The 138,510-nt window shown below is 54.9% G+C and overlaps 5 protein-coding genes across 6 annotated transcripts in view; 4 read left to right on the forward strand and 1 right to left on the reverse strand.

Annotated features, from left to right (window-relative positions):
* Nucleotides 1–6,276: 6,276 nt before the first annotated feature.
* Nucleotides 6,277–32,159, forward strand: PTK7 (protein tyrosine kinase 7 (inactive); the record flags this gene model as incomplete). The annotated part of the gene is made up of 18 exons (XM_081094639.1): nt 6,277–6,395; nt 6,771–6,961; nt 7,058–7,208; nt 8,396–8,544; nt 8,784–9,050; nt 12,762–12,895; nt 13,030–13,165; nt 13,310–13,429; nt 14,720–14,869; nt 14,988–15,138; nt 15,233–15,360; nt 16,929–17,132; nt 17,846–18,001; nt 18,645–18,877; nt 19,855–19,935; nt 29,608–29,759; nt 30,558–30,736; nt 31,190–32,159. 18 exons carry the CDS (start codon nt 6,277–6,279, stop codon nt 31,348–31,350), a joined length of 2,862 nt encoding a protein of 953 aa, XP_080950765.1. The 3' UTR covers nt 31,351–32,159.
* Nucleotides 32,160–39,016: 6,857 nt separating this feature from the next.
* SRF (serum response factor) lies at nt 39,017–46,638 on the forward strand (the record flags this gene model as incomplete). Of its 2 annotated transcripts, none has more annotated exons than XM_081094232.1 (7): nt 39,017–39,898; nt 41,396–41,710; nt 43,290–43,551; nt 44,092–44,211; nt 45,176–45,367; nt 45,736–45,812; nt 46,543–46,638. In XM_081094232.1, the coding sequence occupies exons 1-7, from the start codon at nt 39,341–39,343 to the stop codon at nt 46,636–46,638; spliced, it is 1,620 nt and encodes a 539-aa protein (XP_080950358.1). In that variant the 5' UTR covers nt 39,017–39,340. The 2 variants fall into 2 exon arrangements, with proteins under 2 accessions (XP_080950358.1, XP_080950359.1); XM_081094233.1 differs by having other exon boundaries at nt 39,017–39,856; nt 41,444–41,710.
* Nucleotides 46,639–49,578: 2,940 nt separating this feature from the next.
* On the forward strand, nt 49,579–87,316 carry CUL9 (cullin 9). The gene is made up of 41 exons (XM_081093927.1): nt 49,579–49,638; nt 51,316–51,919; nt 52,507–52,661; nt 52,996–53,496; nt 54,006–54,141; nt 54,290–54,483; nt 54,741–55,146; nt 56,356–56,548; nt 59,553–59,760; nt 61,785–61,981; nt 62,336–62,553; nt 63,357–63,606; nt 63,693–63,798; nt 64,492–64,719; nt 65,008–65,098; nt 65,233–65,404; nt 66,666–66,771; nt 67,025–67,120; nt 67,364–67,539; nt 67,781–67,914; nt 68,272–68,451; nt 68,618–68,727; nt 68,822–69,004; nt 69,142–69,302; nt 69,542–69,767; nt 69,849–70,038; nt 75,844–75,983; nt 76,101–76,230; nt 76,368–76,567; nt 77,003–77,253; nt 78,211–78,556; nt 82,827–82,967; nt 83,109–83,273; nt 83,497–83,660; nt 84,005–84,098; nt 84,572–84,646; nt 84,762–84,872; nt 85,022–85,139; nt 86,098–86,231; nt 86,810–86,883; nt 86,984–87,316. The coding sequence occupies exons 2-41, from the start codon at nt 51,325–51,327 to the stop codon at nt 87,174–87,176; spliced, it is 7,548 nt and encodes a 2,515-aa protein (XP_080950053.1). The 5' UTR covers nt 49,579–49,638; nt 51,316–51,324; the 3' UTR covers nt 87,177–87,316.
* A 494-nt stretch (nt 87,317–87,810) lies between these two features.
* On the reverse strand, nt 87,811–92,877 carry DNPH1 (2'-deoxynucleoside 5'-phosphate N-hydrolase 1; the record flags this gene model as incomplete). The annotated part of the gene is made up of 4 exons (XM_081094640.1): nt 87,811–87,959; nt 88,125–88,235; nt 88,348–88,416; nt 92,652–92,877. The coding sequence occupies 4 exons, from the start codon at nt 92,875–92,877 to the stop codon at nt 87,811–87,813; spliced, it is 555 nt and encodes a 184-aa protein (XP_080950766.1).
* A 12,673-nt stretch (nt 92,878–105,550) lies between these two features.
* Nucleotides 105,551–138,510, forward strand: part of TTBK1 (tau tubulin kinase 1) — a 40,856-nt gene continuing 7,896 nt past the window's right edge. Inside the window, exons 1-14 of the mRNA XM_081094291.1 lie at nt 105,551–105,705; nt 108,703–108,864; nt 113,286–113,433; nt 113,770–113,843; nt 114,204–114,344; nt 115,280–115,384; nt 115,789–115,854; nt 116,521–116,613; nt 116,697–116,822; nt 117,970–118,124; nt 119,248–119,479; nt 119,686–119,864; nt 122,210–122,753; nt 128,306–128,584. Coding sequence (XP_080950417.1) covers nt 108,757–108,864; nt 113,286–113,433; nt 113,770–113,843; nt 114,204–114,344; nt 115,280–115,384; nt 115,789–115,854; nt 116,521–116,613; nt 116,697–116,822; nt 117,970–118,124; nt 119,248–119,479; nt 119,686–119,864; nt 122,210–122,753; nt 128,306–128,584 — 2,250 coding nt within the window. The 5' untranslated portion in view covers nt 105,551–105,705; nt 108,703–108,756. The remainder of the gene's footprint in view (nt 105,706–108,702; nt 108,865–113,285; nt 113,434–113,769; nt 113,844–114,203; nt 114,345–115,279; nt 115,385–115,788; nt 115,855–116,520; nt 116,614–116,696; nt 116,823–117,969; nt 118,125–119,247; nt 119,480–119,685; nt 119,865–122,209; nt 122,754–128,305; nt 128,585–138,510) is intronic.

Genomic DNA, 138,510 nt, shown 5'->3' on the forward strand with positions numbered 1-138,510 from the left:
TGTTAGTGGTTGTGTTGAAACTGGAATCCAGATCCCCCAGCCCAGTGTTTCGTCTGCAAGATCACACAGCCTCACCCTGGCTGGGTTCTTTCTTTCTTTCTTTCTGGCTGCGTTTTTCATTCATTGCTGCTTCCTCGGAGACCTGGCAGCCATGGCAGGGTTCCTGAGGGTGAGAGGTGTGTCCCGGCATGCCCTCTCGCCCCATCGAAGACAGGCTGGCTCTGCTGGGGTCGGGTAGTGTGGCTGCTGGCTGGGGAGCATCTGAAGCCACATCTCCAGCTGCCATGTGTGTCCCTCTGGGCCCAGGTGCCATTGGACACAAGGTCACGCTCCTGTCTTAGAGGTAGGTCTCCGCCTCCAGGGCCTCCCAGGAGTGAGCAGCCCAGGCCTGAGCTGTGGTTTTCATCTAAGGTAGAGGAGCTGGCCCACTAGCTTGTTTCTGCCCTAATCCCTGGTGACTTCGTTCTGTTCCTCTAATCCGGATGTGGGAGCCTCTCCAGATATTTACAGTTACATCCCGGGACAGGAACACTCAGCTGGGCCCCTGGCTCTGCTCCCTCCTGCGTTGCTCAGAGCCAGGGCTGCACAGTGTGCGGAGGCCGCGGGGCGCCTGTCAGCAGGCCTGGGGCCTTTTGTAGACGCTGGGGAGACAGAAGGGGGACAGAGCTCGTGCTCCACTCTGGATCCCGGGGCCAGCTGGGGTTGATTCTCAGTGACCCTCTGAACCTAATGCTCTGGGCTTGTCCGTGTGTTTGCAGGTGCCTAAGCCACAGGCAGTGTATCGGTGCTGGTGGTAACGGAGGGGGACGTTCCGGGTGCCCGAACCCACCAATCCCATCCAGCATTTGTGTTTCTATCGACCTGGGTAAACGTGGGGGATGACTGGGCCTGTTGTCCATCCAGGGGACTTGTTCCTGCCGTGATTTGTTTCTCCAGAAACTTCCAAATGCCTATGGGCCACGGACCTGTGAGTGGCTCCGGAGCCCCTGAAAGTGTGCCGGTTAGACCCCTGAAGGCCACGGGTCTGTGCCACGTGCACGGGTCCCTCGGGGAGGACGAGTGGGCAGGGTACTCCTGGGGCTCTCACTCGGTGCCCCTAGAGTTTCCAGCTGGAGGGGACTTGTGAGGAGGGCTGTCCTCCTGTGGGTGGGGGTCCTGGGGGCCCCTCTCCTGACTGGCGCATTTGTGCCTCTGGTTGAGGGCAGCCTCTCCTGGCCTGTGTCCTGATGCTCCGCCCCAGACAGGGCACAGGAAGTTGGCCAGCCTCTCCCTCAGGGATCTGCGTGCCCCACCAGGAGCCACTGAGGCCGGAGCTCTCGGGGGCCAGCCAGGCGTCAGGAAGTACCTCATGGGGCCCCGGGCCCTGCAGCCAGGACGAGTCCGAGGTGTGGAGGGGTCAGCCACTTCCTCTGGCCGGCTGGCCTCGTGCGTGGGAGAGGTTACGGTCACTCACTTGATCACACAGAATCTGCAAAATGCCCCTTTCAGGGCCAACCAGGGTCATCTTGGTATCTCAGCCTGGTGGTAAGGCATCTGTTTAAAGCATGGGGTTTCTTTCCTAAGAGGGACAGAGAGAGGGTAGATAAGATCAGCTGGTCAAGGTGGCAGGACCTGGGCCTCTGCAGTGTCCTGGGGGGTTCTCCTCAGGCTCGGAGGACAGCCCGAGACTGGTCGCTGAGCGGCCCAGATGGATACTTGGACTAAAGCTAAAATTACTTCAGAGCAGAAAAACTTCCTGCTGCTCTCTGCTCTCTATAAAATCATGTTTACACATATGTGTGCGCACACACGCACACATATACACACATGGGTGGACTGGGCCTGGAGCCCAGAGAGCAGCAGCGAGGGCAGGCACCAGACCAGATGCGTGCTGGGGGCGGGAGCGGGAGTTGGGCTGCTGCCCACACAGCCCTTTCTCAGGGGGCTGGGGCCAGGGCTCCGGCAGAGTGAGTGTCTGCATATCGATGGCTGTTGGGGAGCCGAGAAAGCGGCTTGGAAAATGTCCTTATTGGGTATTTGCCGCTCCAGCCTCGTTGGGGTCAGCGCCACGTGTGGGCAGCTGGCTCTGCTGCCTGTCATTGCGGGGGCGGGGGGGTGGGGGCTGCTCGCACCCCTTCCTTCTGTGTGCTCCGCGCTGTGCTATGGGCTTTTGACTGTGTGCATCCACTTAGCCTCACCGTCTGAGTGGTAGGGCCAGGGCCCCCATTTCAATACAAGGGGAGAAGCCAGGCGAAGTTGGCATTGTGAGGGGGTGGCAGGGCTGTTGGGCAGCATCACAGCTGCTACCCTGAGCGAGGCACCTCAGGGAGCCCATCGCTGTGTGTTCTGTGAGGTCCTGTGTGTAGAAGGCGTGATTCGTGGATGGTGTGGCCGGACCAGGGAGGAGGAGGCGGCTTTGGGAAGCCCATGACTGTGTTCCACCAAAGGTCTTCCCTCGACCACAGCTCGGGGGGCATCCTCAGGCTAGAGGTAGTACCCGGACAGGAATGTGCTGGTGACTGTACCACCTTAAGGCCGGTACCACCTCATCCCCCAAAGCCTTCCTCCGCCACTGTCATTGCTGTCCTTCATTTCAGCCGAAGCTTCTGAGGAGGTCTTCACTTCCCAGCCCTGCTTTTTCGGGAGCCTGGTGTTTCTGCCCGGGTCCTTGGTCTGCCTCTTAAGTCTCCTGCCTCTGTCCCCCGACAGAACAGCTGACCTCTCCTGAAAGCCGTGTACGTGGCCAGACCAGGCACACCTCACACTGCCTTCTCAGCAAATGCGGATGCCACAGCACTGGGCCAGCTCCTGCACGCGGAGCCGCGTGGCCCAGCTGTGGGCTCAGAGCGGGCCCTGGAGCTTGGAGAAGGCCTGGTGGCTGCTCTCCCTGCCTTTTGTAACATCTAAAGTCTGCCCCAGCCAAGCGCTAACCAGGACCTGCTGTGAGCTGACGTCAGGACAGAGGGCCCCGCAGGGCCGGCTTTGATGTTTCCCAGGCCCTATCGAGGGGGCGCAGGGGGCTCTGAGTGGCAGTCTGGGAATGCAGCATCTCTCACCACAGCCACGGGGCAGCCCCAGCCCCAGGAGGGGATGCTGGAGGCCAGGCTGGGTCCCCTCTGAGTCAGGCCATTTCCTCTCCCAGCTCAGGTTTCTGTGGCCACTGGTCTGTGGTTCCTGCAGCCCATGGCCCCTTTCCCTGCATCCCACCCATCCAGCTTCTCTGCTGTGGCCGCTCCGGCCCGTCCAGGATCTGGGAGCGGTCCTGGGCCTTGGGGGGCGTGGCGGGGAGCGTTCTCATGTTCTTAAAATGCAAGACCTTGGGCAGGAAGGGTGATCGCGGTAGTAATAACGGCAGCTGCCACTTACTAAGTTGGCTCTGTCCGAGGCACTTCTGCGCCAGGAAAGACACACAAAGTGTGAGGGTCAGGCTTTGAGCTGCGCCTGTCTGATTCCAAACCTTAACTAACGCTCCTTCCTCAGCTCCCCTGTGTGGTGAGACTCCGGGCTCCCCACGGTGTCTGGAGTAGCTGAGTGTGGAAGTGGGGGTTCACTTAAGGTCATCTCTCTTTGGCCTTTGACAAGTATCCTGGAGTTCGGGGTCTGTGGTCCCAAGATTGTGGTGAGTCACGCTCGAAGAGGCCCTAGTGGGCCTTTGTGTCATGAGAGGCGGTCAGGGAGGGCTCAGGTGCCCCATGTTTGCCATCTCTTCCTTTGAGGTCACCTCAGTTCAGCCAGTAGTCAGCTGAGCGCCTTTGTGTGCCTGGCATTTGTCTGCAAGAGGTGTGTCCACCCCTCTCCCTGGCCGTGGGGAGTGAGAGGATCGTTGTGGGATCAGATACTTCCAGGGTTAGTTTTCAGTTCCTGGGCGGGGCTGGGCAAAGTGTGGGGCTCCGGTCCTGGTCCTGGCTCTGCCACAATGACCTGTTTGATCTTGGGTAAGCGCCTTCATCTCCCTTGACCTCAGTTTACCCATCTGTACTACAAAGGGGTTGTACCAAGTTGCCCAGCAGGGGGAGGGCCACACTCCCATGCAGTGTTTGGAAGTGAGTGGGGGGTATTGGGTTGTCAGGGTGCATGGGGGTGCTTAGCAGTGCCCAGGGAGCCGATTGGTTAACTTGCAAAGGGGGTGTGATAGCCCAGCATGGTGGAGATTGTCCCAGGTAGACAGCCAACATTATCCCACTGAGAAGTCATGGGGGTGCTCTGAGCCGTTTCCAGCCCCGGGCATTGTGTGGCCTGGCTCCTCTGAGAATGTTGGGGGGGAAGGAATGACCAACGCCAGGGGTAGCTGCTCATCTGGACCCAGCCCTGTGGGGTCTGAAATCAGCTTCTAGCTGTTCGGGAGGGAATGGGCAGGACCCACTAGCCTCTTTGTTCTAATTGCCCTTGTGGGGCCCAGCTTGGCCAGAGGCAGAGCCTGCTGCTTCAGGTAGCAGCCCCAGGTGGTCCACTCCCTCTTCCTGGAGGGGCAGCACGTTCCTCTCGGCTGTCACCCCCCCCCCCCCCCCCCCCCCCCGGCTGGTCTTCCCGGCCCAGCAGCTTTGGGCCTCTGCAGGGAGCGCACGTGGGCCAGGAACAAAGCCCAGTGTGTTGTTCCTGCTGCTGTAACCATGCCACCTGCCTGGCCCTGCCCTCCGCCTCGCAGACCCATCTGCTTAGCAAGGGCTCCTCACTCTTCCCTTTGTTCTCACTGGCTGTGGTTCACCTTGGTGGCAGGGCCCCCCTTCTCCGAGGGGCCCGGGGCCGGCACTGAGCTGTAGCCATGCAGGAAGGGGAATGGATTCCAGTGAAAGCCTGGACCCACTTGGCTCTGCTCTCAGCTTAGCACGGGAAATCCAGCCTTGGTCACACGTGGGTTCTTAGGGGAAGAGTGGGAGTGTGGGGGTGGCCCTGGCATGTCTTTGGGAATAGCCCGAGTTCTAGAGAGTATTGGCTTCTCCTGTGATGGGGCGGGTTCTCCCGGAGAACCCCCTGGGACACTGGGCTGCGGCGTCCTGTGGGTGAGATTCAGAGCTCCCTTCCTGACCCGTGGACCCCCAGTCATCCTTGGAAGAAGCTCTTTGGATCATGATTTAATTTAAATTTGCTCAGCATCCTGGATGCCGAAGGCAGTGAGGAGGGTTGCCTTCTAATGTCCCCTGTTTCCCAGCCCAGCATCGAGACCTCCTGTGATCTGGTCCCACAGGTCCGGGGCCCCTTCCTCTGGTGGCATCCCCACCCCACCCTTGGGCTTCCTCCCTCTCCTGTGCTCTGGAGCCCCTGACAGCCCACACCGCTCGCCCTGAATCTCGCCGTGGCCTGTGGGATTGCCCTGTGTCCCCCTTCAGACTGGCCTCCCGTGGAGCACCCAGCACAGTTTAAAAGCTCCTCATTGGACACTTGGGAATTGTGGTCTCATGAGCCTTCCCACCTGAACCCATTGGACGGACGCCGCCTGTGTACACAGCCCCCTTCCCTCCTGTGCATAAGGGGTGAGGGGTGACCCGTGTGAGGACAGTGGCTGCAGCTCCTCTTGACCCTGCCTGTCCCTTGTCCCCCTCCGCAGGCGCCCAGGCAGCCATCGTCTTCATTAAGGAGCCGACCTCCCAGGATGCCCTGCAGGGGCGCCGGGCGCTGCTCCGCTGTGAGGTCGAGGCCTCAGGCTCGGTGCACGTGTACTGGCTGCTGGACGGGGCCCCTGTCCAGGACACCGAGCGGCGTTTCGCCCAGGGCAGCAGCCTGAGCTTCGCGGCCGTGGACCGGCTGCAGGACTCGGGAGCCTTCCAGTGCGTGGCTCGGGACAAGGCCACCGGAGAGGAGGCCCGCAGTGCCAACGCCTCCTTCAACATCAAATGTGAGAGCCGGGCTGTGCCCGCCCCCCACCAGGCCCTCAACTCCTGAGCCCTGCAGGACCCTCCTTGCCTTCAGCTTCTCCCATTTCCAGCTGAATAGGGCAGGCCGATGACAGCGGTCAGCTCTTTCTGCTCCATGGATCAGAGAAGATCAAAACTCTAATTTTTCCAAGCCCCCCACCCCCCACCCCCCACCCCCACGCCCCGGAGTCTTGGACCATTGATCTGGTGGACGCTTTTGCAAATGGCAAGAGCAGTGAGGCAGGGTGGCCAAGTGTCAGGCTTGACCTGCCAGGGACTAGCAGGCGCTGGTCTCCGGTGGCCCGCCTGCAGCCCCAGCCTCAGCGTCACAGGGCTTCCCGGCACTGTCTTTTGGCTCAGAGCCTCCGGGTTCCACCGTTTTCTGCTTGTCCGCCTTCCCTCTGCCCTCCCACGCTTGCTCTGCTCTGCCCCTCACCGTGCAACCATGGCCTCTGCCGCAGGGATTGAGACTGGCCCTGTGGTCCTGAAGCACCCGGCCTTGGAAGCTGAGATCCAGCCCCAGACCCAGGTCACTCTGCGTTGTCACATTGACGGGCACCCTCGGTAAGGAGCCGACTCTGAGGATGGGGGTGGGGAGGGTTATTCCAGGCCGGGGTGTTCCCCCAAATCTCAGACTCGATTCAGATGCATTTCTCTTCATTCTGGAACAACCCCTGCCCCTACGCTGCTCCACACCAGCCCCTGGTGACCCAAAGGGCAACATTGTGTGCGGAGCGATCCTGGGTTCTGGGAGCTGAGAGATCTGGAATCTCAACATGATTCTGCCCCTCAATTGCTGTGTGCCCTTGTGCTGTGTGCCCAGGCCTGTTTCCCTCCTTGCAAATTGAGGGGTCTCGCCCTGACCCTCTGATTCTGTATCCCACCCACTGGGTCCCCAAATACCCCTGCCTCCCTGTTGCTGACCCCCTCGCCCCACAGGCCCACCTACCAGTGGTTCCGAGATGGGAGCCCCCTCTCCGAGGGTCAGAGCAACCACACGGTCAGCAGCAAGGAGCGGAACCTGAGCCTCCGGCCGGCCAGCCCTGAGCACAGTGGCGTCTACTCCTGCTGCGCCCACAATGCCTTTGGCCAGACCTGCAGCAGCCAGAACTTTACCTTGAGCATTGCTGGTGAGCCTGGGCTGGGGATGGAGAAGGTGGAGGGTCGGGATGGGAGGGGCCGACTCAACTGCCTGTTCATGTGCTGCCTGTGCCTCTCCCCCCAAGATGAGAGCTTTGCCAGGGTGGTGCTCGCGCCCCAGGACGTGGTGGTGGCGAGGAACGAGGAGGCAATGTTCCACTGTCAGTTCTCAGCCGAGCCACCCCCGAGCCTGCAGTGGGTCTTTGAGGATGACACTCCCATCACTAACCGCAGCCGGTAAGGGACCTTCCGGAACGGCGGTGCAGGTTGCGTACTGCGCAGGGCGTTCTCTAAAAGGGGATGTGGATTCCTATCGCAGACGTCATGCTTCAGTACATGTGTTACTCCAGAATTCCGGCAGGTGGCAGTACAGTGTCTTGTAGTCACTAAATGAGTCCAACAAAGGGAAGTCTCAGGGATGAGCATCTTTCTCTAGTTCCCACAAGGGCAGTGTATGAGCTGAGCTAGCAGTGGCTCTGCTTCGACCCATGTGGGTCTTCTGCCATCAGAGGTGGAGACCCAGGGATGGAGGGACACAGGATCTGGGTGATCACAGTCTGGATAGGATGGGAAAGGCACCTTTACACACTCACATACCTACAGGACACACAGGTACACACATGCATGTGTTTTGGAGGAAGCAAACACTTCTAGAAGGTGTTTTTTTGTTTTGTTTTGTTTTTTTAATATATTTTATTGATTTTCTACAGAGAGGAAGGGAGAGAGACAGAGAGTCAGAAACATCGATGGGAGAGAAACATCGATCAGCCGCCTCCTGCACATCTCCCACTGGGGATGTGCCCGCAACCCAGGCACATGCCCTTGACCGGAATTGAACCCGGGACCCCTCAGTCCGCAGGCCGACGTTCTATCCACTGAGCCAAACCGGCCTCGGCGTAGAAGGTGTTTTATAGGGGCTTGTGTCCTCACCCAGGCCCTGTGAAAACAGAAAGCACCTTTGTGGTGCCAGGTGTGGCCATGGTTCTTAGGGTGTGGCTCCCTCGGCTAGGGACTTGGATACCACCTGGCTTCAGCCGTGAGCGCATCATCAGTTCCTCTGGTGTGGCCGTGGGACTTCTGCTGCTGGACTGGGGGCCTGACTGGCAGCTTATCTTGACCCCGCAGCAAGGCGGCCCCTCTGTCCCCACAGGTGCACGCTGCCATTGCTCGCTCTCACGTAAACACTGCTGCATTGCCACTCTGAAAGCCAGGTCTCCTGTAGCTGGAGCACACGCCTGCACATGTACATGCATGGGTGCGCACATGCACGTGTACACACACACACACACACACACACACGACGTGTTGGCTTCCTTCTCTGCCCCGTTCCTGGCTGATACCTTCCTACATCTCCAGCCGTCACCTTACCCTCTAGAAGGCGGCCTGTGGGCCACTTCTCCAGTCAGCACTCTCTCCCCCCGCAGCCCCCCCCACCTCCGCAGAGCCACCGTGTTTGCCAACGGGTCCCTGCTGCTGACCCAGGTCCGGCCGCGCAATGCCGGGGTGTACCGCTGCATAGGCCAGGGCCAGAGGGGCCCTCCCGTCGTCCTGGAGGCCACACTTCACCTGGCAGGTGGGTCTCGGTCTGGGGTGCCGAGGTGGGGGCTGCCTTCAAAATGGTTGGCATGTAGAGATTTAGGTTCCCGTTTCCATTCAGAGAACAGCTCGGAGGACAGAGGGAGGACGAGCAAGCTGAAGATTATTATAGGGAGAGTTTGTGCGGGAAAGGGCCAAAGTGTGCTGTGGGAGAACACCAGGTACCCTAAGACCCACTGTAACAGGGCTGTTTCCCTCCCGTGCACATCCCTGCAGAAATTGAAGACATGCCTCCATTTGAACCCCGGGTGTTCACAGCTGGCAGCGAGGAGCGTGTGGCCTGCCTGCCCCCCCAAGGTCTGCCGGAGCCCATCATGTGGTGGGAGCACATAGGAGTCCGGCTGCCCACGCACGGCAGAGTCTACCAGAAGGGCCGCGAGCTGGTGTTTGCCAGTATCGCCGAGAGTGATGCCGGTGTCTACACCTGCCACGCAGCCAACCTGGCTGGTCAGCGGCGACAGGATGTCAACATCACCGTGGCCAGTGAGCACCCGTGCCTTGAAGGCGGATGGGAGGTGGCGGGCCCAGGGCCAAGGGGCTCTTGGACTCTGGGTGTGATGGATAGCTTTGTTGGTGCTCACCCAAGGCCCTCTCAGCTCTGGGCCCTGCGGGCTTGGAAATCACTCAGCTGCTGGGAGGTGATGTTGGAGCCAGGAATGGAGGTTGGGCTGTCACCCCAACCTCCTCACAGAAAAGGGGTCCCCTGGCTCCAGAGGAAAGAGCAATAGAATGGAGTCCTAGAGACCCAGGTCCCATTCTGTCCCTGGTGCACGGAGTAACCAGGAGTAGCGAGTCACCCGCCTTGCCAGGTCTCCGTCTCCTAATCCATAAAATGGGCTCATAACTCACCTGCCCTACAAGATGGTCGGAAAGATGAATGAAATAGATTGAAAAATAATTTCCTTTTTGGAAAGGTGATGGTGAACAAACCTATGTGATAATTATTTTATTTGTTGTTATACTTTCCAGATTTCTACAATGAAGGTACTGCTTACAAAATAAGAGTAGGGAATAGCGTTAACTCTTACACTGAACAGGCTGAAAGTGCATATGAAAAAGACTGAGATGCCTTTGCTACAGGCATAGAGATTTATTTGTTTACTTTTTCCTTTATATCATGCCTGTCCCAAACCTTTGTGATAGTATAAAGGATACACAAGACAAACTCATATGTACATACACATACACACAAGTTTGCAACCTGCTGCTTCCACTTATCTCTACATCGTTTTAAGTGAGTAAATTTCAAAAATTCAAAAAGATTTTGAGTATGGAAAGTACTTGGTTAATTTGAAGTTGTCACAACACTAATCCAGTTAAAATACTGAAACTTCAGAGTCCTGCTGTCCCGTGCTCAAGTACCTGGTTCAGGGGGAAGCCGCCGCACACAGGTAACGCATGCAGCACAGGGGGTGCTCAGGACACTCCCAGCGGCGTGCAGACACATGCGAGCAGCTGCAGCCAGCCTTTCTCCAGTCTGGGTCTGTGGGTCATGTTTTTCTTTGGGGGCACTTTTTTTTAAAAAACATTTTTATTGATTTCAGAGAGGAAGGGAGAAGGGGAGAGAGATAGAAACATCCATGATGAGAGAGAATCATTGATAGGCTGCCTCCTGCACGCTCCCTGCGGGAGATTGAGCCCACAACCCAGGCATGTGCTCTTGATCAGAACTGAACCCAGGACCCTTCAGTCCGCAGGCCGATGCTCTGTCCACTTAGCCAGACCAGTTAGGGCTGGGGCACTTTAAGAAATGCAGCCCTGGCTGGTGTGGCTCAGTTGATTGAGCAGGTCCCATGCACCAAAAGGTTGCTGGTTTGATTTCCCATCAGGGCACATGCCCAGGTGGCCAGCTTGATCCGTAGTAGGGGGCATGAAGGAGGCAGACGATAGATGTTTCTCTCTGTCTCCCTCTCCCTTTCTCTTTCAAATCAATAAAACACATTAAAAAAAAATAAAAATGCAGAATCTGGGAGCCCATCCCAGATCTCCTGACCCAGACTCTGGGGGGGTGGGCCCAGGTGGAGAGTTTAACAGGTGCTGCAGGTGCTGCGTAGCATGCGGCAGGTGGGGAGGCCGGCTTTGATCAGCCGTTCGGCAGGCACTGCCTGAGCCAGGCCTTGAGTCCTGCGCTGCACTCTGAGGAGGAGGCCTGTGCAGTGGGAAGTGTGTGACACACGCAGGGCTGGGTGAGGTGGGGAGGGTGGAGGCTAGAGTTGGGAGAAGGGAGAGAGTTCCGTGACTGCATTCCGTCAACAGATTTATTGAGTGTGTTCATCGTGCTAGGCACTGTTCCCAGTCCTGGGAATGCAGCAGTGAACAAAGCAGACACAATTCCCCCTCCTTCTGGAGCTTGTAGTCTGATAGAAGCAACAAAGCAAACAAGAAAAACAATTGAATGGACAAATATGTAATTTTAGGCGGCAATGGAGCCATGAAGAAAAATAAAATAGGGTGACAGAGAGACACGAGGGCCAGGGGGAGTTTAGGGAGAACTCCAGAGGTTGGCATTTGAGCTGATACTTAAATTAAGGAGGGAGCCACGTGGATAGGCCCTGAGACAGAAATGGGCCTGAATGTTGGCGGGACAGCAGTAGCCTGAGTGGCTGGAGTTGAATAAGTGGTGGTGAGTGTGGTTGAGGTTGGGAGGTGGAGACTAGATCCTGTGGGGCCATGCAAGAATATAGGCTTGTGCCGGCCAGTGTGGCTCAGTGGCTGAGCATTGATCCCTGCACCAGGAGGTGGCCGCTTCTACTCCGGGTCAGGCCATATGCCTGGGTTGCAGGCTTGATCCCCAGTAGGGGGCGTGCAGGGGGCAACCAATTGATGCTTCTGTCTCTCCCTCTCCCTTCCTTGCCCTCTAAAGTCAATAAAACATAAAAAAAGAATATAGGCTTGTATTCCAAGTCTATCAGTTATCTATTGCTGCCTAACAGATGACTCCATAACCAGTGGCTTGAAACAGTAGACATTGTTGCACTTAAGATTCTCTGGACAGGGTTCAACTGGGACGCTCATCAGCCCCAGTGCTGCTGGCCGGGCTCGCTGGCATTTGCAATCAGCTGATGGGTCAGCTGGCGGCTGGCTCACCTGTCTGGCAGGTGGTATTGCGCAGGGCATCTCCGTTCTCCTCCCCTCGGCTGCTCCGGCAGGCTAGCTCGGGCTCAGAAGGCGCACAGTGTCACTCCCACTGTTGGACAAGGCAGGCCACCCAGACTCCAGGAAGTAGGGGAACAGGCAGAGCGGGAAGTGGCAACATTACGGTACAAAGAGCCTGAAGGGATGGGAGGGCTGTCTACACCCATCTCTGCAAAGTCTCACACCACGTCAGGGCGGGAAGTCCTTGCAGGGTGTCGAGTTGGAGAGTGACATTTTCAAAAGGTCACGCTGGCTGTTCTGAGAAGGCTGGACTGTTAGGGACAAGAGTTAAAGCAGGGAGACCAGTTAGATGGCTGTAATTGTCTAGGGGACGGGTTAAAGGGGCTGGAACAGAGGTGGTGGAGTGAGGGCAAACTCAGCATCTCGGAGCTAAGGTAGAATGGGCTGTGTAGAATAAGTGTGAGGGGGTGGGAGTGGAGAGAAGTCAAGGCTAGGCTTTTGACTTCTGCAGTTGCTGGAGAGTGGCTATATTTACTGAGGTGGGGAAACGGGGGTGAGCAGGTTTTGGGGGAAATCGGGTGTTCTTTGCACATCTCAAGTTTGGCTTTGCAAGTCTGAAGTTCAAGGGGGGGGGGTCAGGCAGTCAGGGTACACGTGTGAGAGTCATCCGCTCATAGGGTGTTGAAGGCCGTGGACTGGATGAGATCATTCAGGGAGTGAGTATGGCTCCAACAGAACAGAGAGCTGAGGCGTTCTAGTGTCACAAAGAGCAAGGACTTTGGAGTCATACAGACAAGAATTTTCAGTCCTGTCTCTGTCGTGTTTTAGCAAATCACCATTAGTGCCCTGAACCCCTGCCTTCTTAGCTGTAAATGGGTAAAGAAATACATACCTTGGGCGTATATTGTGATTGTTAACCAGGACAATGTCCAAAAAGTGCTGGCATGTAGGCCACCGCTAAGGATTAAGTGCTACAGCTAATAGACGGGGGCACTGAACTCAGGGCCTGATGTGGTGGTAGGATTTCTTGGGGTTGGAGCCTTTGGTTTTGTGGACATGATATCATCAGCCTTCGCTGTTTCCTCCCTGTCCCTGTAGCTGTGCCCACGTGGCTGAAGAAGCCCGAGGACAGCCAGCTGGAGGAGGGCAAGCCAGGCTACTTGCATTGCCTGACGCAGGCCACACCGAAGCCCACAGTCATCTGGTACAGAAACCAGATGCTCATCTCGGAGGTGAGAGTGAGGCTGGCTCAGGGGGTGGGTGGATCCCCTCCACTGCTCCCTGGTGGTCCCCTCCACGTTGCTCTTTCCCCAGGCTCTCCTCGGGGCCGCGTTGGTGGGGGTTCAGGCCAAGACTTGTGTTGCAGGACTCTCGGTTCGAGGTCTCCAAGAACGGGACCTTGCGCATCAACAGCGTGGAGGTGTACGATGGGACCTGGTACCGCTGCGTGAGCAGCACCCCAGCTGGCAGCATTGAGGCCCAAGCCCGTGTGCAAGTACTGGGTGAGCGGGCGTGGTGGGCGGGAGAGCGCCTGGCCTGGTGGGCGGGAGAGGAAAGGGAAGGAGCCGCAGGTCTAGAACCTTCAGGCCTGTCTAGCTGCCTCAATGCCTCCTTTCCACCCACCTGCCCTCCCTCTACTGAAACAGAAAAGCTCAAGTTCACACCACCGCCCCGGCCGCAGCAGTGCATGGAGTTTGACAAGGAGGCCACGGTGCCCTGCTCAGCCACAGGCAGAGAGAAGCCCACGATCAAGTGGGTACGAGCAGGTCAGTACCGTGTGAGCCTGCGGGGTGAGCAGGCAGGACTGTCTAGTGGTCAGATGTGTTAATGTCTGAGGGCCAGCTGAGTGCCCAGCATCATGTCAGGAACGGTGGGGACAGAAAGCAATGTAGGGCAGATTGTAGTCCTGTTAGGAAGAGAAAAGCCAGACACAAAAGAGGTCAGATTATACTGTTAGCACCTGAGACGCGTCAGGACCGTGATTGATTGGGCCAGACAGCACTGTCATGCCCTTCCTTGTCCCTTTTCAAAATAGTCATCCTTTTTGACATAAAAGCAACCTGGTCTCCTTTAGAAAATATCAGGAAGAAAAAAATACACAGTCCCACCATCCATTATCTGTGGGTGTGTGCCCTTTTTCTTTTTCTATGCATATCTTTGTTTTTACAAAGCGATTTTATTCACTTATTAAACTTGTCATACTTACTGTATAAAAATAGAAGATGCAAATAACTATGCAACCTTGTATTCCTTTTTAACTAACAGTATGAAGCATCGCCCCATCGTTTCATGCATGAACATAGGCCTTGATGAGTGCGATAATATTCCAATAATTGGATTCACTATAATTTACTTAAATATTCTCTAAATGTTGGAGATTTGGGTCGCTAATCATCCTTCCTCCATCCCTCCCCCCCCTCCTCCCTCTCTGTCTTTCTCTTTCTCTTTTTATTGCTGCAATAAACATCTTTAAGCCAAAGTTTTTTCTGGATTTGGGTTTATTTCCTTTGGGAAAGATTCCCAGAAATGGAATAATTATGTATAAAAGGGTATGCACGTTTTTACAACCCTTGGTGCATGTTGCCAAATTGTTTTTTAAAGGGCTGGGCCAGTTTTCACATTCCCGTGAGCAGTGAGAGTTAGAGAGGAGGGTGTCGGCTTTGAGGAGGAAGTGGGTCTCTGTTCAGGTGGTCTGGGGGCCTTTTCTGTGGGATGTGTGGCTCGCGATGGATCTGAAGCCGGGGTGGTGGCAGAGAGCAGGAGTGGGCTCCGGGTGGGAGGAGTGGCACGCAGCGAGGTGACAACAAGGCAGACTCGATGCCCAGTCAGAAGTGTAGTTTGGCAGAAGTGGAATGTTACACAGGCAACAGACGGAGGTGAGGATGAAAAATTGAAAAAGGAATAAATGGGGGATTCTCGATGCCTGGCTCGAGTGTGGGCTTTGTCTGTAGGTACTCAGGAGTGATGACATGTTTTTGAGTAGATTCGAATGACTGAGGGCATTGCCACCATGTAACTCTGGTCAATCCCATTACCTCCCTTTGTTGCCCCCGCAGATGGGAGCAGCCTCCCAGAGTGGGTGACCGACAACGCTGGGACGCTGCACTTCTCCAGGGTGACCCGCGATGATGCCGGCAACTACACTTGTATCGCCTCCAACGGGCTGCAGGGCCAGATCCGCGCCCACGTCCAGCTTACTGTGGCAGGTGCGACGGTGGCAGGGCCTTGGGGCTGGGGCTGGCAGGCCCCGTGTGGCAGCAGCCTGCGTCCCGCCAGCCCCAGTGCTCACGGCTCCCTGCCCCTCGCGGGGCTCTTCCCATCCAGTTTTCATCACCTTCAAGGTAGAGCCGGAGCGCACAACTGTGTACCAGGGCCACACAGCTCTGCTGCGGTGCGAGGCCCAGGGGGACCCCAAGCCGCTCATCCAGTGGAAGGGCAAAGACCGCATCCTGGACCCGACCAAGCTGGGACCTCGGTAGGGCCGTCTCCCTCCCACACTCACCCCTCCTCTCCGCCCGGTCTCCCGGCAGCCGGCGAGGTGGGCAGTGCCGTGGCTTCTCTCCTGGCAGGATGCACATCTTCCAGAACGGCTCCCTGGTGATCCATGACGTGGCCCCCGAAGACTCGGGGCGCTACACCTGCATTGCGGGCAACAGCTGCAACATCAAGCACACGGAGGCCCCCCTCTTGGTCGTGGGTATGGGCTGGGGACGAGAAGCTGTGGGACCAGACGTCTTTCTCATCTTTATACGACTTTCTCATCTTTACTAATCGGACCCTTGTACACGGAAGGCACTTCAACCGCTTTTGTGATGGGGTGGAAGTCTGCTGGGCCATGTCAGAGTCTGTCCTTGCTTAGAGCTGGCTGTCCTTTTCTTAAAAGCCCACAGCTGGTGTGTGTGTGTGTGTGTGTGTGTGTGTGTGTGTGTGTGTGTGGTGGGGGTGTGCTTGTCCTGTAGAGCTTTTTCTCAGGTCTCCTGCAGTAGCCACATGTGCCCCTGGGTGGGCGGGGAGGGGATCAGGTCAGGATGCATCAAGGCAAGGTTCCTGTGTCTGTCCTGGAGGCCCAGAGAGGACGATGCGTCAGGTAAAAGGCCCTGACTAGGCGCAGGGATGTGGGGCTTGGGTCTGGCCGCTCCTGCTGCTAACCATCTGTATGCCCTTAGAGCAGCGGTTCTCAACCTGTGGGTCTCGACCCCTTTGGCGGTCGAACGACCCTTTCACAGGGGTCGCCTAAGACCATCCTGCAGATCAGATATTTACATGACGATTCATAACAGTAGCAACATGACAGTGATGAAGTAGCCACGAAAATAATGTTATGGTTGGGTCACAACATGAGGAACTGCATTTAAAGGGCCAGAAGGTTGAGAACCACTGCCTTAGAGGCAGGTGTCGTTTCCTCCACGGCTTGTTTCTGCATCTGTAGAATGAGAAGGTCTCAAACTTTTCTGGTTTAGCAGCAGAATTATTTTTCTAGACAAAGTAGGAAGTGGTGGAGCACAGCGAAGTGACAGGCCCCTTGGTTGGAGCCCATGGGTATGTGTGGGAATTGGGGGCTTCCGCATCGTGGGTCTGTCAGTTTCTCCACGAGACCCTAGGCCCGTGGTTGGCAAACTGCGGCTCGAGAGCCACACGTGGCTCTTTGGCCCTTCGAGTGTGGCTCTTCCACAAAATATCACGTGTGGGCGCGCACATACAGTGCAATTGAAACTTCGTGGCCCTTGCGCAGAAGTCGGTATTTTGTGGAAGAGCCACACTCAAGGGGCCAAAGAGCCGCATGCGGCTCGCGAGCCGTAGTTTGCCAACCACTGCCCTAGGCCATTGAAAGCCCCTAGACCAGGAGAGCCCTTCTACACGTTTCTCCAGGAACCTGGTTTGTGCTGGGCATTGCCTGGGATTCTAAACCAGAAGTTCTCAGATGCTGCTCTCCAGGGCCTGACCCAGCGTCCAGTCACTGAAGAAACGTGTTAACACACCGTGTGGGCGTGTGGTGCCCCGACAGGTGTGGTTGTCGCTCGTGCCCCTGCCTGGCCTGGTGTTCAGATGCAGTCAGCCAGGGGGTCGCTCCCTGGGCCTCGGCAGGGCCTGAAGACCGCCCTGGTTAAAGCCGGTGACGGTGGCGCCCCTCCCGGGCCTCTCTGGCTTGACCGGGCCATCGAGGGTCTGGGAGGTTGTCATATGTTGGGGCACGGAGGGGCTGGAAGAGAAGCAGGCTGGGCGTGCTTCAGCACCCTGCACAGACCTGTCTGTGTGTCTCTCCAGACAAGCCCCAGCAGGAGGAGTCCGAGGGCCCCGGCAGCCCTCCCCCCTACAAGATGATCCAGACCATTGGGCTGTCGGTGGGCGCCGCCGTGGCCTACATCATTGCCGTCCTGGGCCTCATGTTCTACTGCAAGAAGCGCTGCAAGGCCAAGCGGCTTCAGAAGCAGCCAGAGGGCGAGGAGCCAGAGATGGAGTGCCTCAATGGTGAGGGGTCCCCTGGAGGCAGGAGGCAGGAGGCAGTGCCGAGTGCAGGTGCTGAGCGCCCTCTGGTGGCCACGGGGGGCGGAGCTGCAGCATTGGAGGATGTCTGGGGCTTGCCCTATCCCTGCAGCCAGAGCAGCGCTTCCCACCCCAGCTGGAAGCCTGGAGTTGGCCCATTCCCAGGGCCTGGGCTTCTGAGGAGCCTGGCTTAAGACTTCCTCATTGGAGCCTCTGTGCCAGCTTCTTATGTTTCCTGTGGCACTAAGCCAGATATAACTACTATATGTGCTCATGTTGCTGGTCCCCATCTTGTCTGTCTCTCCTGCTCCCCCTGCCCCGTTATTAGTCTTGGAGTGCCCCAAAGGCAATCTGTTTCTCTCCTCCAACTGGGATCTCCCTAGGGGCATGTTTGCGTCTCCCCTATAAGCTGAGGTGTTCAGGCGCAGGGCCTGGGTCCCCCTTGTGATTTCCCCTTTGTGCCTGTTTTGGGCTTTGCCTATAGATGGCCCCGCGGAAGCCAAAACCCTTATGTCTGTATGGTGTGCAGGGACCAGTGATTCGGATGACACTTGCGCAGCTTGGTCCATGTCAGAGGCTGTCATCCTTGCCTCATCCCCTCTGTTCATCAGTCGAGATTGGACCCATTTGGTAGAAGTAGAGGGTTGACCTGAGTGACCAGTCTCATCTTGGCACTTCCCTCTGCTCCTCCTTCCCAGGCGGGCCCTTGCAGAACGGGCAGCCCTCAGCGGAGATCCAAGAGGAAGTGGCTTTGACCAGCTTGGGCTCTGGCCCTGCAGCCACCAACAAACGCCACAGTACGAGCGACAAGATGCACTTTCCACGGGCCAGCCTGCAGCCCATCACCACACTGGGTAGGCTGCCTTGGCCACAGCTCCCCTGCCTGGCTGCAGGTCACCGGTTCTGTCCGAGGCTAAGTCATGGCTGTGGCTCTGAAGTCTCTGACACCCAGAACCTAGAGATGGGGGAGCGGGGGGGGCCACAGGGGAGATCTCGTCCAGGGTGTTCCCATTGCTGTTCACACCCCACCTCACAACTTGTGTCATTCCTGTGTGTTACTGACTTGATGTTTTCTTTAGATTGATTCCTTAAAAAAAAAAAAAAAAAAAAAAGTAACTAAAGTTAGCTCTGTTCTAGGGAAATATGTGAGAAATTAGGGATCTGTGCCAGATAAATTTTTCTGAGTGTACATTAAACATATAACTTTTAAGACATGTTTATCATGAGCCACCTGCCATTCTCATACAAGCCACCCTTTGGAAACCCCTGAATATTAATCCCACCCCTTTATTTTTCTACCGGGGACTTGAAGCCTCTCCAGGTAGGAAGGAAAGGTTTGCTCAGGGTCACATGGCTGAACTCGGCCACTGCCCAGTGCAGGTGCGTGGGAGCAGCAGAGACTCCCCACCGCATGCCGGAGAGGCCTGGCCCCTTCCCAGGTCAGGGGCTTCCCCGCTTGGGTGCAGGCAGCTGGCGGACTCAGATCTGTCCCCACAGGGAAGAGCGAGTTTGGAGAGGTGTTCCTGGCGAAGGCACAGGGCCTGGAGGAGGGGGTGGCAGAGACCCTGGTGCTAGTGAAGAGCCTGCAGAGCCGGGACGAGCAGCAGCAGCTGGACTTCCGGAGGGAGTTTGAGATGTTTGGGAAGCTGAACCACGCCAACGTCGTGCGGCTCCTGGGGCTGTGTCGCGAGGCCGAGCCCCACTACATGGTGCTGGAGTATGTGGACCTGGTATGCTGCTGGCAGGGGACCTCGGGTCTCGGGCAGGGCCGTGCCCTCACGGGGGTTAGGGGGTGCACCATGGGAACCTCCCTTCTTGTGGTCTCAGCTGAGACCTCGGGTTTGCCTCCTGTTACACCATTGAGATGCTTGCCTCCTGCCCCTCCCCTCTGCCCCCAGCTCTGACACCTGACTTCCCCTGACCAGCACCTCCTCTGCCAGCCCTGTGTCGGGTACCAAGTTTCTTCCGGCTTCACTGCGTCCTGCATGGGTACCTTCCAGGCCTTCTTCTCTGACTCCGATTTTCTGTGGTTATTTTTCTTTTTTCCTAGGTCTTGTCACCCCTTGAGAATAAACTTAACAGAACCCGGCTTTCCCTCCTTCCCGCCATTCCCGTGTGAGGCACCAGTGTTAGCCCCGTCACCAGCCTTTTCTGTCCACCCTGGTTGCATGCCCAGATCTGCCCCTTGCTCTTCATTTGCTGACTGACCTAGACCTAACTCCTCCAGTCCTCAAAAGGCTGCTTATCAGCCCCCCTCCCCAGCACCCCCTCCCCGCCCCCAGCTCTGGAGCAGGAAGGGGAGGAGTAACCCTTTCTGCTCCCATCAGAAGTGTTTGTGTACGTTTCTGCTGCTGGGGTCACCCCCTGTTTATGTCCAAGATGATCAACCCCTAGAGGGCAGGGGTCTGTGGGGTGCAGTTTTCTTCTTGGCACCTTGAAGGCAGGGGCTTCCACACTGCCTGTCTGAGGCTCCTCTGAGGGCAGATAGGACAGTCCTCTCTTTCGGACTGATAGCTTCTGGGAGGCGCCTGCTGTGTATTCTTTCATTCCCACTGACTTCCCTCACGGGAGGGGGGTCCAGTCGGGTGGGCGTTAGGTCAGGACTGCTCGCCATCTGCCGGGCAGGCACCTGTGAGCACCTGCTTGCTTTGATGCCAGGGATATAGTGGCTGGGCTCTGACATGACAGACTTTTGCTTTTCCCTCAGGGAGACCTCAAACAGTTTCTGAGGATTTCCAAGAGCAAGGATGAAAAATTGAAGTCACAGCCCCTCAGCACTAAGCAGAAGGTGAGGACAGGGAGGGAGAAGAGAGCAGTCCCCGGGGGTGGGCCAGGAGCGAGGGCAGTCCTCACAACAGGTCTGCTAACAGTGTTCCCTGTGGGCCAGGCGCACAGGTGCATGTGTTTCTCAGTGATTACAGTCATCATCTTAATGTGTTGCCGTCCACATTTTGTGGGTGAAGAAACTGTGGTTTAAGAGGTTAAGTGACTTGTCCCAATCACATAACCTGAAAGTGGCTTTGTATTGCCCTGTTGTTTTCATATAGAAGAGTTGCTCTTTGCCTTTGCCACTGGAGCAAGACATTAGCTCCCTCAGGGGGCATTTAACTGGAGGAGCAGCTGGGAGCACTGAGCTGGAGCAGCAGGGAGCAGTGAGGTGGAAGAACAGGGAGTAGTGAGGTGGAGGAGCAGCAGGGAGCACTGAGGTGGAGGAGCAGTGGGGAGTACTGAGGTGGAGGAGCAGCGGGGAGCAGTGAGGTGGAGGAGCAGCGGGGAGCACTGAGGTGGAGGAGCAGCAGGGAGCACTGAGGTGGAGGAGCAGCGGGGAGCAGTGAGGTGGAGGAGCAGCAGGGAGCACTGAGGTGGAGGAGCAGCGGGGAGCAGTGAGGTGGAGGAGCAGCGGGGAGCAGTGAGGTGGAGGAGCAGCAGGGAGCACTGAGGTGGAGGAGCAGCGGGGAGCAGTGAGGTGGAGGAGCAGCGGGGAGCACTGAGGTGGAGGAGCAGCGGGGAGTACTGAGGTGGAGGAGCAGCGGGGAGCAGTGAGGTGGAGGAGCAGCGGGGAGCACTGAGGTGGAGGAGCAGTGGGGAGTACTGAGGTGGAGGAGCAGCGGGGAGCAGTGAGGTGGAGGAGCAGCAGGGAGCACTGAGGTGGAGGAGCAGCAGGGAGCAGTGAGGTGGAGGAGCAGCAGGGAGCACTGAGGTGGAGGAGCAGCAGGGAGCAGTGAGGTGGAGGAGCAGCGGGGAGCAGTGAGGTGGAGGAGCAGCGGGGAGCAGTGAGGTGGAGGAGCAGCAGGGAGCACTGAGGTGGAGGAGCAGCGGGGAGCAGTGAGGTGGAGGAGCAGCGGGGAGCCCTGAGGTGGAGGAGCAGCGGGGAGCACTGAGGTGGAGGAGGAGCAGGGAGCAGTGAGGTGGAGGAGCAGCAGGGAGCAGTGAGGTGGAGGAGCAGCGGGGAGCACTGAGGTGGAGGAGCAGCAGGGAGCAGTGAGGTGGAGGAGCAGCGGGGAGCAGTGAGGTGGAGGAGCAGCGGGGAGCACTGAGGTGGAGGAGCAGCGGGGAGCAGTGAGGTGGAGGAGCAGCGGGGAGCCCTGAGGTGGAGGAGCAGCGGGGAGCCCTGAGGTGGAGGAGCAGCGGGGAGCAGTGAGGTGGAGGAGCAGCGGGGAGCAGTGAGGTGGAGGAGCAGCGGGGAGCCCTGAGGTGGAGGAGCAGCGGGGAGCACTGAGGTGAGGAGCAGCGGGGAGCACTGAGGTGGAGGAGCAGCAGGGAGCAGTGAGGTGGAGGAGCAGCGGGGAGCACTGAGGTGAGGAGCAGCGGGGAGCACTGAGGTGGAGGAGCAGCAGGGAGCAGTGAGGTGAGGAGCAGCGGGGAGCACTGAGGTGGAGGAGCAGCAGGGAGCAGTGAGGTGGAGGAGCAGCGGGGAGCAGTGAGGTGGAGGAGCAGCGGGGAGCAGTGAGCTGGAGGAGCAGCGGGGAGCAGTGAGCTGGAGGAGCAGCGGGGAGCAGTGAGGTGGAGGAGCAGCAGGGAGTAGTGAGGTGGAGGAGCAGCAGGGAGCAGTGAGGTGGAGGAGCAGCGGGGAGCATTGAGGTGAGGAGCAGCAGGGAGCACTGAGGTGGAGGAGCAGCGGGGAGCAGTGAGGTGAGGAGCAGCGGGGAGCACTGAGATGGAGGAGCAGTGGGCAGCCCTGAGATGAGGCACAGTCAGCTGCCTGAGTTTTAGGGGCCTGCTGGCCTGGGTGTGTCCCTGAGTATGTTTCTTTAGGCTCCGAGTGTGGAAACTTCTGTGAGTGGGCTGCCCATGTTTCACCTACTGTGGTTTTTACACTTTAACTCTCACTTCAGCTGTAGCTGTGCAGCCTTTCCTTCCTGTCCTCCTCCTGCCTTCAGGGCAGAGGGCTGTTGTGGGCACAGAGCCCTGGCTGGAGCCCGGGGTGGAGCAGGCCTGGGCTGAAGCAGTGTAGAAGGGAAGCTCGCCTGCTCCGCTGCCCACAACAGATGATCGCTTCTGCAGCCCGGCTCTCCCTGTCCACAGCCTGCTCCCTCTCTGAGCTGACCCACCTCCCTCATGTGCCTGGCACTCTGTTTCTAAGCTGACAGCAAAGTCACCTCACAAAACGATCAAAGCTCAGGGCAGGTGGGCGGACACTGACCACCGGGCCCCTCCAGGTGACCACCCCTGCCTTGTAGGCTGACTCAGGTCGCAGAGGGGAAGGGCAGGAAGGTGTGCTGGCTGATTAGTCAGGTGCGTGGGGCCCTTGGCTGCCCCTGATCTCTCTGGGGAAGTGGTCCTGTTCCCACTTCCCCATATCACGTATGGCACCCTGGTTCCAGCTCTGGCTGGCCAGGGAGCAGCCTGCCTACCACTCCAGCTCCCCTTAAAAACATAACTCTGAGAAGCCATAGGACAGGGCACGCTGCCCCAGCTGGTGGGACATGGGGACCCCAGAGCTCACAAATGGGGACATGCATGGAGCCTGAGGGCCCTTGGGGATGGAAAACGGAAACTGCCAGGCGTCGCTGGGGCGCTGAGGATCGAGCGGGGGAGCTTCGGTAAAAGAGGATGCATGTGCCACACAGACTCCACGTGCCCCACAGAACGCAAGGGAGAGGCGTTCACTAAGAGACTCCACTGCCCTCAGGTGGACAGACGGTTGTGGCTAACAAAGAAGGCTTCCTGGTGAGAAAGCCATTTGAGTTCAGTTCTCAAGGACAGGAAGTAGTTTAATGGCGGGAAGGGGATGGATTCAGGAGTGAGGGGACTCCAGGTAGGTCTCTGCGGCTGGGACATGGGGACAGGGACACAGGCTGGCAGGACGTTGGTTACCTCTGTCACATGGCCTGAGGGACGGTATTTTACCGAAAGTCATCACCGCCTTCGCTGAAGATCTCTCCCACACTTTTTTGAAAGAGCATCTTAAATTTGATGGCGGAGCTTCAATGAGTTGGTTCCATGCTCTCTAAGGACAGTACTCAGCATCTGGTGGGGGTGGGGTTGCTTAAAAAAAAAAAGATTTCTGGTCATACCTCACTCAGACTGAGGGAATCAGAGAATCTGAGGGTAGGGTCTGAGGAACTGCAATTTTCCAGCAACCTTTTCAGCTGATTCGTAAGCCCATTGAAGTTTGAGGAGTCCTTGCCAGTGGTTTTGAGACCTATGTGGGTCTCAGTCAGTAGTTTAAAAAAATGCTGCTTTGGGGGGATTCCATAAAAATGATAATTCTTAGGAAGTATGTATTAAAACCTGTAGATACTTCCTTGTGCTAGTAATTTAGTGAGCTACTCTGTTAACTTCATATGCCTGGGAGTCCTGGGGAATGGAAGGAGAAAGAGTTAAGTGTTTTTTTAAAAATTATTTTTATTAATTTCAGAAAGGAAGGGAGAGGAATAGAGAGATAGAAACATCAACGATGAGAGAGTCATTGATCGGCTGCCTCCTGCATGCCTCCCACTTGGGATCGAGACTGCAACCGGGGCATGTGCCCTGACTGGAAATCGAACCGTGACCTGGTTCATAGGTCAACGCTCAACCACTGAGCAACACTGGCTGGGCAAGAGTTATGTTTTTAAGGGGAGCAGGAGTGGTAGGCAGGCTGCTCCCTGGCCAGCCAGAGCTGGAACCAGGGTGCCATACGTGGTATGGGTGATGTTAGTGGGGGGTCCCCAGGAGGATTTCAGGATAGCAGTGGGATAGTGATAGAAGTCAGGGAGCCTGACTGGTTTGGCTCAGTGGAAGGAGCGTCGGCCTGCGGACTGAAGGGTCCAGGGTTCGATTCCGGTCAAGGGCATGTACCTTGGTTGCGGGCACATCCCCAGTGGGGAGTGTGCAGGAGGCAGCTGATCGATGTTTCTCTCTCATTGATGTTTCTAACTCTCTATCCCTCTCCCTTCCTCTCTGTAAAAAATCAATAAAATATATATATTTTAAAAAAATAGAAGTCAGGGAGGTGGGGGCAAGCTGGAGGGGGCCAATGGGGGGGGGGGGGAAGGGGGCATATTGTTATTCAACAATAAAGATTAAAAGAAAAAAGGTCAAAGACCCTGGCCCTGGGTGGTGGCATAATTGTAGATAATGCTTGTTAAGTAGCTGATACGATGATGGGGATTTTAAAGTTGGAGAACTGTAACCTGTGGTTTCTCTATGCATCACCTTCAAGCCAATGACAGGAGGAGATGTAGGGTCGCTTAGCACCTGGTGGACAGAGCATTATGCAGCCAGATGCCAGGACCTGTGGCGGTACACAGAAAGCCTGTTGTGAGGCGAGCACAGTGGAGTCACAGTGGGTTAGCTGGGACCTGTTGAACGTTGGAAAGGAAGGGGTGGGTCTGGTCTTTATAACAGCATTTGAACATTGATCCTGTGGCCCTCTGGTGGCGGCTTGCCCAGCAGTAAGGAAACACTTCATTGGCTTGGGTCTAACAGAATTCCCTTTTGCCGTCCTCACGGAGCCAGCGTTTAAAGAAGCACTGCCTCTCTGGAAAGATAGCAAGTTAGTCGCCATGCCAAGCCCACTCTCTTGTTTCCCTTGACGAGCAGCAGGTTGAGAGCAGACTGAGGGCAAGGGCAGGTGTGATGAGGGCACATCACAAAAGCCTTTGTCTGCCCCTTACAGATAGCCAGGCAAGGCTGAGCAATGCCCTGGGGTTTTGAAGCCTGAAGTAGAGTCCGTTCACTTACGATGCCCACTTCAGTGGTCATCTGGCCCTTTTACCACCAGCGGCACTTGGGGTGTTCTGAGGATGGCAGTCTGGGGACTGTTTGGGGCGTGTGGCCTCTGCTTTTCCTTGGAGATGCAGTGCGGGCTCTGTGCCTAGGGAGAGCTCAGTGATCCCGTGGATCTCTTCTCAGCCCTCCTCACTGGCACACCCGTTTGGTTGGAAGCTACCCAGAGATTTTGTGTCATTACTTTTTTTTTTTCTTTCATCCTCACCCGAGGATATTTTTTTCATTGCTTTTCAGAGAGTGGGAGGGAGGAGGGAGAAAACATTAGCGTGAGAGAGAGAGATACATTGACTGTTGACTGGTTGCCTCCACGCATGCCCAGACTTGGGGCAGGGAGCAAACTTGTGACCCTCTGGGGCACGGGCCGGCGCTCTAACGGCTGAGAGACACCGGCAGGGCTGTGTCTTCACTTTTGATAAAGAAAATGCACCAAGAAGATGAGACTTTCCCCAGCGCTTGATGGTGCTTGTTCTGCGAGCGCCTCTGCGGATGCGGTGTCTGTCAGTATGTTGGCTTTGTCGATGGGCCTGCTTGGTGGTGGTTCGGATCGGTGCTCACAGAACTCCCTGCAGGGGTGGAAATGTCCCGTATCTGCTGCTGTGCAGTGCGGTAGTCACTCTCCCCAGGTGGCTACTGAGCACAGAGAATGTGGCTAAGGCCACAGAGAAGCGGAGTTTTTAATGTTTATTAGGTTTTAGTTAACATAGTCACATGGGGCTCGGGACGACTGTTTCGGACAGCACAGATTTAGACCATTGTTGTTGTTTTTTTATATTTCTTTATTGGTTTCAGAGAGGAAGGGAGAAGGAGAGAGAGATAGAAATATCAATGATGAGAGAAAATCATTGATCAGCTGCCTCCTGCACACTCCCACTGGGGATTGAGCCCACAACCCAGGCATGTGCCCTTGGCCGGAATCGAACCTGGGACCCTTCAGTCCGCAGGCCGACGCTCTATCCACTGAGCCAAGCTGGCTAGGGCATAGACCAGGGGTGGGCAAACTTTTTGACTCGAGGGCCACAATGGGTTCTTAAACTGGACCGGAGGGCCGGAACAAAAGCATGGATGGAGTGTTTGTGTGAACTAATATAAATTCAAAGTAAACATCATTACATAAAGGGGTACGGTCTTTTTTTTTTTTTTTTTTTTTTTTAGTTTTCTTCATTTCAAACGGGCCGGATCCGGCCTGCGGGCCATAGTTTGCCCACGGCTGGCATAGACCATTGTTTCTTACACTATATATATATTTTTTAATATATTTTATTGGTTTTTTACAGACAGGAAGGGAGAGAGATAGAGAGTTAGAAACATCGATGAGAGAGAAACATAGATCAGCTGCCTCCTGCACATCTCCTACTGGGGATATGCCCGCAACCCAGGTACATGCCCTTGACCGGAATCAAACCTGGGACCCCTCAGTCCGCAGGCCGACGCTCTATCCACTGAGCCAAACCAGTTTCGGCTCTTACACTATTTTGACTGAAACCCACAGTAGCAAAAAAAGGTACATTTTGCATTAAAACCCAACAACATTGGCATGGTTATATATTTTAAAAATGAAAAATGTTATGAATGATACCCTTACTAAGTAACGCACTCTCATATTTTCTGTTCCAATTTAAAAAAATGTTTTTATTGGTTTTTAGAGAGAGAGAGAAAGGGAGGGGAGAGAGCGAGAGAAACATTGCCTAGATGTGAGAGAGAAACATCCATTGGTTGCTTCCTCTACCCCAACGGGGACTGAACCCTCAACCTGGGAATCAAACCGGCAACCTTTTTAGTGCACGGGACGACGCTCAACCAACTGAGCCACATGGCCAGGGCGATGTTCAGTTTTTTTAATGCTGGTTAAGATGAACTAAGTTGGTTTCAGGACATACTAATAGGTTGTACCCACAGTTAGCAAACCACCATTGGAGGCAGTTGGCCCTCAGGATGTCACTGGCCAGTGCACACCGGCCGGGATTTGTCTATGGAGTGACCCCTCTGCCAGCGTCTGGCTCAGCTCCTCTGGAAGCCAGGCTGGGGAAGCTGCTGAAAGGCCAGGCTGAAGTAAGCACCCCACCTCTGGGCTCACTGCTGAGCAGATGGCCCCTACCGTGCCCCCAACACCACTGATGTGACCAGGAGAGGCAGCTGTGGTACTGAGGAGAGAGCCAGGCTTCCGTATCAGGCCGGGGGAAAGCCTCAGATGGGATCCTGGGCAGGGCTGAGGATGAGCCCCGCCTCACAGTGCAAATAAGAGGGACAGCCACCTCACTCAGGCCAGCGCACAGTAGGTACTCAATAAGTGTTCCTGTCTCCTCTCAGATTGGGTGGTCTCGCATTTGGTAAATTGGCAACAGCCCCTCTGTCACTCCCATTCATTTCATTCCTCTGAATTTCAGGAACATAGAATTACATGAACCATCATCTTTGGATAATTTATGACATACTCATTACTGGTCCACACATGGGCTACTTTTATTTAGTTAGTTATTTTTTAACGTGCATGAGCGTGTGTGTGTGTGTTTGGTAAATTTTTATTTTGATATTTCGAACTTAAAAGAATGTTAAGGCCCTCGCTGGTTTGGCTCAGTGGATAGAGCGTCTGCAGACTAAAGGGTCCCACATTTGATTCCAGTCAAGGGCACATGCCCGGGTTGGTGACTTGATCCTCAGTAGAGGGTGTGCAGGAGGCAGCCGATCAGTGATTCTCTCTCATCTAGTTCTATTTAGAATGTTCTATAAGGTATTTATCTGTACTAATAAAAGGGTAATACGTTAATTAGACCAGGAGACCTTCTGGACGTCCTTCCAGACAAAGCCATGGTGGCAGGGCTGAGGCAGAGGCAGTTAAGGGTGATCAGGCCAGAAGGGAGAGCAGTTGGGGGCAATCAGGCCGGTGGGCAGAGTGGTTAGGGGTGATTAGGCAGGCAGGCAGGTGAGCAGTTAGGAGCCAGTGGTCCCGGATTGTGAGAGGGATCCCAGATTGGAGAGGGTGCAGGCTGGGCTAAGGGACAGCCCTCCTCCCGCTCCCATGCACGAATTTCATGCACCAGGCCACTAGCATAAAAGGCTAAGTGACCATCTGACCAGCTGGTATGATGCACACTGACCACCGGGGGCAGATGCTCAACACAGGAGCTGCCGAGCTGTGGTGACTTGGCAGCAGAGGTTCTTGGGTTACGTACCAGGAACTGGAAAGGAGGGAGCTCGATTTTGGGGTGCATCACCTGAGAACCACTGTCTCGCAATCTGCGACCCCTCAGGGGATGTTGGAGAGCCAGTTTCAGCCCGATCCCCGCAGGCCAGGCCAAGGGACCCCACCTGCGGAGGGACCCTGCTCACTCTGCAGACCACCTTCGAGCTGCGGTGCCACCCCAGGTTTAGTCAGCCAGAGAGGGACCGCGGGAGGTTGGCTCCAGGGCGTGTCCAGCCCGTCTCGCCCAGTCCTGCCCCACCGGCCATCTTCTAATTAATTCCCTTTCAATGTGCATGAATCCATGCACCGGGGCACTAGTTCTATACAATACAGTCACATGGCTCAACAATTTTAAAAGGGAATTAGTGAAATATATTTTTAACTCCTACCCTTTGGAAAAGAGTTTGTTCTTATTTTGTAGAGCTACTCACAGTCCTTGACTCATACCTAGATATCTTAAAGAAATTCATGCGTGTGCGCACCCATAAGAACGGTCATAGGAGCACTGTTCTTAATTGCACAAAGCTGGGGGGAAATCCAAATATCCATTGGCATTAAAATGATTAAATATAGTATATTCAAGGATGAAAACTCAGTAAAATAGTCCCTGCATCACATCCCAAAGGATGAATCTCACAGTGCTGAGTGAACAAATCAGGCAAAAAAACGTACACACTTTGTATGCTTCCAGCCTTATCTGGTTCCAAAACGGGAAAACTGAATTATATTGCTTAGGAACGTGTGTGTAATGGTAAAACCTAAGGGCACCTTCCTCATCATGCTCTCTCCCTCCCCTCCAGAGGTAACCACTGTCCTGCCTTTATGGTCCTAGTTTCTTGACTGTTCTTTCTGGTTTTACCTTTACACACAACGTTCCTAAACAATGTGATTCAGTTTCCCCGTTTTGGAACCAGATAAGGCTGGAAGCATACAGAGTGTATATGCTCTGGGGTGCTAGCATTGTTGGTTTTGTGTTTTTGACTTAGGGATCGTTACCTGGGTCTGAGCTTTATAATTATTTGTGGAAGTGCACATATATTTGATGAGCTTTTCTAGATATAATTTACCACTTAAAAGATACAAATCAAAAAGTTTTTCTACCTTTCCTCTCTAGTCCCCAGCTCCCCTCCTTGGAGGCACATGTGTTTGGTGTATGTGTCAAAATATATATCTTTTGTTTGTTTGTTTTTTTATATACAACTAGTAGAAAATACGTAATTTTGAAGTAAAAAGGAAAAGAACCCATTAGGATGTGAGCTACGATCACTGCCGGTTATTTTTCCCACGTGGTTACTATGTGCCACTCACCTGTCCAGCACCTGCCGCGTGTCCAGGTGGTCCCAGAGCTTAATTCCATTTGGTTCTGCTCTTCCAGCAGCCCCGCGAGGCAGGCACTGTTATCCCCGGTTAACAGAGAAGGAAGCTAAGCAGTCGTGGCTTTGCCTTGGGCTTCCTGAGCCTCACACCGATGGCATGGAGACCCACCAAGCGTTGTGTGGGGGGTGGTCACTTGGATCCCCCAGACGTGGGTGCTTTGACGAGTGAGTCCCTTTCTTGCTCCAGGTGGCCCTGTGCACCCAGGTGGCCCTGGGCATGGAGCACCTGTCCAACAACCGCTTTGTGCACAAGGACCTGGCCGCTCGGAACTGCCTGGTCAGCGCCCAGAGACAGGTGAAGGTGTCGGCCCTGGGGCTCAGCAAGGACGTGTACAACAGGTAGAAGGACGTGGGTGGGTGGGGTGAGGGGTAGAGGGGAGGTGTGGGAGGTGTGGGGAAGGGCTGCTTAGTCTAAAGCGGAGAGCCCAGGAAGGGACAGAGGCTTCCAACCTCTCTCCAAGGCCGCAGCAGGCGTCCTAGCCATTGGGACACAGGTCCCTGTCACTCATAGATTTTTATCTAGTGATAAAATATTACAAACCTTTAAAAAATAACTAGTAGGTTTTATAAGTTTGTATATAACTTAACTATTTGTATGGTTCCCTCTGTACCTTCCTGAATTCACTAATTATTATTTTGAATCCTAAGACTTGAAGCTCAGCGCCAGGGCCTGAGATGCTCTGGGAGCCCATCCACACTGCAGCGTGCCTGGGGGCGCCTGGGAGCTTCCCCTCCAGTCACCCCAGCGCTCAGTCAGACATCAGTCATGCTTTAGTCATGATTTAAAGCTTTTTAAATGTTCTTTCCACTTAACATGTTCTCCTTTTTCACAATCTTAAAACGAGTGCCAAAAGTATGTATGGTTATTAGCTTTTTATTTTTATATTAAAATGTAGCAAAATTTGGTTTTAAAGGAATTTTTAACCATCAACCCCATGTGGATGCCCCCAGATTTCATTCCGTGTACCCCTGTGTTGCCAGTTTCTCTTGAGTGCCCTGAGGTAGGAAAGTTGAGTTCTAGCTCGCGTATGAGACTCAGACCTGGGATGAGGAATCTGTGGTCCCTCACCACAACCCACCCGGCCTGTGAGCCACGGAGGCCCCGCCCCCACCCCCACGTGCGGTTTTCTTCTGCAGTGAGTACTACCACTTCCGCCAGGCTTGGGTGCCTCTGCGCTGGATGCCCCCCGAGGCCGTCCTGGAGGGTGACTTCTCCACCAAGTCTGACGTCTGGGCCTTTGGTGTGCTGATGTGGGAAGTGTTCACCCATGGAGAGATGCCCCATGGTGGGCAGGCCGACGACGAGGTGCTAGCAGGTAGGCAGCTGTGTTCCCAAGGGACCATTCCACAGGTTTTTCCAGGTGGAGAGTTTGCTCAGGATCCTGGGGGCAGCTCAGCCTGCCTCCCCTCAGGGCTGGTCATAGCAGGAACACGGTTATGGCCACTCCAGGTGTTGAAATACCTTCATGTTGGTTGGTAACTGCCCTCGCCCACGGTGACCACTCCAGCCACTGACACCTGCCCCCATGCATTGGTTGCCTGCTGTGCTGTGTGGACCCTGACCCACCAGCCCGGCAGAGCTGGGGCCAGGGGAGTTACCCCTTTGGTTGCAAGATACTTCCCCTTTACTCCTTGAATCAGTGCCCACCAGCCACTGGCCAGTGGCCCCCACCCCAGGTCGCCCTCCAGTGGCTGCTTGTGGATACTGCCGGCTCCACAGAGTGTTGGACAGGAGGTTAAAAGTTTGCCTAACTCTCATTTTCCTGCAGACTTGCAGGCTGGGAAGACCAGACTCCCACAGCCTGAGGGCTGCCCTTCCAAGCTCTACCGGCTGATGCAGCGCTGCTGGGCCCTCAGCCCCAAGGACAGGCCCTCCTTCAGCGAGATTGCCAACACCCTGGGAGACAGCCCCGCAGACAGCAAGCCATGAGGAGGGAGCCCAGGCAGGCTGTGCCTCAGGCTGGCGTGGGCACGGGAGGACCCCCTGACGGGTGCCTGCAGCATGATGGGCAAGATCCCTGTCCTCCTCGGCCCTACGGGCCCTACCTGGCACCACAGGCACTGCTGAGGTTTGGGCTATTTCCTCCTCTCTCTTACCCTCAGTCCTTGGGGGGGTTGACTCGGACCCGGACTGGTGACTAGGACCTTGGGCTGGGCAGCTTTTTCTGCCACCCCTTCCCCCATCAGGGATAGCGTGGGTGCCTCAGGTAACACCAATTTCTGACCTGGGTCTCCGCCCCTTGGCCAAGTGCAGTTCTGCCACTCACCTGCTAACTTTGCCCAGGGCAGGCGAGGCTGCAGATGAGCCGGGTTGGAGGGCCGTTCCTTAATATACTCAAATTCCTGGGTACTTCGGGCCCATGGGGCCCACCTCGGGGTCTGTGCCAGAATCGCGGAGGACACAGCCAGTGCGTCCTCCCCACATGGACTTGTGCACGCCGACCCTGACCTGTGTCTCTGCCCCACCCTTCTCTCCTTTCCTCATCCTAAGTGCCTGGCAGATGAAGGAGTTTCAGGAGCTTTTGACATTATATAACCCGCCCTTTTTATATGCACCACGGGCGGCTTTTGTATGTACCGTACTCGCAGTGTAGGGTGGGTGGGCATGGGAGGGAGGGGTGCGCCTTGGAGGAGATGGGGACGGGGACCACCCCTGCCTCACACTTTTGTTGTTGTTGTGTGTTTGTTGTTGTTTTTTTACACTCACTGTTCTCAATAAAGAAGCCTTTTTTACAGCCTGTTTCTGATACTCATTCTCTGCCGTTGCCCGTGAATCGTGCCCCATCTTCCCTGGCTTATCAGAAGGGCCATGTGCCTTTATGGAGTCTAGTGAGGCTCGGACGGGAATAACTGGCAGACACTGGTCCTTCTTGCTGATCTTTGTGGAGCAGTTAAGAATGTGGGCTTAGGCCCTGACTGGTTTGGCTCAGTGGATAGAGCGTCGGCCTGTGGACTGAAGGGTCCCGGGTTCGATTCCAGTCAAGGGCATGTACCTTGGTGGCGGGCACATCCCCAGTGGGGGGTGTGCAGGAGGCAGCTGGTCAATGTTTCTCTCTCATCGATGTTTCTAACTCTCTATCCCTCTCCCTTCTTCTCTGTAAAAAATCAATAAAATATATATATTTTTAAAAAAGAATGTGGACTTAGGAGGCAAGACCACCTCTGGTCCGTGGGCTCCTCCGACTGCCAACCACTTGTTCTCTGCCGGCTGGCCTACCACTCATGCTTAGGTGCGGGGCGGGGGGGTGGGGGGGATGGTGGTAGAGTGAGGGCGGACAGTTAGAGTGGGTTTGGAGGAGGAGTTAATGACAGATTCAAGTCTCTGAATACCTTTATGACTTTAGGAGGGAGATGGAGTGGAGAGTATTGAGCAAAGGTGATGCTCGATGCCCCGAAGCTCCAGAGCCCTCAGCTGATTCGATCCTGCCTCTTCTTTACATAGACCCGTGTCATCAGTTATTTTCTTCCTTATTCCAGTGACTTCGCCTGTGCCCCACCCTAGAGAAATGTGTCCAACTCTGAAATTGCTCTAGTTCATTGTGTTCCTCACCATACTTCTCAGTAATGAGAATAACAGCTAATATTTATTGAATACTTGCTCTGTACCAGTCACTTGGCTAAGCACTTAACATGCATTATCTCCCGTAATCTCTGTGACTACTTTGTTAGCCCGATGTTACTGTCCCCATTTCACAGATTAGAAAATGCTCAGGGAGGCCAGATAGTTTCCCCAGGTCACACGGCTGGTAATTGAGCCACTTGCTTATTGATACACAGTGCGTTGCATCCCACAGATGTGTTGGAATGGGAGAAAAACCCAAGAACAGTTTCTCTAGAGCAGTGTTTTGTTTGTTTGTTTCTTTTTTTTTGGTAAAACATGAACTCTGATCCATGTTCTTTTTTAAAAAAAACACACACTATGTTTTTATTGATTTTAGAGAGAGGGAGGGAGAGGGAGATAGATAGAAACATGGATCAGCTGGCTCCTGCACACCCCCGACTGGGAATCGAGCTTGCAGACTGGAAACCAGGCATGTCTTCTGATCTGGAATCAAACCAGTGACTTTTTGGTGCCTGGGACGATGACACAACCAACTGAGCAACACGGCTGGGCTCCGGAGCAGTGTTTCTAAGCTGCGGGCTACGATTAACATTTTAAAAACACGGAACATGATAGAAACTATCTTTTACAAAATTTTGTTTGTAATATTTGATAGACGTTTGTGTATACTGGGTTATGTTATTAGTCAGCTACTGCATGGTGATCCTGCATAATAACAGCCACAACAGGTCTGAGTCACAACTACAATTTGTTTTTCTCCCTCATAGATCTGAAGGTCGGTCAGGTTCAGCTCATCTTGGTTGGGTCTAGCTAAGTTCAGCTGCACGTGGTTGTAGGCTGTAGGATGGGTTTGGGTCTAATCTGCTGGTCCTAGAGCATGCTCTCGTGTAGTAGCAGGAGCACACGAGATCAAGCCAGATCACGCAAGCACATACATGTGAAACCACAAGTCTGTTAACATGTTATTGGCCAAAGCACATCACATGTCAAAACCCAACAGCAGTAATGGGTTCTGCAAAGTCGCATGGCAAAGGTTGGGGATATCTAACTCCCACACAGGGTGTGGAAAATTGGGAGCAAGAACCTAATTCCCCGCTGATGGTGATGTGAAAATGATTTCTTAACATGGGTTGCACTCAGAAGTACTTTTTTTTTTTTCACATCTAACAAAATTAACTATAATTTTTAATATAATCTAATACCCAGTCCATATTCAGATTTCCCATTTGTCCCCATGTAGTTTTATGGTCGATTTGTTCAAACCAGGCTCTCATCAAGGACCATGCATTACATTTGGTGAATTAACTCCATTTTAATATGATGTAAGTCTTGTGTTTTCCAGGGGTCTTATGGGCCTTTGTGCTATTTATTTATGCCCCCATTATAATCCTGTCCATCCTATTTCCTACATTCCTATTGGACCTGGGGTGGGGCGGGAACCTGATGGAAGGGGGAGTGGGGGGAGGAGAGGGACATCTGTAATACTCTCAACAATACAGTTAAAAAAAAAAAAAAGAACTATAATTCCAATCCTAACAGTCTTTTTTTTAAAAAAAATTAATTTCTTGAAGTATTACAAAGAGTATTACATATGTCTCCTTTTTTCAGAAGTACTCCTGAAGGTCATCACCACTGATCCTTTCCTCCCTCCTGGTCTTTCTTGACCATTCAGCAGCGGCTAACCTTGTCGGCCACATGGCCTTTCCAATCTTCCCTCTCTGGACTGTGGTGATGGCATGCCTCGCCATCTTTTTCGGACTAGGCCTTCTCCAGCTCTGGCTGAGGCTTCCTTCTTCTGCCTGCCCGGGAGGTGACTGTTTTTCTGAATTCTGTTCCTGGCCGTCCTCTCTCTGTGTTCTCTCCTGCAGGATCTCGCATCAAGTGGCTTTCATTGGCCCTTTAGTGTGGACAGTTCTCAAAGCATGAGCTGCAACTCCAGCCTCTTCCTCAAGCTTCAGACACACCTACCCATTTCCTTTCTTTTTAACATTTAAAAAACGTATGTATTTGTATTGATTTCAGAGAGGAAGTCAATAATTCTCTCTTATTGACTGGCTGCCTCCTGCCCGCCCCCTTCTGGGGATCGAGCCCAGAACCTGGGTATGTGCCCTTGACAGGAATCAAACCCAGGACCCTCCAGTCAAACAGGCCGACATTGAGCCAAACCAGCTAGGGTTCATGCCCCGTTTCTTACAGGACATTTTCCTCTGCTTGTTTCCCTGGGCCCAAACTGAATTTCTCTCTCCCAAACCTGGTCCTCTAGCCAAGTTCTCTCTTTCCATTAATGGTACCACTGTGTGAGGATTTTAGTTACAATCTTAATCTATCATGAGTCTCCTCTCTGTGTACCCGCCCCCTCCCCATGCAGCCTGTCCCCAAGATCCACTTCTTCTACCCTTTCCCTGTTTCTATTGTCGCTTCATTTTAAAAGAAAAAAAAATTGTATAAAAGTAATACTGGTCATGGAAGAAGTCGAGCGGTGCAGACGTGTGTAAAGCAAGGGGCCCGCTCTGCTAGTCCCACTCGTCCTCTCCAGTGGTAAACATTCGTGTTTGGAGCGTGGCTTTCCAGACTTCTCCCAGGCACACTGTCCACGACCTTTTGTTTCCATTCCCTCTAATGCTGCCATTACAATTGAGACCTCTTTTCTTCTGTGTGAAGAATCCACGCGTAAAGGTTAACTCCAAATGGAAAGTTTTAGAGTGTTAGTAATTTTTTGTGTGACTAATTTTTAAAAATACTCTTTAGTTTTTTATCTGAATGATAAAAATCAGGAGCAGGAAAGAGCAGGGTGGGAATGGTGTGGTATGAGGGGATCTGGCGCCCTTCTGGGGGTACTTCAAGGTCTGGGGTGGATGTAAGCTCCCACCTTCCAGGGGACTGCTGTGATTCCGACCTTATCAGAGAAGCACCAAACTCACATTCCAGAGAGGCCAGAGGGGACTTATCTGAGCTCAGGGGGCTGTATGGAGTCTATAGTGAGCCTGAGAGCAGATGCCTCTTCCATGGCCACCATTCAACTCGGCTCTAGGCTGTAGTGCTCCTGTGGGCATGTCAGCCTGGAGTTGCTAAAAATTCCAGTCTTTGTGTGAGGTTGGATATTCAGATTTTTATATAAAATCTGATTTAAAAATATTATGTAACCCAAACAAAACACATTGATTTGGGAGGACCACTATGTAAAGTAGGTGATTGTCTAACTACTATGTTGTACACCTGAAACTAACACAAAGTAGTATTGAAAGTAAACTGTAATCTGTACTAGTATATATAAAAAGCTAATATGCAACGTGTCCCCTTGGGAGTTCGACCGGGAGATAGGGAGTTTGAGTGCACGCTATGATGTGCGCTGACCACCAGGGGGTGGCGTGGAACATGGCAGGTGATCGGCAGTGGCGGCTGCGGGCAGCAGCAGCAGCGGAGGTGTTGGGGCATTGAGGGAGCCAGGGAAGGGGGAGGTGGGGAGGTGGGGGGGGGAGGGGGGACCGTGCCGCCTGAGGGTGGCAAGGGAAGGCGGGGAACCTGATCGGCCCTGATGCCAGCCAGGCCCAGGAACCCTACCCATGCATGAACTTCATGCACCAGGCCTCTAGTTTAAAAAATAAAGTAAAATACGTCTATGAACCAGTTTGTGTGTGTGTGTGTGTGTGTGTGTGTGTGTTTAATCCTCACCCAAGGACATTTTTCCATTGATTTTTAGGGAGAGTAGAAGAGAGAGGGAAAGACAGAGAGAAACATCGATATGAGAGAAACACATAGATTGGTTGCCTCCTGCATGAGCACTGACCAGGGCCCGGGCTGAGGAGGAACCTAAAACCTGGGCATGTGCCCCTGACCAGAATTAAACCTGGGACCCTTTGGTCTGGTCCGCAGGCTGATGCTCCATCCACTGAGCCAAACCTGCTAGGGCTGAACCAGTCTTTTTACTGACTTTATCTACATCAGCAGTTTTAGCTTCTGAACCCGCAGTAAGCCAACCGAGTGTGGGTGTGGGCTACCCAGTGGAGATGGCCGGCAGCGGTTGTCTTCTGGGGTGCCACTGCCACTGCTGTCTAAACTAGGGGTCTCACACAGAACAGTCTAGAAGTCAGGCAGGAATGGACCACAGGGCTGTGACTGTAGAACCGTTGCTCACGTCACAGTCCCAAGCACCATCTGTGGCCCTGAAGCCCTCTGTAACCTATTTATCTGTTTGACCTGTTCTTCCTCTTGAACTAACACATTCCATATGTTTAACTGCCTGTTGTGTAGACTAAATGAGGAAAAGAAAAAGCGTTCTTTAAAACTGCTGGGAAAAGGGAAACAGGAGGGCTCTTAATTCCTTTAGAGGTTTGATGAACGAGTCTATGTTTTTAAAAATAGGTGTGTATGTATATGTATATACACACATAGCTCACAAAAACACTTGAACATACTTTATCTCAGTATTTCTCAGTTTTGGAACTGGGACACAGTAAGGTAAGCTGTTGACGTCATCCAGCACACGCGTGTTGAACCATATGAATGACGCTATCCCACCTTCTTGACTTATAAAAGGGAAATTTTATACGATTCAACCCCAAAATAACGGGAACAAAAGTTTCATGCAGCGATATCTTACCCTTGCTTCTCGTGATACTCATTTACTTTAAATGCTGGTTGCAGCACACTAAACTGATTTCATTCACCACCTCTTAATCTTCACAGCTTCTTAAGGTAGGAATCATCACCCTCTCCCACCCTATGGCACACAGAGGATGTTCATCTCAGGGGTGCCGTGATTGTCCCAGGTAGCTCCTATTAACTACCCCTTCCTTTGTGCTTTAGTCTTTATCTCATTTAATCTGCAGTAAGAAACTCATGGGATGGGGACCAACAATGAGGAATAGGAAGCTTGGAGAGACCAGACACTTGTTTCTGGCACACGGCTAAGAGGAGAAAGATTCCAGATTTGAAAATTTTATGTAACAGCAAAGCTGAAGCTATTTTCACGGCTTTGGAGCTAAGGCCCAGAACGAGACCCTGGACCTGGCCTTGCAGCACCCTAGTTCTAACTTTTCTTCTTCTCCTATGGGCTTTGCAGAGCAGGGCGTGTGTGTGTGTGTGTGTGTGTGTGTGTGTGTGTGTGTGTGTGTGTGTGTGGCTGTGGCTGTCTTAAACTTTTTTCTCCGCTACACTTTTTCCCAGGCCTCTGCACTGGCTGAGGGGTGGGCTTTATCCCTGGGACCACCCCCTCCCCATCCCATCCCGCAGCTGGAAGTCTTCACTGATCTCCATCTCTCCTCCCTGCCCCCATCGGGGAGGCAGACTATCTCCCCGGTCTTTTCCAGATGTACGTCTGCCAAAGACCTCCCCCAGTATAGATGATGATGAATGAGGACTGGAGAGCCGGCCTGGTGGGAAAGTGTCGTCGCCTTGAAAAGAGAAAGAGAAAGGAAGTCGGGGGGTGGTGGGGGGGGGGAGAGTTGGAACGGAGTGGCCAGGGGGCGACCAGTCCGGACACTAGGGACCCAAGCCCCCGCTACTCGGCCAGCTCCTTTGCCTCCCTGAGGAAGGCGTGGGTAAATGCTCCCTGCACCCCGGCGGAATTTGGGCTGTTATAGCCTTTACTGCGGCCCGCACAATGCACTCAGGAACTACCCCGGTGCCTGTCCCCAGCCCTTCCAGGGCCGGGCTCCAGCGTGCTCCCTCTCGGCCGCAGGACCGCGCTCCAGTCCCTGCTAGGGCTCCTCTCCGCAGGTCCCGCCCAGTCCTCCTCCCACTCTCTGTCCTGGGGGTGGAGTCGCACCGCCTCTCCCTTTCCTTTAAGAGGCGTCGGCTCCGCCCCTTTCGGAGTCGCGGTCTGACGCCCGAGGACTGCAGCGAGTTCGGGATGTTTATGCAAATAGGCGCCCCCTGTGGGCCAATGGAGAGCGGAGGTGCCGGAACGATGGACCAATGGGGCGGGGGCTTAGGGGCTCACCATATAAGGAGCGGCCTCGCCATAAAAGGAAACATTGTATCTCTTTATATGGGGGGGAAGGGTCGGGGGATCCCTCGCCGCCTGCGCGTGGTCCCGGCCCCCTCCACCCGCCGTCCCCGCGGTGGCCAGCAGCCTCTGCCCCCGGGGGGACGCTGACGGCCGCCGGGCGCGCCGCCGTAGCATACGGATAGGGGGCGCTCCGCGCGGCCTGGGGCAACCCGGGCCACAGGGGCAAGAAAGTGAGGGCCCAGGTCGGCCCGGGCGTGCAGGGGCCCCGGGTTCGCAGCGGCGGCGGCGGCGGCAGTGATAGCGGCACTAGCAACAGCGGGAGCGCCGGGTTGAGCCGGGAAGCCGATGGCGGCGGCGACGGCTCCGATTCCTCGCTGACTGCCTGTCCGTCCTCCTGCACTGAGCGCCATGTTACCGACCCAAGCTGGGGCCGCGGCGGCGCTGGGCCGGGGCTCGGCCCTGGGGGGCAGCCTGAACCGGACTCCGACGGGGCGGCCGGGCGGTGGAGGTGGCGGCGGCGGCGGCGGGACTCGCGGGGCTAACGGGGGCCGGGTCCCCGGGAACGGCGCGGGGCTCGGGCCGGGTCGCCTCGAGCGGGAGGCTGCAGCCGCCGCGACAACCACCCCGGCACCCACCGCGGGGGCCCTCTACAGCGGCAGCGAGGGCGACTCGGAGTCGGGCGAGGAGGAGGAGCTGGGCGCGGAGCGGCGCGGCCTGAAGCGGAGCCTCAGTGAGATGGAGCTCGGCATGGTGGTCGGCGGGCCCGAGGCGGCGGCGGCGGCCGCGGGGGGCTACGGGCCGGTGAGCGGGGCCAAGCCGGGCAAGAAGACGCGGGGCCGCGTGAAGATCAAGATGGAGTTCATCGACAACAAGCTGCGGCGCTACACGACCTTCAGCAAGAGGAAGACGGGCATCATGAAGAAGGTACGGGCCCGGGAGGCCGGCCGGCCGCGGGGAGCCGGGAGGGTGGGGACGCGCAGGGGGCGCCCGGGAGGAAGGCAGCGCCCGCCGCGGCGGAGGTGAGAGGCGGCGAGTCCGCGGGAGGCGTGTGGGAGGAGATGGCTCTCACCCCCGGACAGTGCAAGGGGAGGGGCCGCCGGGGAAATGTGGGGAGAGGGGAGCCGCCGCGAACGCCCGGAGCAGAGGGGAGAGGCGCCGAGGTGGGAGTGACGGGCGCGGGAGGGGAGCCGGGCCCTTGCCGAGGGAAGGGGCGAGGCGTGGGATTGGGAAACCCAGGGATCCACAGTAGGTCCGTTGCGCTGGTGTTGGGGAAGGGCTCCCCAAAATCAGGGAGCAGAGGAGCAGGTATGGAGGTGAGGAGGCTGGAAGCGGTGTCACAATGAGGGAGCAGATGTGGGAGGGAGGTGGGCACCTCCGAGGTAGGGCTAGCCGGAAGGACGGGCGAGGCTGATGACGGAATGGGCTCCGAGCTCCAGGTGAGGGAGCAGGGAGCAGGGCAGGAGGACGGATGCCGCCCGGACCCGCAGGGGCCGAGCCGGGTCCTGCCTGGCCCTGTGTCCTGAATGCCTCCCCCGGAGGCCTGCACACCCCCTGGAGACGGGCTTCAGAGTCCTCTGCCTCTCCGGCAAGTGGGATGCCCGGCCCCGGGGAGAACCTGGGCATGGAGTTTGGTGGGAAGGTGGGGAGGTTTGCAGATGCACCTAGCAAATCCTTTTCTGTCAGGTTACCCAGTGAAAAGGGGCGAGGAAAGGAGTCGTCTTGGGGTGTAGGAGATAGGGGACAGGGTGGAAGCAGCAGGACAGGGAGGGAAACAAGAAGCTAGACTTCTGGAAAAACTGGCTGGGGTTTCGGTTTGTCCCCTACAAAAGTCAGAGCTGCTGCCAAGGTGGGTCTGTGGGCCTTGTTGGCTGTGAGGAGACCATCCGTGGGACCACCCCGTTCTGGGCTCATGGCAGGGTCGTGGCTGCTGAGCTAGCCCCCACCTCCCATCAGTACGGGCACTGCTGTATGAAGACAAAGGAAGAAAATGGGTAGCGCACACAGTATTATTACAGGGCAGGAGACAAACGGCAACAGGTTAGTGCCCGTGCCGTTTCTGGGAAGGAACGTGGGGCATTTTAGAGTTTAGGTGGCTCCCAAACGCTACACATCAGCCCTGATGTCTTATGTGGGTCCGGACAGTAGTGACTTCCAGTACAGCAGCGAGGTCGTCCTTGTCCTCGTGACAGTGAGGAGGGGATGGGAGCCATCTCTCTGAGGCCGGGCACCAAGCTGTGGTGAGGGGCAGGTCCTTGGGCCCCGGTGTGTCCGCTGGGGTTATGTTCTGTCAAGAGGGGGTTGGAACTGTGTGCAGGCGGGCAGGGCTGCCCCTCAGAGAAGGGGCATTTTCCTGCTCCGGTTCCCCTTCAGACCTGCTGGTAGGACCACCTCTGGAGAGGAAGGTCATGATGGAGTGGGGCTTGATATCCCTGTCATCCGCCCTCTCTCCTGCTTCCCAGGCAGGTAGAGGGAAGTCTGCTGACCGCCCCATCTCCTCCCCGTTATCCCCAGGCCTATGAGCTGTCCACGCTGACAGGGACACAGGTGCTGTTGCTGGTGGCCAGCGAGACGGGCCATGTCTATACCTTTGCCACTCGAAAGCTGCAGCCCATGATCACCAGTGAGACCGGCAAGGCACTGATTCAGACCTGCCTCAACTCGCCGGACTCCCCGCCCCGCTCAGACCCCACCACCGACCAGAGGATGAGTGCCACGGGCTTTCAGGAGACAGACCTCACCTACCAGGTGTCTGAGTCCGACAGCAGTGGGGAGACCAAGGTGTGTTTGGGTCCCCCATCGGAGGGAAAGGAAGGGGAGGGACTTGACCGGCAGAGAGGGGAGGGGGGTCCCCTCACTTCCTCACCAAGGACAGGTGGTAGGTGCCCACCGGTGTGGAGTGGAGCCGGGTCAGTACCCCTCATCCTAGGGGACAGGTGTCCATCCTCGCTCTCCCGACAGGAGGCCGGCCCACTCGATAAGCGGGCGGCCTCCGTGCCCATATAAGGCCGGCTCCGGCTCCGAGCCGGCCTCCCGCCTGCAGCCCGCCCGCCTGGCAGGGCCCTCGCATTCCTCCCGCCAGCTGTCTCCCGCTCGGGGTGGGGGCGTAGCTCAGCCCGGCCTCCCGCAGGCCGGCGCACTGGCGAGTAGGAAGCAGCCCTCGTGGGTTCCAGGGCCTGGGAGGCCGGCACTGGGTGCAGGTGGGCTGGCTGCCTGGGCGCAGACTACCTGACTAGCCGGTCACCTACCTCCTCAGGATGTCCGGCCGGGGCACCTTAGGGAGGGTATTCCCGGCTGCTAGGGATGCCGGCCCTAGTTACGCCTCCCCCTTCCTTTTCCCGGTAAGGAGAGGGGGCGGAGCTTCCTTCCTAGTTCCTCCGGGTCCTCCGCCTTCCGGGTCCTTCACCAACTGGCCAATTGGAGGGAGCGGCACTGTTTGCCTTAGCAACGCCTTCACCAATCAGGGGCTTTGAGCGCGTCCGATCAGCAAACATCCCGCTCTGACCAATCCCCAGTATTTGAGCCCCTCAGTCCTCCGGGCTTGGCTCTCAGCCCCCGGTTTCCTCCTTCCCCTTCTAAAAACAAAGGCTGCCTGAGGGGAAAGGCAGTGCTTTAGACTTTCCCCTCATGTGGTGGCATCTGTAATAATTTTTAAACTCTTAGCAGTAGGGCTTATTCACAGAAAATTATGCTGGATGAATCAATTCTTTTGGTAATTAAAATCTTAAGTATTTGTCATAAAGTGCCAACCCCCTAAAATCTCTCTCAAACCATAAGTTCCCTGGAAAAACTTTCGGTCCCTATCTCAGAAGCCTGGCAAATATGAGCTGGAAGGACCCCTTTAAAGAGGGCACAGTAGCCCAGTCCTCTCACACTTACAGAAGAAAACTGAAGCTCAGAAAGAGGAAGTGATTTTCCCAGGGTCACACAGATGGTCATTGCCAAAGCTGGGAACAGATGCCTGGTGTCCTGATTCCCCAGCCAATGTGATGGCCATAGTTCATTGGGGCTGAACTCAGGGAATTATGATGACCATATTTATCATTATCTTATGATAAATAAGAGCAGCAAATACTTACTGCTCTTTGTATGTGTCAGGCATTGTTCTAACTTCTTTAAGTATGTTAACCTATTTATTCTTCACAACACCTATGGGGTAGGTATTACCCTCCTTTCATAGACAGGAAACTGGAGCATGGCAGTTCAATAACTTGCCCATGGACCAGGCAGCAGATAAAGGTCAGAGCTGTGATTTGCACCCAGGCACACTGGGTCCAGTCTGGGCTGTCAGTCCACATTAAGCTCCGGCAGGGGCAGGGTCTGGTAGAGGCTCACTGCTCCATCTCTGCTCTGGGTGTAGGACTCACTGAAACCGGTGTTCACAGTCACCAACCTGCCGGGTACCACGTCCACCATCCAGACAGCACCCAGCACCTCCACCACCATGCAAGTCAGCAGCGGCCCTTCCTTCCCCATCACCAACTACCTGGCACCAGTGTCTGCTAGTGTCAGTCCCAGTGCCGCCAGCAGTGCCAACGGGACGGTGCTGAAGAGTACAGGCAGTGGCCCTGTCTCCTCTGGGGGCCTCATGCAGCTGCCTACCAGCTTTACCCTCATGCCTGGTGAGTCACAAGGGGCAAATTGAGCATGGGAAGAGTGGGTTTAGGGTTGGCACAAGGAGAACCTCTTCCCCTGCTCAGAAGGAGGGTGGACAGGGGGCCAGGGCCCGAGAGAAGCCGTTGGCAAGCATGCCCCTCCCCTTTGGAACCTCTGTTATCCTTGTCAGTAAGTATCAGCCATATGCTCTGGCCTTGTCTAGCCAGCCCAGCCCTGTGTCCCCCATTGCCACAGGGACAGTAGACATTCTGTCACCTCCCTACCTTGACTAGAAGGCAGATCATGTCCCTGATGGGTCAATACCAACTTCCTGAAGAGGAAAGAGGCAAGGCCTAGGACGGGAGGAGGAGGGAAGAGCAAAAGCAGAGTAGAGAAGCCCCTGGAGTCCAAGATTCAGGACAGGAAGGGCCTTTTTGGCTCCCACAAAAGATAGCGATGGGAGTTGGGGAGCAGTGTGTCAGACCCTGGGCATGTGGGTGTTTGAGGGTGCTTGGTGCAGGTGGTGCTGGTAGGACAGGGCACAAGTAAGTCTCTGTGTCTCCTAGGTGGGGCAGTGGCCCAGCAAGTTCCAGTGCAGGCCATTCAGGTGCACCAGGCCCCACAACAAGCGTCTCCCTCTCGTGACAGCAGCACAGACCTCACGCAGACCTCCTCCAGCGGGACAGGTATAGCTTGAAACTCTGTCACTTTTTAATGTGGAGACTGAGGCTTTTGGCTTAACCCTTATTCTAATCCTTAAGAGAAAGTCAGGTGGGGGTGGCTGGGTTTTGTATCCTGCCCTGCAGTAGGGCTGTGGACTCAGAGAAGAAATTAGGGACCATTGAAGCCACCCTCCTCCTTATTCAGATGAGAAGCCTGAGGCCCAGAAAGGAGAAGTTACTTGCCCAAAGGTTCACGTTTGCTTAATTACCAGGAGGATTTATAGAGCAGTTGTCTCCTGTGGGAGGGCCTCCTAGGTTTAGAGTAGCCATAATTTCCCTCAGGGTCTCCACTCATTCCAGATATGATGAGACACTTTCAGAATAAAATTACTTTTCAGTTCTTGTTATTTACAACCTTGTTATCCTAAATGTGACCTATGGAGGACCAGCATCACCCTGGAGCTTGAGAGGAATGCAGACTTTTAAGCCTCACCCCAAACCCACTAAATCAGAATGTACATTTTTAACAAGAACCCCAGGTGACTGTATGCACATTCACATTTGAGAAGTGCTAGTTTAAAAGATGCATGTGTTAGCCACACATTTAGGAAGAAGGAGGAGGAATGAAAACAAATAAAAAAACTGAAGCTCCCTAAAGGGGGAGTAGTATCTGAGTTTCCTTAGGTTGGGTCAGTTACTGTAATCTTAGTTTTTCCCAGGGCCTTAGGGTCTTGGAGTAGAGAATCCAGCAAATAGACAATTAAATAGCACAATGTGGTAGGATACAATTAAAGGCTGGTGCTGTTGTGTTCAGGAAATAATAAGGCTTTTCTTAGTTGATGACAGGTAGCCGAGAAACGAGTCTTGTCTAGCTGCTGACCTGGGAAATGGCTAGAGAGCTCTGGTGGCTTGGAATTCCTGGGGGTGGGATGGGAGATATCAGTGGGGACCAGTGTCAGCCTCACTGACATGTGTCTGTATTTGCCAGTGACCTTGCCCGCCACCATCATGACGTCATCTGTACCCACAACTGTGGGTGGCCACATGATGTACCCCAGCCCCCATGCGGTGATGTATGCACCCACCTCGGGCCTGGCTGATGGCAGCCTCACCGTGCTCAATGCCTTCTCCCAGGCGCCATCCACCATGCAGGTGTCCCACAGCCAGGTCCAGGAGCAAGGTGAGTTGGGGGACAGGGCTGAGAAAAGGAGGACCATTATCTCCCTTATACACACACACAGACACATACACACACATGCTTTCTTCCCCACCCTCGATATATATGTTCACACATACATACACAAACTAGGATGCTCTCCATGCTTCTACACATATACACACGGATACTTGCATACACACTCTGGGGCCCACGCTTGTCTGCTTAGACACCCATGCACACTTGAACACTCACGCACTTGGACACAATGGACACTCACCCTAGGGCATTTACATCTGAGTCTCACCCAGTCATATGTACATTTATCAGCTCCAATAACTGGAAGTTTCTCTTGAGCAAGCAATTTGAGTATCTCCCGTTTTCCAATGCAGGTGGCGTCCCCCAGGTGTTCCTGACAGCACCATCTGGGACAGTGCAGATCCCTGTTTCTGCAGTTCAGCTTCACCAGGTAGGTGGGAACCCCTTTCACCCCATCCCAGCCAGCCAGCTACTTTGTTTGTTATTATTAATCCTCACCTGAGGATATTTTTTTCCATTGATTTTATTTTATTTTTTAACTTTTTCCAGGTCCTCTTTTTATTTTTAAAAAATATATTGTTATTGATTTCAGAGAGGAAGGGACAGGGAGAGAGAGAAACTTCAATAATGGGAATCATGGATCAGCTGCCTCCTGCATGCCCCCTACTGGGGATCAAGCCCACAACCTGGGCATGTGCCCTTGATCGGCATTGAACCCAAGACCCTTCAGTCCACTGAGCCAAACCGGCTAGGGCTTTTCCATTGATTTTTAGAGAGAGTGGAAGGGAGGGGGAGAGACAGAGAGAGAGAAACATCGAAGTGAGAGAGATACATCAATTGGTTGCCTCCCGCATGTGCCCTGACCAGGGCTGGTGATCAAGCCTACAATCGAGGTACATGCCCTTGATCAGAATCAAACCCAGGACCCTTCAGCCCTGGGGCCAATGCTCTAACCACTGAGCAACTAGCTAGGGCCAGCCAGCTACTTCTTTATCTTGACCTTGGGGATTCTATTACTAGTTAGTCAAAGCTAAGATTCCTAGCCAGAAGGCCTGTCTGTTTTCCTGGTCAGACCTATGGTGGGCAGGCAGGCAAGCAGGAGGTCTGAGCTGGCTGATGTGTTCCTGCCCTCATTTCCTGACACATCCACTTCCCTCCAGATGGCTGTCATAGGGCAGCAGGCCGGGAGCAGCAGCAACCTCACCGAGTTACAGGTGGTGAACCTGGACGCCGCCCACAGCACCAAGAGTGACTGATCTGCCCTGCCGCCCTGGACAGATGGCCCAGGGGACGGCACCACTTATTTATTGTTGCCTTTTCACGTTTTCTTCACACACATGACGGGCCGCAGGAGGGAGGCGGGGAGGAGCAGTGGGCAGCCACAGGACTGAGCCCTCTCACTCCAGCCAAAGAAATGGGCCAGCCTACCCTCCACCCCGGCCTCCCTCACTCTCCCCTCCTTCTGGCTCCACCTCCCATTCTGTTGATGGTGGGGCTGCCCTCCCTCCTCAGACTTCCCTTGCCAGCTTGGCTCCATGTTTGCCATGAGTATTAGCTTTCCCAGTGGACCATGCCCCACCTACCACAACAGATCTTTGTGGGACTAGGTACCATCCTCCCCCCCACCTCGAGGAAGCAATGGGGTCCTCTGTCCAGCCTCAATGCTGACCCCATGTCAGTACTGTGTCTGCCACAGGCTGGGTCAGTAGAGCCCTTCCCAGGGAGCCAGCTGGGGAGATGGGGCTGCTTCCCTCATGCTGCCGCCTGCAGCCCCTGCAGCTCCACGTAGCTGGGCCTGTGCAGGGAGCAGGTCTCCGGGCCATCTGCCCTGCCTTGCCGCTCCCTTGGGAACTCCAGGGGCTCCCGGATTGGAGGGAACCATCATTGTTCCTTCTCCCCATCTTCCCCCCCCTCCTCCCAGCTGCTTTACTTAAAGTTGATTTTGAACTTTTTATTTGAGGAGACGAAGTGAAAACAAATCTATAAATATATATTTTTAAAATATTTAACTTTTTTTTATGGAGTTTTTCTCGTCCCCCTCCCTGCCCAAGCTCCCCTTCCCTGGGGAGCCCTTGGGCTCCCCAGAACTGGCTGGGCCTCTGGGGACAGAGCCACCCCCTGAACTTGGGGCCCACCAGTGTGTGGGGGAGATTCTGGGATTGCCTGGTCCTGGGTTATTTCCAGGAGAAAACCGGGGGAGGGGCCCTCAGGCCATGCCACAATGGGATGGGGAGGGTGACCCACAGCTCTGGGCCTCTCTTTGCCCTCTAGGGCTGTTGTTAGGGAGAGGGAAGAGGGAGACCAAATGGTGGGGTGTCAGGTAGAGGAAACTGACTTCATTTGTGCCACATGCATGGGCATTGCAGCCTTGTGCTCCCCAGGCCTGCAGCTGCTTGGGGCCCAAGTTGCAGTGAGCAGGGTGGGATCTGGGAGGGGGTGAGAGGCAGGAAAGGGGCTCAGAAAAATGGGAGCAGCTCTTGGGCTGAGTGCAGTGATAGGGGAACCAGAAGTGGGCAGCTCTCCCAGGGAGTGAGCAGCTACTGTAACTTTTTAAAATTAAGACAAAAAGCCTTGAAGAAAATGACTTTATTTTTCTAAGTGTAACCTCAGTATTTATGTAATTTGTACAGGGGCCGTGCCCCACCCCCCTCTTCCCCCTTTGGGGTAGACCTTCAGGGTGGGCCAACACGGGGAGGGTCTTTTACCCTGTGTCAGAGCCCACCTTCACCCCCAATATCCAGAAAGGAAGCTTTTTCAGAACAGGGCAGCAGTTGGGGTGAGTTTTATTAACCCTATGACTGCCTTCAGTAGGAACAAGCCTGCTTCTGTGATTAGGTGAAGGGGTGGGGGGAGATTTTACGCACAGCCTAGTTATCAAGGGGATGATTTGCCAACATTTTTTGAGTCCCCCCTAACCTCTAACCCCCATTGCTGTCTTGCCCCAATTTCGGGTGCCAAGATAGAAGTCACCTTTCTGGGCTTTCTCCTGGAGAAGGCTGGGGCTTATGGGTGGCTTACAAGGCTGGGGCATGGCAAATCAGGGGCCAGAGAGTGGGGGGGCTTGGGACTCAGGTCTGTAACTGCCCAGCCCTTTTCTCTTGTTTCACTCCACCCTCACTCACTCACTTCCCAACTCCCCCACCAGAGGAGGAGACCTTGATGAATTCCTCCTCTCCTTCCCACAAAAGACAGACCCAGTGAGTGAATCAGGCAAAGTGCTTATAATGTGTGTTGTGTGAGCATGGCCTTGGGAGAACATGCGTGCATCAGGGATAAGGTGGCATTTATATGTGCAGCAACCCTTGGTGTTTCCCTTCCTTGGTGGCTCTGGGGTGTGTGTGTGTGTGTGTGTGTGTGTGTGTGCACGCACACGCGTGCGCACACTTGAGTGAATGTGTGTGTGAATGTGGGGTGTGTATGTCAGTGATTTCTACTTCCTGGGATGCTGACCCAGGAATAGTGGACATGGTCACAGTCCTATGTACAGAGCTTTCTTTTGTATTAAAAAAAAAAATACTCTTTCAATAAATGTATCATTTTTGTGCACAGACTGTGGATCTTTGCCTCTGTTTTTCTGTCTAGGGAGGGACGGAGGTATGAACAGGAATTAAAGCCCAAAGCTGCTGCTCTGAGAAGGAAGCCTAGTTGCTTGATGAAAACAACCGCAACACTTAGGAGTGCTTTGCCCTGTTAAACTCTGAACGATTTAAGAAACATTTCGCCGGGCTGGGAGCCTTATCGACGTGCATGGCTTAGCTAGGTGCTTAGGTCAACACAGAGATAAGCAATTTTAATTAATAGAAACTGACTCTACCAATCTAAAGCATTGCTGGGGGGTTTGGGACACTCGTGGCCACGTGACCTAATAAAACCTCAAAGGACAGCCCTAGGTGGGAGCGTGGGTTGCTGGGTGTCAGGGGGAGGAGGGAGGCAGACCCAGAGAAAGGGAAGGGGGTTTCTTCCGAGCTGATTGTGGACGGGAAGGGCTGCCTGCTGCTGCAAAGGCACGGGTCCACGTGACTGCGACCGCGGGCTCCGCCCGCCGCGGCCCCACGTGCAGCAGCCGTAGATACTGCGCATGCTCCACTGGCGGCGGCTCGGCCGCTCCGCTCCGCTGTGGGCCGCGGTGGGACCCGTAGACGCCCGGCTGGGCGTGCGCTCGCCGTGTGACCCGGAAGGGAGCCGCGGAGGAGGCGGGGCCAGGACGGCGGGACCGGCCTCGGGGTTCCAGCGGGAGCCCAGCCGGGCGGTGGGAGGTGAGAGGGGAGTTCCGCGTGGGCCCGATCCTTGCCCTCTCCCTCCCCGGCCCCAGTCGTAGTGGGGCGACTCCGGGAGCCAGGTCTTGCTCCCTGAGATTCGCCCGGTCTTGTCAGCCTCCTCGGACCGCGTGTCTACCCCATTCTCCCCCCTCCCCCCCCCCGCTCTCCCCACCCCCCAAACCTGTTCCCACCGCCTCCTGGCCCGCGCCGCCCCTGCCTTTCTGCAAGCTCGGGCCTGACCTTGCTGCCTGCACCTACCGGCTGTCTCTTCCCGCGTCTAGCCCTCACCTCCATGCCTCAGTTCACTGCTCCTTGTAGGGGCCCCATCCCCCCGAATTTAGGCCTGGCCAGTCGCTCCACTTCTCCATGGTAACTAGACCCCCTGCTTCCATGGGGGTCCACATCCTGTGTTTCCCCCTCTCCACACCTTTTTTTTTTTTTTTTTACTCTCATCCTTGTACCCCAATATGACCCCTGTCCTGATTACCATCTCTTCATCTGGGTTTACCTTCCACTCTTATTCTCGCCATTCCCTGCTGCCCCACGCTTCTTTATCGCACACCTGTCTGTTCCCGGTTCCTGGCACAGCCATCACCCCGCTCCCCTTCATAATCTGACTTCACAGTGTCCCATCGAGAACTGGCCTGCCTTCTCCAGCTAAGAGTAATGACACTAGATCGTGTTTACAGAGCATTCACCATGCGCAGGGCAGCTGTTCGCAGTGCTTTACATGGGCGATCGTCAGTGTTTGCTTGATGAGTTCAGTAGGAATATCATTCCCATGTTGCGGAGGAGGAAACAGGCTCAGAGGTTAAGTAACTTGCCACAAACTACACACATAGTAAGTCAGTGAGCCAGAATGCAGTCACATTTATCTGACGCTGAAATCTGCGCTATGCCTCTCATACCTCCATCTCCTGACCTCATTCCCAGCCCTTCAGCTCCACGATTACCACCTCCCTCCATAGCTGCCTGACTTAGACCCTCACCACACATGTAGAATAAATGGAGGACGGGGTCTGGTCTTTACCTCCCATGATTTTATCTGGTTCCCTGGACCCCTCCTCCTTGCACAGTACTCTCATGTGCTTTTCCCATCCAGCCATCTGGATGTGGGTGTCTGCAGCCCACCCTCCTTTCATCGATATTCTCTATAACTGCCATGGCCCACTCCTTTATATCCACCTTCCAGCGTTACCCTGTCATTTATAACCCCCCCCCCCCCCGGCTCACCCCTCTCCCACCCTGACTTTCCTCACTTGTTCTGGCCCCACAGTCTCCCATGCTGCTGTCTTTCGTGCTCATCCTTGTCATTCTTCTGAGTCCTGATCTGTATCCCTCAGACACCCTGCGGTTCTGCCCAGATTGTCCTGCTTAACTGTCACCTCTTTTTGTTACCTTGCCTGTTCTCATCTCATAACCTCTTCCATTTCTTAAACCTCTTTGTTTTACCCTTAGCTGTTTTCACTCTATTCTTCCTTCTTGTATATATCCCAGAGTATGTCCAAGTTATTTATTTCATGCTATTCTTGGCCTTTCTACTTGGCCCCTAAATTCCATCATGCAACCTACCAATCACCACCCACCCTGTCTGTGTCTCAAGATTCTACCCCCTCCATGTAGTCTTTCCCCTTACTCCATATTACCTTTATCTTTTCTGCTTGTGTGTCCCAGGAGGTCAGGATGGTGGGGGAACGGCGCACTGGGGACCTCATGGTGCCCTTGGGGCCTCGGCTGCAGGCATATCCCGAAGAACTTATTCGACAGCGTCCTGGGCACGATGGACGTCCTGAATACCTGATCCGATGGAGTGTCCTGAAGTGTGGGGAAGAGGGTAGAGTGGATGTGGAAGAGGGCAAGGCAGAGCACATCCTCATGTGGCTGTCAGCCCCCGAGGTCTATGCCAACTGCCCCATGCTGCTGGGTGAGTGGGCTCTATCTAAAGGACCTCAGCGTGAGCCAGCGGGGGCTGCAGGAAGCTTTCCCCGAGACCCAGGAGGCCTGGATGACGTGGCAATGGGAGAGATGGAAGCTGATGTCCGGGCGCTGGTGCAGAGGGCTGCCAGGCAGCTGGCAGAAGGTGGGACCTCGAACCTCACGGCCGCTGTGCTCCACACCATCCATGTGCTCAGTGCCTACGCCAGCATCGGGCCCCTCACTGGGGTCTTCAGGGAGACAGGAGCCCTGGACCTGCTCATGCACATGCTGTGCAACCCCGAGCCTCAGATCCGGCGGAGTGCGGGCAAGTTGCTGCAGGCTCTGGCAGCCCACGACGCTGGTAAGAGACAGGCAGGGGAGGAAGGCAAGAGAATGGGGCCACAAGGAGTAAGAACAGGAAGAGGAAGGATTTCCCAACTCTAACACCAACTCAATGCAAAGGAAAACTATAGCCGAATAGGCTATTGCTTATTAATCTATAGAGGATACAATGATAGGAACTGGTTTGTTTGTTCATTCTCAGTGCAGTGACAAAGAAGAGAATAGGGTAGGTTTATATTTTTAAACTCTGGGTTGAGATTCATTAGTTGGTGAATCCTCTCTATTCTTCTTCCCTCTGTCTTGGGTGGCACATAGTTGTAAAACCAGTTTGGAGAGTTATAACCAACATTTTAAAAAAATGTTAAAATATTAGTATTAGCATTTAAGGTAAGTTTTGTAGCAGTTCAGTGTAAGTTTTGGAGTTCAGTGTATGTTTCAGTTATAGACGTATACACCTACATCAGGCTGCCATGTAAAATGTATATCTTACTGTGAGTCTCAGCCACAAAGAAGTGAAGACCTTGGGCAGGGGATGGAGAGTCTAGGAGAGACAGAGGGAAAGTATCGGGGATTGAGGAGAGGATACGGATTGGGTGTGGATTACAGGGAGTCGGGCTCACGTCCTTCTGTCACTGAGCCAGCAAGACGGCATCGAGCAGCACATGGACTTTGACAGCCGCTATACTTTGCTGGAGCTGTTTGCAGAGACCACATCCTCTGAGGAGCACTGCATGGCCTTTGAGGGCATTCATCTGCCTCAGGTACTCAGCCTGCCTCAGGCTGTGGGGCACATGCTGTTGTAGGTCTTGGGCATCGTTTCTGACAGTGTGGTTCAGGACTGCCTCAGCGTCAGCGCCACCTGGGAGATTGTTAAAATGAAGGTTCATGCCCCCTCCCCACTCGGAACTCCTGAGATTAGAACTCAGGAATCTGTGTTTTAAGACACCTCTTGGGTGTTTCTCATATAAATCACAGTTTGAGAACTATAGGTATGAGGATGACGCCTCTTTGTTTTTCTGTAGAGGATGCTATTGAGGGGCAAGGAGAGGGGCTAAAGCTGGGAGATGAACCTACACCACAGACTGTTCCCTACAGATCCCAGGAAAGCTGCTCTTCTCCCTGGTGAAACGCTACCTGTGTGTCACTTCCTTGCTGGACCAGCTGAATAACAGTCCAGAGCCCGGGGCTGGAGACCGAGGCTCCCTGCCCCCAGGGGAGGAGAAAAGCCGGGGGCAGCGGGAGCTGGAGTTCAGTATGGCTGTGGGCAACCTCATCTCAGAGCTGGTGCGGAGCATGGGCTGGGCCCAGAACCTCGGCGAGAGGGGCATGTCGCCTCCCCGGCCGTCACGGTCCATCTTTCAGCCCTGCATTTCAGGCCCCAGCGGTTTACTCCCCACCACGGTTGCCACCCCCAGAAAGCAAGAACGGGCCTTCCGCCAGCGTTATGAGTTCTCTAGCCGTAGTGGCTATGGTGAATACGTGCAGCAGACACTGGTGCCGGGGATGCGCGTGCGGATGCTGGATGATTACGAGGAGGTCAGTGCCGGGGAGGAGGGCCAGTTCCGGCAGAGCAACAATGGCGTGCCCCCTGTGCAGGTGAGCGAGCGCATGGCGGTGGGACCCTGATGGGGACCTTTTTGGGTGGCGCATAGCTGGGGCTTCCGTGCAGGAGACTGGCAGGCCACCCAAGGAGAAAACTCCCAAGGAAACTAGACTGGTTAAAGGGGATCAGCAATCGAAGGGGGGCTTTCAGGGGCCTGAGAAAATCCGGCGGGAGTAGGTGGGCTATGAGGTCAAGGAGAGACACACCCAGGAAGCAGAACCCCATATATGGAGACACCCCTGCCCCCTACCCATGTAGTTGGCTGGGAGGGCGTGTAGAAGCAGAGGCCATCAAGGTTCGGGAGAGATGAGAGGCAGGGCCTCCTCTGACAGGGAAAGGGAGCCTTTGGCTATCCGGAGGATTTCCCAAGCCTAGCCAGGTGTGCATCTGAGGGCTGTGTGCCCCCGGTCTTGGCCCAGCATGCCCCCTCCAGCCTGCACAACCCAGGACTCAGATGGTGAGCCCTCTCTGTTCTCCTTCCCTCTGTCTTGCTCCATACCAGGTCTTCTGGCAGGCGATGGGTCGCACCTACTGGGTGCACTGGCACATGCTAGAGATCCTGGGCCCTGAGGAAGCTGCTGTGGGTACAGCTTCAGCAGCTGTGGAGAAGGGGGCAGGGCCCACTATGTTGGGCACAGGTGAGTCTTAGAGGGGACATGGACCTCGTGTCCCTGAACAGAGGAGGAGTGGCTGGGATGAAGCCACTCCTGATCCGCAGCTGCCCCAGAGATTCAGAAATCCACTGTGTCCCTGGCGGGTGCTGAGACCCTTTGCCTGTGTTCTCAGCACTTCCCTCCTGGGACTGGAAGCCTGTGGATGGGCTCTACTCTTTGCCATATCTCCAGCCTGAGCCTCAGAAGAATGAGAAGTTGGGATACCTGACCCAGGCTGAGTGGTGGGAACTGCTCTTCTTCATCAAGAAGTTGGACATATGTGAGCAGCAGCCAATTTTTCAGAATCTTCGGGAGAACCTGGATGAGGTATTACGGGCCTGAGACACCTAGGGGGTTGGTAGTGGGGTTAGAAGTGGGGTTGTCCAAGGGGATTCTAGATAGAGGAGTGCTTAGGAGGAGGCTGGTGCTGTAGGTTAGAGATGATGAAGGGTGCTGCTGTGGGAGGAGACAGAAGCTGTGAGGGTGCGGTATGTCGGTGTGCGGGGCATGGCGAGAGGTGGCCGCTCTTCCCCGGGACCTTTGTGTCTCTTGTCCCTGATACGCGTACCCCCATCTGCTGACAGACCCTGGAGGAAAAGGCCCTCGGTGAGATCTCCGTGCCCAAAGAGGTGGCTGAAGGTCTGCTGCAGGTTCTCTGGAACCGGTTTGAGGGGAGCACCCTCAGTGACCTGCTCAACTCCAAAATCTACACCAAGTACGGGCTGCGACCTGATAAACTAAGCAGCTCATCTTCCTCCCGAAGTCGCTCCTGTACCCCAGATCCAGAAGAGGAGATCAAGTCAGAGGCCAGGGTCTCAGAGGAAGAGACCAAGTCCCCCAAAGCAAAGGCTGAGCCCCACAAAGCAGAGGCAGAGGCTGCCAAGGGAAAAACTCAGCCCCCCATGGCACAGAGTGATTCACAACTGTTTAACCAGCTTCTGCTGACTGAGGGAATGGCTCTGTCCCCCGAAATAAAGGAGGCAGCCAGTGGTGAGTTATGTGCCAGGAGGGGAGGGCATTAAAGTTGGAAAAAGACCCCAGAGAAATGGGTATTCAGAGGGAAAGACATGAAGAAAAGGTCATGTTAGCTGGTTTGGCTCAGTGGATAGAGTGTCAGCCTATGTACTGAAAGGTCCCGGGTTTGGTCCAGTCAAGGGTATGTACCTCAGTTGCAGGCTCCTCCCTGGCCGGGGCCTGGTCCGGCACATGCAGGAGGCAACCAATCGATGGATTTCTCTCACATCAATGTTTCTATCTTTCCCTCTCTCTTCTACTCTCTAAAAATCAATGGAAAAATATCCTTGGGTGAGGATTTAAAGAAAAAAAAGGCCACGTTTGCACAGGAAAATGATTTGGAAGCATATGTCAATTTTCCTTCCTTTGGCCTTGATTGTATCTAATCAATCACAGCTCCCTTTCTTTAGTATCCCTGGAAAAGGAGTGCCCATTTTCCAGGGAATCTTTGTCTTCAATGTTTGACTATTTTTCTTTTTTAAAACTTTTTTTTTTTTTATTGATTTCAGAGAGGGAGAGGGATAGAGAGATAGAAACAGCAATGATGAGAGAATCATTGACCGGCTGCCTCCTGCACGCCCCCTACTGGGGATCGAGCCCACAAACCAGGCATGTGCCCTTGACCAGAATCGAACCTGGGACCCTTCAGTCCTCAGGCTGACGCTCTATCCACTGAGCCAAACCAGCTAGGGCAGTGGTCGGCAAACTCCATGCAGCTCTTTGGCCCCTTGAGTGTGGCTCTTCCTAAGCCTTAGGAGAACCCTAATTAAGTTAACAATGTACGTACCTATATAGTTTAAGTTTAAAAAATTTGGCTCTCAAAAGAAATTTCAATCGTTGTACTGTTGATATTTGGCTCTGTTGACTAATGAGTTTGCTGACCACTGAGCTAGGGCAATGTTTGACTATTAAATGCTTTTCACAGAATTGGATATGTTCTGAATGCAAGCTACAGTGATGAATAATATATTAAAACTAGAGGCCTGATGCACAAAATTTGTGCAAGGGGCTCGGCTCTCAGCCACGGCTTCATTGTTCTGCTGTTTGGTCTAATTAGTATATTAGCTCTTTATTATAGAGGATTATAGAGGATGTCAGTAGGAAAACTGGGCTTGACCTTTAAGGACTTCTAACGTGGAGGTGCCATATTTTTTTAAGCCACTGCCTTTCCCTCATCCATTTCAGAAATGGCTAGAGCCTTGCGGGGTCCAGGTCCACGCAGCTCCCTGGATCAGCAAGTGGCGGCTGTTGTGGCTACAGTGCAGATATCCAGCTTGGACACAAACCTGCAGCTTTCAAGCCTCGATGCCCTCTCTCAGGCTGTGGAGGAGGTCACTGAGCCGGACCACCCTCTGGTCCGTCCTGACAGATCCCTGAGGTTGGAATGGTGGAGAGGGAAGCAGTTTGGTTTAAGCTAGTGGGGTGGGAAGGATCTATGAGATTAAGAATTAGGCTGAGGGTGAAAGGAGGGTCAGTCTGAGGAGCAACAGAGCAGGAGGATGGAATATTACTGAGGCTGATATTGTCAGAGCATTTATTTTTTGGGCTTTAACGTTTTGCTTGCATTCTCTCATTAAGTCCTCCTATCACCTGAGGAAGATTCACTCCTATTCTCATCCCTTTGTATGGTGAGGAAACCGAGGCTTAGGGAGTTTAACCAACTTGCCCAGAGTTTGACAGAAAGCAGAGCTCGGATTCAAACCTAGGAACTTTTGGCTCCAGAACTTGAGTTTTTTTCTTTTCTTTTCCCTTCTTTTTTCCTACCTCCCTACTTTCTATTTTGAAATGGGTTTTTAATACCCCTTAATTATGTAAATAATATACAAATACATTCTCATTTTAAAAGATCTGAAGACCATAAAAGAACATAGAATGAAAAGCTAATTTCTTTTCACCACTGTCATTCGGATGTGTATCCTTCTGACCTTCTCTAGTTTTACATTTGTTAGTGTGTTGGATCTAGAACATTTCCCGAGTTTGTGTCTTAGTATATGTAATCAAGCTACATGTTTCTGCAACTTTTCTCCCACACTCAGTATGTCTAACAGGGCTCTCCATGTCAGTACGCATAGAGGTGCCTCAATATTTTCATTCTGCATAGGACTCTGAAATACGATTATGTCCAAGTTCAAATACAGAGTTTCCCTCACATCTGCCAACACTGGATATTAGCATATTTTAAGAATCTGTCTGATTGGCAAAATTTAAAATGATTGGTATCTCCTTGTTTTAATTTCTTAGTTCTAGTGAAGTTAGGTATATTTGCACTCATTTGTTGTGTTTCTTCTATAAATATTGTGTTTTTTGTTTCTTTGTTTTTAATATATATATTTCTTATTTCAGAGAGGAAGGGAGAGAGAGAGACAGAAACATCAATAAGAGAGAATCATTGATTGGCTGCCTCCTGCACACCCCACACTGGGGATAGAGCCCGCAACCCAGTGCCTGGCTGGGAATCAAACCATTACGTCTTGATTCACAGTTTGATGCTCACCCACTGAGCCATGCTGGCCAGGCTAAATATTCTGTTTTTACCCTTTGCCCATTTTCTTACTGGGTCTTTTTCTTATTGACTTATAGACATTCTGGATATTAATCTGTTACTTATGTTTCAAATATCTTGCTTGCCTTTTTTTCAAAATCATAACTATTTTCTCAATATAAAATGATTCATGCTCACTGTAAGAAAATGGGAAATTATGAAGGTAAAAATCATCTGAAAACCTTTATGCAGAGATAGTCACGGTTAACATTTCCGTAAACACCCTTATTTATATTTCTGTACCTATTCAGATATAGTACCTATGTGTGTTAACCCATTTGTCAGAACCATGACTGCAGAGGGCATGTATATTTAAAGCGTATTTGACTCACTTTAAAATCATAAAGCATGAGAAAAGACAGATAAAAACAGGACTTCCCCAGTACCTGTATTTGTCTTCTTTTTCCAGAATTTCTCCTTTTGTGTTTCTTAACTCCATAGTTCATAGACTACCTCCTCAGTATGCATCTCTGTCCCTGTGGGGAAAGATGTCATTCCTGGTTTTCCCCCTCTTGTGATGGTCACTGTGATCTAGGGACTCGGGGGTACTTCTTCCTTCCCTTACGATAGCATTTCCACTGGACCCTCTCTCTGACTCTTGTTGCTTATCTCTTAACTTCGTGGATAGTGCCTTTCATTGTGCTCAAGTTTTAGATTGTAGTGTTGCTGTATTTTTCAACTTTTTATTTTGGCTTCTAGATTTTAAGTCCTACTTAAGAGGGGCTATCCTATTTCAGGATTACAAAAATATTTCCCGCCCTCGCCAGTGTGCTCAGTGGTTAGAGTATGGGCCCACGCACTGAAGAGTCTCGGGCAGGAGGTATCCAATCTGCGTGTCTCTCTCACTTCGATATTTCTTTCTCTCTCTCTCTCTCTTTCTCTCTCTCTCTCTCTCTCTTCCTCTCTCCCTTCTCCCTTCTCCCTCCACTCTCTTTAAAAATCAGTGGAGCCAGCTGACTTGGCTCAGTGGTTGAGCTGGTTGTCAGCCAGGAGGTCAGGGTTCGATACCAATCAGGGCACATGCCTTGGGGGAGCATGCAAGAGGCAGCCGATCAATGATTCTCTCTCATTATTGATGTTTTTACCTCTCTCTCCCTCTCCCTCTCTGAAATCAATTTTAAAAAGCTAAAAAAATGAATGGAAAAAATGTCCTCGGGTCAGGATGAACCAAAATTAACAAAAATATATGTCCGTATATATTCTAAAAATATCTACGATTTTGACTTTTATATTTATTTTAAAATGTTTGCTATTTATTTTTGCAAATGAAGTGAAGCGGAGTTCCAGCTTTATTTTTTCCAGGTGGATAGCCAGGTGTCTCCACGTCATGTATCGCATGGTCCTTCCTGTCCTTTCTGACTGGGATGCGGCCCTTGTCTCCCTTCTCATCTGTTGACCTGTTTGACTACCCTGTATTATCTCCAGAGTTTTCATTATTAGAACTTTATATTTATACTTTGATAACTAGTAGGCAAGTCTATTCTTTCTTTCCAAACATTTTTTGACTATTCCTGCATATTTCCCTTCCTGGGCCTGAATCTGCCTATCATGTTTAAAGAAATAAACTTTTTAGGCATTTTGATTAGAATTTCATTGAATTTATAGACTTATTTGAAAAGATGAGCCAGAGTTTGTAACCAGTTTGTTCTGCTGACTCCTTCATGAAGTGAGGAGCCAGAGGCAGTTAGACTGCCGTGGAGGGGGCATCAGGAGTGAGGCTGAGGCAAGAAGAGCAGGTGGGGAAGGGGAAGGGGTGAGGGACTGGAACTCGGTGTACAGGTCTCGGTGGGGAGTCAGGCATGACTCTTGGGGTGGGAAACGCCAATTTCTTTCCTCCCAGAGAGAAGCTAGTGAAGACGCTGGTGGAGCTGCTGACCAACCAGGTGGGAGAGAAGATGGTGGTGGTGCTGGCCCTGCGCCTCCTGTACTTGCTCATGACCAAGGATGAATGGCGCCCCCTCTTTGCCAGGGAGGGTGGCATCTACGCTGTGCTGGTTTGCATGCAAGAATACAAGACTTCCGTCTTGGTGCAGCAGGCAGGGCTGGCGGTGAGTGGACTGGGAGTGAGTGAGGGGTGAGATGGGCAGGGTGGGGGACTGCTGACCTCGGGGAGGTACTGTGGTGATTTACATCAGCGGGGAGACCTTGGGACCAAAAGATGCAGGTGGATTTAAGAGTTCCAGCTGGATAGTCTTGGAGATAGAGTGCAGCTTGAAGAAATGGAGAAAGATGTCTGTAAGAATGACTGCAAGTTTGCAGTTGAGCACCAGATGGGTGAGGTGGCCATTTACTAGGTGGAAGAATGTTGGAGGATGAAGAGGAATGGGGAGAAATCAGGAGTTGGGTTTTTAGGTGTGTTGAATTTTCCATGCCTTTTTAGTTACAATTAGGTGTCTGGTTAAAGACTAATTTTCTAGATGTGACAGAGTAGGTTTTTACCCTTTGATCTGAGTTTTTACCCTTACACAGAAAATATCCCTTCCCATATGTGTGTAAAACAAAGCCAACATTGCCATTGTCTTGCCACCCTGGGACCAGAAAATGGAGAAGGGAGGCCCTCGTCCAGGGGAGCTTAAGAGAATTGGCTTCCAGAATGATCCAGGCATTCTTGCTGGCTGGCAGGATGTGGCAGGGTGTGCTCTGTATAGGCTGAGGGTCCTGGAGGGGGACAGGGAGGCCTCAGGTATGAGAATGCTTTCCAAGTACAAAGGCAAAGTGTGGACAGGAGCACAGATCCCCCTGGAGCAGGCTGTCCCAGGGAGAGGCGGGAGGCTCTTTTCTCTGTGGGCCTACTGCATGCTGCTTCTCCCAAGAGCAGCCAAGCATTCATCGTCTAGGCCAGTGGTCAGCAAACTCATTAGTCAACAGAGCCAAATATCAGTAGTACAACAATTGAAATTTCTTTTGAGAGCCAAATTTTTTAAACTTAAACTATATAGGTAGGAACATTGTTATTAACTTAATTAGGGTACTCCTAAGGCTTAGGAAGAGCCACACTCAAGGGGCCAAAGAGCCACATGTGGCTTGCGAGCCGCAGTTTGCTGACCACGGGTCTAGGCCATGTCTGCTGATAGAATTCCCTGACCTTTTCAAGTTGCTTGACCATAATACAGCATTTGCCTCTTGCCCTGTAACAAAATCGCACCATTTTGTATCTAACATGAGGTCTACAGAATTCAGCTAATTGGGAGAGAGTGGGGTAGCCCAAGGGAGAAAGCCTTATGATGAGGCAGCTTTTGCTTTGAGGGCCCAGGTCTCAGGAGGGCGATTTTCCTGGGAATTATGTCTAATTCCTAGAGGGTTTCTTGGGAGCCAACTCTTTCCCCAGGAGAGACCTTCTCCACTCCAGTGGTAGAGTGTTCATCTTTATTTTTTTGTATAGTACCAGCAAACAAGTTTGCACATTGCAAGTATTTCTTCCTATAACTACAACTACTCTGCCGGGGAGGAAGCCCAAGTAGCCTTGCTGAGGAGGGTGGGACACTGGTTTTGGAGGCCAGGGGACATAGTTTGGGAGTGTTGGCATCTAAGTGGTAACTGAAGCTAGGGGCGTGGCCCAGGTTGCCTAGGGAGGGCATGCAGAGTGAGAAGGGAACGGGGACAGGAACTTGCATGTGTAAGGTTTAGGCAGAGGAACACCAGGAAGGGAGGACAACCCGGCAGACATGAGCTTATGGACGTCAAGGGAAGAGACGTTTCGCAAAGGCAAGAGCTGTCAAGCAAGAAGGAAACAACTTCAAGGAAAGCTTTTGCAGACAACCAAGTCCTGTGAAAGGGCCCCATTCTGAGGCGAAGCTACGGGAGGGGCAGCCATCCCACCAGTTAGCCTTGGTGCCGGTAGAGAGAAACTGGACTCATATTACCACCATTGAGCCTTAGAGTTCTTCGCTTTATCTTGTCTTTTTTCTTTGCTTTTGTTTTTTAGTATTTAATGTCCCATCAGTGCCTTTTCCATTTCCATCTCTTACTCTGCTCCCCCAAAGTTTGAGATCTAGAAGGATGGCCTGGCTCTCTCCGTCCTCTGCCGGTGGCTCTGCTCCCTCCTAACTCTGCCTCCATGTCCCTCTTGCAGGCACTGAAGATGCTGGCCATTGCCAGCTCCTTGGAGAACCGCGACTTATTTACTAGCCAGGATTCTGCCCACCCGTTGTTCGATGTGCAGATGACCAGAGAGATCTTCGCCAGCATCGACTCAGCCACCCGCCCGGGCTCGGACAGCCTGCTCCTCGCCGTCCCTGCCGCGGTGATCTTGATGCTGAACACAGAGGGGTCAGGGCCTCACCCTCCGAACCTCAAACTCCCGCCGCGCCCCAGTCCCCACTGCTCTCCCCACGTCTCACTGCCCCTCAGAAACGCCCTTGTTTGTGCCTCTGGGTGAAACTTCAGTGGCCTCTCTGACTGTCGTTGGGGGAACGGCCAAGTGCTTCAGGGCAGGGTGACGCCCAGCGAGCAGAGACACCCTGGCCTCTCCTTCCTTCTTGGGATTGGGCGGAGTGACCCGAGGCCGAGGACCCCTGAAGCCCCTTCCTCCCCAGATACTGGGCTTCTCCCCGGTGTATCTACTTCCTATTTCTGTTGTGTTCACTCTGTCAACTTCTTCCCGGGTCACCTCTCTCCTCCCAGGTGCTCCTCCGCAGTGAGAAATGGCCTGATCCTGCTCAACCTGCTTTTGGGCAACCACCACACTCTGGGAGACCAGGTTATCACCCGAGAGCTGAGAGACACCTTGTTTAGGCACTCGGGGATCGCCCTGGGGACGGACCCCATGCCCACCATACGCACCGTCCTCATGATCCTCTTCAACCGCTACTCGGAGCCGCCGGGCAGTCCTGAGCGCACAGGTACCATTGTGGGGAGGTGGTCTGCTGAGGAGCCAGGCAGTGCCCGCCGGTGGCCAGGAAGGCTGCCACTGGCGTCCTCAGACCGTACTAGAGGGACGCAGGGAGCCTTCAGGAAGTGAGTGAGGCTTTGGGGCTCAAGTTAGGTCTCAGGTAGAACTTCCTGCCAAGAGGGGAGGATTCCTAGAATAGGGACAAGGAAATTGCCTTCTCTGAATGGCTTCCGGCGTGTGAGGTTGCCATCGGTGTGGTCTGGTTTTGGTCCAGTCTTACTGGACACCAAAAGGTTGGTTGAAGTAATTATAGAGAGGCCTTTTTTGGTGAAATTGTAATTTACAGTACAGAAAGTTGATGACTAGAAACTGCTGTCATAGGGAGGAAACCCTTAGTGTTTCACAAACAAGTGAAAACCCAGAAGTGTGGGGGAGAGTGAAGAAAGCAGTGTCCTTCAGCGTGTCTGTCTGAAGCCCCCAGGCCAGGGTATGCAGGTGCTCTTACACCAGCTGACGTTGACTGGCGTATGTGACAGCATAGTTCACGTCTAATCATAAATGTAATTGTATGATATAGGAGATTAAAAACGGTAAATGTGACAGCGTTTGCCTTTCTAGACATTTCTTCAGATGTAGCTAGGTATATATTTGGGGCCAGAAAAGAAAATCCCCAATAGTTTTGTAAAATCTGCAGGCACCTCCGAATGGGAGGGAAATCTGGGGGTGATTTTCAGGACCTGCCCATTTCTCGGTTTGGCCAACTTGTATGAATCCTCTTTGTATGTATTTTCTTCCTCCCATGTGTCTGGGCAGCAACACTGGAGCCCCCCGGTGCCCAGGGCCAGGATGGGTCCCCCGAGCTGCTGATCCGGTCCCTGGTTGGAGGCCCATCTGCAGAACTCCTCCTGGACTTGGAGCGTGTGCTGTGCCGTGAAGGGGGCCCTGGGGGGGCCCTGAGGCCCCTCCTCAAGCGCCTCCAGGAGGAGGCCCAGCCCTTCCTCCTGTTGCTGCGGACTCTGGATGCCCCCGGGCCCAACAAAACCCTGCTGCTGACGGCGCTGGGGTGAGGGACCTGTCCAGGCCCGTGCATTGGTGGCAGGGGCCGCTGGCAGACTGTAGGGACTTCACTTGTTTCCATCCCCTCACCAGGGTCATGACCCAGCTGCTGGATTATTCTGAGGCAATGGCCCTCCCCTGGCATGAGGTCTTGGAGCCCTGCCTCAACTGCCTGAGTAGCCCCAGTAGTGACTCTGAGGTAACCAGAGACGTGGCAAGGGTGGGGGACGGGGAGGCAGCCTCGGGCCCCAGCTACTTCTGGAGGGACAGCATAGCCTTTCTAAAGGGGCTGGACACTGGGAGGGGTGGGTCAGAAGGAGAAGCTGATGCCACCTAAGAGTCTCCAGAACCGGGCCTTTGAAATAGAGGTGTACGTCCCAGATACTGTGGGTTTGGTGCTAGACCACTACAGTGAAGCGAATATCGCAATAAAGCGAATTGTAATCTTTTTGCTGGTGGAGGGCCTTGCCGTTAATTTGTTAAAAATGCAACATCTGTCACGCCCCATAAAGCTAAATGCAATAAAATGAGATGTGCCTGTATAAGCTTTTGGCTGCACCTGGATTTAGATTACTAGTTGAAGAGAAGCCCACATTTAGCAACCCAAACATTCCTGCTCCCCCCGCTTCAGGGTGTGAGAGGCTTGGGCACCGAGGTTGGCTGCTGAGATAGCTTGGCCCTGGCAGGAAGAGGCCTGGGGAGGTGTGCCCAGCTCCTGCCAGCTCACTCTGGACTCCCAGCACCCCAGTCTTCCGTTCCTGCCTTTGGTACTCTCCTTTCCCTGGGTTTCTGAGTTGCTCCAGGATCTCAGCTAGGACCTTCCCTGTACTAACCCCCCCCCAGCGTGACCTGGCCTTGTTTCCCACGCGTCACTCTGTGGCTCTGGGCGCAGATTGTGCAGGAGCTGCTCCGCTTCCTGCACCGCCTGGCCTCGGCGCACAAGGACTATGCGGTGGTGCTGTGCTGCCTGGGAGCCAAGGAGGCCCTCTGCAAAGTGGCGGACAAGCACCCGGCGCTGGTGCTGCGGGCCGGCGAGCTCCGCGACCTGCTGACCGACTGCGAGAAGCACGCCCAGCTCTACAGCAGCCTCACCTCCAGCATCCTGGCTGGCTGCATTCAGGTGGGCCGGCTCGTGGGTACAGAGCGAAGGGAGATGGAAGGCAGAAGCAGGGGAAGGGGATTCAGTGTGTCCCCCTTTGGCATCCCTGTTGGACATGAGTCATAGCAAACCTGGGGCACTTGTTTCCCAACCTTTACCTCACCTGCTCCTGTTCTTCCAAAGTCTGGGGAAAAGTGGGTTGAGTATCTGTTGCCCTTTGACTCTTTCTCACATATGTCTTTTACTTTGTTTTTCTGTGTTTTCCCCTCTCCCCCTTCCCTTTCTCTCTCTCTCCTGTTTCGGCTGCAGATGGTGCTGGGCCAGATCGAAGACCACAGACGAACCCACCAGCCCATCAACATCCCCTTCTTTGACGTGTTCCTCAGGCATCTCTGCCAGGGTTCGTGCCCCCTCTGCCTTCTCCTGGCTCCCACCCCAGCATCTGTTCTTCCCTTCTCTTCTGCTCTCCAGTGCCTTGCCTTTTTTCTCTCAACTAACCAGGCTGTGACCGCCACCCCCTCCCCCCGCCCCCAGGCTCCAGTGTGGAGGTGAGGGAGGACAAGTGCTGGGAGAAGGTGGAGGTGTCCTCCAACCCGCACCGGGCCTGCAAGCTGACCGACCGCAACCCCAAGACCTACTGGGAGTCCAACGGCAGCACCGGCTCCCACTCCATCACCGTGCACATGCGCCGTGGTATTCTTGTTAGGTGCGCATACACCCACATGCACAGCCCTGTCTGAAATCCCTGAGGGACACGCTCATTCTGTGCAGTGAATAGTAGTCACACAGGTACAGAGACCTCCTCCCCCCTGAGCCTGGTGACGTGCTCCCCAGCAGGTACAGCCGTCACTTCCTGTGCTTGGTGTTGAAGGAGATCAGCAACTCAGCCTCTCTTTCTGTGGGCATTTGTTTAACGTGTCTCTGTGCCAGGCACTGTGCCATGGTGTGGAGCTACAAGGACAACATACAGGACCTGTCATCAGGGCACATGCAGTCTAGTTGGGGGACCAGGTCGACTAAGAGCATAGAGTGAGAACATGGTCGACGTGTGCACTGGGCCCCCAGCCCAGCCGAGGGTCAGACAAGGCTTCCAGAGGAGGGGTGGACTGAGCTGAGCTTTGAAGCAGAAAACGGCGAGATAAACAGAGGGCAGTGGATATTCTAGGCAGAGGGACAGCATGTGAGCAAAATGGGAGTAAGAAATGGTGTATGGGGGGAACTTTAAGTAAATGTATTTGGTTGGAATGAAGGTTATGTGTAGTGAAGCAGCAGGAGATGAAGCCAGAAAAGTAGGCTGAGCCAGATCACAAAGAGTTGTGTGAGCTTTATTCTGCAGCGTGGGGGAGCCACTGCAGGGTTCTAAGAAGGGAAGAGACAGAGCTGGGTGTTTAAATTTAGAACACTCACTCTGGCATATGGGAGTTTTAAGGTTTATGCAGTGGTCTAGCTGAAAAGTGACGGCTGTCTTCAGTTAGGCAGAGGGAATGGGAATCGCCAGGAGGTGATGGGCTGGGACGTCTTTGGTGGAGCCAAGGGACTGGCGGTGGGCCTGAGGAGGGAAGCAGAAGAGGGAGGGTCACAGTGACAGTGTCCGGTTGTGGGGGGCTGGGGGGTGGCAGTTTTCTTTCCCAGGGGAGAGAACGTTCCTGAAGACATGATAGTTCCACTTGGGCCTGTTGACCTTGAGGTGCCTTCCACTTTGAGGCATGACACGGAAATGCCCGCTGGACACACAGCAGGAAGCTCAGGAGAGGAGTGTAGGGTAGAGATGTGGATTTGGAGTCATTGGGCAATTTTCAGTGGAAAGTATGAGCTTGAAGCCACTTGGGGGAAGACAAAGGCAAAAACGGTCTAGGGAGGACTGATGCGTAAGCAGAGGGACAGGAGTCTGACGAGGAAGTGGTGGGTTGAAATTGTGAGCTAAGCTCAGAGTCCTGATTCTGACTGACCCCTCTCTCCTCTCCCAGGCAGCTGACTCTGCTGGTGGCCAGTGAGGACTCCAGTTACATGCCGGCCAGGGTGGTGGTGTATGGGGGTGACAGCACCAGCTGCATCAGCACTGAGCTCAACATGGTGGGGACCCTCGTGATCCCCCCGCCCCTTACTCCCCACCCTTCGGTTTGTCCCAGGGCCTTATCAGAAGGGCCCACCCCTGCGGAATTCCATATCCCTTCCTCCCCGTGAGCAGTGAGCGGAATTAAGGGTGTGGATCGGAGTGGGTCCGTGGGCTCCGTGCAGGAGCAGTGATGGGCACACAGCGTCACAGACTTGGCTGCTGTCAGCAGTCCTTCCAGCCCCGCCCTCCCTCTTCTCCCCTGCCCGCCAGGTGAATGTGGTGCCCTCCGCCAGCCGGGTGGTCCTCCTGGAGAACTTGAACCGCTTCTGGCCCGTCATCCAGATCCGCATAAAGCGCTGCCAGCAGGTAGGGCAGGGGCAGAGGCGGGGGTCTGAGGATCGAGAGGTAGCACGGGGTTTCCATAGTGACTGGGTTACTGCATTTGGGGGCCAGGCTCGGACCAAGGCTTCTCCTCAGTCTGCCTGGGGATGGCCCAGGACCCTGCTGAGTCCCAGAGATGCAGGACTGTCTCCAGGGAACTCAGGGGTGAGGCCAGGCTTTGGTCGTGCTTGGTGACTTAGGTGACAGATAAGTGTGTGCATGTAACAGGGCGGCATCGACACCCGGGTTCGGGGTGTGGAGGTCCTGGGCCCCAAGCCCACTTTCTGGCCACTGTTCCGAGAGCAGCTGTGTCGCCGTACATGTCTCTTCTACACAATCCGGGCGAAAGCCTGGAGCCGGGACATAGCAGAGGACCGCAGGCGCCTCCTCCAGCTCTGTCCCAGGTGGGTGAGGCCGGAGGAGGTGGGTCAGGGAGCAGGACACTGAAGGGGAGATGCTGTGGAGTGTGAAAGGTAAAGCAGTGGCCAGGACACAAGGGAAGTGAACACAGGTGAGAAGTACGTGCCAGGGAAGAGCTGGGGGTGGACTGAGCACGGGGTGATTAGGAGTTGACTGCACTCGAGTGGAGCCACAAGGAAATGTGTGCCTTTAATCCTGGACCACACACTGTTTATTTATCCCCAGACTGAACAAGGTTTTGCGCCATGAACAGAGTTTTGCTGATCGCTTCCTCCCTGATGATGAGGCCGCCCGAGCGCTGGGCAAGACCTGCTGGGAGGCCCTGGTCAGCCCCCTGGTGCAGAACATCACCTGCCCCGGTAACCATCCGGACCCTGGCCCACTAACCAGCTCCTTGTCACCGTTCCCAGGCACCGCCTGGGTTAATGCTCTTGGTTCTCTTGGTCCCTGTCTTTATCCCCGAAGGCCTGTCACCTCCATGTTCCTTTCCTTCCTCCACAGACTGCTCCCTGAGACTCTGGTATTTGAATCTTCCCTCCACCCCATCCCCAATCTGTTTCCATATCCCCAGACTCCAGCTGAAGCAGACCGTGGTGGGAGGGGGGTCGAGAGCTGTGCTGGCCCCCAAACCTTTTTGTACAATTGCTCCTTCTCCTCCCGGGCTGTCTGTTGCCCCATTTCCCATGGGGACCTGTTCCCGACCCATCTTCTTTTAGACGCGGAAGGTGTGAGCTCCCTGGGATGGCTGCTGGGTCAGTACTTAGAGCAGAGGGAGAGCTCTCGGAACCCCCTGAGTCGAGCAGCATCCTTTGCCTCTCGAGTTCGTCGCCTTTGCCACTTGCTGGTGCATGTGGAGCCTCCTCTGGGGCCTTCTCCTGAGCCATCCATGCAGCCCCGTAAGTCCCCGCCGGGGCGGCCGAGCTGAGAACCTGGCTCCTCCCCTCGCAGGTGTTACTCTTCCTCACTGCTTTGCTGTGGACATTTCCAGGGGTCAGTACCCAAGACCCCGAGACTCAGCGGAGGCTGAGATGAAACTCCTTCCTTTGCCCGGTGTCTCTACAGCCAGCAGGAACAGTAAGGGTCAGGACCGGAGCCCGGGGCCTTCACCTGTCCTCCCTAGCAGTAGCCTGAGGAGCATGACGCAGTGCTGGCTGAGCGTGGTGCAGGAGCAGGTGGGCAGCAGGAAGCTGAGCTCTGCGGAGGGGGTCTGCGAGGCTGGCCGCATACTGGGACTTCCCTTTTACATTTCTTGCTCTTTCTCCTCAGGTCAGCAGGTTCCTGGCTGCAGCCTGGAGGGCCCCAGACTTCGTGCCTCGTTACTGTGCACTCTATGAGCACTTGCAGAGAGCAGGCTCAGAGCTCTTTGGGCCTCGGGCAGCCTTCACGCTGGCCCTGCACAGTGGCTTCTCAGGCGCCTTGCTGCAGCAGTCCTTCCTCACGGCTACTCACGTGAGTACCATCAGCCTCCCAGTCGGCAGGGCGTAAGCTCATGCAAGGCTCACCCCTCTCTGCCCTCTCATCTTCTTTCACTCCCCACTCTCCTCCACCCTCTTCCTGGTTCACCAGTGCCCTTTCCCTTGCCCCAGATGAGTGAGCAGTTTGCCAGACACATCGACCAGCAGATCCAGGGCTGCCTGGTTGGCAGAACCCCTGGAGCAGACATGCTGGGGCAACTTCAGCAGCACCTGGAGCCCATCATGGTCCTTTCTGGCCTGGAGCTGGCCACCACTTTTGAGCACTTTTACCAGTGAGTGAAGGTCGACAGAGTAGGGGATGGGAGGCCTAGAGTGTAGAGAGGACAAAGATGGAGTCTTAGAGGGAAGATGAAGGAGGGCAGTGGGGAGAAGAGATTAAGATCCAGAGATGGCCATGGCCTTGGTGGGAAGGAGGAGGTGAAGTAGGGCCGTGACCCAGGGTGGCTGCAGCAGAGGGACCTATGTGCCGAGTGCCCACACTGAGGCCGGGCCTGGGCTGTGTGTGCTGCAGGCACTACATGGCGGACCGTCTCCTGAGCCTGGGCTCCAGCTGGCTGGAGGGGGCCGTGCTGGAGCAGATCGGTTCCTGCTTCCCCCACCGCCTTCCCCAGCAGATGCTGCAGAGCCTGAGTGCCTCCCAGCGGCTGCAGCGCCAGTTCCACCTCTTCCAGCTCCAGCGGCTGGACAGGCTGCTCTTGGAGCAGGAGGATGAGGAAGAGCAGGGCCTGGAAGCAGAGGTAAGAGCGAGGGAGGAGAGCGGGAGAACGGGAGAGGAAAGAGGGGAGCCCAAGAGCCCTTGAAACTCTTCTCTCTCTCAGGAGGAAGAGGAAGAAGAGGAGTCCGGGAAAGAAGTCTTTCTCGAGGACCCAGGTCCAGCAGTTTCTATACTGGTCCTGTCACCACGCTGCTGGCCCGTCTCCCCACTCTGCTACCTGTACCACCCCAGAAAGTGCCTTCCCACAGAATTCTGTGATGCCCTTGACCGCTTCTCCAATTTCTACAGCCAGAGTGAGGAGATGGGACAGGCAATTGGATATTGGGGTGAGGTTTGGGGTGGCAAGAGAGGAAGAGGAGGTGACCTTTGGACAGGAATGCATAGATAGGAAGAAACATTCTCTAGCAATAGCAGTCTCCTAGGGAAGGGTGAAGAAGTGTGGATTAGATTTTCATTAATTTCTCATTTCCTTCAACTTTATATGAATTGGTTCTATTTTCCTTTTTCTAACTTCAAGTTGCATGCTAGTCTTTTCAGACTTCTTTTTAAATATAAGTATTTAAGGCTATTAATTGCCCTCTCAATATTACTTTAGCTGCATTCTATAAGATCTATACTTTTTTGTTGTTGTTAATCCTCACCCCTGCATATTTTTTCCATTGATTTTTAGAGAGAGTATAAGAGAAGGGGAAAGAGAGAGAGAGATACAATGTGAGAGAGACACATCGATTGGTTGCCTCCCACATATGTCCTGACTGGGGCTGGGGACCAAGTCTGCAACCAAGGTATGTCTCTTGACCAGAATCCAACCCTCAACCATTCAGTCGGGGGGCCAGTGCTCTAACCATAGAGCCACACCAGCTAGGGTGGATTTATTTTATATGAACTATTTTTTATTAAGGTATAATTAGTAGTCAGTAAAGCGCACACATCTTAATTGTGACTTAATGAATTTTGTTTCCATATACATTTCCTTAACCACCCCCAGCTCAAGATGCAGAATACTCCCAGCACCCAGCAGGCTCCCTCCTTCATCTCCTTCATGTCTCCTTTCTAGTCAGTATCTTCTTCCAAGGGAAACTGTTGTTCTTCCCTTTGTCACCATAGATTTTTGCCTGTATATGAACATCATATAATTGGAATCAGAGAGTATATATTCTGCTGTATCTAATTTCCTTCTCTCAACTTAATGTCTGTGGGAGTGATTCAGGTTGTCAGTTGTGTCATTACTGTGTTCTTTTGTATTGCTGAGTCATAGTCCATTGTAGGAATATATTTACCCTTTCTGCTGCTGATGGACATTTGGGATGTTGAATCAAGTTTTTATTATGTAATATTTTTATTGTTTAGTTCAGAGAATTTTCTAATTTTTATTCTTTTTTTTTTCTTTTTCTTTTTTTAATTTGTTTCTGGCACCCATGACGGGAATGGAACCTGGGACCCTTGAGTCCACAGGCCAACGCTCTATCCACTGAGCCAAACCAGTCAGGGCTATTTTTTCTTTGACTTAATAGTTTTCTAGAAGTAGATTTTAAAATTTCCAAGCAGATTTTTGTTTTGTTTGTTTAGTGTTCTTTTTTTTTTTGGTGTCCTGGACGATGCTCCAACCAACTGAGCCACCTGGCCGGGGCTGTTTAGTATTCTTTCTGTTTTAGATTTCAACCTTCATTCCAGTGTGGCCAAAGAACAAGGTTTCTGTGATACTGAATCTTTGCCATTTATTGAGACTTCCTTTGTGGCCAAGTAGATGGTCAAATTTTGTAAGTTTTCCATGTGTGATTAAGAACAATGTGTGTTTTTCTGTTGCTGGATACAAGATTATACATATTTCACTAAATTGACCTTGTTCATTGTATTGTTCACACTTTCTATAACCTTATTTTTATCTGCTTGATCTGTTACTGAGAGAGGTGTGCTCTAATCTACCATTATGATAGTGAATTTCTAAACTAAGTATGTAAATTTCCCTTTATATATTTTGACTGTTATTATATACAACTTTAAAATTATTTAACAGTGCTGCTAACAGAACTTTCTGCAAGGATAGAAACGTTCTGCACTGTTCAGTATGATAGACATTTGTGGCTATTGAGTACTTGAAATATGACTAGTTTACTTTAACCAGTTTAAATTTAAGTAGCTACATGTGGCTACTGGCTATCACAATGGGCTATGCAGATACAGAATCTTCATGGTTAATTAGATCTTGTCATTATGGAGTGACCTTCTAGTAAAGCTCTTAAAGTCCATTTTTACCTGGTATTAATAGTATACCATCTTTCCTTGGTTACTGTCTTTCTAGTACATCTTTTTTTATCCTACTACTTTTTGTTTGGATGGATAATTCTTTTAGATCATTTTTATTTATTTTTTAAATATATTTTTATTGATGTCAGAGAGAAAGAGGGAGAGATAGCAACATCAATGATGGGAGAAAATCATTGATTGGCTGCTTCCTGCACACCCCATACAGCCCTGAAATTGAAAAGATAAGGACTCTCTTTTTAAAGGCAAGGATACTACATTATCAAACCTTTAGAAATTAACAATTCCTAATATCAAATATACATTTAGTGTTCATGTTTATGTAATTGTCAAAGTGTTTAAAATTGGGTGTTTTTGTTTATTAAGGATCTAAACCAAGCCCACGTATTGAACTTGATTTAGTTCTCCATCAATCTGGGTTCCTGTCTCCCTTTTTTTTCCCTACCCCTTTTGCGATTGTTTGTGAGGGAAACTGGGCTGTTTTCCAAGTAGAGTTGTTGACAGGCTGGATTCTGCCGATTGTATCCACGAGGTGTCCTCTAGCATGCCCCTCTGTCTCCTTTATTTCCTGAAAACTGATCATTAGCTGTAGAAGCTCATTCCGCTTTGAGTTGGATTTCTTGGGCAGGAACACGCCATGGGTGGTGTTGCGGCCTTCTCCAGGAGGCGTGTTATTTCTAGCTGTCTTTCTGTGCTGAGGTGGACCAGTGGGTGTCAGTGTTGTTAGTCTGATGTACACATTGCATATGGTTCCCATCAGCTTTCCACTAGACAGTCATTCGTTACCATTGCGTAGGTTGACCATCTCACTGGGGGTTACGGACTGGTGACATTCTAGTTCTATCATTCCTTCCTTGTGTATTTGCTGGAATGCTTTCTCTATACAGAGGAACTTTTCTCATCAGCGTTTTAGTTACCTTCAAGTACCATTGATACAGGAGAGGCTTGACTCTCTCCTTCTACCCTTTATTTTGAACCAGTTTTCAAAATAATGTGTTGGTTCTCTGGCATCCTCTAAAGATGCCCAATGAAGTCTCCTAAAAAAACAACAAAAAACAACCATCATTGTGAATTCATGGATTTAAAAATATTTCATGTGTTTCAATCCATTGTGGGTGTCATTCTTTTTTTTTTTTAATTAAATCTTTATTGTTCAGATTATTACAGTTGTTCCTCTTTTGTCTCCCCATAGCTCCCCTCCGCTGTCCTCATCCATAGGTGCATGATTTTTGTCCAGTCCCTTCCTGCATCCCCCACACCCCTTTCCCCTCCAAGAATAGTCCACTCCCTTTCTATGTCCCTGATTCTATTATAATCACCAGTTCATTCTGTTCATCAGATTATTTATTCACTTGATTTTTAGATTGACTTGTTGATAGATGTGTATTTGTTGTTCATAATTTGTATCTTTACCTTTTTCTTCTTCTTCCTCTTCTAAAAGGATACCTTTCAGCATTTCATATAATACTGGTTTGGTGGTGATGAACTCCTTTAGCTTTTCCTTATCTGTGAAGCTCTTTATCTGACCTTCAATTCTGAATGATAGCTTTGCTGGGTAAAGTAATCTTGGTTGTAGGTTCTTGCTGTTCATCACTTTGAATATTTCTTGCCACTCCCTTCTGGCCTGCAAAGTTTCTGTTGAGAAATCAGCTGACAATCGTTTGGGTACTCCCTTGTAGGTAACTGATTGTTTTTCTCTTGCTGCTTTTAAGATTCTCTCTTTGTCTTTTGTTCTGGGCATTTTAATTATGATGTGTCTTAGTGTGGTCCTCTTTGGATTCCTTTTGTTTGGGGTTCTCTGTGCTTCCTGGACTTGTAAGTCTGTTTCTTTCAGCAGGTAGGGGAAGTTTTCTGTCATTATTTCTTCAAATAGGTTTTCAATATCTTGCTCTCTTCTTCTGGCACCCCTGTAATTCTGATGTTGGTATGCTTGAAGCTGTCCCAGAGGCTCCTTACACTATCTTTGTATTTTTGGATTCTTTTTTCATTTTGCTTTTCCAGTTGGGTGTTTTTTGCTTCTTTGTATTTCAAATCTTTGACTTGATTCTTGCGATCCTCTGGTCTGCTGTTGGAACTCTGCATAATATCCTTTATTGCAGTCAGTGTATGCTTAATTTCTAGTTGGTCCTTTTTCATAACCTCGAGGGTCTCACTAGATTTCTTGAGGGTCTCACTACATTTATTGGCGGTCTCACCAGGCTTTTTGAGGGCCTTACTAAATTTATCCGTGGTTTCTAGAAAGTTCTTGAAAAACCTTATAAGTGTGGTTTTGAACTCTATATCCAGTAGTTTGCTTTCCTCCATTTCTGTCATTTGTGACCTGTTTCTTTGTTTCCGCATTTTTTATGCTTCCCTGTGTTGATAGAGTGGCTTTGTGTGCTAGGTGTCCTATAGGGCCCAGTGGCTCAGCCTCCCCAGTTACCTGAGGTGGACATTCTTGGTGCACCCCTTTGTGGGCTTTGTGCACAGTCTTGTTGCAGTTAAGCCTTGATTGTTGTAGGTATCACTGGGAGGAATTGACTTCCAGGCCAATTGGCTGTGAGAGTCAGCTGTGTCTACAGTGGGAGAACTTCTGTGCTGGAGACACCCTTATGGGGCAAGACTTGCTTCAGTGGGGCGTTGGTGCTCACTGAGTCTGCCCCTGAGTGTGTCCCTTATGGATCTGAGGAGTTGTAATTGGATGGTCCCACTCTGACCACTGGGTACACTGGCTCTTGGATCTAAGGAGGTGCTAATTTAGCCTCTGCCTGAGGCTACCCAGCAGGAGCCCAGCTGTGAAGCAGTGCAAGCTGCTGTGGGGCCTTGGGCCTTCTCTTGGAAGTTCTGGGTCTGTCTGGCCCAGCTGCAGTTTGTTAGGTAATTTTCAGATTGCAAAGGGCCAGGGCATTCATATGCAAATGGCTCTGCTCACAGCCTGGGTGGGGCGGGGTCTCAGGGGATCAACAGGGCGGAGCAAGCAGCTGTGGCTGATCCTCAGCCCTGCCCTAAGGGGCCGCACGTCCCAGTGTCCCGGTAATCACTGCAAGCACCTCTGAGAGAAAGCCGCCCTCGAGTTCCGAGTTCTGCCTGCTGCCACACAGTCCAGTTTCTCCCTGTATGAGTCCTGGGTCCCCAGAGACTTCCCGGAACTGGAATTCAGGGCAGTCGGGAGCTTGTGATGCCCTCCCGATTCAAAAAGACAGCCGCGTCCTCAGTTGCCAGCCCTTGCCATGTCCGCCTCCGTACCTCTGCACCTCCTCTGAGTCTCAGTGTGCTTTTCTCTTTCCTCCTAGTTGTAGAATTTCCACTCAGCCAGCCTTCCTGTGGTTCTGGATGATGTCCGTTTTGTCTTTTAGTTGTATTTTTGAATTTGTTGGAGGCAGCAATTTCTGGTGTTTACCTATGCCGCCATCTTGGTTTCGGGTGTCGTTCTTTTGTTGTCCAAACTGTCCAATCGTAGCCAGAGTGACCTCTCAGGTGGCTCTGTTTGAAACTCGCTGCCTTTGACAGCGTCCTTGCTCTCCAGTCTGAGCGCACTTGCCAGGCTCGCCTTGCCCGAGCTGGACACAGGGCAAGGAAGAGACCCAGCCTAGAGGATCTGTCTGCTCCTTAAGGGCAAAGCCCAGGTCTCCGGTGTTTCTTCCATGGAGCCTGTCTCGTGCAGGGTGGGGCACGGGGTGGGGGGTGCTCCCAGATGCCTGTGACTTGCCAGGGAGGCTGCGCTCCGGAGGCTGTAATGCTGGGGTCTGAGAGATTAGCAGGAGCAAACCTAACTAATATTGACCCTCGCCTCAGCGCCTGACCCCCTTTTCCCTTGTTCTGTGCCTCCACCCTTCTCCTCGACATGCTCCCAGGTCAGAACCATCCAGTCCGGGGACCACATCGGCGGCTGCAGTGGACGTGGCTGGGCCGGGCTGAGCTGCAGTTTGGGGACCAGACCCTGCATGTGTCCACTGTGCAGATGTGGCTGCTGTTGAACTTCAACCAGACAGAGGTGCCTCAGCTCCTCAGCCTCTCTGTCTTCTTTCCCCCTTGTCTGCCACTGTTCTAAACTCTGTTCCTCCTCCCATCCTTTCTCCCCACTTCTGACTGTCCCTGTTTCTCCTCACAGGAGGTGTCAGTAGAAACCTTGCTGAAGAATTCTGACCTCACCCCACAGCTACTGCTCCAGGCACTCCTGCCCCTCACCTCTGAGAATGGCCCTTTGACCCTGCACGAGGGTCAGGACTTTCCACATGGGGGTAGGTCAGTGGGGCTGGCCTGAGACTCTGCTCATAGGGTGTGGGGCCCCCAGGGCGGGGTAGTGTGGTAGGGAATGAGAACGGGTCCCCTTTCTGCCCCTCCCCCTCCTCGGGCACTAACTGGCAGTGAGTTCCAGGTGTGCTGCGAGTTCGTGAGCCTGCGCTCCAGCCCTGTGGGGAGGCCCTGTGGCTGATACCTCCCCAGAAGTACCTGGATGTAAAGAAGGATGAGGGTCGAACCCTGGAACAGAAGAGGAACCTCTTGAGATGTCTTCTTGTCCGTATCCTCAAAGCCCACAGGGAGGAGGGCCTCCACATTGATCACCTGGTTTGTCTGGTAGGCAGAGAGGGGACCCTGAAGCTAGGGGAGGGGGGAGGAAGCTGTGCTTGGGGTTGGAGGTTAGAGCCAGAGGTCACCACAAGGCAGGGTAAACTGTCAGTGTGAGCCCTCCCAGGGTGACATTTCTGTCTGGGTTTTCTATCCCTGACGGGGCCGGTAGACTGAAAGTAGAGACAGAACATGAGTGTTTACCCTGTGCCAGGTCCTAACTCTAAGAGTTTGCATTATTAAGTCATTTAATCCGCACCACTCTGTGAGCTAGGCAGTATTATTATTACTGTCGTCCTTTTCATTTAACAGGTAAGAAAAATGAGGCATGAGAGAGTAACCTATCCGTTGTCACACAGATAGTAAGTGGAACAGCTGGGCATCGAGCCTAGACAGGCTGCTCCTCTAGGTAACATGGCCTGCCTGTTTCCTCCTCCCATCCAGGTGCTGGAGGCCTGGCAGAAGGGCCCAAACCCTCCCGGGAGCCTGGGCCGCACTGTTGCCGGGGGCGTGGCCTGTACCAGCACAGATGTCTTCTCTTGCATCCTGCACCTCCTGGGCCAGGGCTATGTGAAACAGCGTGATGACTGGCCCCAGATGCTGATGTACGCCAGCCCAGAGCCCACGGGGCCCTGCCGGGGCCAGGCCGAGATCCCCTTCTGTGGCAGCCAGACCACCGAGGCCTCCAAGCCCAGGTAGCCTCCCCCAGCCCCCGCCCCCTGCAGGGGCTGCAAGCAGTAGAGATGGGCTCCCCATGACAGATGGCACCTCAATAACTTGGGAGGGGCCAGGCTCCCTGGTGGAAACACATGTCATTTCTTTGTCCAACCCCTTTTCCCTCTCCCTGCATTTTCCCCCATTCGATCGTCCTCATTCCTCCTTCCGGTGCCTTCACCCCTTCTTTTCCTTTCTAATCTGTCCCCCTCCTCCTAGAGTCAGCCCTTAGCAAGGAACCCACCCATGTGAGCTCCTTTATGTATATCTCATCTAAGCAAAGATGAAATATGCAATTTGTATTGAGTGCTATGTACTCTGCTCAGTGAAATACACATACTACAATGGGAAGCCTGTTCTGGAGGCTTCCGTAGCTGCCATAGCTGTCCCTGAAGTGGCTAAAACTTCTGCATCGGATCCAATTCACCAGAAGTTGTTAGGGCACCTCTTCCATGCCTGTTGTTTGCACTGGGTATAGAGTGAGTTCTCGAGACTAGAATATTTCTCCACCTTTCACATGCGCGTACATCACCTGGGAGCTTGTTAAAATGCAGATCCTGCTTCCGTAGAGCTGCGTCTGGCACCTGTGCTGCTGGTCCACAGACCACACTCTTTCCCACAGACATGCTGGCAGCATTTGGGTGGGACCTCCAGTGGGACTGTCCCATCTACTGTAGGTCAGTTAGCATCCTGACCCCCACCCACTCGATGCCTGTGGTGCCCGCAGTCACTTTGACATCCAGCCCAACCCCCACACCTACAAATGCTTCTGTGGAGGAGCCTGCTGTGACACTTGGTTTGGGGGTTATTCTCTGGCTGGTTAAGCAAGTGTGACAGGGGTGTGCAAGCAGGGAGCTGGGGGACAAGGTGGGGTTCAGTTAGTAGCTTGTGTAAGCAGGACCGGGAGACTGACCACTGACTCTTCTCTGCCCCACAAGCCCAGAAGCTGTGGCCGCCCTGGCATCCCTTCAGCTGCCTGCAGGCCGCACCATGAGCCCCCAGGAGGTGGAAGGGTTGATGGAGCAGACGGTGCGGCAGGTGCAGGAGACACTGAACCTGGAGCCAGATGTAGCTCAGCACCTTTTGGCTCATGCCCACTGGAGTGCCGAACAGCTGCTGCAGAGCTACAGTGATAACCCCCAGCCACTGCTGCTGGCAGCTGGGCTGCGGGTGCCCCAGCCCCAGGCTGCCCCTACACGCCCCGATCACTGCCCTGTCTGTGTCAGCCCCCTGGAGCCGGATGACGACTTGCCCTCTCTCTGCTGCAGGCACTACTGCTGCAAGGTGAGGCCCCAGCTCTCTCCTGCCCCTGGCTTTCTACTCGAATGCGGTTCCTTGGCAACTACTGGTTCTAGCCCTAGCGCCACCATTGCCTACCCCAGGAATGTGGGACAGGTCTCTTAGTCCCTCTTACACTAGTTTTGTTAGGATCCAGCGGTACTGGTATGCATCAGTGGTTCTCAAACTGGCTGTGTATTACAATCTCTGGGAGCTTTTTTTTTTTTTAATCCTCACCCAAGGATATTTTCCATTGATTCTTAGTGTGGAAGAGGGAGGGAAAGACAGAAACATCGATGTGAGAAACACTGATTGGTTGCCTCCTGCACGCACCCTGACTAGGGCCCAGGGCCCAGGCAGGAGGAGCTTGCAACCGAGGCACGTGCCCTTGACTGGAGTCGAACCCAGGACCCTTCGGTCCACTCTACCTACACTCTATCCACTGAGCCAAACCAGCTAGGGCAATCACGAGCTTTTAAAGATCCTAATGCTCATGCTATATACCAGGCCAAGTAAATCAGAATTTCTACAGGTGAAACCCCAGCATATGGAGTGTTAAAACCTCAGGTGATCCCAGTATCAGTCAAGTTTGAGGACTAGACACAGACACACACACATATACGTCTCACACACATCTTACACACACACGTCTCACACACATCTTAACACACACACGTCTCACACGCATCTTACACACACACGTCTCACACACATCTTAACACACACATACGTCTCACACACACACACGTCTCACACACACATCTTAACACACACATACGTCTCACACACACATACGTCTTGCACACATCACACACACATCTCACACACAGTATACCTTAAGGCACTTTGTAAATGAGGTGTTATTAAATTGGTGATGATAATAGTTTATGGTTTCCTTTCTACCATTCAAGTCTTTATCTTAGAACATCTTCACTTCTTTTATATGGGTGGGCAAAAGTAGGTCTGTAGTTCATATGGAAAATAATACACTAATTAATAAATAATGATACAGGAATAAACTGTGTTTCGTGTACTCACAACTACAAACCTGCTTTTGCTCCACTCTGGTATATGCTCTTATTTAATATGAAAATAAAAAGTATTATAAACCAGGACATAGCACAAAAGTATGGGAAGGCAGGGTTTGCTGCTGTAAAGCTGACGCAGACAAGGCCGTAGGTGGGGGCGCGAGTATGGAGTCTTCGGAGGCAGGGAACCGAGTGCTGAGGGTCTGATGTTCCCTCCCTCACCGGCATCAGCTTAACAGGATGAGCACCGTGGTTGCCATGAATGGTCGCTGCCTCTCCCAGCAGCGTCCCAGGGTGTGTGGTCTGGGACAGGTGCATTACACGCTTGTGCCTTTTCTCCTTCCCTTTTGCTCCGTTTCCAGTTCCTCTTCTCACATAGGTGCCTGTGCTCGCTTTTCTCTAGGTCCTTACTGACTTCCTTGACCGTCCATTTTTTCCTTCAACTAATACTTGTCCTGGTTTTACTGTGTGCACAGCACGGGGTGCTGAATGAGGGGGTGGGACAATCCAAGCAAGAAGTAACTAGAGGCTGGAAATAGCAGCTAATAGTTGCGGGGACTCGCTCTGGGCCACTGTGCTGCCTCACACGCATTCTTTGCTTGGTTCCGTCCTAGTTCTCTGCGAGGCAGGGACTTGCCATCGCATTTGGCAGACTGCAGAGGAAGGCACTGGGTGGAGAAGGAACCTGCCCAGGGCCGGATTGGGTTTGGGCAGTCTCGTCCGGGGCCCACACTCTGAGGATAAGTGCAGGGAAGAGACTGCAGTGGGTCATGTTGTTGGAAGTGACTGGGGTTAGGAGTGGGCTGGGGGCCTCGTAAGGGACTTCAGACTGGGGAGGTTGGGGAAGGCCCGTCTGAGGAGGAGATCTGGGGGGAAGAGTGGTGGACGGAGAGAAGAGCCAGTGAGCGTGCGCTGAAGTGGTGGGACAGCAGGGGGGTGGCGGGGAGAGGAGGCTTGGCAGGTGCAGGGGCCAGTTGGGATTGGCACACAGTGGGCTTTGCTCCAGGGAAAGCCATGGTGGGTGTAAGCAGGGGAGTGAAAGGGTCACTTTGTGTGGAGAAAAGCTGGGACAGGACAGGAGAGGAAGCAGGGACACCCCTTCGGAGACTGGTCCACACAGGCCAGAGAAGGTGGTCGTGCGGCCGAGGGACAGGGGAAGAGCGGAGTGGGTGGGCGGGGCTGCATTTGGAGGTAGAGCAGGTAGGGCTTGGGGAGTGGATTCGGGGGCTTGGGACAAGGGAATGGAGGGTGATTCCTGGGGGGTGGATGGGATGTGTCATCTTTTACTGGCTTGGGGGAAATGTTGGGCCTGGGAACAGATTTTGAGGGGAAATGCAGTCTTTTGTGTCCATGAAGTTGGAGCTGCTTGTCGGGACCTGTGTGTGACTGGCAGGTAGACGGTGGGTTTTCAAATTCAGAATTTAGTAGAGAGGCCTGGCTGGTATCACCCAGGGAGAGAGAAACAGGCCCAGGACATTGGACTTGGGGCACCCCCACTCTATAGCGATGTGGAGACAGGGAGCCTAAAAACACCACTGAGGAAAACAGGCTGATAGACAAGGCCCAGCAGAGGAGGAGCCTGTGACTAAGTCCCGGCCAAATGCACAAGTGAAAGGCAGGACTCAGGGTGGGGAGTCCCGGGGCCTGGAGCAGTTGGAGGTGGCTTCCCCGGATGCGCCTTGAGTGGCAGGTGGGATTGCCAGAGGGCCTGAGACCCAATACCAGTTGGGCTGGGCAGTGGAAACAGCATGAGCCAAGAGCAGGCCCAGAGCTGAGGGGGTACCTAAGGGTGAGCGGTCAGCCAAGCTGTCCTCTGTGGCGGTGAGGGGTCCTGCCGCCTCCATGTGCCTGCAAGTAGCTGTCTGAATTTGGAGAAATGTCCTGTTTTATCTTGGAAATACGGGAAGTTTGCATTCAACTTCTCAATTTCTCTGGGTTTCTTTCACTATATGAAAAGGGGTTTGCCCTGGTTGGTGTATCTCAGTGGTTAGAGCATTGGCCCATGCACCGATGGGTCTCGGGTTCGATTTCCAGGCAAGGGCATGTGGCTGGGTTGCAGGTTCAATCCCTGGGCCTGGTCAGGGCATGTGCAGGAGGCAACCAATCGATGTGTCGGTCTCACACTGATGTTTCTCTCTCCCTTCCACTCTCTAAAAATCCATAAAAATATATCCTTGTTTGGTTTAGTAAAAGTCCAGGCCAGTGCTTCCCATCTGTCCTGGAGCTTTTTTTTTTTTTTTTTTTTTTTTTAAATATATTTTATTGATTTTTCACAGAGAGGAAGGGAGAGAGACAGAGAGTTAGAAACATCGATCAGCTGCCTCCTGCACATCTCCTACTGGGGATGTGCCCGCAACCCAGGTACATGCCCTTGACCGGAATCGAACCTGAGACCCTTCAGTTCACAGGCCGACGCTCTATCCACTGAGCCAAACCGGTTCCGGCTGTCCTGGAGCTTTGCTACCATAGATACATGTCCTCTCCTGGGGTCAAGTGCGTCGTTTGGAAAGCTCCGCTGTCCGCAGTGTGAGGGAAGGGCTCTTACGGAGTGTTCCGGGAGGCTCGGGTGCCGGTCACGCATAACCCAAGTGGGTTTGATGGGGAGAGACAGGGTGGAAGGTTTTGGGATCAGCTCCGGCAGCAGTTCAGGAGTCGACGGTGGCCTGGTTTAGGGTGAGGCAGTGACATGGGCGCAAGACAAGGGTTCAGGAGATTGAAGGTTCTGACCCTGGAACTGGAGGGGAGCGGGGGGCCGTTTCTCAGGACTTGGGAGCTGCAGTGGGCAAGTCTATTTTGTGGAGAAGAGGCCGAGTCCGGGGGGACAGAGCCTCCAGAGAGGCATTGAGGTGAGCAGTGGGGCCAGGGGGAGAGGCCGCCCAGCGGGGAAGGGGACCCACCTCCCGGCCTCCTTCCTCTCTGACCTTGCTCTCGCCAATTCTTTCTTGGAACTTGAATCTTTCTTATTTTTTTAATTCTCTTTACCTGATCCCTCTATGTCCATCCCAACAATAATTATAATTAGGTTGCTGTCCTGGCCCACGTATCCTCAAAGACAACTGTAATTTGGACCAATCCCAGGAAAATCAGTGGAAGCCAGAAAGATTAGGGTCAGTTGTGAGGTTGACCTAGAAGCTGCTTGTCTCTGGCCTTCCGCGTCAGGGGGGAGAGGTGCGTGATGAGTGGCCAGGGCACCGCCCCCTGGTGCTGCTCCCACACATCCCTGAGCGGCCCCTCCTGTGCCCTCCCAGTCTTGCTGGAATGAGTATCTGACAACTCGCATCGAGCAGAACCTGGTGATGAATTGCACCTGCCCCATTGCCGACTGCCCGGCCCAGCCCACGGGAGCCTTCATTCGTGCCATTGTCTCCTCGCCAGAGGTCATCTCCAAGGTACCCCCTCCTCCGAGAGAGAGACCCCGGTGCACAGCCAGAGGGGACACCCCAGGGAGTGGGCTGACTGCGGGTGCGGGGGGCCTGGAGGTGTGGCGACCGAGCGAGCCAGGCCCTTGCCTGTGGCCTCTGTCCCCACAGTACGAGAAGGCCCTGCTCCGTGGCTACGTGGACAGCTGCTCCAACCTGACGTGGTGCACCAACCCCCAGGGCTGTGACCGCATCCTGTGCCGCCAGGGCTTGGGCTTCGGGACCACCTGCTCCAAGTGTGGCTGGGCCTCCTGCTTCAACTGCAGCTTCCCCGAGGTGGGCGCCTGCCCAGCCCTGACGCTGAGCCAGGACCCACCCCGGCCCTGGTCAGCACACACATTCCGCCTTGTCCTCATCCTCCGCCACCGAGCGGAGCTTTGTTCCTCCTCCTGTCATCCTCCAAATGGAGCCTCCCTCCCTCCCGCCCCCTCGAACAATAGCAGGAGGGGCCCCCTGAGTAAGGGCTGGGCTGTGTCCTCCCCTCCCTGTCCTGCTCTAGGCACACTACCCTGCCAGCTGTGGCCACATGTCTCAGTGGGTCGATGATGGCGGCTACTATGATGGCATGAGTGTGGAGGCCCAGAGCAAGCACCTGGCCAAGCTCATCTCTAAGCGCTGTCCCAGCTGTCAGACTCCCATCGAGAAGAATGAAGGGTGTCTGCAGTAAGAACGGGGTGCTGTGGGCCCTGGGGAGTCAGCAGGCATGGGAGAGAGTAGAGGCCTGGTGGTGAGGAAGGGGTGGTGGGGCTTCTGAAAAGCTGAGCAACAAGGGCAGTTACTCAACTCCCCTCTCCGGGCACCCTCCAGAGCGACGCCCTCAGCTCACGTTCCCCCGTGTTTAGTCTAGTGTGTGGGGACTCAGAAGCCAGGGTGCTTTCAGTAGGAACTGGTGAGGTTAGGGCGTGGAGGGGCCAGGGACACCGTCCGTGTGCATCTAGGCCCCTGGCTTTCCTGGTGCGGCCCTGGCCAGAGGCAGGAGTCCTCTGACCAGATAGCTTCCTCTGTAGCATGACCTGCGCCAAATGCAACCATGGATTCTGCTGGCGCTGCCTCAAGTCCTGGAAGCCAAATCACAAAGACTATTACAACTGCTCTGCCATGGTAAGGGGCTGGGCCCCGAGGAGCGAGAGGCCCAAAGGCAGGCAGGAGGGGCCCTGAGCAGAGGGCTCTCTCAGTGGGGAGAAGACAGAAGCCACCTAGGCCTGCAGTGCTGGGAGGTCTGTCCTGGGAGGTCCATGCACGGGGACCAGAGGCCCAGGGTGGGACTTCCACCCCCAGGTGGCTACAGAGGGCTGGGGTGGGCTGGGCATTCTCGGGGCAGCAGGGCAGAGCGGAGAGCAAGGACTGAGTCAGGACCTGGCTCTTGCAGTTAGTATGTGGCTTTGGGTCAGTTTACTTGTCCACTCGTCAGCATTCTCACCTGTAAAAGGGGGTAATAATATGACCTACCTCACAGAGTCTGAGGGTTGCAGAGAAAATCTGGGAAAGCGTGGAAAGGCCTCTGTGAATGGTAGCTAGTCTGACGAGCCCACGCTGTCCCAGCAAAGCACAGTAGCCCCCTGTGTGTCTCACAGGTAAGCAAGGCAGCTCGCCAAGAGAAGCGGTTCCAGGACTACAACGAGAGGTGTACTTTCCATCACCAGGCCCGGGTGAGGAGGGGGAGGGTGGGGGAGAGGCCGGGAGGGGCCCAAGGTCCGAATCGATGGGTGCTGTTCTGAAGGGATGTGTGGGCATGCGCTCGCTGACTCGCCTTCCTCTGCACAGGAGTTTGCTGCGAACCTGTGGGACCAAGTGTCTGCCATCCATGAGGTGCCCCCACCCAAATCCTTCACCTTCCTCAGCAATGCCTGCCGGGGGCTTGAGCAGGCTCGAAAGGTTGGGGGCGTGGGGGGTGGGGGAATGTCCCAAGGGGACTGGTGGGCTGGGCAGCTGTCTTCTGACCGGTTGGCTGGAGGGAAGGAGGAGGGAGCAGGTGGGAGGCAGGTGCCTCCCCACAGCCAGGAGGCCTGACTTGGGTCCCCTAGGTGCTGGCCTATGCCTGCGTGTACAGCTTCTACAACCAGGAAACGGAGCAAGTGGACGTGGTGGAGCAGCAGACGGAGAACCTGGAGCTGCACACCAATGCCCTGCAGATCCTCCTGGGTGAGGCCTGCCCCTGCCTGCTCAGTCCCCTCTCCTGCCCCCTCCCCTCTGAGCACCCCGGCTCCAGTTTCCCACCTTCTCGCTGTCCCTTCGTCATTCCTCATTCATGGCCTCATCACCACAGGCCTTTTAAAATTCTGCTGGAAAGGCATCCAGTACAGGCTGTAAGTGCCTAAGGGCACAGGTCTTCACCTGACCTTTTATTTGACTACTAAATTCGTGCATGAAATTCGTGCAGTGGGGGGAGGCAAGGTCTGAATCGATGGGTGCTGTTCTGAAGGGATGTGTGTGCCCCCCGCCAGCCTGACTACCCCTCACTGCTTCCCACCCCCACCAGCCTGGTCGTCCCTAACTGCCCCCAACTGCCCCCTCCCTGCCAGCCTGGTTGCTCCTAACTGCCCCCCCCCACAGCCTGGTCACCCCTTACTCCCCCCCTCCTGGCCTGGTCACCCCCAACTGCCCCCCTCTGCAGGCCTGGTCACCCCTAACTATCCCCCTCTGCTGGCCTGGTTGCCCCCAACTGTCCCCCCTGCCAGCCAAGTTGCCCTTCACTTCCCCACTGCCAGCCTAATCGCCCCCAATTGCCAGCCTGGTCACCCCCAACTGCCCCTCTCTGCCGGCCTGGTTGCCCCTAACTGCCCCCACCCCTGCTGGCCTAGTCGCCCCTCATGGCCCCCCACCCGCTGGCCTGGTCACCTCACACAGCCTGCTATTCAGTCATTTGGTCGTCCCTCACTAACCTCCCCTACCAGCCTGGTTGTAGGCAGCCATCCTGTGAGGGTGTGGGTTAATTTGCATATTACCTCTTTATTATGTAGGATATCTGTCCCCATCACTAGCGTGTAAGCCTCTGGAGAATGGGTGTCTAGAGCTGGTGGGTGTGCAGTAGGGGTTTGCTGGAGGAGGGGATGGAGGGGGGGAAGAAGGGAGGGAGCCCTGCGCCCTGTCCCCTCTGCAGAGGAGCTCCTGCTGCAGTGCAGAGACCTGGCCTCGGGCCTGCATCTCCTGCGGGCCGACTGTCTCCACATGGGCCTGGAGCTGCTCCGGCGTATCCAGGAGAGGCTGCTCGCCATCCTACAGCATTCCACCCAGGTAGGCGGCCCCGCCTGGACCTCCCGTGCCCAGCACCCAGAAGGAGACCTGGGGGTGCCCCAGCTCCTGGGCCAGCCTGCTGGGTGCTGTGGGACCCTGCCACTTAACCTCCTGGCGTTTCTTACAAAATAAAGGCGTTAGCCCAGATCCTTGCTCTGCAGAATCAGTTGGGGAACTTTTTCAGACACGCTTCCCAGATGTGGATTCAGAATCCTGGGAGTGGGGGTCAGGGGGGTGGGGTCCACTGAATAAGGGAGCTGAGAGTCTTTCCAGCTCTAATACGCTGATGTTGAGTCTGAACCAGGAGTCCCACCCTCAGGGAGCATACAGACTGACAAGTCACGAGTAGGAAAGGCATGAGCATATACTGAGCTGCTGAAGCAAGGCCGGTGTGCTGACCTGTGTCCTGTGTCCCTGGAGACACCGCTGGTGTTGTGAGGGGGAAGGGAGAGCAGGTGGGAACGTCGTGCGAGGAGCATGGCGCCTCGTAGGCCCTCGGAGAACGTTGGTTGGAGAAACGCTGGGCAGAGGCCCAGTGGCCTCTCCTCTCCTGCTCCCCTGTCCTCCGTCTCTGCCAGGACTTTCGGGTTGGGCTCCAGAGTCCATCGTTAGAGGCCCGGGAGGCGAAAGGGTCCAATGTGCCCAGCAGTGGGTGAGTATGGGCGGAGCCCCGGAGCGGGGTGGGATACGGCAGGCCTCCCTGGGGCTGAGCGGCTGGCTCTCTCCCTATTGGTGGCGATCTGTCCCCCCAGGCCCCGGGGCTCCTCGGGGCTGGAGACGGATGAGGAGGAAGGCGAAGATGACATGCCCGAGTGGCAGCAGGACGAGTTCGATGAGGAGATGGACAACGACACCTTCTCCTATGACGGGGATTCGGAGAACCTGGACCGGGACGCTTTCTTCTTCGGGGATGAGGATGAGGATGAGGATGAGGGCTATGACTGAGGGGCAGGATGCAGGGAGCTCCTGGAGCCGCGGGGCCAGGGGGCCGGCAGTTCATCCCTGACCACTGTCCTGGGTGCTCGGAGGGGCGGTTCCCAGCATCTGCAGCACCTTCTGTTTACTGAATAAACTTTTTTCATATACTTCTCTGAAGCAGGCCCGTTCTAACTCCCCTGCTCCCCGCACACCCAACCCTCCTCTAGTTTTCTTTAGACCTCCAGACTCTTCTGTTGTCAGAGAGGCCCAAAGCTGACCCTGTGACCTAGGCTGATAACGGGAAATGACGGTCCATGTGGCACAGGCTTGCCCACTTGCCCCAGACCCAGCCCAGCATCAGAGGAGACGGACGGCCATCCGCTTGGTCGGCCTCCCTCTAAACTCCTGAATGTTCCTGGAGGGGCCTGCGCATTAGGAAGGGCCCTCTTGGGGGCCTGCAGACTTTTACAGGTTTTCCCTGCATCTCAACGTGAAGTGTTTCGGGGGAAGCGGGGGTACATTACTGAGGCCCTGCCCACCCCGCCCCACACACAGACAGAAGTTAGAAGTGTAGACGTGCCTTTTAATTTGTCCTGGGCTTTTAGGCAGTAATGGTACAGAGCAGAGTCAGGGATCTGAAGAATTTAATGAAGGGGCGAAGTCAAGTGGTTGGGTCAAGGGAGGAAGCCAGCTGCTGGGGAGGATTGGCTGCAAAGTATCGGTCCAGCATGACCTCCACCTCGCCCACCTCGTAGTCCCACACCTGGAACCGGTAGCCGTCTGCTGCTCCGCGGATCATGGCCGAGAGCACTGGGGGGCAGAGGGAGGTGACGGTGCCTCCCACTCCCTCCTCTGTCCTCTCCTGCCCAGCCCTTGTTGGGGACACACTACTCAGAGCCCCCCAAGGAAGGGAGCCGAGGGCTGGGTGCTCCGCTGGGGCGGGTGGAGTGGCCATCCAGGGCTGGGAGTGCTCACCTCGGCCAGACTTCAGACGGAACAGGCACAGGATTCGCTTATTGAGGGCCTCGGCCCGGCCCACCGCATAGCCCACACCCAGGGACGGCTGGGTCACTTCTGCCACAATCACTGGGAAGGAAATGAGACTCTGGGCTTGAGAGAGAAAGGTGGCGGGGAGGGGGGGCCAGGCGTGTTCCGGGAATTAACACCCAGAGGTGCGCACAGGGCGGAGGGCACTCACAGTCCGCCCGCTGCAGCAAGGCCAGGTCCCGCTCCTGGATGAACCTGTCACCCTCCGCAGGCTGTTCCCCTGTGGGTGAGGGAAAGCTGGTCAGGGCCGCGCCCTCATCTGGTCCTCCGACCGCCGGAGCCACCCCCACATCCTCCCTGCTCAGGGCGGGAGGGAGATGACTAGATGACCTCTGAGGGCCTGCCCAACACTGAAAGTCTGTGAAAAGGAGGAAATGGAACAGCCACAAAAAAACCCAGCCCTCTGCACGCTGGGATGTACGACACGGGCCAAGGTGAGTGATACAAAATAAGATTAACCAGTTAACCGCCGCGATATTTTGAATTTAATTTAAAAAGTTCCGCCGCTTGCATCCATAGATGCTGATGGCATACAAGTGGCTAAGTGAAGGACTAACTGGCCGTGGGCAGAGTGATCACAGGTGGAGAGGAGGAGGAGGAGCATCCAGGTGGGGAAATGGCAGGCAGGAGCAAGGACTGGTCCCTGCAAGGAAAGGACGGAGGGAGACCAGACTGAAGCCTCATCGAGCGGCTCTCACGCATTGGTAGGTTCCAGAATCACCTGAGAACTTGATAAAACTACAAAGACCCAGGTGTCACTGAGCTCAGCGGCTTCATTCCCACCAGATTTGAGAACCACTGCCTGCAGGCAAGGCGGCCTGCTGGGGGCGGTGGGAATCCAGGCAGAGGCAGCTGGGGAAAGGGTACGGAGCTCGGCGTTCGTTCGGCTTGATTGCATGTCACGCGTTGGGACTGCAAGGCTCACAGCTCCCTGCACCGGAGCAGAGTCACCGGAGAACTTGCTCAGAGGAGCTTCTAAGGCTTCATCCCAGCCATGGGGACCTGCATTTTGAACAAGCTCCTCAGATGACAGCTGAGCACACTAAGCCTGAGGCCCACCAGGCAGGCGTGGACACACCCTGAGACCATGAACCATGAGCTGCGGGTCCCTCGTACAGGCCCTTTCCAACATCCCCGGCAATTTCGTCTTTTTAAAGAGGCCTCCCAGGACTGCATTAATCCCACCAATCCTGGATCTGCTCCTGAGTAACGCATCGCACTTCCCGATTTCTAGTTATATTATAAAGTAAAACAACCAAAACAGTGTGGTATTGGCATAAAAACAAACACCAGTGGAGCAGAATCAAGAGCCCAGGGATAAAGCCACGGACACTCAGCCAACATTTGACAAGGGGGCCAAGGATACTCAGTGGAGAAAAGACACTCTCTTCCGTAAACGGTGCTGGGGAAACTGGGCATTCACATGTAACAGACCCCGATTTTACACCGCTCGCAAAAATTAACTCGAAATGGGTTAAAGATGTAAATGTAAGACCAGAAATGATAAAACTCCTAGAAGAAAGCACGGGAAAAAGCTCCTTGACTTGGGTCTTGGCAATGGTTTTTTGGATATGACACCTAAGGCACAAGCAACAAAATAAAAAATAAACAAGGGGGACTACGCCAAACTAAAAAGCTGCTTTCTGCACGGCAAAAGAAATAATCAACAAAACGAAAATACAGCCTACAGAATGGGAGAAAATATCTGCAAACCATGTACTGACAAGGGTTAATATCCAAAATACAGGGTGGGGCAAACGTAGGTTTACAGTTGTGAGTATGTGACACGCAGCTATTCTTATATTATTATTATATTATTTTCCATATAAACAACTGTAAATGTACTTTCCCCCCCACTTTTTAAAAAAATATATATTTTATTGATTTTTTACAGAGAGGAAGGGAGAGGGATAGAGAGTCAGAAACATCGATGAGAGAGAAAAACATCAATCAGCTGCCTCCTGCACACTCCCCACTGGGGATGTGCCCGCAACCAAGGTACATGCCCTTGACTGGAATCGAACCTGGGATCCTTGAGTCTGCAGGCCGACGCTCTGTCCGCTGAGCCAAACCGGTTAGGGCTCCCCCCCCCCACTTTTATTAAAAACAAAACCAAACCTCATACAACTCAGCAGCAAGAAAACAAATAATCCAATTAAAAACCGTCAAAGGACCGGAAAAGACATTTTATCAAAGAAGGTGCATGAATGGCCAACAGATACATGAAAAGGTGTTCAGCATCACTAGCTATTAGGGACAAGCAAATCAAAACCACAATGAGCCCTAGCCAGTTTGACTCCGCATAGAGAGGAGCCCTGTGGACTGAAGGGTCCCAGGTTTGATTCTGGTCAAGGGCACATGCCCGGGTTACAGGGGGGTGGGTGCAGGAGGCAGCCGATCAATGATTCTCATCACTCTCTCCCTCTCCCTTCCTCTCTGAAATCAATAAAAAAATATGTTTAAATAAGAATGCTATTTCCTACCTGGTTTGGCTCAGTAGATAGAGCATCAGCCTGCGGACTGAAGGGTCCCGGGTTTGATTCTGGTCAAGGGCATGTACCTTGGTTGTGGGCACATCCCCAGTAGGAGGTGTGCAGGAGGCAGCTGATCGATGTTTCTCTCTCATCGATGTTTCTAACTCTCTATCCCTCTCCCTTCCTCTCTGTAAATCAATAAAATATATATTTAAAAAATAATAAAAAAAATAAAAAATAAATAAAAAAATGAAAAACAGAACTGCCACCTAGCAGGCGTGGCTCAGTGGCTGAGTGTAGACCTATGAACCAGGAGGTCACGGTTCGCTTCCTGGTCAGGGCATATGCCTATCTTGTGGGCTTAATCCCCAGTGTGGAGTGTGCAGGAGGCAGCCGATTCTCACATCACTGATGTTTCTCTCCTCCCTTCCTCTCTGAAATCAATAAAAATATGTTAAAAATATAAAAAATAGAACTACTGCCCTAACCGGTTTGGCTCAGTGGATAGAGCGTCGGCCTGTGGATTGAAGGGTCCCAGGTTCGATTCCAGTCAAGGGCATGTACCTTGGTTGCTGGTGCATCCCCAGTAAGGGGTGTGCAGGAGGCAGCTGATCGATGTTTCTCTCTCATTGACGTTTCTAACTCTCTATCCCTCTCCCTCCCTCTCTGTAAAAATTCAATAAAATATATTTTAAAAAAATAGAACTACCATACGACCCAGCAATCCCACTTTGGGGAATATAACAAGGAAATGGAAACACTGTTGGAGTGATGTTCGAAGCATTACCTACAATAGCCAAGACATGGGAAATAAGTGTCTACAGGTGGATGAATAAGGAAGTTGTGGTGTATAGATACAATGGAATATCATTCCGCCATGAGAAAGAAGGAAAGCGCCATTTGGAAAACGCGGAAGGACTTTGAGGGCACTATGCTAAGTGAAATAAGTCAGAGTGTATGCTCTCACTTATATGTGGAATCGTAGCGCGAGCGCGCACACGCCACCCACCCACACACATACACACATACACATACCACCACCACCACCACCACCATCAACAACAACAAAACAGAAAAACTGAAACTCCTAGCAAAAAAGATCAGATTTGTGGTTACCAGAGGTGGGGGAACAAGAGATGGGGAGATTGGATAAAGGTGGTCAAAAGGCACCAACTTCCGGTTATAAAATACGTTCTAGGGCTGTAATGTACATAACGACCATAGTATGGTTTTTTCAAATTTGTTAAGAGAGATCCTACGAGTTCTTATCACAAGGAAAGGCATTTTTTTCACGAGGTGACTGATGGTAACTAAACTTTTGTGCTAATCCTTTCACGCTATATCAGTGGCAGGCCCAGAAATCAGGATTTTAGAAAGATTCCCAGGTGATTCTAATGTGCAGCCAAGGTTGAGAACCACTGCTCTGTATGAAAGTCGAGCCAATAAACGGTCCCCCTTAGACCTACACGGTGCTCTATGTGCCCGTGAAACTGGGGAGAAGGAACAAGACCCGGCGGCCCGGAGCAGAACGTAAGTCCCAGCCGGACCACAGGGGAGGGCGACCATGGAGGCGGAGCGCGGTGTCTGCGGGGCCCAAGGGCTGGCACCTGGGGCGGGGGCGCAGGAAGGAGGATGCGCGTGGTCTCAGGTCGGGGAGAAGGTACCAGCGGGACGTGGAAACCCAAGCAGCCCCGTCTGCGCCCACTCTGCCTGCCCCCACCCCTGCGCCCCAACTGCCCTGGAAAGCGCCGGAGAAAGTGCTCCCAGAAGGAGCTAACGCCCCGATCATGAGCGAGCGCGGAGGCTGAGCGCGCACCGCCGCTGCGTGCGGACGGCGCGGTCTGAGTCCCGCTCCCACGGCTGGCGGCGGAGTGGCGAGCGGCCACCGCCCCGCGAGGGCAGTTCCGGTCAAGGGGCGCGGGCGTCTCTGCCCCCCCGCCACCCCGCCCCCGCTCCCGGTGCCCCCCGCGCCGCGCCTCACCCTGCGCGCCCAGCTCCACATCCAACACGTGCTCGGTGAGCACCGTCCCGAAGCGCCGCAGCCGGGACACGATTCGATCGTACAGCGCCCGGTCCTCGCGTCCGCCCCGCATGCTCCCGCAGAAGTACAGGGCCCGACGGCCCGGCGCGGCCGGCTGCTCCTGCTGCCCCCGCTGCCCCGGCGCCCCGCTCTCCTGCGCGCCCGCCGCCGGCGCCGCCGCCTCCATCCCCGCCGCCACCACCTTCCCGCGCCAGGGGGCGCCAGCCCGCGGCCATTTGACCCCGCCGGCCCCGCGCAAGTGTCCACACCTGGGAGATGGGGCGGAGTTGAGAGGATGAGTGACCACACCCATGCGTGGGGAACGCACCGCCGCCTGGACTTCTTACCTCTAACTCGTCCCGGAGGACCCCTCACCCACTTGGCTCCCCGCTGCCCCCCAGGCTTCCCCATCTCAGCCAAAGCCAACTCCATCCTCCGAGCTTCTCAGTCCCCAAACCTTAGAGTTATCCCCGGCTCTTCTCTCTCAAATCCATCGGCAACCCCTGTCGGCTCTCCCTTGTGAAGATTTCCAGATTCTGATACCCACCCACCACCCCAGTGCAGCCATGCTCACCCAAACCTCCCTTACCTCCCTCAGCAGGCTCCTCGCCGGCTCCCCACTTCCCTGCCACCGTCAGGTCTCCGCTCAGCAGCCAGACTGACCCTGTGAGCACATCAGCTGGGTCAAGACCCTCTGCTCAAACCTCCAATGGCTCCCTTCTCACTTAGGCTAAAAACCAAAATCCCGCCCAGGTGGCGAGGCTCGTGGTTGAGCAACCAACGACTTATGAACCAGGAGGTTACGGTCGTGGGCCTGATCCCAGTGTGGGGTGTGCAGGAGGCAGCCGATCCGTGATTCTCTCTCATCACTGATGTTTCTCCCTCTCTCTCTTCCTCTCTGAATTCAATAAACATATATTTAAAAACAAATAAAAAACCCCAAACCCCACAGTGGCCCACCAGGCCCACACGATCGGTGACTCTCTAACCTCTGTAGCCCCGGCCCAAATCCTCCCGCCGACCTTTCTGCAGCCAGGCTGCTCCCTGCTGCTCCTCAAGCTGGCCGTAGAGCCTTTCCATTTCCTGCTGCCTGGGGCCCTTTGTCCCAGATGTCCCCTTTGTCCCTGGGCCACTCCCTCATCTCCTCCAAGCCTTACAGGTCACCTTCCCTGACCACCCTCTTCAACAGGACAGCCTCCCGCCCCCAGTATTCTCTGCATCTTTCCCTGACTTGCCTTTTCTCATGTACCATGTCATTCATTAATGTTGTTATATGTCTTTCTACACCCGGTAGAATGTAAGTCCCAGGAAGGCAGGACTTTTTATCTCTTTGTTTCACTGCTATATCCCCAGCTTCTAATTTTGTGCCTGGAACATAGGAAGCATTCCTATTGTTGAGTGCAAGAGTGGATTAAATAAGTTACATTTGGCAGCACTTTGTAATCGGCTCAATCCTAAGAAGCTGGTAGAAGTAGGATCTTCAGGGAGACAGGCAAACACACCATTGCTCACCGGTAATAATAATGATTTCCCCCTCGTTCTATTATAAAAATAACACAAATATAGGACAGAAAATTCAAATGGAACGAAGGGCATGCAATGGAGAGTGAGGCCTGTGACCCAGTCTCATTCCCCAGAGGGAAGCACCCTTGGAGTTTCTTCTGAATGATAATGATTAAAATGTCAAAGCATAGGGTCCCAGAGCAGGCGCAAAAATAAGAATGTTTTCAACATAATAATAATGTTTTAGCCCGGCCGGCATGGCTCAGTGGTTGAGTGTTGACCTGTGAACCAGGAGATCACGGTTCGATTCCTGGTTGGGGCACATGCCCGGGTTGCAGGCTCAATCCCCAGTGTGGGGTGTGCAAGAGGCAGCCGATCAATGATTCTCTCTCATCATTGATGTTCTCTCTCTCTCTCTCTCTCTCTCTCTCTCTCTCTCTCTTCCTCACCCTTCCTCTCTGACATCAATAAAAATATATTTAAAAAAATAAAAAATAAATAAAATAACAAAAAATAATGTTTTAAAATACAAAGACACAAAGAGAAGGCGGAGAGAGTTCAGGATATTGCTGTCCACTCCTGGGCACAGCCACAGAAACACAAACCCTGGGACAAAAGTGCCCCCACAAGCACCCTCATACAGGACCTTCAGGAAGGAAGCCGCATGTGCCAGATGACTTGGTGGGCCACCTCCTTCACCTTCATTAAGTGATGGGCTGGGGAACCAAGGGCGGTGGGCAGTCTAGTGAGGCAGCATGATGGGGGGCGGGGGCGGGGAGGAGTATCTCCAGGTGACAGGAGGCCAGAATTGAGTCCCAGTTCAGTGAGTTCAGTTACTAATTAGCTCTGTGACCTGGGTCAGGTGCCCTAAGCCCTCTGAGTCTGTTTCCTCATCTGTAAAATTGGTGACACATGTTATCCTGCCTTATTCAGCTGGTTTATGAAAGCACTTTACAAACACAAAATGCTATGCAAACGTAAGTCATCATTCAAGTCAACAAAATTGTTTTCATTATGGAAAATGTCAAGTGCACATTAACAGAGAGAGTATCAGAAGAGTCCATGTCGTATGATCCCATCCTATATAATAAAACCCTAATATGCAAATTGATCAAACGGCAGAACAACCGGTTGCTATGACACGCACTGGCCACCAGGGGGAAGACGCTCAACGCAGGAGCTGCCCCCTGGTGGTCAGTGCGCTCCCACAGGGGGAGTGCCACGCAGCCAGAAGCCGGGCTTGCTGCTCCTTAGTGCTGCCTTGGAGGTAGGAGTGCTCGCCAGCCACGATCCGGGCTTCTGGCTGAGCAGCACTCCCCCTGTGGGAGTGCACTGACCACCACGGGTGGACATCCCTCAAGGGTTCCTGGACTGCAAAAGGGCACAGGCTGGGCTAAGGGGCCCCCCTCACCCCCCCCCCCAGTGCATTAATGTCATGCACCGGGCCTCTAGTTTAGTGTAAATGTCCAGAAAAGACATATGTATTTAGAGAGGCAGAAAGCAGACCAGTACCAGCTGGGGTGGGAATGGGCATTGACTAGTGGGCTCAATGAAACTTTCTAAGCATGATGGAAATGTTCTAAAGCTGGATTGTAGTGATGATTGCACAACTCTAGAAATTTACAGAATGTTATTACATTGTATACTTACAACTGGTGAATTTTATCAATATGTAAATTATACCCCAGGAAGCTGTTTTTAAAGAAGCAAAAATAAAGTATGGAAAATAATCAATAGTATAATAAGATTCAGCAATTATAAATTTATGGCCCATCTTGTTTCACCTACACCCATATCCATGAACAAGATTTGTTGTTGTTGTTAACCCTCAACTGAGGATATTTTTTCCACTGACTTTTAGAGAGAGTGGAAGGGAGGGGCAGAGACAGAGAGAGAGAAACACACGGTGTGAGAGAGACGCATCGATTAGTTGCCTCCTGCACCCACATGACCCTGGATCGAGCCTGCAACCCAGGTACGTGCTCTCGACCGAAATCAAACCCAAGACCCTTCAGTCCTTAGGCCAACGCTCTAACCACTGAGCAACCAGCTAGGGCTCCATTAACAAGATTTGTAAAAAATGTTTAATTTATGATTTCAAGAGAGGAAGGGAGAGAGAAAGAGAGAGACATCAATTTGTTGTTCCACTTTATTCATTGGTTGCTGCTTGTATGCGCCCTGACTGGGGATCGAACCCACAACCTTGGCATATTGGGATGATCGATGCTCTAACCAACTGAGCACCCGGCCAGGGCCCTTAACCAAGAGCTTTTAACGTCATCAAATACCCCATGAGTGTTCAAATCTCCAGTTGTTTAGAAACGTTAGACATGTTTGCTTACAATTTATTTGTTGAAAAGCAGGAGTCACGTGAAGCCCACATATTGCGATGGGTGGGCCTGTCTTCTGAGTCTGTTCTAACCGACGTGCCCTGCGGCAGGACGCCTCCCCTCCCCTCACTTGTCCGGCAGCTTCCCCGGCCTGGAGGGGCTGATGATAGTCCCCGTGGTGTCATTAAAGTGCTCCTCTGTCCTTTCGGCTGAAGCTGGACCTAGAGGTTTGACCAGGTGCAGGTGCGATCCTGGGCAAGACTGCTTCACCGGTGGTGGCGTGCACCCCTCCTGGGGCAGTGTCTGGCTGTCTCTCTTTTTTGATGCTAGCAACTCAATGCCTAGGTCCATCCATCATTCATTCAGGGGACATAACAATAAAAATATTTTTATTATAAGGTAAAACCCAGCAGCTGAAAACCACTGTAAAGCAAATACATTAGGAGACAATCGCTCTTGCAATCACCCCTTGTATTAAGAAATAGATCTTCAGCCACCCAGAGGTTTCCATCTGTGCCGTCTCAATCACAGTCCCCTTGCTCCCTCCGAAAGTCACCACTGTGCTGACTGTCATTGTAAGGATAAACATGGGCACACATCGCCCGGCCTGTGTGGCTCAGCGGTTGACCATCGACCTTTGATTCCCAGTCAGGGCCCATGCCCAGGTTGTGCGCTCGATTCCAGTGGGAGCCGTGCAGGAGGCAGCGGAGCAATGATTCTCTCTCATCATTGATGTGTCTGTCCCTCTCTCCCTCTCCCTACCTCTCTCTGAAATAAATAAAAACATATTTTTCAAAAAATAGACACAGCCCTAGCCAGTTTGGCTCAGTGGATTGGAACATCAGACCATGGACTGAAGGGTCGTGGATTCGATTTCGGTCAAGGGCATGTACCTGGATTGCAGGTTCAATCCCCTGACCCAGTCTGGGCACGTGTGGGAGGCAACCAATCGATGTGTCTCTCTCACATCGATGTTTCTCTCTCTCTCTCCCACCCTGTCTCCCTCCCTCCCTCTCTCCCTTCCACTCTCTAAAAGAAAAAAAATCAGTGGGAAAATATCCTCGGGTGAGGACTAACAGCAACAATAAAAAAGAAGTTTTTTAAAAATGGACACAAATCAACTTCCTTATGCTTCTTTATTACCCAGATGTGCATCTCTGCACATATGGTTTAACCTTACTCATGTTTTAATGCATCTTTTAACAGTGTTGGGGAGACAGCTTTAAAAATATGTTTTTATTGAGAGAGAAACGTCCATGTGAGAGAGAAACATCAATGGCTCCCTCCTGCTCACCCCCTAATGGGGACCGAGCCCTAACCTGGGCTTGTGACCTGACCGGGAATCGACCTGGTCACCTTTTGGTGCAGGGGACGACACTCAGCCACCTGAGCCACACCCGCCGGGCAGGGGACACATGTTCAAAAGCGTTCTTTTGTGTAGGACGCTCGGCAGGCACTAAAGGAGCTGTACCAAGGAGGAAGGAGAGTCTGAGGCTCTAGCCTCCGTCTGGCTTTGGGAGGGGCCAGCCTTAGCTCGAGAATGGGAGAATCAAATTAGGTCAGGCAGCGACGCGCAGAGGGCCGGGCGACGCAACGAAGACAGAAATCCAGCACTCGGACGACCCTTCCAGTGTAGCCTCACACGCTGCCTCCTGCACACCCAGATCAAACATCTGCTTCCGGCCAGAAGGAGGAGCAGGGACCAGATTTACCGAGGAAATAGAGATGACAATCTCTGCCTGAATGTATACTACTAGAGGCCCAGTGCACGAGGTCCATGCACTGGGGTGTGGGGGGTTCCTCAGTCCGGCCTGTGCCCTCTCGCAGTCTGGGACCCCTCACTCCTTACTGCCTGCCTGCAGCGGAGGCGGGAGAGGCTCCCGCCACGACCGCTGTGCCTGCCAGCCATGAGCCCGGCTTCCGGCTGAGCAGTGCTCCCACAGGCCAGAAGCCGGCTCCCTGCTCCCTAGCACTGCCACCACCGGGCTTCTGGCTGAGTAGCACTTCCCCTGCGGGAGCACACTGACCACCATGGGGCAGCTCCTGCATTGAGCGTCTGCCCCCTGGTGGTCAGTGTGCATCATAGCGACCGGTTGTTCCGCTGTTCGGTCAATTTGCCTATTAGGCTTTTATTATATAGGATGCCCGCCTTACTTGGGTATATTCTTAGTCCTATTTCCTCCCCACCCCAGTTGCTAGGGTGTTTCCTTGCTAGTGACACTACTTCTGATGGAAATTTTGTGAAAGGGGAAACATCTCAGCTCCTAGGTCGTTCTTCTGTGTCAGCATCTGTGGAGACCAAAACAGAGCCTTTGTGCTCCATTTCAGACTTTCCTGTGATAATTATTAATTTAAAAATTTATTACAAAATATGTCAAGTGTGAGAAAGCTATGGAGAATAGCATGCCAAATATCCTTGTGTCTACTTCCCAGGTTTATAAAATCTTAAAATTTTGTTATACCTACTTCATATCTATCTACATATATTAAAATATCTATTATAAATATACTAGAGGCCCAGTGCATGAAATTCGTGCACTGGTGGGGTACCTAGTGGTTGCCGGCTGCTGGCTGCTGGCTGCCAGCGGGTACTCCCTCCCTTCCCCTGGCCAGCCCTGCCCCCTGGTAGAATTCCTGGACAACTCCTGGTCGAGGGGACGATTTGCATACTATGCTTTTATTATATAGGGTTATCTATGAGGTACATGTATTATCTAGTTTGCATATAATAGTATGAATATAATATCTATGTATAATAGATATCCATGTATATAATAGATCATATAGTACCTAAAGTAGATATAATAGATACACTATAACAGATAATATATTATCTGTATGTGATAGTCACACACATATACTAGTACATTAGACCAAGCTTGTTATATTTTTATTTTTCAAATCTTCTATATCCTTATTGTTTTTAGGGGATGCCTATTTTTTATCAATTACTGAGGTAATTTTGTTAAAATCTCCCTTTGACAGTAGATTTTAAATTTTTTCCTTGTAATTTTACCCATTTTTATTTATATTTTGAGACTGCCATTGAGTACAAGCTTAGAACTGTTATGTGTTCTTGGTGGTACACTTTCTATCCTTATTATGTGATTCACTTTTTTTCTAATAAATTCCTTTGGACTTACATGTTTTTACATCTTTAGTTTCAGCCTTTCTATAGTATGAGTGTGTCTCTAATAGGCAGCTTATTGTGCCTGCATTTTTTTGTTGTTGTTAATCCTCACCCAAGGATATTTTTCCATTGATTTTTAGAGAGAGTGTTGGTGGGGAGACAGAGAGAGAGAATCTGAGAGAGACACATCGATTGGTTGCCTCTGTCTGCAACCGAGGTACATGCCCTTGACTGGAATCGAACCTGAGACCCTTCAGTCTGTGGGCTGGTGCTCTATCCACTGAGCCAAACTGGCTACGGCTTATTATACCTGCATTTTTAAAAAGCTGATGCTCTATTAATCAATGAATTTTATCCATTTATATTTGTGATTAATTCCACACTTGGATTTTTTCCTATTCTCCTCTTTTGTGCTATCCCTTTACCATGGTTTTTCCTTGCTCCCTTTTTTTGTTTCTCAGCTTTTTCTTATGTGGGTTTTAAAAAATTGAGATATAGTTGACATATAACATTGTATCCGTTTTAGCTGTACAACATAATGACTGGGTATTTGTATATATTGCAGAATGATCACCGCAATAAGTCTAGTTAACATCCATCACCAAATGTAGTTACACATTATTTTTTCTTGTGATGAGAACTTTTAAGATTTACTCTCTTAGCAGCTTTCAAATAAATAACAGAGTATTATTACTATAGTCACCACACTGTACATTACACCCCAGGACTGCTTACTTTATAACTAGAAGTTTACTACCTTTTGACCACATTCACCCATTTCACCCACCCCAACCCCCTGCCTCTGGCAACCACCAACCCATTCTCTGTATCATGAATTTGTTTTTAGAATTCACACATAAGTGATATGATACAGTATTTGTTTTTCTGTGTCTGATTTACTTCACTTAGCATAATGCCCTTAAGGTCCCTCCATGTTGTCTCAACTGGCAAGATATTCTTCTTTTATTGGCTGAATAATATATTTTCTTTGCCCATTCATCCATCAATGAACATGAAGGTTATCTTCACATTTTGGCTATTGCAGACAATGCTGCAATGAACATGGGGGTGCACATATCTTTTCAGGACAGTGACTTCATTTCCTCTGGATAACTGTCCGGATGAGGTATCGCTGGGTCATATAATAGTTCTATTGTAATTTTGAAGGGATCTCCATGCTGTTTTCCATTACACTAATGGCTACACTGATTTACAGTCCTACCCACAGTGCACCAGGGCTCCCTTTTCTCTGCATCCTCACTGACACTTGTTTCTTCTGTTTTTGCGAGTAGCCCTTCTGACAGGTGGGAGGTGATACCTCACTGTGGTTCTTTTTAAAAAAATATATATTTTATTGATTTTTTACAGAGAGGAAGGGAGAGGGATAGAGAGTTAGAAACATCGATGAGCGAGAAACATCGATCAGCTGCCTCTTGCACACCCCCCACTGGGGATGTGCCCGCAACCAAGGTACATGCCCTTGACCGGAATCGAACCTGGGACCCCTCAGTCCGCAGGCCGATGCTCTATCCACTGAGCCAAACCGGTTAGGGCTCGCTGTGGTTCTGATGTGCATTTTCCTGATGATTAGTGATGTTGAGCATCTTTCCATGAGCCTGTTGGTCATTTGTATGTCTTCTTTGGAAAAATGTCTATTTCAGACCCTCTGTTCATTTTATTTATTTATTTTTATCCTCGCCTGAGGATATGTTTATGGATTTTAGAGAGGGAGGAAGAGAGAGGGAAAGAGAGAGAGAGAGAGAGAGAAACATCGACGTGAGAGAGAAACATCGATCAGTTGCCTCCTGTACACACCCAGCCAGGGATCAAACCCAAAGCCTAGGTATGTGCCCTGATCAGGAATTTAACCCCCAAACTTTTGGTGCATGGGACAATGCTCCAACCCACTGAGCCACCGGGCCAGGCTCCGCTGCTCATTTGGATGTTGTGAGTCTTGCTGTAAACCTCCCCATGTTTAATAACCAAAATCCTGGCCGGAGTACATGAAACAATGACGTCTGAACATTGGGCATCAGCAGCACCGGACAGTAATCCTGGGAACCCTGAAAACAAGCCAGGTGAGCTCCGCGTGGCCCCGCGTGTGGCCTGCGGGGTGTCCGGGTGCAGGCGGGAGGAACGCAGGCTGAGCCTGGCTGTCTCCTCAAGCTGAGGAGGGGGGTTGGGGGGTCCTGGGAGGCCAAGGCAGCTAGTCTGCAGGACAGAACCCAGGACAGGAGGGAAAGCTCTGGAATCTCCAGAGGGTTTCCCGTGACAGTCAGCTGAGGCCTGATCAGCACACAGGTGTGAGGAAACTCTCCAAAGTGGGGAAAGAACCATCTAAAACTGTGGTTCTCAACCTGGGCTGCACATTAGAATCACCTGGGAATCTTTTTAAAATCCTGATTTCTGGGCCTCATCTTCCGGAAATTCTGTTTCTTTGTTACTAATGTTGTGGCCCTACCCCATAACAAAGAAACAGAATTTCCGGAGGATGAGGCCCAGAAATCAGGATTTTAAAAAGATTCCCAGGTGATTCTAATGTGCAGCCAAGGCTGAGAACCACTGCTCTGAAAGGAGCAGAGCAGACAGCCTCGGCGCTCACTCAAGCATGGGAATAGTGACCATTCCCTCCAGCTGACTGGGAGCCCTCACCATCCGCAGGGCATTGGGTAAACTGTCCCGGGGTTTGCTTCAGGGGCGGGGAAAATTAGCCTTAGATTAGAGGCTGCTCTGGTCCCACCTGACAAACACTTAAAAAGTTAGTCTTGGAAAGATCAATCTATTTGTAAGTAAATAAACTGCATCCCAGAATAGAGTTCAAGAATATTTACTGAAACAGAAAAATATCCAGGGTCCAGCAAAGTAAAATTCACAGTATTTGGCATCAATAAAAATTTACAGTTTGGAAAGGAGCAGGAAAATATGACCCAGAGTGAGAAGCTGGCCGGCATAGCTTGGTGGTTGACTCCCAGTCAGGGCATGGTCAGGGCACATGCCTGGGTTGCAGGCTCGCTCCCCAGTGGGGGTGTGTGCAGGAGGCGGCAGATCCATGGTTCTCTCTCATCATTGATGTTTCTTCTCTCTCTCCCTCTCTCTTCCTCTCTGAAATCAATAAAAATATTTTAAAAAATGAATGAAGAAATTACTCAGATAATAAAATTAGTAAAAAAGTGCATGAAAAGAGTTGTTATAATTACTCAATATGTTGAAGACGTTAGAAGAAAAACTGAAGATTTCAAAATGGAAGATTTTAAAAGACCCAGATTGAACTTTTAGAGATGTAAGCTACGATGAAAATAGAGGGGATGAGGTTATTACCAGATCAGGCACCGGAAAAGAAGAGATTAATAAACTTGAATACAGAGCAGTAGAAACTATCAGAAACGAACACATTGAGTAAAAAGACAGGGCGGGGGAGAGAAAATGAACAGAGCATAAATGAGACAACTTCAAACAGCCTGACAGCCAGGGCAATGCGAGTCCGTGAAGGAAAGCAGGCGTCAGAATAAATATTTGAATAAAGAATGACTGGGGGGAAAAAGAAATAATGGCTGAAAATGTTTCAAACTTGATGAAAACTGTAAATCCACAGATACAATAAGCTCAACAAACCCCAAGCTCAAGAAAAATGAATCAAATTACAGCAAGACACTCCTAATGAAATAGCTTAACACCAGTGATTAAGATAAAATCTGAAAAGTAGTCAGAAGAGAAAAAGACACATTACATAGAGAGAACCAAAGATAAGGGCAACTGCAGACTTCTCATCAGAAACAATGCAAACCGGAAGACAGTAGAGCAACACGTTTAAGTCCTGAAACAAATGGTCAACCTAGAGTTCTAACCCCATACTCAGATCAGACTGGGTCTTATTGCTGCTCAGAATTCTTCAGTGATTTCCGGTCGGAAGGACTGATGGCCGTGGGCACGGACTCTGAGACAGGTGACCGTGCAGCAGGCTTACAGGTAAGTGCTCCGAGGACCAGCCTCTGTGGAGGAGTGAAGAAAGCAGCGCTGGGCGGAGGAAGGGGGCTTCGATGCAGTCTCAACAGAAGCCTCAGCAGACCCTCAGGAGTTTTGAAAATGGATGTCCCTCCAGAGCTGTCCCGAGCTGAGGAAAGGGTGGAGGCCTTTGCACTCACAGGCCGATCGGTGATCAGGTCTGGGATGCCCCAGGGAGGGCGCGTGGTCTTGGATGAAGCATCTTCCTAGGCCAGCGGTTCTCAACCTTCCTCATGCCGCGACCCTTTAACACGGTTCCTCATGTTGTGGTGACCCCTCAACCATAACATGATTTTCCTTGCTACTTCACAACTGTAATGTTGCTACTGTTATGAATTGTAATGTAAATATCTGATATGCAGGATGTATTTTCATTGTTACACATTGAACATAATTAAAGCATAGTGATGAATCACGAAAACAATATGTAATATATATGTGTTTTCCGATGGTCTTAGGCGACCCCTGTGAAAGGGTCGTTCGACCCCCAAAGAGGTCGCGACCCACAGGTTGAGAACCGCTGTCCTAGGCCAAGGGACCTTCCCAGAGAGGGAACCAGCCTGGGAATGGCGACCTGGACTCGGAAGGGGCCTCTGGATGACACCACACCACCCACTACACTTTCAAAAACCAAGTGGAGAAAATCCCGTCTTAGCACAGCACAAAAGGCCCTTCGTGGTCTTGCACGCGCCTCGCCTGCCCCCTCAGGCTCTCCTCCCAGCTGGAAGTCTCTCCCACCCTCCGCCCTGGCCCCTTCTAATCCTTCAGATGACAGTGGAATGCACCTCCTCTGAGATGCCTCCTCTGACCCATCTTGCAGACGCAATGGCACTTCCTGCCAGCAGAGTGGCCAGGAGTATGGGCTCTGGAGCCGGGGTTTGGATCCCAGCTCTGCCACTTGCCAGCTGTGTAGCCTAAGGCAAGTGCTCAAAGCTCTGTACCTTAGTTTCTTCATCTATAAAATGGGCACAGCATCAGTACTGCTACCTCATAGGGCTGTTATGAGAATTAAATGAATTAATATGTGTACAGTCAGCATAGTGGCAGGAGTAAATAGCTGCTGCTATTGGTGGTGGTGTTGTTGAAGGCGCTCAGTATGCATTTATCGGAGGCATGAGGATGGAAGGAAGGATCTGAGAGAGACAATGTGCAAAGCGTGTTCAGTGAATGCTGAGCAACCCAATCTGTCAGAAGGACAGCCGTAGCCTCTGTGGGGCCTTGGTGGGGGAGAGAGAATGCTTAATGTCTCAGTGAAGAGTGTGTATTTATTTGGTGAGCAGTCAGAGACGACGGCGGAGTTTGTCAGCAGATGGGAGAAAGGGCCAAAGAGAGAGCGAGCCAGGGTGAGCCAGGAGGTAAGGTGCACATGTGGTGAGGTGAGTTATAGGTGAGGGATGGGTAGAAGGAAGGGGGTGGGGACGTATGGCCGGGCAGGGGAAGTGAGCTTAGAGGAAAGTCACATGAGTGCATGGAGGATGGAGTGAGGGGAGGGGCTGAGGCCGATGGGGCCCGGCGGGGAGTGGCAGGGACATGCTGGGAGCGCAGGGGTAAAGGCTGGTGGAGACAGGTGAGGCGTCTGGGACAGGTAAGGAGTGAGCGGGCCCTGCTGGGGGATGGCGATCAAGTGAACGGTTGAGACCGTGAGGAGAGCCTAAGAGCCAGAGCAGGACCACGCGCGCGAGAGCCCCCGCGCCGCCGGAGGAGAGAGCGCGGAGCAGAATGTGATGTCAGAGCCAGGGCGGTGATGTCAGAGCCAGGGCGGCGGGGCGGTGATGTCAGGGCTGGTGCTGATGCTGGCGGCGCAGTGCATTGTGGGCAGCTCCCCGCTCTGCCGCTGCCACCGCTGTCGCCCGAGGAGGATCGGGGCCGGCCGGGCCGGGATGGTCCCGGTCCGGAGGCCGCCGCCGCCGCCGCCGCCGCGGGAGGGAGCGGGCCGCCCAGCGCCGCCCTGAGCCGCCCCCGCCCCCGCCCCGGCCCGGCCCCGGGGGATGCGCCGCCCCAGGCCGCTGCCTCCGCCGCCGCAGCCGCAGCCGCAGCGGGGACCGAGCAGGTGAGGCGGGCGGGCGGGGGTCGGGGCGGGGGCTCCTTCCGTGGGCTCGCGGCCTCGGGCCTGGCTCCCCTCCCGGCGCAGCCTTCCCAGCGCCCCCTCCCTGCGCCGTCTCCGCCCGCCGAGCCGGGGCGCTGGCCTACCCCGCCTGGGCCGCACCCGAGGCCTGGACCGGCCCCTGCCCGGCCACTGGCCACCCTCTCCCGCCGCCGGCCAGGGCTCTGCTCCTCGCTGCGACCTCTGTCCCCGTCTCCACGGCTCCGTCTTCGGTCCCCGGACCAGTCGCCCGCGCTGCCTCCATAGCCTCGCTCCCTTGTCCTGCCCTCCACTCCTGCCACCGGCCTTCTTACCAACTTCCCCGCCCCTTCGGCTGCGCCCAGAACCCCGCGCAGGGTCCCGTGGCTGCTCCTGCCACCATGCCCTCTCACCTGTCTCTATTCTTCCCAACCCCCTCCTCTGATCCTGCCACTCCCGGTCCCCTCCATCCCCCCTGTTCCTCCCACACATCCTCTCACCCCTCTCCACCAGCCCTCACCGGTCTCCGCTGCCTCCCCTTCCCCGGGCTCCCGGGTTCCCACACATGCCTGGCGCACACCTTGCATAGCTGCACAGCAACACCTACATTCACACACCATGAGCTCCCAACCACTCAGACCTCGCTCTCCTCACCAGCCCCACACTCTCAGACATGCGCTCTGACACATGTCCGTAAAAACCTCCTCTGAGAGCCGCGCCCACTCACACCCATGCCTCCACCCAGCCCACGGGTCCTGAGGGGTAGTGATGGGGCAGCCAACTTACTCGTGTTCGTGTCACCCAATCCCAGTCTGAGTTGAGTGTAGTCCTCTGAGGCAGGGAGTGGGAAGGATGGTGAGTAGGGAGAAGCAGGGACCCCCCATTTGTCCTCCTGTGTCCACTCTTCCTTTGCCACCTCATCTGTTCCTTCTGGGCTTGCCCATCAATACATGGGAGCAGGACGTAAACTTCCCCCATCAACCTATAGACTCCGCCATCACAGGACTGCGAGGCCCACCAGAGGTCACCCTGTCAGCTCCTCAAGGATCCCTCCCTACTGGTCAATGGGTCCTTTCATCTTGTCTTCAACCTGCCTCCTCCACGTGTATTCCAGACCCCCACCTTCCCACCCTCCTCCCAACCCTCACTCCCCCTTCATCCTGCCCTGCAAGTTCCTGCCCCATGTGCCACTTGGCAGGAGGGAAGAGGCCTGTTTAATATCAGTTCTGATACCTGCAGTTGTGTGGACTGGAGGAAACAGTCAGGCGAGTCACTCGAAGAAAGACAGAAAAAGAGTGACAGTGTTCCTCCCCATGAAGATCCCTTCTCCGCCTGTCCCTCATGGCACACCATGACCCGTTGGAGGCTGTCTCCAGGCCATCAGCATTCCATGCTGCCCCCCACCCCATCAGGATGGCTAGACACAGCAGCCCCGGGGCATTACCCCATCCCAAGGCAAGACAGGTCTATGGAGTTCCCACCCCACCCACAGACATCTTAGGCACTTCCCCTCTTCACCCGACCCCAACCCCAGCCAGAGTGACCTTCCTTCCGTCTGTGATGCCAGGTCATTGTGAGGGCAGAGCGGTGCGCTTATAAACAGTGCGGGGGGAGAAAGGAAGAAAAGACCCTGGTTCCGCTCCTGGACTGGGCTGGCAGAGATCTCAAGTTCTCTCTTCTGGCCCCCTGCCTACACGTGCATATCACACAGAGACACAACACACACACAAGCACACACAGACGTGGATGTACAGGCATAGACACACAGACACACACACACGCAGACAGGAACGCAAAAGGATAAAGGGGGACAAATACATGGTGATGGAAGATGACTTGACTTTGGGTGGTGGGCCCAATGCAATATGCAGGACATGTATCATAGAAATGTACACTTGAAACCAACATGATCTTATTAACCAATGTCACCCACATAAATTTAATAAAAGACACACAATACATGCACACACACTCACACAGAGGGATACATGCACAGGTACACACGCAGACACACACGCACACCCTTGCATTTCCCTGGGTAACCCTGGCTGGCTCCCAGCCCTCACAGTTGGGACATGCTCCCTGATACCCAGCTTGTACCTGTTCTAATGCAACAGGAGCTGTGTTCTTTCCTGGTCCCTGGGCAGACACAGAAAGGTGTGGCCAAAGGCTCTCTCACCCCACGCCCCCCAGACCTGCTCCTCCCTGTGTCTCATTTGTTAGGCTGCTTCCCTGCAGTCGCCAATTCCTCCCACTTCAACCTGCCTCTCTCCCTCTGAGGGGCCTGATCGCTGCTGTCCCTTTAAAGTCCATGTCTTGGGTCCATTGCCTGTGTTCACCTCCTCACTCCCACCCTTGCACACAGGCACACTGCATCCTCCTCACTCAGCACCAGGCTCGAGGGGCTGCCAGGTGTCTCCTCATTCTCTGATGATCACGTCTCCCCTGGTGGGTTCGTAGGTAGAGAACCCACTCTGTCACTCTGCTGTGTGTCCCCATGGGTCACCCCTTCGCCAGCAGTTCTCCCCTTTCAATAGCCTCGGTTGCACCTCTCCCTGGCATGTTGTGGCACAGGGAAGGGGTGGGTGCCAGGGGCCACAGGTGGAGTCATCAGATGGGTCCTTCTCGGCCTAGGTCTCCCCAGTACAAGCCTGGGTCCCAGGCTGGTGTGCTCCTTGGTGGGCAGTCTCCCCCACATCCGCTAGCCTACGTCTCTTTGGGAAACACTTCCCCCACAGCCTGCTCACAATCATTGTCCTCTCCTTTTCCCATCCGTGTGTGTTGCTGGTTCTCACATGTCTAGTTTGTAGTTTGTATCTCCTTTCCTGCCAAGAGTATTTGCCTTCTCCTCTGACCTCCACGGCTGCTCCCCCCAGCAACCCCTGGAGCATCTGCCTGGTGGGCCTGGGAAGGATGGGGCTCCCCTTCATCTCTGCAAGGTGGTCCTTGGTCCTCTCCACTCACAGTCCCTCCGCACTCCCCCAGGTAGATGGCCCCCCCAGGGCAGGCCCTGCGGACACCCCTCCCTCCGGCTGGCGGATGCAGGGCCTAGCGGCTGCTCCTAAGGACGAAACCAACATGAGTGGGGGAGGGGAGCAGGCCGACATCCTGCCGGCCAACTACGTGGTCAAGGATCGCTGGAAGGTGGTGAGTGAGTGACCGGCGGGTCCGAGGGAGGGGCGGGCGAGGAGGGGAGGAGGGGGTCTGGAGACCAGTGAGAACGGGTGCCTTTAGCGCACCAACCTAATGAGGGAGGTGCCCCTGAGCTCATGTGCATAGTGCTTGCAGGTCCTTATTTTTGCCTGCACTTGTGGACACTCGCTTTCTCCCAGTGCCTCGCTCCAGCCCCGCCCTCTCTCACCCCTTTCCCGGCTAGGTCACGCCGGTCCGTCCCAGCCTGGAACAACTCCTGGTTGGAAGTCTGAGCTGGAGCTGCAGAGCTCAGTGGGGGCGGAGGGAGGGTGGGGGAGGGGGCTCTTTCTCTGCCGGACCTTGGAGAAGGGCAGCGAGTGAGCATGTGTCCCTCCGCGTCCGCAGAGGATGGAAAGGCTTGGGTTCCGGGAAAGAGGCCCCGCAGCCTGCTCCCACCGCACCCGCACTCCCTCCATCTTCTCCATCCACCCTCCTCCCCTCACTGGTTCCTGCGGCAGGTGCAACACGCCGAGACTCCATCTCCCAGCGTGCCTTGCTCCCCCAGCCCAGGACTTCAGGCTGCTCGGCCTGCTGGGAGTTGTAGTCCAAGCTAGCCTCCGGCGCGGGGGCGGGGGTCTGGATGGGAGGGGGACACTTGAAGGTTAGGGAAATGGCAATGTCTGGGGAACAGGACCTACTATAAACCAATCCCTGTCCCACTCCCACCCCCACCCCCACCCCCACCCCCGTCTTTCCGTCACATAAGAGCTTCTGCTGGCCTCTTATCATTGTGGGGGCAGGCCTGTGCCCTGGATTGCGGGTGACAGTCTGTGAACTGTGGGTCTGCACCTGGGTGGGGAGCCAGGAGGAAGAGAGGGAAAGCGGTACAGGTCAGGTCTATACTGAGCCTCTCTCTTTCAGGGTGTGTGTGTGTGTGTGTGTGTGTGTGTGTGTGTGTTGGGAGAGGTGCAACTAGGTTAGGGGTTGAGAGGAGAGTGGGGCCTGTGTGCAGGTCGATCTCCATGGAAACAACCACTCCGCTGGGCAGGTCCCTTAGAGGCCAGGGATAGGGGCAAAGGTGGCAGCCTTGTCAGGGACGTCTCTGGAGGGGGTCGCACTGGAGGAGCTGGAAAGCTGCAGGTAGGGGCTGTCTGTGTCCCCAAGGGGACTTCCTGAGAGGGAGAGTGACAAGACAGAGATGGGGGCGGAGGAGCCAGGGCAGTAATCAAAGGAATGAGGTCTGGTAAAAGGAGGAGTGTTACCGGAGCTTCTTGTGCCGGCAGATTGGAGGCAGACGGACATTTGCACTGAAGAGGTGAGAAAAAGATGGTGTTCCTGAGTTCGGGTTATAACTTTCTTGTGTTTCTTTGAGAGGAAGTGGGAGATGAGTGGGAGAGAAGTGACAAGAGGGAGTTAGGGAAAGGGGCATGCATGCAGTCTTTGCCACTTACCTCTCTTTGCCGCTCACTTCCTCCCTGGCCCCTGGACAACTAGCCATGGTGGGATGCCAGATGCTTCCCCTCGGCCATCTCCCCGTGAGGGATGGGACAGAGGCGTGAGGCAGAGCTCAGGAACCAAGAACAAGTTGCCAGAGACAGGCTGCAGCCAGGAGACAATGAGGGCCAGTGACACTAGATGGAGTATTTACAAATAATAACGCTGTATTCTTCTTGAGGCAGGATTCTCAGAAGTAGAATCACAAACAATAATAGTAACAAAAACTTAGCATTTGTTTTGAGCATTTACTATTGCCAGGGGCTGTGAAAAATGTAGACACTGTTAGCCCGGTGTCACAGGTGTGGGGACAGAGGCACAGAGATTCCTTAACTTGTCCAGTCACCTTGACCGGTCGGTAGAAGCAGGTCTGTCTGCATGCTGGGCCAACACTAACGCTTTCCAAGAATCAGCCCATCCAAGAATCAGGACCATAGAGCTGATGGATCTTTGTGACCAGTTCTAGCCCAAGAGGAGGAAACGTGGAACCTCCGAAAATTGAAGAAACGGACCCCAGGTCACCCAGAGCTGGGCTGAGAAACCAGGCTTCCTTTTTCTGATGTGCATGCTGGTCCCGTTATGTTAGATTTCTCCCCCAGTGTAGGGAGGCCCTTTGGCAGGGGAGGGGGTGTGAATAGGGTCTGGTGAAGGGAGTTTGAGAGAATATTCCTGTTGCTGGGCTGTGGGCGGGGCTGCATTCTGGCTTTCCTGGGTCCCTTCCTCAATCATAAATTACTAAAAATTGTATTTTATGACTGCACTGGCATAAAGAGGAATACATCAGTATTACATATTTAAATTTTCTTTTTCACCTAAACGTGAATTTCTCTCTCCTTCTGATTTTAAAAGAAACGGACACATTTTCATTGTCTCCTGAAAGTATTATGGGCCTAGTCACTGTGCCTGCTATGGCCATGGATAAGGGCCCAGGGAGGAGGGGTGTTGGGTGAGTGGGTGGGTGACGATGCCCAGATCTCCACCCCAGGGAGGTGCTGTAAAGAGTGGGTGAGGGGTGGTAAGAAGGGGACTAAGGAAGGAACAATAGACTCTGGAAATGAATGTGGTAGAGAAATACTAGTAACCTTGGGCACCCTGGGAAATTGGGGAGCCGGTGTCAGAAATGTGTTGGCTGCCCCGAACCCTCCTTACCACCCCCAGCAAGGATAGCGGAGCCTGGAAGATCTGAGCTTGAGTCTCAGCCCCAACACTTTTAACCCCAGTGTGATCCACTGTTCCTGTAATGTCGTTGCTCAGAGCGTGGGCTCTGCATCACATTGCCTGGGTTTGAATGTCACCGGCTTTGCTACTTCCTAGCCCTGTGACCTGGGGCCAGGTGCTGACCTCTGTGCAGAACGGCGACCCCTGTGACTCCTCACCTGTGCTGTTGGGACCCTTTGGGGACGAGCTGAGATGAGGTCTGTGAGTCTGGAGCGCAGAACCGAGAGGTGGTGGTTGTTCCACCCCCTGGCCCTTTCCTCCATGCTCACACACAGCAAACCACAAAGGCATCCAGACGGTACTGAAATCTCCCCTGCGTTTAAAGTTCCCCAGGGAAGGCGTGCCGTTGCTTCCCGGAGTCTGCGCCTATCCCTCCTGGTTCTGAAATTCTCCTAGAAGTCGGACCTTCAACTTTTGTCTCAAGTAGAGAGGGACTCTGGTTTCTCACTGTTCTTCCCCCCTCTCTCTTCCTGCCTCCTTCCTGGGCACAAGAGTCTCCAAGATCCCATCCGGCCTTCCACTTCTCTTCTAGATCTCCCTTCATCCTTCTCTTTCTAGAGAGGTTTCAGCTGTCACCTGCGGGGTGCTCACAGCCCTGCCCCCTTCTTCCCTTCATTCCCACTGAATAAATACTGGGGGGTGGGGGGGGAGGGCTTAGCGGTGCAGGAGGCTCAGAGCCAGTTACAGGCTGGCGGATCAGAGCGCCTCCATCCAATCATTAGCAGCTGTGGCTGAGTTATTAGCCAACAGGATGCAAATAAAGGCGCTAGAGGGCAGGTCACCTGCCAGGGGCAGGCTCCCCAGGAGGTGAGAATTGAGCTGTCCATCTTTCTTCAACCAAAGAACTCAGCACCTTCTCCCTTGTCCCCCCATCAGTGCCAGCAGCACCCTCACTCTCCAACACCCCTGGGCCTCTGACTTGACATGACTTTCATCCCTCCCACAACTCAGCTTTGCTCATCTCCGCTGCTGATTCTTCCTCCATCCTCTCTGTCCTTCCTCACTACCTGCCCTGGGAGGAGGAGGAGGAGGAGGAGGAGCTGGGAGGTTAGCTCTGCACTGCACTGGCCTTGGGGATGAGCAGACTCACTCCAAACCTCCTTTCCCACATGCGCCCGTGTCCCCTGCCCCAAAGAGGACGCCCACCCTGGGTTTGGGCACCTGCAGGGGCCTAGGGAGGGATGTGAGCTTCAGAGCAGGAATGGTCTCCTTCAGGCCTTTCCTGGTCTCCTCCCCAAATACTCCCCACCCAATACCCTGGTGACACCGTTTCGGATTCTGCTAACCCCTTCCGGGGGTCTGCCCTGAAGCTGGGAGGTTCTGGAAGTTGCTCAGTCTAGGCAGCGGATGTGGGGGCCTAATATCGATTGTCTGTCCAGAGGAGAAGAGCCATGACAGCCCATTACCTCTTCAGAATCCGCGTGACCATGGCTCCATGTCTCTATGAAGTCACACGTCTCATACCCTTTCCCACTGCCCACTGACATCTGGGCGCGCAAGCGCGCGCGCGTGTGTGTGTGTCCACCATGGCTGAGCTGTCTGTCTCCAGCACTAGGAGAGGAGGGGGGGCCCTGGTGGGTGGGGCAAGGGGGGAGACATGAGGTCCTCCCCTTCAAGGATGGCCCCCGCCCCCATCAGTGAAGGAGACCACCCAGCAGTGGTTGGGATGAGGGGCTGCTCAGCCCGATCCCTGTGTCCCCCACCCCCCCTCACTGTCTCTGTAGCTGAAAAAGATTGGAGGTGGGGGCTTTGGTGAGATCTACGAGGCCATGGACCTGCTGACCAGAGAGAACGTGGCCCTCAAGGTGGAGTCAGCCCAGCAGCCCAAGCAGGTCCTCAAGATGGAGGTGGCCGTGCTCAAAAAGCTGCAAGGTACAGGCCTAGGGCAGGAGGATGGGCGGGGGAGCTGATGGGGCCACGGACCAGGAGAGGTGATGGAGCCAGGTGCCAGGAGAGGTGATGGAGCCAGGGGCCGGGAGAGGTGATGGAGCCAGGGGCCGGGAGAGGTGATGGAGCCAGGGGCCGGGAGAGGTGATGGGCTGAGAGGCTGGAGAGGTGTAGTGTGGTGGAGGGAAGAGGGGACCAGAGTGTCAGAGCGACGATGGAACTAAGGGTAGGGGGACCAGGAATCCAGAATACACTGGGAGCCCACCTGCGGGTGGAAGTGAGAAGGGGTGGGAATTGGGAGCCACCTGTCTGTGTCTTCAGGGAAAGACCATGTGTGCCGTTTCATTGGCTGCGGCCGGAACGAGAAGTTTAACTATGTGGTGATGCAGCTCCAGGTGAGTCCACGTGGCCCACGCATCCTCCCTCCAGTCACCCAGGGGCGTGGGCTGCCACTCCTGTGGGGGCAGTGGGGAAGGGAAACTGTGGCTCTGGGAGAAGGGGGAGTGAGCACAGCCTGGGGGGGGGCGAGGCTTGGCAGAGTGCCCAGTGGTGGTGGGTGGCCCAGTGGTGGTGGGTCGAGTGGCCCAGGGTGGTGGGTGGGGTGGCCCAGTGGTGGTGGGTGGCCCAGTGGTGGTGGGTGGCCCAGTGGTGGTGGGTAGAGTGGCCCAGTGGTGGTGGGTGGGGTGGCCCAGTGGTGGTGGGTGGCCCAGTGGTAGTGGTGGGTGGCCGCTGAGCGAGGCTGCCCACCGCCCCAGGGCCGGAACTTGGCGGACCTGCGCCGCAGCCAGCCGCGAGGCACCTTCACGCTGAGCACCACGCTGCGGCTGGGCAAGCAGATCCTGGAGTCCATCGAGGCCATCCACTCCGTGGGCTTCCTGCACCGAGACATCAAGCCGGTGAGGGCTGCCCTGCCCCACACCCTCCCTCTCGGGGCCCCTGGCTTCTCCTCCATCCCAGGCCCCACCTCTGCCTCTTACCTGCCTCGCAGGAGCACACAGCCCTGTCCGCCCCGGGCCATGCCCGTGCCCTCTTCTGTACTTCTCTCCCTTTCCTTCTCCCCCGACCTGAAGAGTCCTTGAACTAGAAAGGTGAAGGGCAGGGAAGCACGGGGGCATTGAGGGACGGGGACCAGGGTCTTTGTCAAGAACTCCAAGTAGCTAAGTTTGTGACATCTTGGCTCTTGGCTGAGAAGAGTGCCATTCTTTTTTTTTTTTTTTTTAAATATATTTTATTGATTTTTGACAGAGAGGAAGGGAGAGAGATAGAGAGTTAGAAACATCGATGAGAGAGAAACATCGATCAGCTGCCTCCTGCACATCTCCTACTGGGGATGTGCCCGCAACCCAGGTACATGCCCTTGACCGGAATCGAACCTGGGACCTTTCAGTCTGCAGGCCGACGCTCTATCCACTGAGCCAAACCGGTTTCGGCAAGAGTGCCATTCTTAAGGGGTGAAAGCGGGGGCTCGGAAAGGGTGATTGAATGGCCCACGGTCACAGAGCAAGAGCACTGTAGGTGCCAGACTCCTTAGTTAGACTCAGCCTCCCTGTCCTACCGGGGAGTCCCAAGGACTTAGAGGCAGACAGACCTCTTTTCAGCTGTCAGCTCAGCCATCAGTGGCCCCCTAAGCTCCTCAACCTTCATTTTCCCCATCTCTAAAACGGGGAGAATTCCACCGGCCCCTCAGATGAGGTGCTGTGCCGGCTGCAGGCTGGCGTTTTACTCTTGTGTGAGGGTGTGTGGGCTGAGGGTCCCTCACCCTGTTTCTCGGAGCCCCGGGAGGTGCGCCAGGTAGGGGCAGAGCCCAGCTCACACTGCTGTCTTCCTGCAGTCCAACTTTGCCATGGGCCGGCTGCCGTCCACCTACAGGAAGTGCTACATGCTGGACTTCGGGCTGGCCCGGCAGTACACCAACACCACGGGGGACGTTCGGCCCGTGAGTACCGCCTCACAGCCGTCCTGGCCTCCTGGGGACCTCACCCGGCTTCCCTGTCGCCGCCTGACCAGGCCCGGCTCGTGTTGGGTACCAGCAGCTACCCACTCTGGGTCCACACCTGGCCATCCCCTCGCTCCCTCAGCCTGGGCTCTGGATGGCTGCCACACCCACACTCTGCGATCTGTCTGCCCCCTCTGGTCAAGGACGGACACGGGCAGGAGGCAGGGTTAGGACTGAGGTTGGAGTGTCAGGTTTGCTCCTGGCCAGGCCAAGGTGACGGGAGGGGGATGCCTGGGGGGGCAGTCAGGGTTTGTGTAGGCAGAGGCGGGCGTGGTGAGCAGGGCTGGGCAGGGCCAAGGTCGGGGCAGCAGGCGAGGTTCCTGGTGGTGTTCTCTCCGCTGCAGCCTAGGAACGTGGCCGGGTTTCGAGGGACTGTTCGGTACGCCTCGGTCAACGCCCACAAGAACCGGGTGAGTGGCAAAGCCAGGCCTGAGGGGCGTCGGGCGTAAGGTCGGGGCAGAGTGTGCTGCTGGGGGAGAGGGTGGGTGGGCAGCTCTGCAGGTGCGGAGAGAAGGATGGGGCAGGGGCTGGAGGCTGCCATTCCAGGGACCCCGATTGGAGGATGGTTCTGCCTGCGACTTCCCCTTCTTCCTTGTTTGTGGGGCTCCTCTCCTCTCTGTTCCCAGCACCAATCTCTGTGGGGTGAGAAAGCATATAGAAGTTTTTAAAAAACATATATGTTTTTATTGATTTCAGAGAGGAAGGGGGAGGGAGAGAGAGAGAGAAACATCCATGATGAGAGAGAATCATCTATCGGCTGCCTTCTGCACGCCCCCCACTGGGGATCAAGCCCGAAACTTGGACCAGGAATTGAACCGTGACCTCCTGATTCATGGGTCAACACTCAACCACTGAGCCACCCCAGCCGGGCAGCACACACAGAAGTTTTGACTGTGATTCTCGGTGTGCTGGCCGATCGGGGAGAGAGCCATGGCTTCAGGGAGACCTCAGTTGTGCCCATAGACGCCTGGGTGTCAGGCCTCCTTGACTGAAGTGCCTCAGTGGAGGGTCAGCCTCCTGCTCCCAGGGAAGGACCTGAGGGCTGTGGGTGACCCCCCCCATCTCTCCACCCCCAGGAGATGGGCCGCCACGATGACCTGTGGTCCCTCTTCTACATGTTGGTGGAGTTTGCAGTGGGGCAGCTGCCCTGGAGGAAGATCAAGGACAAGGTGAGTCCTGCGCAGCTGGGTCTGAGGCGGCGGGTGGGGGTGGGGCAGCTGGGGCTCCAGCTCCCTGTGCCTCTCGCCTCCAGGAGCAGGTAGGGATGATCAAGGAGAAGTATGAGCACCGGATGCTGCTGAAGCACATGCCCTCTGAGTTCCACCTCTTCCTGGACCACATCGCCAGCCTCGACTACTTCACCAAGCCTGATTACCAGGTGGGGGAGCCTGCCACCCGCCTGCGTCCCCGGACTCCTCTCTGTGGGCGACCACGGCCAGCAGCACCCTCCTGCCGAGGCCCGCGCCCCTGCCGGCGTGGCCCTGACCGTCTCCCCCTGGTCCTCCAACTGCACGAAACTGTTTTGCACTCTCATGAACAGTAGGCATAGCTAAGATTTATCAAGAGCTTACCCTGTTTTCCGTGCTTTTCATGCATTAATTTATTTAAGTTTCAAAACAAGGCTTTGGTGATAATTGTGTGTTCCTTATGTCATTGTTTCAGCATTCAACAATTAAGCCAAGCGCTTTCAAGCACTTTACACCCAAACTCTGCGGGAGTCCAAGTGGGGTGACTGTGCCCATGTCACAGATGAGGAAGCTGAGGCCTGGTAGCCTGGATAGGAGCAGGGCTGGCCTCAGGCACCTGACTCCAAGTCCAGTGCGCTTTCCAGGGCGCCACCCTACCCCCGTAGGACCCATGGCCCTGATCAGAAAGTGGGGAAAACAGCTGAGCACAGAGCCTGGTTGCTGGCAGAGATGCCACACTTGGGCAGTAGGAGGCCATACTGTCCCCCCCTTGCTCCCCCTGCCCCAGTTCTTAGCTCAGCCTCATGGGGTCCCCCAGACCAAACGGCTGAGAGCACACCCTGTGCTGGGCCCTGTGCTGGCGGCTACAGTGTAGAGTTGGCAGATGGGTGTGAAGGTGGAGCCCATGCACTGTGCCCGACCAAGGGAGCTGTGTGGTGGGGGATCCAGGAAGGCCTCCAAGAGGAGAGGTGGGCGGGAGGCGTTGCAGCAGGAAGCTGCCCGTACACACCCCTGACCCCAGGTGGTGGGTTGGGGAACTACAGTGGTTTGGAGCTGCTGTGGCTTCTGCTGAGATGCTGGAAATAGCTGAGGATTCTGGAGCGGTAACAGGGGGCAGGTCTCAGGGGCTTAAACCAAGATGATAATTTGCATGCTGATCTGCATATTGTGTGCATGTTTTCACTCAAAAATCAATGTGCCCTTCTCCTTCCAATGCCTCCTCTTGGCCCTCCCTGCCCTGGAAGGCCCCTCTCTCCCCCCACTGCAATCCCAGCAACGCCCCTCCTCCCGGGAGCCCAGGGTCACCTCTCTGTCCTCCCGCCACCCCCGCCCCTGCAGCTGATCATGTCGGTGTTTGAGAACAGCATGAAGGAGAGGGGCATCGCGGAGAACGAGGCCTTCGACTGGGAGAAGGCTGGCACGGACGCGCTCCTGTCCACGAGCACCTCCACCCCGCCCCAGCAGAACACGCGGCAGACGGCAGCCATGTTCGGGTGAGTCTGGGGGGACGATGGCTGGGGGGGCCACCTGGCCTCTGCCCAGAGCTGCCTGCTCTCTCCTCTTCCCACCTGGGCACACCTGTCCATCTCTCCTCTTCTTGGTGCTCAACAGTGGGATTCAAATCCCAGGAAGTTCTGCCACATTGGCACCCTCAGTCGGGTGCGGCGTTAGGGCCTCATTTGGGGCTGCTGACCTCAGGGGGGACCAGGAAGCCCCAGGGAGACTGCGGAGCCCACAGTGTTATTTCTCCCGCTCACGGGGGTTCACTCAGGGAACATGTCGGAGGCCCGTCCCGCCCCCGGGGATGCAGAGGTAAACCCTGAGGCTCCCAGTGGAGTCGAGGGTATTTGTAATGGTGGGAGCCATTTCAGCACCTGTGACAAGCACGAGGAGAAGGTGGCCACGTGAGAAGGGGCTCCCCGCCAGCCCCAGGAGCGAGCCAGGGAGAGGCAGGGAGGGGATCCGGGCATACCCGGGGGAAGGGGACTCCGCAGGACTTGTCAGCACGTTATGGTGCTCAGATCTATAAAGACATCGCTCAAATGACTTCACAGTGATCCTTCTCTTAGACCCACTCCTGGACTAAAGCAAGCCAAGCAGCGAATGCAGTGGGAATCCGGCTGGGCCTGCCTGGGAAGCAGCTGGGTCTCTCTCTCTCTTTCTCTCTCTTTTTATATATTTTTACTGATTTCAGAGATGAAGGGAGAGAGGGAGAGCGAGATAGAAACATCAATGATGAAAGAGAATCATTGGTTGGCTGCCTCCTGCATGCCCCACACTGGGGATCGAGCCCACAACCTGAGCAGGAATCGAACCGTGACCTCCTGGTTCATAGGCTGACGCTTAGCCACCGAGCCAGGCCGGCCGGGCGGGATCTCTTACACAGAGCGAGGTGGTGTGTGCCCGTCCGTCCGTCCGGACAGCCCCATCTTACAACCCTCTGGCCTCAGAGCTTTTGTGAGCCGGGGTGGTGACGGGCCGAGGGCTACCCGCACCCCTGCGGGGGCCTCCCCCGTGCCCATGTCCGTGCCCCTCTGGCAGTGATCTCCAGGGCCGGTGCTGGCAGGAGAGGGCACCCACGCCAGCCTGGCCCATCACCCCTCCTGGCCCCTCCAGGGTGGTCAACGTGACGCCGGTGCCTGGAGACCTGCCCCGCGAGAACACGGAGGACGTACTGCAGGGCGAGCACCTGAGTGACCAGGAGAACGCACCCCCAGCCCTGCCTGGGCGGCTCCCCGAGGGGCTGGGCCCCGGCCCCCTCCTCGCCCCGCACCCCGGCGGCCCTGACGCTGAAGTCTGGGAGGAGACAGATGTCAACAGGAACAAACTCCGGATCAACATCGGCAAGGTAACTGCAGCCGGGGGGCGGGGCGTGGCCGCCTTCCCAGCCCGCGGGCCCCCCGTCCTCCGAGCGCCCTCTCCCACCACAGGCCCCCCCCCATCTCAGCATCACTGCATCCCGGGGCTCCCCCTCCCTGTCTCCTTCACCCCGAGAAACCACCTGACCCGCGGCCGCCTTGCCAGCCCCGGCTCACGGACCCCCCTCTCCTGCAGACCCCCTGCGTGGCGGAAGAGGAGCAGAACCGAGGGGTGGGGGTCCCCAGCTCTCCGGTGCGAGCCCCTCCAGACTCACCGACAACCCCAGTGCGTTCTCTGCGCTACCGGAGGGTCAACAGCCCGGAGTCGGAGAGGCTCTCCACTGCGGACGGGCGGGCGGAGCTGCACGAGAGGAGGTGGGTCGGGGACCAGGGCGGGTCCGGGCACTGCTCCCCCCGCCCAGGGCGGGGCTGGAGGAAAGGTCGGTTCAGGCAGAGGCGGGGGACTGAGTGCAGAGGCTTGTACCCGGTCTTCAGGACTCAGCCCGTGCCGGGCCTGGTGCTGGCGGCTGGAGCGCAGAGGAGCCGAGGTGGTGATGGCCAGCAGGGCCCGCGGGCCTGGCGGGTGGAGGAGCGCTGTCCCGCCCTCCCGTGGCCCCGGTAGGACCTCACCCCCAGCAGGGCGGAGGCCTGCTCTGCTCCAGGAAGGGATGCCTCCCCCTGGCCCAGCTCCGGGGAGAGGGCCTTCCCACACCCAGTGCGCGGCCCCTCCTCCGGATTCTGCCCCAAACCACACCCCACCTCTGGGCTGGGCACCGCGCTCCTCTGCCGTGTGGAGACCCCGACAGCGAGCTCCACTCCAGTTCCTGTGCTGACGCCCGGACAGAGGGCTGATGCGGACCGTCTTCAGGGAGCCGGCAGTCTCACGCTCACACTCACGCTCACACACTCACACTCATGCTCACACACTCACACTCATGCTCACACACGCTCACACTCACACACTCACACTCACGCTCACACTCATGCTCACTCGCTGGCCTCATTTTCACCTGGGGTAGCCTGGAGAGTTCCGGAACAGGGAGGAAGGAGGGAGGGCGGTTGGAAGGGACATGAGTGGAGAAGAGAGGTGGGCAGCCCTGCAGAGCCAACGGGCTTGGCTTAGAGTGAGCCTGTTTCAGGATGGTGGGCAAGGAGAGGGGTGAGGAGAGGTTTTTCCGGAAGGGAGTTTTCAGGATCTCATAGGCAGGGCAGAAGGTTTGGGTGGGCTTTGGGGTATTGGGGAGCAGGGGAAAGTCTGAAGCAGATGGGATTGGGGTTCCCCTGTCCCCCCTCAGTTCCCACGCCCCTCCTCACCCCTGCTCTTCAGCCCCCTCTTCCTTGGGCGCCGCCTCTCCTCTATGTCCCTGGAAACAGTGTCTCAGGGAAGGAAGGGACAGCAGCCATCTACATGGGACTCTCAGTGTCAGGCCCTGGGCAGCTCCCTCAGGGTGTTTTTATTCTAACAAAATGGATTTATTAGCAAATCCATAAAAATAGTGTGTACAGTCAGAGGGGGCAGGTCCTACATAGGCCGGCGGCAGTATGTTGGGAAAGCCCACAGGGGGCTGCGACCTGCACCCCTCCCCTCCCCTCCTGGCCCGATGTGGGGGAGGATGAGCCAGCCCCCTGCCCGCAGGCTGAGGGCGGGTGAGCACACCCAGGGCCAAGCCTCCCCTGTTCTCAGGGGCACTCGCAGGCATTTTGGGAGGGGACTGTTCTTCCTTTTGTAATGGCCTGTCCTCCACTCCCTGTCAGCCAGGAGTCCCCCCCACGCTGGGGCTGTGCACCCCTGGGTGACAACCTCGGGAAATAATGTGAGGGTCACGGCACAGTCTAAGGTAACAGTGAGAGCTGTCCCGAGGCAGGTCCATGCCCCAGTGTGAGCAGTCAGACGGGCCGTCCCTGCCTGGCAGAGCTCACAGCCCCCGGGAGGCAGGTACGTAAACTCACGGGCTCTGTGCTGAGAGGGGGCACAGGGAGCACCCGGAGGGCAACTCTTTGCCACGGAGGATGGAGAGGCTCCACACAGGTGACACCTGAGCTGGGATGGACAGCACAGGGTGGAAGGGCAGGCCTTGTGGAGGGAACAGCATGCACAAAGGCACAGAGGCATGAGCGTGTGGACCATTTGGGAAAAGCGTGTGAACCTGACGTGGGTCTGGCAGAGGAATGGATAACGGGGCCTGAGTCTGGCGGTCGAGGGCCTTGGCGCCACACTAAGGAATGTGGACTTCTCCTCGGGGCTGGGAGCCCCTGGAGTTGTCAGAGGTGGTGAAACCCACCAGGCAGGGCTGCAGGGTGGGAGTAGAAAAACCAACTGCAAACCCAAGGGCCAGGCGTTGGCCCGGGATGCAGCAGGAGGGAGCGCCTGGTGGGTGTGAGCACTGGACAGGCTGCCGGAAAGCTGGCTTTAGGAAGATGAAGGTTCCCTGGGGTGTCTGGGAGAGCACTCTTGAGCACAGGAAGCAGGCTTTATTTCCTGTGTGCTACATTCCTGGCATACAATAAGCATGTCGAACGAATGCATGAGTGAATGAATGAGAGCTTTACTGGGAGTGAGGGCAGAGGGTGACAACCCAGGAGGTGACGGGGCCGCTGCCAGGGTGGGAGAGGTGCCGTGGTCCGGAGGGTCCAGATGTCGCGGGCCACCCTGCCACCTGTGTGGAGTCCTGGGGGCTCCCGAGAGGCCGGCACTGAGCCCCACCTGGCTGGCTTTGCAGGTCACGAATGGATCTGCCCGGCTCACCCTCGCGCCAGGCCTGCTCCTCACAGCCGGCCCAGATGCTGTCAGTGGACACGGGCCAGGCCGACCGGCAGGCCAGCGGCCGCATGGACGTGTCGGCCTCCGTGGAACAGGAGGCCCTGAGCAACGCCTTCCGCTCGGTGCCGCTGGCCGAGGAGGAGGACTTCGACAGCAAGGAGTGGGTCATCATTGACAAGGAGACAGAGCTCAAGGACTTCCCCCCGGGGGCCGAGCCCAGCACCTCGGGCACCACGGACGAGGAGCCGGAGGAGCTGCGGCCGCTGCCCGAGGAGGGCGAGGAGCGGCGGAGGCCAGGGCCCCGGGGACGCTGCATGCAGACGCTGGCCGAGGAGGACCTGCGACAGACACCATGCCAGTTCCCGCCACCCCAGCTGAGCCAGGCCGATGGGCGATCAGAGACATCGCAGCCCCCCACGCCCGGCAGCCCTTCCCACTCACCCTTGCACTCCGGACCCCGCCCTCGACGGAGAGAGTCGGATCCCACTGGCCCTCAGAGGCAGGTAAGGTTGGGTTTGCACCCCACTCCCCTCCCCTGGACACCCACAGTCTTGGCAGGAGAGCCTGGGTGCAAGGGCTCTCCCGGCCAGCCGTCAACAGCTGCATGCGTTGATGCAGGCAGACAGGTTCCAGGGTGTGAAATTCTGCGTGGGGGGCAGACGGGGCTCCCCAGAGGAAGTGCCCTCCAAGTTCTGAGTTGAGCCTTGCGTTATGGGCAGGGTCACCAGGTGACAGAGCAGGAGAAAGGCCTCCCAGGCCAAGTGGCCAGCATGTGCCAAGGCCCAGAGGTGGCCATCAGAAAGCTCTGCGCTGGTTGCATGTTGTAACAGGGAGGCTGTGAGGCGGGCCCTGGGCCCTGTCCTGGAGGGCCTTGGGGCTAAGCTAAGGGGTTGGAGCTCGATCCGAAAGCTGGGTAAGCCACCGGCATTTTTAAACAGGGGTGTGACTGGATTACATTGGTCCTTCTGAATGACCCCTCTGGCTGCTGTGTGGAAGGTGGGTCAGAGGGCACAGAACTCACAGCAGAAAGGCCACGTGCAGGCACCAGCAGGAGAGCGCCCTGGTGGCTCGGACCCGGGTGGGAGCTCTGGGTGTGGGTCCGGGGGACGTAGCCAAGAGGTGCTGGGCTGTGACAGGCTGGAGGGGGCCTCGGCTGATGCCCGGCATTCTGGCTGGATGGCGGTGCCGTCACGGAATGGTTTGAAGGGAACATGGACTGAGATTTGGACACAGGGACCTCGTGGTTCTGTGGGCTGTCCACATGGAGGCCTCAGAGCTCAGGAGAGATTTCAGCTGGAGACAGGATTTGGGAGTCATGGAAGCCACAGAAGTGGGTGATGTCACCCAAGACCCCATGTGGGGTGGGGAGAACCAAGGCTGAGGGCAGAGCCAGGAAACACTCAGCCCCGGCGGGGGGCTAGGGGGGGGGGTGCTGAGAGAGAAAGGGGTTTGGAGAAGGACTAAGAGAGGCCAAAGCTGGGAGCAGCACCGGGAGAGGAGTCCTGGAGACCAGGGAAGGGGTGGCTGAAGGAGTGAGGGCAGCAGGGAGGGCAGGGAGGTTTCTGTGCTTGGGGCGGGCTCCATGCGGGAGGTGAGCCCTGAGAGCCAGGAGGAACAGACAGTGTTAGGGGGGAACCGAGCCAGGGCAGGAGGGACCCTGGACTGGGCACAGGGGCGGGCATGTTGGGGGCCCTGGGAGGACCCGGTTAGGCTGCAGTGGCACCTTCTCGTATGGGAGGACTGAGGGACAAGGCTGGAAGGACAGGGGTGGGGTGGCCAAATCGCGAATGGCCGGCTGAGGGTGCGCAGCGGAAGGCCACTGGCCGGGCCTGGCTTCTCTGCGTGGGGAAGAGCTGACCTCTGTCTGATCCAGAAAGTGGCACCAACTCTTACCCGGGTGCGGAGCGGGGCCTGTGTTCTCTCAGAGGCTGGGAGAGCCCCGGAGGGGGTGCCGGGGCTCAGGGGCTGTGCCGTGGTTCACTTGGTCACTGTATCACTTTATTGTGCCACATTGGAGACATGCACCCGGAGATGGGACGGTGCAGGGCCGGGGCCAGTTCTGCTTCGTGCTCAGATCCGGAGGCCCGGCCCCGGAGCATGTGGCGCCCTGAAGAAGGGCAGGCAGGGCTGTGTTCAGCCCCATCCCTGTGTCTAGCAGAGGGGACTCTGAGACAAGGTCCAGAGGAGTGTGCATCCTGGCCTTGCCCGGGACTCTGGAGAATTGGGGGCTCAAAAAGAGGGTTCCGTGACCCCTCACCCAGGGAGGTCTTAGCCCGTGTTGGAGGCTCGACCGGGGCAGTGTGGGCTAGCACGACTGTGCTGCTGCCCTGAGCGCTGTCCTCCGGGACCAGCACTGGGGAAGCAGTAGGAGCAAGATCTGTTTGGGACCCCGTCACTGCCCTCTCACTTATTCACTTATTCGCTCATTCATTTGTCCATTCCACACCTACTGGGCATCTACTCTAGGCCGGGTACCCGAGGCATCAGAGGTCATATGCACAATAGGTTGTGCCCACGGGAAGCACGAAGTCTAGGAAGGAGCCAGTCTGGGGCAGAGAGAAAGCCCAGAATTAGTCAGGAGGCCTGGATTCTGGGCCTGGGCTCGGCCAGTCCCTTCCTGGCGACTGTGTGCCAGGTGGCCTCAGAGTCAGCTGTCTGGGAGGCTCTTCTCACTTCAGACTCCCACGCGTGTCCTGGGAGTCATCCTCCCACTGGGGACCTCTGGCCAACGGGGTGAGGAGGGAGGTTTGGGGGAGCAGGTCCAGGCCTGCTGTGCAGTCAGCCAGCCAGTCTTGGGCTCCGTTTCTGCTCGTCCCCGTGAGCGACGACTTGTGTGTCTAGAGGGGTGTTGGGTGACTGCAGGCCTTGGTTTCCCGGCAGAAGAGAGGTTGGTCAGCATTCTGCACATGTGCGTGTGCATTTCTGTGTCGGCTCAGCTCTGGGGTGCGACAGCGTGTCCATCTGTGTGCACATGTGCGTGGGGGCACAGCAGCGCACCTGTGTGAGGTCGGGAGTGGATCTGCGAGTGTGTAGAGAACCACAGAAGCCTGGAAGGCGACTGACAATCACAGTGACAGTTCCAATGACAACAACAGTGGCTGTCACTGCGCTCAGCACTTCCCTACTGTGCATGTGTACTCCCCACAGCGATACGGCGAATGGGCAGCCCTCATGGAAAAGTAAGGCAAGGAGGCTCGGAGGAGCTGCCGTTAGTCCAGGGTCACCAGCCGGTAAGTGGCAGAGCCGGGATCTGAATCCAGGCAGCTGGCTCCAAGGTCCTGCTCTGGGCCACTCAGTCTGAGGCCTGTGTGTTTAGGAGAGGAGCAAGCACAGGCCTGAGAGAGCAGATGGCTCAGGTGGGGTCAGAGAGAGTCGACTGGTGTGGGTGTGTGTGTATGTGTGTGTGTATATGTGTATGTGTGTCTGTGTGTACATGTGTGTGCATGTGTGTGTGTGTGTGTGTGTGTGTGTTGCACGCACTGGCTGGGCCATAACAGCAGGTGTGCCCACAGGGCGTGGCATGGTTAACCAAGTATTTCAGTTCAGGGTGAAGCTGAGACCTTCCTTGGTCAAGGGGCTGGAAAGAGGGAAAATGGACGGGCATATTTTTCCTTTTTTTTTAGTCTGTAGAGAGTCCTGAGCTTGACTTTGTGGGGGCTCCCACACCTGGCTGCAGCTGGAATTACAGTTGGTGGTACTCCCTCCATCCCCCGACCCCCAACTAGATTGAATGCTTAGGGCAGGCAGGAAGTCTCTATAGCAGCGGTTCTCAACCTGTGGGTCGCGACCCCTTTGGGAGTTGAATGACCTTTTCACAGGGGTCGCCTAAGCCCATCGGAAAACACATATATAATTACATATTGTTTTTGTGATTAATCACTATGCTTTAATTATGTTCAATTTGTAACAACGAAAATACATCCTGCATATCAGATATTTACATTACGATTCATAACAGTAGCAACATTACAGTTATGAAGTAGCAACGAAAACAATGTTATGGTTGGGGGTCACTGTATTAAAGGGCCGCGGCATGAGGAAGGTTGAGAACCGCTGCTCTATAGGCACTCTGTGCAAGGAATCCCTCCCTCCCAGACCTAGCTTGTCTGCGCAGTCTCCTCATAGCAGCCGTCCTTAAAGATACAGGCACCTGTAACCCTGTCACCGGCCCCCGTGAGGAGCAGGGACGAGGATGCTGTGGGGCCTGGCACACGTTTAGACCAGGCACCCAGGAGTGGTTGGGGTGCGTGCCATGATACTTCCGCTGCTTTTCCTTACACACACCTGGGTTCTTCGCTGGGAATTGAAGGTGCGAATTGGAAGTGGCTGGGAAAGCGAGGGCAGGGGGAGAGTGTCGGTCAGCGTGTGATTTGGGGGCGGATGTTTGCCAGGTCATCTCTGGCTGATAACACAGCAGTCAGCATTCCCGGAGCCCATGGACATTTGCTGGCTCCACGAGGACATTGCCCTGCCAAGTGCCAGGCAGTTCACAGGGGCCGAGGGACGAAGGCAAACAATGTGGCTTTCAGAGCTTGCAGTCAAGAGGGGTGGGGTGCAGCGTGTAGACCTGAGGTTCATGATCAAGGGCCCGGGAGGCACAGAGAGCTCTTCTTTGCCAGGAACAGGGAGGCTGCCTGGCAAACGGGAGAGTCTCCCAGCGGGGATGCTCCGGCTGCGGTTGGAGCAATCGCAGGTGGCACTGGCCGGAAGGGCAGGAGCATGCTGGGAGTGAACCCCCCTGGCAGCAGACCAAACTCTGGCTGTTAAGCTCGAGCCGTCCACACATGCGTGATGGGAGCTGTGGGCACCTGTGGGTGCCTCTGTCCCTGGTGACTCGGGGTGGGCCTTACACCCCACCCTCAGCGCTGACAGCAGCAGCTCGGACAGATCCTAGTCTTGACCAAAAAGCAGCTGGAAGGCGAACCAGGGCGAGGGCAGAGACAGTCCCGTCAGAGTACCCTCTCGCCACCCCTCTCCGCGGGAGGCTCCTGGGTCCCTGGGCCCCCATTTGACATCGCAAGGGGACACTGGAGCTGAGTGTCCCGGGGCCCTCCCCCTTCGGCCCTCTAGCAGCTGGCCCGGCCCGTCTTCACTGCCCCACCGGAAGCTACTTAAACTGGCCTCCGTCCCGGGCAGAAGTAGGGGTCAGGACGGGAGGAGTCTGGTGACACCCACGCCACCATTTCCATCCCCACACGCCTGGGACCCTCGGTCCCATGTGCCCTTTTCCCTCTGAGGGCACAAGGCCAGGAGGGCACAAGTTAGGATTCTTCCTTGCGGCTCCACCTTGGCGAGGACGGGGAAGCCACTGTGGAGGAATGATTTCTGTGTGCCCACCTCCTGCCAACCTCTGTCCTCACGAGTGATTTAAGGACAATAAAGCAGCTTGCAGGCTGTGTGCTCCGGGCGGTGCTGTTCTAAGCGCTCTGCGTATTACAGCATCTAACCCCGGTAGCCACCTGAGGTGGGAGGTGGGAGCACTGCATCCCAGATGTCACCCCGCATCACAGATGAGGAGGCTCAGGGGGGTGAAGGCAGTCGCTTGCTTGCGGTCACCCAGGTAGTGAGTGGTGGCGCTGGGATTCAACCGGGAGCAGTTGGACGCCAGAATCCTGCCCTTTTGAGAGTCACGGAAACCCTGGCACCGCCTGAGATGGCCGGGTGCGGGCGGAGGGGGTGCGGGCGCGCGCGCTAGACCCCAGGAGGCCAGCTGGGGAGACAGGTGGGGAGCAGCTGCCCGACACATGGCAGGGGCAGCTGCAGAGCAGGATTCCCCGCGAGAGGGAACCCCGAGCCGGGCGGGCTGAGCCGGGCGGCTTCCTGCCGGGGCGGAGGCCAGGTCTCTGCGCGGAGGCGGCGGAGCGAAGGGCCGGGGAGGAGGCGCGAGCCGGTCCCGCGGCAGGACCAGGGCGGGGTGGCCCGCACCCCCTGCCCCTGCCCCCCCCCCCCCCCGGCGCCGTCGCCGCGGGCTGTGCGCGGTGGGTGGTCCCCGAGACGGAGCTGTCCAGTCTGTGCCTGACAACTCTTTCCCCTCCACTCTCTTGGTCTCTTTCAGTTGGAGGAGGACAGACTCTCGGGGCACTCCCTCCCGCGGTACAGCCCCCTGCGACGACTGGCGTCCTCCGTGTTCTCCTCCTCCACGCTGGAGACCGAGCATTACCCGCACCCCGGCGGCGGCGGCTCCTCGGGCTCCTCCGGTTCCCTCATTCAGCGCAGCCGCTCGGCGGAGAGCAGCCCCGTGCGGGCGCCCCACCGGCGCCACGCGCCCCTCGCCGCCGGCAACCACAGACTCGTGCCCTCGGTGCTCCGCATCTCGCGGTCCCAGCTGCAGCAGGTGTGGGCCCGCTTCACCCACAAGACCTAGGCCGGGCCCCCCCCCTCCTGGAGGGGGCAGGTGGGGGGGGTGGGGAGCAGACAGAGACCATGGTTCCTTCCCAGGACGCAATAATCACCCTCACACGCCCCGTGCGCCCCACCGTGCAATACAGCCCCCCAGCGCTGGCCCCCGGTACTGTAACGCCCGCCCCCACGGCGCCTCCGGGGCCAGCCAGGTGGTGCAGGGAGGGGCGGTGCTGTCTGCGCAGTTTCAGGGACGGGGCAGGGGTACTTGGCTGGAGCCACAGTGAGTCCAGAGTCCGGTAGAAACCCAGCGGCAGGGCCACGAGGCCTGCTGGGTCAGCGGCGGTCTGGCATGGGTTACCCTGTTTAATCTGTGATCTCTTGGCGTGGCCGGGCCCGGTCCACCCCGAGGGGGTGGCAGAGCTGGGCCTCCCCGTGGGGTGTGAATGCCCATCTGTCTGCGTGGGGCAAGGCGGTGGCCCTGCGTCTGAGAGGGGGGCCTGGCAGCCAGTTGGGGGTCGGGTGGGGCGTGCCTCTAGGCTCGGTGATACGGGGAAGCAGCCCTGCGACCCAGCAAGCCTTTCCCAGGCGGACAGCGTCCCTGCCTCCCACACTCAGATCCAGGAGGCCCGAGCTCCGCCCACTTGGCTGCCCTTGCCAAGGCGCGTGCCCTCACCCACCGCGGCGTGGCCTGGCCCAGCTCCTTGGGAGCTGAGGATGGATGAGTGGAGCTGGGAGCTGGAGCCAGGGGCGCAGGGCCTGGTCTGGAAGTAGTGACAGGGAGGGGGTCGTTAAGGACGAGAGGACCTGTGAACTCAGGACAAGCCCCACCCCTGCCCTCTCAGGGGCAGCTCCTTCCTGTAGGTGCTCCCCCAAGCTGGCTGGTCCCAAGGGGGCCACGGGGAAGTCAGAGCACAGGGAGGCAGAGCAGACGGGGATCTGGAGATGGGGGGTGGGGATGCCAGACTGCTCATGCCCTTTCTGCCCATTTCTCAGCCCCTAACCTGGCACTGCGGGGACCCCCAAGGTTCCCTTTTTCATTCCCGTCCATGCCAGCCAGCACCTGTCCCCCGAGGCAATGAGGTGGTGACGATGAAGGCACCAGGAAGGACAATGCCTATACAGGGAGGGAAGGAAGGGCGGCCTGAGGGTTTGCAAAGGTGTGTTGTGTGAGGCTGTGTGTGCCTGCGCGCATGTCTGCTCTCTCGTGTGCTTCTATGTGAGCACTTGTTGCGTGGCAGGGCCGCCGTGGGTGGCCGCACTGCACAGTCCCGTGTGTGGGTGTGTTTGAGTGTGCACGTGTGTGTTAGGGAATCAGAAGGATGTCTGTGCAGTCCTTGATGGTTTCCGACGTTCCCACGCTCATCCTGGCTCCTCTCTCTATGCTCCTCCCCCGGACCTCTGCTTCCCTCCCACTCCACTCCCTTCACCTCCCCAGCTCTCTCTGATTGGAGTAGAGCCCTCAGAGGCCCGGGGTGCCATAGTGGGTGGGTGGCCATAGCAGTGCCCTCCCGGAAGGCCAGCATTGTGGTGTGACTCATCCACGTGAGCTATGCACACACCCACCTCACTCCTGTCCCCCAAATCCACCCCCGCCATGTCTGGGCCGGAGCGCTTCCCCCCATCTAGGAATGAAACTTGTGCCCCCCCCCCCCAGTTCTGGCTGCTAAGTTCAGGCTATTTTGGGTGCAGACGGTAGAGGAGGGGTCAGGGTAGAGCCTTCTCCAGAAGGGACAGAAAACACAAGCACAAAGGTGAGGGGTGGGATGAGCAGGAGCCCCTCCCGCCTTCCCCTCCGGCCGCCCCCTGGCCTCCCCGCTAGGGGCAGGCGGTGCAGTGAAGGGGAGTCGGTCCACCAGCCACCCCAAGGTCAGCAGCAGTGGGGGCAGCGCCCGCTCTCTGGGGTTAGATGAAGCCAAGCATTCCCTTCCAGAGGGCTCCCCCACCGGACCCCGAGCACAGCTCCCACCAGTGACGTGCACCCTGAGGTACTCGAAGACCCCAAAGTGCCTTGTGACTAATCAGACAGTGGCACTACCTTCAGCCTTGTTTTAGCATCAAGTACATGTACTGTTTCCAAAGCCTTTGGAGGTGGCGGATCCATCCCGAAGGCCGCTGAATCCACACACACACACACACACACACACACACACACACACATGCGCGCATACACGCACACGCTCACACACACACGCACACCAGAACCGGTGCCTGTGGGTGTGGGTGTGTCCTTTAAAGATTATGATTCAAAACATGTTGTCCTTGGAGGGACACTCTTTTGCATGCCCTCTAGGGGGGGTGGGGAGAGTGTCTTATAAGCCATACGCTCTGAGCAGACTGGAGGTTACTGGATCTGTTACTATCTTTTGAGGGTGGCTTTGACTTTTGGAAACAGCTGAGGCCATTGGAAGCCACATGTTCAAGTTCACGTGCAGCTTGGCAGAACCCTGCCTGGATTGGAGCTGAGTGGCCAGGCCCCAGGCTGGGCAGGGAAGTGTGAGCCTGCCATGTGGTCAGGCTCCTTTCTGGAGGTTTTCCCTTCCCGAGAGGAGAAGGCTCTCTGCCCCGGGAGAGGGACAGCTCCCCGGGCTCAGCTCTGCAAAGAGGCCGCCTCCGTCATACTTCACAGTCACACCCAGCCTGCTGGAGTGGCTTCCGGTTATTTATTTTTTATTCCATTTAACAGTCACTGGCACCCAGGGCTTATTTTGTGCCAGGCAGTGGTCTAAGCACTTTACAAAATTAACTCATTTAACCCTCATAATAGCCTACGAAGTAGATCCCAGTATTGTCTGCAGTTAATGGATTAATTAGAATATTTAATTTACAAAAACATTTAAAAAAATAACCCCTGCCAATGCCGAATAACCAAGGTCTTGTTTGATAGTTTTAAAGCATTTCGGTCTATTGACCGTCCTTCCTGGTCGGCCCCTCCCCACCCCATCTAGTAAGAAGGGAGTTGTCTGTGAGCCAGACTCGGATGGTGTCCAGGGGGGTCACTCCAGAGTACTGGGGTCGGTTGAAATCGCAGAGCCTGTCTCTCCAGAGACCCCAATCTCTCCATTCCCCACTCCCCCCGCCCCCTGCCCAAGCATCCCCTGGCAGCTCTGGGCTGAGGTGGCTGAGTAAGAGTTATAGTGGAGAAAGCAGATGCTCAAAACCCTGACCTCGGGGGTCACGGTGGGACCCTTGTGGCTGGGCTCATCGACAGGGCAGGTCCTGACGTTGGTGAGCACTGACCGTGGGATTTAAGCTGAGTGTCAAGTGCCCAGCGTGTCAGGGAGTGGGCAGATGCAGGGACAGTGGTAAAAGGGGGCCCACCACACCATCCTTTGCTCAGGCAATTGTTGCTGAAATCTCCAATTTTTTTACGTGAAGTCTCCCAATTTTTAATTATTGGCATCTAACTTAAAAAACGACAACCGCTTTTTAAAGAAAAATCACCATGTGAGCCAAACAAAACCAGTTTACAGGCAGAGACCCCAAACTCAGTTTGCCGCTGTGAGCCCGAGCACAGTGGACCTCCCTCTGTCCAAGGCTGCGGCTCTCACAGCGTCAGGCGGGCTTCCTAGAGCGAGGGGTGCGGTGCGCTGAGTGTGTGTGTGTGTGTGTGTGTGTGTGTGTGTGTGTGTTTGCGCGCGCGCACGCCTGAGTGTGGGGGCCACTGGACTTGTTCGTGGTGAGAAGGGCATAGGACCAGTATTTTCTCTGTGGGACAGAACCCCGAGTCGGTGAAAAATGCTCTAGTAAATTCTCCATAATGAATAGACCCTCCACACACTCAAGGCAGCTTGGGTCACAGCAATAACTACTTAACATTCTCCCAGCCAGAGCACCCCACGCCCAGCAACCTCCCTCTGCACCTCCACTTTTGGGGAAATGGGCCTAAAGCTGCCCATGGGGGTGATGGCATCTCTGAGCCACGCTGGCACATTAACTCCTGCTTCCCCAGCCAAGGGGGGCGGGCCTCTCCAACCCATTCACCATTCCTCTCCTCTGCCCCACCTAGGTCCCTTTTTCTGGGGCGGGGTGGTGCTTCTGCCAGGCAGGGGCCGGGGAGCCTGGGCTACTGGGGTGAGCAGGAGCTGTGTCAATGTGTCTGTATTGGGTGGCCAGGGGAGGGGACCATGCTTAGGGAGGGTGTGGGTGCCCCTGGTTGTGGGAGCACGGAGACTGCTGTGTCCCCTGCCATCCGCGGGTTGATGGAAACATAGACCCCTAAGGAGGGCCTGAACCCCACCCCACCCCACCCCACCCCAAACTCCACTGAGATCCCAACCTGAAGGGCAGGAATCGGCCACCCTCATGGGCAGACCTTGGTAACGGAGTGTGGCCAATCACTCTCCTAAGTTGGGTGGCATGTCCCCAAAGCTCACACTATTCCCACTAGGAGCAGAGGTGCCCCCGGGCCGGTGGGCCCGCCTCTGGAAATATTCCAGCAACCTCTCCCTAAGGGAGAACTCCCGGCCTGAGGGCAGTCCCTCAGATGTCCCAATGGTTCCCACACCACCGTGGGCTCCCTGCCCCGGGAAAGAGCTGAGAAGCGCGCGCGGGAGGGGGGGGGGGGACAACGACACCCAAAGGAGCACGGGAACCTCCCACACCCGTCTTTCCACTTGGTTCCACCGTCTGTTCCCCGCGTACCCTCTTTTCTCCCTGCACAGGCGGGGGGAGGGCGCGGGGCGGGGTCCCTTCGCCACACTGACCGGCCACGCACGCACTCCGTAGCTGTGCGCACACGCCGTCCGGACAGCAGACTAGCAGCCCCGCCAGGGAGCGCACAGGCCCGGCTCCCGGCCCCCCTCGCCGGTTCCCAAGGGTACCGGGACCCCAAGCCTCACGGTCCGCCCGCCCTCGTCCGCCGCCGTCGCACACGAATGTACGCTCCGTCTTCCTAACTCGCTGCTGCGCGCCCCCCGGGGACTTGGGCCCTGGCCCCGCCCCCAGCCGCGAGCTGCCTGCTGCTAACACTCCACCTGGGCTGGCACCCCCTGCGCCCCGACGTCGCTCGGTCAGTCCTTGGTTGCTTTCCCCTCCGCCGGCGCCCTGGCCTCGGGGTGAGGGGGATGCTGGAGTGAGGCTCGCCCCCCAGGGCTTCCAGGTCGGGGCTGGGAGGGGGAGCTGGCCGGTTCTCCGGCTCCAAGAACCCCCGTCGCCCCACCCCTGCCTCCCTTACCTCACCGCCCCCGGCTGTCCCCCACTCCCCACATCACTGGCCTTGCAATTGGATGCCAAAGAGCCCAGATTGAGGGGGGAGCCGAGCTTTGAGCCTAGGTCTCTCAGAGCCACCCAAACCCCCTTTCGCCCGCGCCCCAGCGTCCGTGTCTCCTGCCCCACCCCACTCCATCACTGAGCGCCCTGGGGAGGGGGGACCTCAAACTTGCCCCCACTTCCGGCACTCCTCCCTCCCCACCTCCGAAAATAAAACTCAGGGACCAACATCTGCTTCCTTTGCACTTGCTCCGCCGACCCCTCCCCTCACTGGGAGGGGTTTCCGCGGGGGAGGAGGCGGGTTCGGGGCTCTGTGGCTGACTATTGGGCAGGAGAGAGCTGGCCCCTGCCCCCTGCCCCCGGCCCCTGCCCCCTGCCCCCTGCCCCTTGCCCCCTGAGAGGTGGGACTGGTGGGATGGGGGGAGCTCAGCCCCTTCCCTCCAAGGACCAAGGAGGCGCTCGCTGATGGCGGCGGAGAGGGGAGCGAGGGATGGGAAAGGGGTGGCGAGAGGACCCTCCGGACCCCAGCTGGTTTATCCCCGCCTCCCGCCCGTCGTCAATCCCCGCCCGTTTTGTACTGCAATAATCCTGTATTATAGCTTGCACTGTTCCCCGACCCCGGCAAGCATGCACGAAAACTCAAAACCACACGCGCGAAGATGGGACGCTTTTTCCTCTCCGGGTGCGTCCTCCGTGGGCCGCGGCGTCGGGCCGGCCGGGTGGAGGCGCATGCACTGAGCCCGCCCCTCGGCTGCGAGTACTGTACACATCCAACACTTGAAACCGACACGCACACGCGCGGCGCCGCCACGGGGTGGGGCACGGACACACGGACACGCACCCACGCGCGCACGGGCGGGGGTGGGGGCGCCCCGCCGTCACACGTCGCTGTGCGAGGGATCTTGTGCCTTTTTCAGTCCCTGTATGTTAATCAGACAATCCGGAGAGCTTGTGTACTACCAAATCCTGATTAAAGACGCCTTCCAGGAACTGCGCCTCGCCTGCTTTCTTTCACCCACCTCCTTCCTAACCCACCCCTCATGCAGACCCTAAGGCTGGGGTCAGGGGAGGGCAGAGGGCAGAGGGCAGAGGGCAGGGGCTAGTCTTTTGCTGACTCAGGGATCTTGTGGGGTCAAATTCCAGATCAATGGATCCAGTCCCACCCCTACCTCCACCCGCAGCTAAGACCTAGGCTGATGGGGAGGGGGAGGGGGAGGGGGACGGGAAGGGGTCCCCAGGAGGCTTCAGCTTGGTGGGGCTGGAGCAACTCTCCCCGCTGGCTGTCTCCTTTCATCCTCCCGAGGAGAGGCTTGGGCTGGACTCTGGTCTCTGGGGCCCTCCTCCAAACCGTCAGCTTGCCATCTTGCCAAGGCCAGGAGGAGAAGTAAGGGGGGGAGCACTGATAGTTCCTACATGGATCAGACGGTCCAGTCCGTGGGTGCGGTGGGGTGGGAAGCTAGGACGCCAGGGAGCTCTGTGCGGTGTCCCTCCGCAGGCCTTCCCCTGGGTCTCTGCTCCGAGGGGAGGTCTGAGTAGCTCTGGCCTGCGGAGAAGGGTCTGTTGAGGGGGATCATGAGGGAGTGGGGGTGCGAGGATAGCATGTGGGTTGAAGGAGGACTAGGCCAACAAGGAGGTGGGGACATGGAGAGGATGGCGCAGACGTCTGAGATTGCAGGGGTGGGACTTCTGCTGGCACAGTGCCCCAAGAGGTAGACACCCTTCTCCTCCGGCCTGAAGCAAGTGTGGGGGCAGAGGCAGGCAAGTCAGAGCTGCGTTTCTGACTCCAGAGCATTTCAGAGAGCCCCCGGGCTGCCAGCTCCTTGCCTTGGGGCAGGCAGGAACGGGTGGGGCCAGAGACCTGGAGATCAAGTGTGTGGAGATGTGCATAGGTCTAAGGCAGGCAGCCACCTTCCCAGGTCATCTCACCCTTCTAAAGCCAGACAGCCAGTGGGTCCAGGCTGCCTGATGCTACTTGAGCCAGTTAAGCAGAGACAGGGTTGAATCCTATATGAGCGTTTATTCCAATAATGTGGGCAGTAGGGGAGAGCAGCAGGTCACCCAGGAAAACCTGCTCGACCCTCCCCATACGCCAGCTGCTTATACTGGGTAGAAGGGCAACGATGACACGGATGAATAGGAATTACAGGCATGGGGAAGTAGGCAACGTATAATGGTTACAGGTTACAGGCAATACGGGCCGTGTGTGTGTGTGTGTGTGTGTGTGTGTGTGTGTGTGTGTTTGTCTCGCGCGCGGGTCCAAGGTTGTTAATCTTCCCAGGATTCTGGGCAGTTCTCAGAAAAGGAGGATGGACTTCATTCCGATGTTAGCTCCCATGTCCCGGGGCACACAGCTCTCGGCCAGTTTTCTCTAATCAGAACAGAACCGTCATGGTTAACAGAGCGAGCATGGTTCATATTTCTTATTGTTATAGCTGGTCCCCACTATCCTATTTCTGCCCCTAACGCTTCCACTCAGAGGACTGTCTGGCCAGTGAGCCTGGGGCGGAGGAACAGGGGGAAGCTCTTAGCTTGACGGGTGTGGCTTGAGAGTAGACACTCAGACAGACCAGTAAAGAATCTGGGAAAGATGGGGGTTGGCAGAGGAGGCTACACTGTTGACGTCTCATCTCCAATTTTCAGGCTGGGCCATGATGGCAAAGGGGCATTGCCCCTGGGGAGGAGGGCGACAGGAGGTGTGCACCTGGTGGCTGAAGGGGGGGGGGGGGCACCGCTGTGAGAGGCACAAAGCCCTCCCCACCCCCACGGGGAGGGAAGGGAGGACGTTAGGCTCACTCTCCCATTTTTTGTCACTCAGCACCCCCCCTTCTTCGACCTTGAGACCCGTGTGCTGATGTGCAGTGTGCAGGGCTGGGCTTGGCCCGGGTCCAGGCAGGAGAGCTGCTCAGTGCGCCCTGCTGGGCGTGTGTGTGTGTGTGTGTGTGTGTGTGTGTGTGTAGTAGCCTGTCCCCAGTGCCCGTGTCAGAGGAGTCAGGGCTGAGGAGGGTTCAGTTTTGCTGTTGGTAGGGAAGATCAGAGTCTGTCTGCCTGCCTCTCTTTCCTGCTGACTGGAGAAAACATGAACTTGGGCTGGGCTCTGAAGCTAGTGAGGCCGTAGCCCTCTGGTCTGGGCTCAGTGGGGGCAGGGAGAGGGCTGGGCTTTCATTCTCTCTGTCTCAGCTCCAATGGCCGCCTCCTCTCCTACTGCCATCCACCCTTCTGACATTTGCCTTTTGCCAACTTTAGTAGAATCACTGGTAGCTTTAAACAGACAGATTTCTGAGCCTCATCTCTGACCTACAGACTTGGGGGGGGGGGGTAGGACTCTGTATTTGTAAGAAGCACCCCCAGAGCCTGGCTGGTGTGGTTGAGCATCGACCTATGAACCAGGAGGTCACAGTTCAATTCCTGGTCAGGGCACATGCCTTGGTTTTGGGCTTGATCCCCCTTGTGGGGCGCGCAGGAAACAGCCAATCAATGATTCTCTCTCATCATTGATGTTTCTATCTCTCTCTCACTCTCCCTTCCACTCTGAAATCAATAAATATTATTTTTAAAAAAGAAGAAGCACTGACAGGTAATGCTGTGCAAACCAGGCTGGAGAGCACAATGAACAAACTGGAATCGTAAAGGTCGCTGCCCTGGAAAGGGAGCAGGCAGGCGGGAGCTTTGGGACTCCTGCATCCCCTGCTGACACCCTGCACTCTTGCTTCCCTCTGAGCTGGGATGGGGGTGTCATGGCTGGTCCCCTTCCATGGTGTTCTCAGCCTCCAGGGCCAAGCACACAGAGGCTATCTAGTGGTTGCTGGCTGATAGGTGAGCACTGGATTGCATGGGTGAATGAATGAATGAATGAATGCTCATTGGGCTCAGGCATCCAGGAGAGGCCTGGAGAGAGGGAGGGAGGACTTCCCCCATGGAGCCAGATACGGAGGGCAGAGGGATTCTGAAACAGAAAACCCAGCATGCCCAGGAGGAGGTGGGCTTGGCAGGGATCTGTGGGACAAGGCTGCCCCACTGTGAGGTTCACAGCCCTTCCTGCTAAAGGGCAGAGGGTCCCAGGTTTCCCTGCTGGGGCCGGGCAGGGGAGGGGAGAGGGAGGACGGTGAGGCAGTGGAAGGAGTTCTGGGCCACCTGGTTGATGGGTTCTGTGACTTGGGCATGTCAATCCCTCTTTCCAGGCCTCGGTTTCCCAGCCTGATGTTATCACCAATGACTGATGTTCAGTTCTCCTTCCTCCTTCCTCCCGTGTAGTGGGAGAGGAGGGCTTTCAGATGGCATGGGAGAAGACTCCAGCTGGGATCAGCTAAATGGGCGCTGTGAAAAGCAGGTCCACCCGCTGGATGGGGCTTTGTCAGAGATCCAGGCCCTGGCCAGAGGGCAGAGTGGTTCTGCCAGGGATGCCCTATGTGTCAGAGGTGGGGCAGGGCAAATAGGCAGAGGTTCTGCTGAGAAAGGATGCCTGGGTTGAAGGGCGTCCCTGCCAGGTGGGATGTGTCTGGTGCTGGGTGGGTGCGTTCTGAGCTGGACAGGAGGGAGACCTGACCAGAGCTCTGCCTCTCTCCGCCTGCCCTGGCTGTCAGTGCCGGCACCTGCCCGGTGGTCCCCACAAACCCAGGAGCTCACAGCAACCCCCTCCACCTCTGCCCAGTCATCTTCTCTAACCTTGATGTTGGAAACGAAACATGGCTAAGGGACCCAACGCCAGGCCTG

This window comes from Myotis nattereri (assembly GCF_964212035.1).
Source record: "Myotis nattereri genome assembly, chromosome: 6".
In the NCBI taxonomy this organism is placed as follows: Eukaryota; Metazoa; Chordata; class Mammalia; order Chiroptera; family Vespertilionidae; genus Myotis; species Myotis nattereri.

What these genes read in the sequence shown, in the direction of transcription:
- CUL9 (XM_081093927.1), top strand. Translation starts at nt 51,325, where the DNA reads ATGGTGGGGGAACGGCGCACTGGGGACCTCATGGTGCCCTTGGGGCCT. An exon ending in TTCGGGAGAACCTGGATGAG is followed by an intron (nt 54,484 to 54,740) that starts GTATTACGGGCC and finishes ATCTGCTGACAG; the next exon opens with ACCCTGGAGGAAAAGGCCCT. An exon ending in TTGATCACCTGGTTTGTCTG is followed by an intron (nt 76,568 to 77,002) that starts GTAGGCAGAGAG and finishes CCTCCCATCCAG; the next exon opens with GTGCTGGAGGCCTGGCAGAA.